At 52.0% G+C, this 122,960-nt stretch overlaps 7 protein-coding genes across 12 annotated transcripts in view; 4 read left to right on the top strand and 3 right to left on the bottom strand.

The window, feature by feature from the left end:
* Positions 1 to 1,879: 1,879 nt before the first annotated feature.
* LOC138725623 (actin, cytoplasmic type 5) lies at positions 1,880 to 4,063 on the bottom strand. Its single transcript, XM_069866720.1, has 2 exons — positions 4,040 to 4,063; positions 1,880 to 3,349 (listed from the first exon to the last, which is right to left on the bottom strand). The coding sequence occupies exon 2, from the start codon at positions 3,336 to 3,338 to the stop codon at positions 2,208 to 2,210; it is 1,131 nt and encodes a 376-aa protein (XP_069722821.1). The 5' UTR covers positions 3,339 to 3,349; positions 4,040 to 4,063; the 3' UTR covers positions 1,880 to 2,207.
* A 158-nt stretch (positions 4,064 to 4,221) lies between these two features.
* On the top strand, positions 4,222 to 44,542 carry ARID3B (AT-rich interaction domain 3B). Of its 4 annotated transcripts, none has more exons than XM_069866710.1 (9): positions 4,222 to 4,346; positions 8,531 to 9,201; positions 19,977 to 20,048; positions 21,948 to 22,020; positions 34,782 to 34,965; positions 36,094 to 36,353; positions 36,561 to 36,818; positions 39,482 to 39,583; positions 40,257 to 44,542. In XM_069866710.1, exons 2-9 carry the CDS (start codon positions 8,620 to 8,622, stop codon positions 40,409 to 40,411), a joined length of 1,686 nt encoding a protein of 561 aa, XP_069722811.1. In that variant the 5' UTR covers positions 4,222 to 4,346; positions 8,531 to 8,619; the 3' UTR covers positions 40,412 to 44,542. The 4 variants fall into 4 exon arrangements, with proteins under 4 accessions (XP_069722811.1, XP_069722812.1, XP_069722813.1 ...); XM_069866711.1 differs by having other exon boundaries at positions 4,285 to 4,372; XM_069866712.1 differs by lacking the exon at positions 4,222 to 4,346 and adding an exon at positions 6,837 to 7,358 and having other exon boundaries at positions 39,485 to 39,583.
* Positions 44,543 to 45,604: 1,062 nt separating this feature from the next.
* Positions 45,605 to 58,668, top strand: CLK3 (CDC like kinase 3). Its single transcript, XM_069866718.1, has 13 exons — positions 45,605 to 45,658; positions 45,752 to 45,879; positions 49,317 to 49,524; positions 51,609 to 51,702; positions 51,974 to 52,040; positions 54,331 to 54,447; positions 54,892 to 55,058; positions 55,184 to 55,278; positions 55,987 to 56,116; positions 57,227 to 57,309; positions 57,512 to 57,591; positions 57,716 to 57,806; positions 58,268 to 58,668. The coding sequence occupies exons 2-13, from the start codon at positions 45,752 to 45,754 to the stop codon at positions 58,451 to 58,453; spliced, it is 1,446 nt and encodes a 481-aa protein (XP_069722819.1). The 5' UTR covers positions 45,605 to 45,658; the 3' UTR covers positions 58,454 to 58,668.
* Positions 58,669 to 58,907: 239 nt separating this feature from the next.
* EDC3 (enhancer of mRNA decapping 3) lies at positions 58,908 to 83,697 on the bottom strand. 3 transcript variants are annotated; one of them, XM_069866715.1, is made up of 7 exons: positions 83,641 to 83,697; positions 80,972 to 81,171; positions 78,473 to 78,786; positions 73,760 to 74,095; positions 65,549 to 65,702; positions 63,813 to 64,030; positions 58,908 to 62,366 (listed from the first exon to the last, which is right to left on the bottom strand). In XM_069866715.1, the coding sequence occupies exons 2-7, from the start codon at positions 81,133 to 81,135 to the stop codon at positions 62,032 to 62,034; spliced, it is 1,521 nt and encodes a 506-aa protein (XP_069722816.1). In that variant the 5' UTR covers positions 81,136 to 81,171; positions 83,641 to 83,697; the 3' UTR covers positions 58,908 to 62,031. The 3 variants fall into 3 exon arrangements, with proteins under 3 accessions (XP_069722816.1, XP_069722818.1, XP_069722817.1); XM_069866717.1 differs by having other exon boundaries at positions 80,972 to 81,153; positions 83,626 to 83,665; XM_069866716.1 differs by lacking the exon at positions 83,641 to 83,697 and adding an exon at positions 81,958 to 82,090 and having other exon boundaries at positions 80,972 to 81,153.
* A 3,413-nt stretch (positions 83,698 to 87,110) lies between these two features.
* Positions 87,111 to 91,403, bottom strand: LOC138725470 (cytochrome P450 1A4-like). Its single transcript, XM_069866419.1, has 6 exons — positions 90,513 to 91,403; positions 90,156 to 90,282; positions 89,807 to 89,896; positions 89,596 to 89,719; positions 88,790 to 88,876; positions 87,111 to 87,603 (listed from the first exon to the last, which is right to left on the bottom strand). The coding sequence occupies exons 1-6, from the start codon at positions 91,368 to 91,370 to the stop codon at positions 87,297 to 87,299; spliced, it is 1,593 nt and encodes a 530-aa protein (XP_069722520.1). The 5' UTR covers positions 91,371 to 91,403; the 3' UTR covers positions 87,111 to 87,296.
* Positions 91,404 to 96,559: 5,156 nt separating this feature from the next.
* LOC138725619 (cytochrome P450 1A5-like) lies at positions 96,560 to 101,351 on the top strand. The gene is made up of 7 exons (XM_069866713.1): positions 96,560 to 96,674; positions 97,292 to 98,158; positions 98,628 to 98,754; positions 99,850 to 99,939; positions 100,028 to 100,151; positions 100,510 to 100,596; positions 100,933 to 101,351. Exons 2-7 carry the CDS (start codon positions 97,301 to 97,303, stop codon positions 101,237 to 101,239), a joined length of 1,593 nt encoding a protein of 530 aa, XP_069722814.1. The 5' UTR covers positions 96,560 to 96,674; positions 97,292 to 97,300; the 3' UTR covers positions 101,240 to 101,351.
* Positions 101,352 to 111,280: 9,929 nt separating this feature from the next.
* CSK (C-terminal Src kinase) overlaps positions 111,281 to 122,960 on the top strand; it is a 14,568-nt gene continuing 2,888 nt past the window's right edge. The window contains exons 1-6 of the mRNA XM_069866816.1: positions 111,281 to 111,395; positions 120,380 to 120,457; positions 120,851 to 120,964; positions 121,471 to 121,583; positions 121,838 to 122,057; positions 122,467 to 122,560. Of these exons, the coding sequence (XP_069722917.1) occupies positions 120,443 to 120,457; positions 120,851 to 120,964; positions 121,471 to 121,583; positions 121,838 to 122,057; positions 122,467 to 122,560 (556 nt within the window). The 5' untranslated portion in view covers positions 111,281 to 111,395; positions 120,380 to 120,442. The remainder of the gene's footprint in view (positions 111,396 to 120,379; positions 120,458 to 120,850; positions 120,965 to 121,470; positions 121,584 to 121,837; positions 122,058 to 122,466; positions 122,561 to 122,960) is intronic.

The raw sequence follows: 122,960 nt of genomic DNA, 5'->3' as shown, positions 1-122,960 counted from the left end.
TGGAGCCCCCAGATCCATGATGTTGAGGCTCCTACCCCAGCCTGGAGCCACAATGAAAGGGACAGGAGCTCTGGAGCACCCAGAGCTGTTGTACTGAGGCTCCTACCCCAGCCTGGAGCCCCCACATTCGAGGTATTAAGGCTCCTCTCTCAGCCTGGAGCCACCAGAGCTGCAGCGTTGAGGCTCCTACTTCAGCCTGGAGCCACAGTCAAAGGGATAGGATCCCTGGTGCCCCCAGATCCATGGCATTGAGGCTCCTGTTCCAGCCTGAAGCACCCAGAGCAGCCGTGCTGAAGCTCCTTACCCCAGCCTGGAGCCACAATGAAAGGGACAGGAGCTCTGGAGCACCCAGAGCTGTTGTACTGAGGCTCCTACCCCAGCCTGGAGCCCCCAGATCCAAGGCGTTGAGGCTCCTACCCCAGCCTGGAGCCCCCAGATCCAAGGCGTTGAGGCTCCTCTCCCAGCCTGGAGGCACAATCAAAGGGACAGGAGCTCTGGAGCCCCCAGATCCATGGCATTGAGGCTCCTATCCCAGCCTGGAGCCACAACGAAAGGGACAGAAGCCCTGGAGCACCGAGAGCTGCAGCGTTGAGGCTCCTACCTCAGCCTGGAGCCACAGTCAAAGGGCCAGGAGGCCTGGAGGACACAGAGCGGCCGTGCTGAGGCTCCCACCCCAGCCTGGAGCCGTAAGCGGAGGGACGAGAGCCCTGAACCTCCGCTCCTCTCAGCTCGGGGACCGGAAGCGGAAGTGCCGCGGCCACGCGGGGCCTGCTGGGAAACCGAGTCCAGCGGGGCCCCAGCGCCTCCCAATTAACCCCGGTTCATTAAGACTTCCCTCTGAGAGAGAAAAAAAAAAAAAAAAAGGCCGCTTGTAAGCAACCTCCTGGCACATCAGGGACCCCGAGCTGAGCCCGCTTCGGCTTCTCCCAAAAAAGGAGAAGCGCCGCCGCCGCTCGGACACCGACAGCGGTGCCAAGAGCCGCTGTTTTCCGACAAGAAGAGCTGTTTGTGTTCTAAAAAAAGCCAAGTGACCATGAAAGGCTGCGAGAGCCACATACCAGGCACACTCGTCTCCCTGACAGCTCTTAAAATGGTCGGAGCAGCGCAAGGCGGCTTTAAAAGGTGATTTGTAGGGCTTTTAACCCAAACGCTGTTTTCTAAGTGCCCACCGCCAGGCAGCTTTCATGGATTATTTGGTTGGAGAAGACCTTTGAGATCATCGAGCCCAATTGTACCTCTAAACCATCCCTAAGCACCTCATCTGCCCATCTTTTAAACCCCTCCAGGGATGGTGACTCCACCACTGCCCCAGGCAGTCTATGCCAGCACCCGCGAGCCCTTTCAGCGAGGAGATATTTCCTAATACCCAAAGGTAAACCTCCCCGGCACAACTTGAGGCCGTTTCCTCTAACTTGGGAGAAGAGAACAGCACCCACCTCGCTACAACCAGGAACTGCAGAAAACAACGAGGTCTCCCTTCAGCCTCCTCCAGGCTAAAGAGTCCCAGGTCCCTCAGCTACCTCTCATAAGACTTGTTCTCCAGCCCCTCCACCAGCTTCATTGCCCTCTTCTAGGGGCGCTGCAACACCTCAATGTTCTTCTTATAGTGAAGGGTCCAAAATTGAACCCAGGATTCAAGGTGTGGCCTCACCAGTGCTGAGTACAAGGGCATGATCACTTCCCTGGTCCTGCTGGCCACAGTTTCTATGCAGGCCAAGACGCTGTTGGCCTTCTGGGTCACTTGGCCACACTGCTGACTCACACTCAGCCGGCTGTCAACCAACATCCCTATGTCCTTCTCCGCCAGCATCCAAAGCCTCAATAATTCTGAGCAAGGAGATCCAGAACCCACCCTGAAAGAAAGCAACAGAATCTCATAGACTTTGTAAGGTGAAGGGATTTATTTGTTTTCCTACAGAGGAGTCAGCTGTGAGAAAGGGAAAGGCGCCCGGTTGAGCCTCAGTGCCATCCTACCAGCTCCACATGGGAAAAGGGAATGGCCACCGGCCGCCCCCAGGCCCTGGAGAACCAGGAGGAACAGCAGCCGTGCAGCCACGGGAGAACTACAGCCTAATGGGCCACTAACACACACGCATCGCTACCCAAATGAGTTCAGACAGTGAGTAACAGTCGAAGAGCGCTGGTCCAAGGCAGGAGGAGGAGGCTGCCCAGGCACAGAGCGCTCCGGGAGACTGCCAGCAGTCCCTCTAGAAGCACTTGCGATGGACAATGGAAGGGCCAGACTCATCGTACTCCTGCTTGCTAATCCACATCTGCTGGAAAGTGGAGAGGGAGGCCAGGATGGAGCCCCCGATCCAGACGGAGTACTTGCGCTCCGGCGGGGCGATGATCTTGATCTTCATGGTACTGGGTGCCAGGGCAGTGATTTCCTTCTGCATCCTGTCAGCGATGCCGGGGTACATGGTGGTACCTCCTGACAGCACCGTGTTGGCATACAGATCCTTTCGGATGTCCACGTCACACTTCATGATGGAGTTGAAGGTGGTCTCGTGGATGCCACAGGACTCCATGCCCAGGAAGGAGGGCTGGAAGATGGACTCCGGACATCGGAAACGCTCATTCCCGATAGTGATCACTTGCCCGTCAGGAAGCTCATAGCTCTTCTCCAGGGAGGAGGAGGAGGCAGCAGTGGCCATCTCCTGCTCAAAGTCCAGGGCGACATAGCAGAGCTTCTCCTTGATATCCCGCACAATCTCCCTCTCGGCCGTAGTAGTGAAGCTGTAGCCTCGCTCCGTCAGGATCTTCATGAGGTAGTCAGTCAGGTCACGGCCAGCCAAATCCAGACGCAGGATGGCATGTGGCAGTGCGTAGCCTTCATAGATGGGGACAGTGTGGGTGACGCCATCCCCGGAGTCCATGACAATGCCGGTGGTGCGGCCGGAAGCATAGAGGGAGAGCACGGCCTGGATGGCAACATACATAGCTGGCGTGTTGAAGGTCTCAAACATGATCTGGGTCATCTTCTCCCGGTTGGCCTTAGGGTTGAGGGGGGCCTCGGTGAGCAGGACAGGGTGCTCCTCTGGGGCCACACGCAGCTCATTGTAGAAGGTGTGGTGCCAGATCTTCTCCATGTCATCCCAGTTGGTGACAATACCATGTTCAATGGGGTATTTCAAGGTGAGGATGCCCCTCTTGCTCTGGGCCTCGTCCCCGACGTAGCTGTCCTTCTGCCCCATGCCCACCATCACACCCTGATGCCGGGGGCGTCCCACGATGGAGGGGAACACGGCACGGGGAGCATCATCCCCTGCAAAGCCTGCCTTGCACATACCGGAGCCATTGTCAACCACCAGCGCAGCAATCTCCTCATCTGCCATGCTGACCAGGCCTAAGATGAATGGCGACACAGAGACATCAGAGCCCCTCCTCAGAGGAAACACAACAGGAACACAAGCCTGATACTCTCCCCCATACAACACAGACCTGGGAGAAACTGAAACGCTGAGAAGCCCCAACAGCAGGGCTGAAAGTGGAATATGGAGGGGCCTGAGAGAGAACACCAGAGAAACATAACCACAGAAACCTTTGGCCCAGAAAGGACTTTAAAGCCCATCCAGTTCCAACCCTGCTGCCATGGGCAGGGACACCTCCCACTGCATTAAGTTGCTCTAAGCCCCATCCAACCTGGCCTTAAACAACTCCAGGGATAGAGCTGCCACTGGGCAACCTGTTCCAGTGCCTCTCCACCCTCATCATAAGCAATTTCTTCCTAACATTTAAGCTAAACCTCTCTCTCTTAACAATGCCTCTTTACTACCCCAAAACACGCATGCACGGATACAAAGACCCCGATAAAGCAAGCACAGACCCTTCCCAGGGGACTTAAAAGCCCAGCACAGCTCCTCCAAGGCAGACACCTCCCTCACGTACCATCCCCAACAGCACGAGAAACAAAGAAGGGCCCTAAAGACAACACAAAGCGCTTCCCGAGCTAAAGGAACAGCAAGAGCAACAGCATCAAGAACAGCCAGAGGAACAGCTAGACCAGAAGCTAGAGCCTCAACGCCCCCACCCTCACCTGCGCGCACTCCCGCAGCGAATGCCGCGCCGCGCCCCTCGCCCGCGTTTTTATACACCCGGAACCGGAAGCTGCCTCTCGCCGCGCCTCCTGATTGGCTGCCCGAGCCCCAGCCGCGCTTCCGGGTGCGGCGCGCTCGCCTGAGCTTTTTCCGCTGCCGGGGCCGTACCCGGAAGCGGGGCGGGCGGGCGCTTCCGGTGCTGGGCACCGCCTCCGCCGCGCCGCGTCCGGCCGGGCTGAGCCGAGGAGGGGCCGCGGGGCGGGCGGAGCCCAGGCGGCAGCGAGCTGTCCCTGGGGCCTGCGGCAGGTAGCGGGCACAGAGCGGCCGTAGGGGTAAGGGCTGTACCGGAGAGGGTGGGTGGTACCGGAGCGGAGACGGGGAGGGAGCTTAGGCTGTACTGGGGGGGCGGTACCGGAGCGGGAGGTGGGAGCTCTGTACTGGGGGGCCGGTACTAGAGCGGGAGGAGGCGGGTGGGAGCTCAGGGTTACACTGGGGAGACGGTACTGGAGTGGGGATGGGGGGGGCTGGGAGCTCAGGACTGCACCGAGGGGGCGATACCGGCGAGGGAGGAGCGGGTGGGAGCTTAGGGCTAGTACCGGGGCCGGTACCGGAGGGGGGAGGTGGGTGGGAGCTCAAGCTGCACCGGGGCGGGCGGCACTGGAGCGGGAGTGGGTGATGGGAGCTCTGCACCGGGGGCGGTACAAACTGGGGGGGGGGTTAGGGCTGTACTGGGGCCGGTGCCGATGGGGGAGGAGGTAGGTGGGAGTTCAGGCCTGTATCGGTGGGGCGGTAACGATGGGGTGGGGGGCGGGCTTAGGGCTGCACTGGGAGGGCCAGTACCGACCAGGGAGGGGGTGGGTGGGACCTCAAGGTTGTACCGGGGTCGGTAGTGGAGTGGGAGGAGGTGGGTGGGAGCTCAGGCTGCACCGGAGGGGGGTTGGTGCGAACGGGTGGGGGTGGTGGGAGCTCTGGGTTGCGCCGGGGGAGTCGGTACCGACAGGGTGGGGGGTGATGGGAGCTCAGGGCTGCACCGGGGGCTTGGGGGGGGCGGTACCGATAGGGAAGGGTATGAGCTAAAGGCTCTCCCGGAGTTGGTGTTGATGGCAGAGGGAGTGAGGGCTGTTCTGGGGCTGGTACTAGTATAGGAGGGGTGTTCTGGAGCTCAGGAGCAGGTGGGATCAGGGGTTGGGGTTGGCCACTGCATGCAGCCCCCCGTTCGTCCTCTTTGGGGGGGGGCAGGGTTGGGGTTTTAACGGTGGTTTTGGGGGACTGGGGGTCTCCAGTAAAACCGGGAGGAGTTGTGGAGTCGTTCACCACCCTAGGAGCCCTCTTCCCTCCCCCTGCTCATCCCACCCTTTGCAGATTTTCCACCCATCCAGGTGGTTTCTACTTGGAAAACCTTATTCCTAGGCATTCTCCTCACTACAGCTCGTTAAAAATGCAAATTAAGGGGCTTTTTAACTAAACTGCTCTCCTGATGATCAAAAGCCACACAAAGGCATGAGGACACAGAGTTTAAACAGAATCCTTTATCGGGAGGGACACAAAAAGTGAGGAAATATCCATGCTGAGGGAAAATGGGTGTTAAAACCTGGCATGATTTGGTGTTATTAGTCTGGCTTGAGTGACATAGAATGGTTTAATGTTGTTAACCTGGTTGCAGTGCTCTTAAACTCTGTCCTGATATCGTGACTTGGTTATTTGCTCTAAGCGTTGCGTCTCCTCGTTGGCTTAAAACTCGCCATAAGCTGACTGCCCCTCCCCAATAACGTGGATAACTGCGGAGGGCGTGTTTGCTATCTCCAAAATTCACCTTTCTGGAGGCTGGTGAGGTTTTTGTGCTGGGCTGGGATGAAAACCCTGGGCAGCCGCGCGTCAAATCCTGCCATAACCTGTACCAGAACGCCAGGAAAGGCGCCGCATACCAGGGTGTTGCTGCTCCCGAGGTGTGTTTGCTTGGCGTGTTAACTGAGTAGCGAGTCATTTATTATCGCCAACGTCCCCGAGGCGTGGATTACCTGCATGCCCTGCTGAATGTCCCCTGGGCGGGAGAGCCGACACCTTGCCGCGCCTCAGGTGCAACCATGTACATTGAGATGTGGGCTGTAGGTTCTCTAGCTCCCAGCCACACTCAGGTGCAACCATCTACAGCCAGGTGTGAGCTGTAGGTTCTCTAGCTCCCAGCCACACTCAGGTGCAACCATGTACATTGAGATGTGGGCTGTAGGTTCTCTAGCTCCCAGCCACACTCAGGTGCAACCATCTACAGCCAGGTGTGGGCTGTAGGTTCTCTAGCTCCCAGCCATGCTCAGGTGCAACTATCTACAGCCAGGTATGAGCTGTAGGTTCTCTAGCTCCCAGCCACACTCAGGTGCAACCATGTACATTGAGATGTGGGCTGTAGGTTCTCTAGCTCCCAGCCACACTCAGGTGCAACCATCTACAGCCAGGTGTGGGCTGTAGGTTCTCTAGCTCCCAGCCATGCTCAGGTGCAACTATCTACAGCCAGGTATGAGCTGTAGGTTCTCTAGCTCCCAGCCACACTCAGGTGCAACCATCTACAGCCAGGTGTGAGCTGTAGGTTCTCTAGCTCCCAGCCACACTCAGGTGCAACCATCTACAGCCAGGTGTGGGCTGTAGGTTCTCTGCCTCCCAGCCATGCTCAGGTGCAACCATCTACAGCCAGGTGTGAGCTGTAGGTTCTCTAGCTTCCAGCCATGCTCAGGTGCAACCATCTACAGCCAGGTATGAGCTGTAGGTTCTCTAGCTCCCAGCCACACTCAGGTGCAACCATCTACAGCCAGGTGTGAGCTGTAGTTTCTCTAGCTCCCAGCCACACTCAGGTGCAACCATCTATAGCCAGGTGTGGGCTGTAGGTTCTCTTAGTGCCCAGCCACACTCAGGGTTGCTCTTGCAACACCCTCACCGGTTCATTGTTGCTGAATGCGTGTGTGTGTTTGGAGATCGGCCAGATGGTGCTTTGTGCCTTCCTACCAAGCCTAAGGCTCTTTTCAGCTGCCAGGTAATGCATTATTGCTCCTGACATTCAAACCGCTAATCCACTTTATATTATTTCATTTGCAAGCTAAAGCTACACCGCTGCCTGCTAGATAAAAATGCAAATGCATCCACCAGGCTTTTCATTTCAGTGATGGGCTGTTATTTAGCTCAGGGAAGAGTTTGCAGAGGAAAAATGAGTTGGGTATGATAGCTTGCAGGTGTTTTGTAAGAGAGGCACTCTCTGACCACCTTAGAGGAAGACTTGGAGCTGTGCTAGTGATGTGGGAAGCTGTCTTTCACTTTTAAAGCTGCTGTCTGGTAGGTGCTTTGTTGTTTGAGAGCAGAGCTGTCCTTTGAAACTGTGTGTTAGCAAAATAGTCTCTGATTTTCAAGTATGTGGCTCGTATAGCGCGGTGCTGGTTGTAAACAGGGTGGTGGGAGGTGGCCAGGAGCCTCCGGAGGTTGTTTGTAGTTGGCCTTTCCTTTGTTTCTCTGAGCCGACTGTGTTTTGATATCACTGAACCTTGAAGGGGAGCAAGTTTAGATTTGCTTAAGCATCTTTTTACATTAAAAAGAAAAAAAAAAAAAAGCTGAGAAGGACAGAAGGACCATCTGTGTCAGCAGGTCCGGTTTGTGACACACAGTCCAAAATACACAGCGTGGTTTTGATGGTTGGGGATTAAAGGCGGCGGTGTCTTTCTAGGATTCACTGTAGATGGGAGCCGTGATCCCGGTCTGTTCTGTTGGTCTTTGCTCAAGAGGAGGCTAGTGCTGGCTCAGCATGGTCAGAAGGGAAAGCTGGGAAAGCTCCCGGCTCCTTCGGCTGGGAAAATCGAAGGGAGGGCTTGGCTAGGGCTTGATGTGCTGGCAGCTCTGGGAAACAGAGACTCGAGTGGCTTGGAGCTCAGCAACCCCTTTCAGGCTACAGCAGTCTCTGCTTTTTACCCTCATAAAGAGTAAAACAGTGGCTAAATATAGTTGTTTTTGTAAAGAAAGACACGTAAAGAATTTATTAATGTAACGAAAGCGTAAAACAACCAGGAGGGAACTGGTGTGTGATGAATTCCTGCCCATTTTTAATAGCAGTATGGCCCTGCTTATCATCCCAGCTGTCTCCTTTTAAGGTAGTGGCTTCACAAGCACTGAATCCTTGATGTGAAACCTAACATTTCGAAAGTAATTATTTAAGGAGGGTGGAAGGGTTCTGACCAAAAACCGAACTGCTGGGACTGGGGACAAACACATTTCAGCTGCTGTCTTTGGGATCTCTAAAACCGAGGTTGTAGCAAATGTGTTCTGCTTGAAAATACAATTAAACAGTCTGAAAATTGAATGCAAGTTTGAGCCTGAGGCTGTTAAACATGAAGCTGATTGTTTCACGGTCTCCTGCACAGGAAAGAGTATTGGCTTTGCACTCTATTTATCCTCTTCCTGGGGAAAAGATGAAAGCATTTTATATTCATACAGACAAATATTTGTCTATCTTTCAGATTCTGCCAATCTCCCAAGGTCGGGGCTTGAACCCTGCCAGATAAAGCCCAAAACGCCCCCCTCTTTTCCCAGCCATGCAAACTGCGGGATGAAGCTGGAAGCTGTGGTTGAGCAGCTGCAGAAGCAGCAGCAGAAACAGCAAACGCCTCTGCAGATGGATTCCAGGGAGAGACAGCAGAGGCAGATGAGAGAAGCCCAGCTGCTCTACACCCAGCAGCTGGCCGTGCAGCAGGCCGTCCTAGCAGCCACATCTGGCAGGGCTTCGGGTGGCTCTGCTGTTGGTCCCTTGGCCAGAGGCCCGTCTGCTGCCGGAGCTACGCGGGGTTTTGATCAGAGCAGCATGAATTCTGAGCCAGAAGAGGAAGAGGAGGATGAAGAAGAGGAGGAAGATGAGGAGGATGAGGAGGAAGAAGGGGGTTTGGAAGGCGGTGATCTTGAGGATGGCGCTGATGTGACTGGAAAAGAATCCTGCTCTGCTCTGAAATATTTTCATCCTCCCAAAGTTGCCCATCATAACCAAAGAGTGGCCTCGAGCTCTAATCCTCTTCCAGCTTCAGGGCATCATCGGGGACAGCAGGGCAAAGAAGAACAGGGTAAAGACACTAAGCAACCATATTCCGGTTCCCCGTCTGGACGCCAGAGTTGGCGGTTGGATGAGCAGCTCAAACAGGTCAGTGTTTACATTGCTTCCTTCTGAATAAGAACAGCCATATCCAGTCAGATCAAGGATTCCTTCATCCCAGTGTCCTGTTACAAGCACTGCTTGTTTGCAAGGGCTTTGGAAAGAGCGCAAGAACTGGGCAGGCGCAGAACGATGCTTCCCTGGTGCGCTCTTCCTTATAGAGTGGTTTCACAAGAACTTGATGTGCTTTACAGTTGCAGATTTCCAGCTGGTGATATAGAAACCTGGTCCATAAGGACCTTTGTGAGGAGGTAGAGGTTTGATCTTTGGCTAATTTACCTTCTCTCTCGCTGCTGCTGTGCTGTTCAGAATGGAGCAGGGTGGCATTATATTTATTTTTTGGTGCAGACACTTGCCTGCTAACATCTTTCTCGAATTATTTCGTGTATGATATCTATAACCTCTTTGTGTCGCAGCTCTGGGATGCAGCAGATGTGGATGGGTTTCTGGATGGTGGTGTGGGTGCAGGCAGGGAAGTGTGTGAGTCCTACCACTGATCCTGTGAGTAGGCAGAGCCACTTTATTTTTTGTGTGTGGGAAGGAAGGAACCAGCTTGCTACTGCTTGGCTTTGGTAGGAGGTTAATTCTGGGTTTGAATGAAGAATTACTTCTCCTTGTAGATAAATGTCAGAGGATCAAGATTCCTTTGTTGTAAGTAGGTGTTTGAGTTAATGTAGAACTTGTGTGCTGTGTTGTTACAGAGCTGACTTGGACAGATTTTGAGACACTTAGAACGTTTGTGTATTGAAGTTGTGTGGCCCAAGTTGCCCAGAGAAGCTGTGGCTGCCCCATCCCTGGAGGTGTTCAAGACCAGATTGGATGGGGCTTGGAGCAACCTGATCCAGTGGGAGATGTCCCTGCCCATGTCAGGGGTTGGAACTGGATGGGCTTTGAGGTCCCTTCCAACCCAAACCATTCTATGAAGTTAAGCCAGAGGACTGCATGGTTTAAATAAAGGGGAAAAAAATTTGGCTTAGTTGTTATTTCTTCAGGCATGTGAAGAGAGGGAGGTTTTTCTTCAGCTGATATCCTTCACGTGAAGAAACCTTGTATGGACAAAAGCAGAGCTGTGTTTTCCTTCCCTCCTGTAAGCCCCATGAAGTTAAAAGGCTGGAGCTGCTTTGTGGCTGCTGGTGAAGCAGAGGTGTTGGGAAGTTTGCTGTGGGTCCTCAGAGGAGGCTTTCCCCCCAGCTGCTGGTTGCATGGATGCGGTGATTCCTTTTATGCTGCCACAGGCAGCAATTCAAGGAGGAACTGCTAAAGCTCAGGAAGCTTTATTTCTTCTCCCATTCAGTTTAGTGTGGCTTACAGGCTCCTGCCCAGCAGTTTCTGCAAAACTGTACCAGTTTGGTGTTTCAGAGCGATGCAGGTGGCAAGAGCTCCTCAGTGTTGCCAGGTGAATGGCATTTGTAGTACTGGTGCTATAAAGCCTATGGGTGAAGCAGCACTAGAGCATGAGATGCATCAGGCAACTGGTTACTGCTCTTTTTTTCTCAGCACTTGCTTCTCAAGAGGGATTGGATTGAGAAACAGAGTTACTCAAGCTGTAGGAGGGGAGTGAGGTGGATCTGTTGGTCAAGGGACGTCGCTAGAGAAATTGCTTCATGATTTACTGGATTTGGAGGGACTGGTGCAAACTTCCTCATCCGGGCCTGTGGGTGGAGAACAGACAGGACTTGGTTTTAACAACAGTTTTCCAGTACTGAAAGGGGCTCCAGGAAAGCTGGGGACGGGCTCTTGATCAGGGAGTGCAGGGATGGGATGAGGGGGAAAGGTTTTCAGCTGAAAGAGGGGAGATTGAGTTGAGATCTTATGAAGAAATGTTTTCCTGTGAGGGTGGGGAGGCCCTGGCCCAGGCTGCACGGAGAAGTGGTGGCTGCCCCATCCCTGGAGGTGTTTAAGGCCAGGTTGGATGGAGCTTGGAGCAACTTGATGCAGTGGGAGGTGTCCCTGCCCATGGCAGGGTGTTGGGACTGGATGGGCTTTGACATCCATTCCTACCCAAACCATCCTGTGATTCTATGAACTTCACATTAGCCTTTGGCTGTCTTTATTTCTAGCTCGGCCAGCACTAACAAATGTGTTATTGTGCTTCATTGCAATGCTGGCTTATCTTGTGAGAGTCCTGGGGATTTTACCCGACTAATAGGCTTGATGCTTAGCTCATTTGCCCTCTTCTGATAAGGCAAATAGCTGTAAGCATGCCAGATCTGATCTTAGCTGATGTGGAACAGCAAAGAGAATAATGCTGTTTTACAATTACTGCACTGTGAGCTAGTACTGATCTGTTTACTTTGGGCTGTTTTAGCAGAAATCAAGTATTTTGGTAGTAGGTTGCATCTTAGTCTGGTTTCAAGCCAACTTATTCTAGAAGCCAAAGTGCACAAAGCTTCACCTGCAAGCAAAACTAAAAGAAAAAAAAAGCTCTTGGTGCTGTGTTCATGTAATTGTCTGGCTGCTGGGGAGGCAGGCAGTGCAGCAGCGAGGAATGGAATTGGAGAAACTCATGGACACCAAGTTAAGAAATGGATTATGAAGCAATGTCAGGGATGTGCTGTGCTAGGACAGTTGTGGATGGTGGAAGAGTATGGTAAAAGTGGGCAGGTTACTGTGTTGTCCCAAAATTCTGTCTCCTGGTGCTGTCACTGGAAATAGAGCACTGGTTGGACTTCAGCTGAGCGCCTCTCAAACACCTACAAAACTGGGGAGGTGGAGAAGGGAGTGATCTGGAACGGACGCATTTTTAATCACGTTGATGTACCTCAACCATGGATCTGTATTCATGCTGGTGAACGATGTTCTTGAGGTGCTGTGGCGTGGAATTGCCCAGTATTAGTGATGCTGGTGCAGTATATTCACCTTGAGTAGGGTAAATATTGCAGATCAGATTGTTTGCATTCACTGGTGGAGCCTGCATACCGGGGAGTAAAAATTTAACTGCAGTAGAGCGGTTTGGAGCTCTGAGCTGGGGGCTGCACGGAGGCAGGAACAAACCAGAGGGGCCGGCAAAGGCTGTTTCAGTGCATTTCTGATTTCATCAAGTTAAACCAGATTCAGTTGCCTTAAGACCACACTGGTTTACTGTGCTGTTCTCCAGTTCACATCACATGGACTCCTAGCTGTGAAAAACACAATTCCTTAAATGGACTCTTTGATGACTGAAGTCATAGAATCACTAAATGGTTTGGGTAGGAAGGGGCCTCAAAACCCAACCAGTTCCAAGTTCCATGGCAGGGACACCTCCCACTGGATCAGGTTACTCCAAGCCCCATCCAAGCTGCCCTTGAACACCTCCAGGGATGGGGCAGCCACCACTGCTCTGGGCAACCTGGGCCAGGGCCTCCCTACCCTCACAGCAAAACATTTCATCCTAAGATCTCATCTCAATCTCCCCTCTCTCAGCCTAAAACCATTCCCCCTTGTCCAATCCCTGCACTCCCTGATCAAGAGCCTTGATTGAAAGCTATCACTTCCAAGGCGTGCTTCAAAGATACTGAGAAAAATCTCTTGTCTTTGTTTAAAATGGTTGGTTTAGGCAGAAAAAACAGGATTAAATGCAGAAGTGCCTACGTTCTGCAATTTGTTTTCGAAATGATTCCTGAACTTGCCTTTTTTTAGCTTCTCTTGAGATGGAGGCTGATGCCAGTCAGCGTCACTGCTTCCAGCTCACGCTGCTCTGCGAGTATTTGTGGTATGCATTAATGGCGTGGCTTGCAGCAGAGGGGGAAAAGTCACTTCTATTTCTCCTTTCAAGTGTGGATTGTTCTCCTCAAAGTGACGCCCTTGGAGAAAAATGTCTCGTGAAAGCGGAAGGCTGAGGTTGCCTGGAAGGTATGTGCCATGAAGACGGCAGGAAAATGGAAACTAACAGCAAGATGAAGCCCCTGTTGGGTCCCGAACAGCCAAGTAAATAATTGTAGAACAAGCTGGCAGACAAAAGAGCTGGCTCAGCGTATGACACAGGGGCGGTGGGAATCCTGTCAGCACAAAACAACAAGGGAGTGGAGTTGCTTGTCAGGGAGTTGCAATCCCGAAAGAAGAGCTTGGGGGGGTGGAGGGGGGGAAGCTGCGCTTAGTTCTTTCACTCCTCAGACTTGCTCGAATCCCCTTCAAGTCCATCATGGTTCCTGCAGCCAACAAGGGTGTTGTGGGCTGCATGTCTTCAAAGAGAAATGAGCTTTTAATTTTGCACGTGAAAATGTTGCTTTTAGCAGCTGAGTGGGTATGGGTCCTTGTCCCGTGGGTGCTCTCTTTGCTTGGTGATATCTCTGGTTACCGTGAAGAGCCATGTAGGAAAGGCAGGACCACAGCCGCTGTTTGGCTGCTGCCACTTTTTCCTTTTCCACTTGGGTGTGACCAGTTTGGTCAGGCTGTGGCTACAGCACAAGCGTTAGTATGTGCATTTCTTTGTGGAATGGCAAAATAAAGCCAAAGTTTTCAGTATCAGCTGATATTTAGTGCCTTCTTAAATGCAGCAAGGTAAGTCCCAGCTGCAAGGTAAAGCAGCTGCCTGACCTTCAGAGAGCGGTTTGTGGTCTGGTTTGGGGGGATGTCTCAAGTTAGATGCTCAGGAATCACCAGTCACTCCTGAAAATCCTGACCTAAACTTTTACAAAGGTCATGGTGTTTATTAAGATAAGTCAGCTTAAAACAATTACTTTGCTTTTGCTCTAGGGTCTGGGAATGAGTGGCTGAGATTCCAGAACCTTAACTATGTGCCTCCAGTGTTGTGCGCGTTGAGGAGATACTCATTAATCCAAGGGGGTTGAAGGTCCCAGGAATAAAGAAGTTGCATTTCATGTGGTGCATTTTTTGCCTCAGAGTTATTTCAGATATCCAGGGTCCAATGCAAGGGTTGGGTTTCTAATTCCTTATGCGGATCACTGGGTATTTTTCTTTTTATGATGTCGTAGGCAGAGAATTCTGCATTAACAGCCAGCATTAGGTATTTGGTTTCTCTTTTATTGAAACCTGGTTTCCATAAGAACAGATCTAATTCTTAAATTAGTATTTGTTACTTCTCCTGAATTCCTGGGTTAGGTTTGTTGTGAAGAAGTCCAGCCCTGTGTCAGTCTGCTGCTGCTGCAGCACCTAACTTGGAGTTTGTGCCAATGTGTGACTTAAACTATGGCATTGGTGGCTGGAGCAGCACAGGATCTTGGTAACAAAGCCTCTGTTTCGTTTAATATAACAAATAATGTTTGGGAGAAGAGAATCCAGAAAGCACTTACAGTAATGACTGTAGGCAGCAGCTTACAGACAACTTGTATGTGAGGCATCACAGGATCGAGATCTTCATCCCAAGCAGCAATTCCATAGACGTCATCAAGGTTACGCTGTGTTGCCTCGCCTGTGCTATATCTGGAGACGGAGCGAGGAGCTCGTGTGCATCCTGGGGAAGAAAGGGCTTGGTTAAGGAGTTGTTCAGTCACTAAATATATCTTTAAGAATAGTTGCAGCTTGTCTCCTTCGGTGCCAATTATGGAAATCGTAGCTGACGCTGGAGCAGTAGGTGGAAAGAGCTCGAATGTGTTATATTCCTGCACTTGTGTTTTTCTCACTTTGGGGTAAATCTGAGACTCTCATGTGGCAGTGAGAATTTCTCTTCCCGCTGAACAAATCTCCTTGTCACTGACGTTTTAGTTAATTCCTCTGAGTATTTGTGAATAGGAGTCATTCACAAAGAGACCAACTTTTCCTTAAGGATAAGGAAGCAGGTTCCTGTTTTGCAAAGGACTGCATTGGTGCCGCAGTCACTGGGTCATGGGAGCAGAGTGGAGAAACCTAGTAACACAAGTAATCTGTTCACTTCAGGCCCTTCTTTTCCTTTCTTTCCTCATCTTCCCTGCCATTCCTGGAATCACCAACGTGTTTTCAGAACCCATCTCCGAAGCTCACAGATACTGAATTGAGCTCTGTTATTAGGGAGGCCGGGAAGGGTTTATTCCCGTTTCGACAGAGCAGCTTGTGCATGCGGTAATTATAACCTGGGTCTCTGTGCTTGAGAACTTGCAGCTCAGGGCAGTAGTCTTGATCTTATCAGCGGTTTGTAGTACAACAGTTTTCTTTATAATAGCATCTGTTTCACTTCCTAAGGCTTAACTCTTCCCACAAAAGGAATTTCAGTGGATTCTCCGATAATCCTGAAATTGCCGCCCCTGTACCTTTTCATTGACTCGGTGCTTTCAGTTAACCCATGGGGTAGGGGAGGGGCTTGTGTTTGCACTGCAACATTTAATGATTCTATGATTTAGCCTAGTTCCTAAGCAGATATTCCAGCAGGTTTCTAGCCTAAAACCTCTATCAGAGCTCCAGGGAGGTGCAGAACGATTGAGAGTTTCGTGACATAAGTGTTTTCCTCTTTTCTTTTAAATGTTAAAGCTTTAGTGGGTTCTCTCCAGTTCAGAGTTTTCCATTTAAAATCAGCTTTGTAGTCTGGTAAAACTTTGTTGGACTTCAGCTGAGCCCCTCTCAAACACCTACGAAACTGGGGAGGTGGAGAAGGGAATGATCTGGAAAGGAAGCATTTTTAATCACGTCGATGTCCCTGTTTGCACACTAACTGCGATCCACGCAGGCTCAGCTGGAGGAGACAATTTGTTTGCCTTGATACTTCACTTTTTTTTATGGAGCACTGAGTTTTGATTCTTTCCTTTTTTCTTGGTGTGAGGTGGTGATATTTGAGAGGTAGGTGTCCTGCAGAGAGGGGGTTAGGCTGCTTGTTTGTAAGGGTTTTGTCCTCAAAAGAATGAGCTGGGTGAAGCAGGAAAGCATTTGTCATCTCCTTTTCTGTCTGCTTGGCAACTCAGGGTTAACTCCGGCTTTTCAGTGTGGGATTGGAAACCAAAATTGCTCTGGACATCTGAGCTTCCCTCTAATAAGATATTCCAGGTGGTTAGGGAGTAATCCTAAAATAGCTCCAGATATAATTGCTTGTGAAGCCAGGCCTGCAGCCTCTTGGGGTGAAGGCAGTCTCGGGGGGGGCTCTGCTGGCCTCAGAGGTGCCTGCGTTGCAGGGGTGGCTCTCTGGTTCTGCCAGCAGCCCCAGAGATGGCCAGCCCTTCCCGACACCTCTTCAACCCCACTCCTGCTCTGTATCCGGGCAGAAAGCTCAGCCAGTGCTGTATCTCTGCAAGAAACAGAAATTCTCACCCGTGGTAACGTGAGGGCTGATTGTCAACCATCAGCACATTCCCCTGATACAAACGGGTGGAGGGAGAGGCAGGACTCTCCCCAGAGGATGACCCAACAGTGGTTTTTTCCTTCCTGCTGCTGTTTCCTGACTCATACAAAGGTCTTTTAATGACTTGTGAGGATATATTGATTTCTCATGTTCCTGCTGTTTATAGGGAGGAGGAATTCTCAGCATAGGGTAACTTTGTTTTCCTCGGAGGAATAGAAATGACAGTGGATACCAAGGCTCCTGCTGAGTGCTCTTGCTGTGCAAAATGCTGTTTACTCTATAAACATGGAGCACCTCTTGCTGCAGTAGGTCTTTACTGATTTACCTGTTACGGTTGTGCTCCGGTTGCTGCTCTGACCACTTCCAGTATTTTGTGTCTTTGGTCATAGCCTTGGCATGAACCCAAAGGTTTTGGTGAGGAGAATAGTCCCTCGGGATCAAAGCAGAGGCCTGGGAAAGTGCCTGGCGGTGCTTGCACTATGTTCTCTGAATAAATAAGGCTTTATTCCCCAGCTGCTGAGCTGACATTTCATGCTATCCCAAGCCTTTGCTAACTCCATCACCCAAAACAAACGTGGGCTCTCTCCTCCTGTGTCGTTTCAGTGTGCCCTTGCTGTTCTACACTGAGGCGGGTGAGAAGTATCCTTATCTCTTCTGCTAGCTTAACATGGGGAACGTTGCCTGGCTTTAAACCTCGCTGACTGTGGCAGGAGGAAACGCTAATACTGTCCACTGTCTCTCACCTCAGATTGCTTTGTGTCGTGCCAGGTGATATCCAGCTCAGCCAGTTTACTGGACATATGGCAAAACACTGATGGCTTCAGCTGGCTTTAAACTCCTTTTCACTAGCTTCCTGGGGTGGGGAGCACTACTGCTCTCAAGATGTAGGCGTGGGAAGCAGGGTGCATATAGAATCATGGAATGGTTTGGGTTAGAAGGGACCTCAAAGCACATCCAGTCCCACCCTATGCCATGGGCAGGGACACCTCCCACTGGATCAGGGGCTCCAAGTCCCATCCAGCCTGGCCTTGAACACCTCCAGGGATGGGGCAGCCACCGTTGCTCTGGGCAGCCTGGGCCAGGGCCTCTCTACCCTCACAGGAAAGCATTTCTTCCTAAGATCTCATCTTAATGTCCCCTCTTTCAGCTGAAAACTGCTCTCCCTTCATCCTGTCCCTGCACTCCCTGATCAAGAGCCCCTCCCCAGCTTTCCTGGAGCCACTTTCAGTACTGGAAGCTGCTCCAAGGTCTTTCAGAGCCTTTTCTTCTCCAGGCTGAACAACCCCAACTCTCTCAGCCTGTCCTTCTACTGGAGGTGCTCCAGCCCTTGGATCATCTTGGTGGCCCACTCTGGACTTGCTCTAACAAATCCCTGTCCTACCTGTGCTGAGGACTCCAATCCTTAGCCTCCTTATTCTCTGTTTCAAATCTTAATCTTGTCTTTCTTTTCTAAGTACCCTTTTTCTTCAACTAAACTTCTAAAGAGTCTTTAATCCCATGAAAAGCTTTGCTCCTGGAAATTTTACCAAGTTCAAACCCACTGGCAGTGCAGAATTGTCTCCTTTAAGCCCTCTTCTCTTTCCTCTCCGTCTCCTCAAATGTAGTGGAATAAGCTCTCAGCGTGATCCAAGTTCCCTCTGAAAGCAAGTGTTTTGCTGCTTGAAGCTCCCGGTTTAGTATCCCAAGCTGTTCTGCACTCTGGAGTTATAACCAAGTAGAAACTTGGGAGGAAAATAGCTCAGCCCTCTATGGATCATTTCACCTTGGAGTGTGTGAAGTTGAGAACAGGAGAGAGCTGCTGCCTTCTGAAGAGGCTGTGCATGTAGGTTTGCTGATTTAACATCAGTGGGGTTTAGAAACAGCAGAATGTTACCATAATTAGCAAAAACCCCCATGTTTTTCGTGTCTCGTAGCAAAGGACGCCCAGATGAATCCTCCTGTGATCAAAACCGTTCTTCGGATCTTTTCCTAGAGAGGGCTGGGAATTGATCAGCCGTAATAAACAGCTGACATAACAGAAGTGGCAATAATCCCCCCATTAAATATCTTTCAGTTGATGGGACTCACTGGATAATTGACTTTCCAGCAGGAATTACTGGCTCAAACTAAATCAGCAGGCATTAGGGCAGCTCACTGCAGGGTTTTTTAAAGGGAGAAATGTAGCTTTGCCTGGTCTTGACAATAGCTGTTCATCTTTCTAATTCAATGTATGTGTCACAGCCAGATAACTCCAAGATTTCAGATATTGGACCAGTTCTCCAGTTCACCTGGGCTTTGGTTTTGTGCTGAAACCTCTTTCTATATTCAGGACAGGATAGTCGGAGCTATCTTGCTAGGTGGATTTGGCTGTTCTCTTTCCTTGAGTGGCTCTGAAGCGTTTGCTGTACTAGAGCTTTATGAAGTTTATGGTTTAAAGATGCTTATAGGTATTGCATAGAATGGTTTGGGTTGAAAGGGACCTCAAAGTCCATCCAGTTCTAACCCTTCTGCCATGGGCAGGGACACCTCTCACTGTATCAGGGTGTTCCAAGCCCCATCCAACCTGGCCTTGAACACCTCCAGGGATGGGGCAGCCACTGCTGCTCTGGGCACCCTGGACCAGGGCCTCCCCGCCCTCACAAGAAAACATTTCTTCCCAAGATCTCATCTCAATCTCCCCTCTTTAAGCTTCAAAACGTTCCTCCTCATCGTATTCCTGCACTGCCTGATCAAGAGCCATCCGGGGGTGCTTCTGCTGATTTCCAGCCCCAGTGGTCATTTCAGGATGATGAAATAGGCCTAACTAGAGTAATCCTTTTAATGCCTAAGAAGAATGAACAAACCTTAATCCAGCAAAGCTGAGCTTTCCATTTCTGTGGGGAAAATCCACATCCAGTAGCTTCTGGGAGGACAGATCCTGGATTGGCAAGAAGTGTTCCAGTGGTATTATTTGCGTCCTTCTGTGGCATGTTTTGGATCTGTAGATGAGGGAGACCATATGGGCATTGCCATGTGTGAAGAGGAGTGGTTGGCTGTCACCTGTTGAGCAGAAAAGGAAAGATCCCTGGATAACACCTTTTTTCAGGGGCTCTGGGGTGTGTGCTTGGTAAAAATGGACACGGAGAGCAAAAGCAGCACCTCTGTTTAGTATTGGATCTTAGTTGGAACTGGCTGATCTTTAAGGTCCCTTCCAACCCAGATCATTCTGTGATTACAACAAAGCACTAGCTATAGTGGGTAGGATGCTTCTGTTTAGCAGATGAAAGGAGGTGGATGGTGAAGGTGTTCAGGGCTCTTTCCCTGGTGTCAAGGCAACTTTTTTTGAGATACATTTCTGCAGGAAAAATCTTAGAGCTGAAAAACCTCCCTTGACCTTCAGTGGTTGCCTGGAAGGAGAAATGGCACTTCCCATTTCAGACTGAGTGTCAGAGACTCTAGGACAGTGTGCTGTGACAAATGCACAAATGTCCCCATCTTCATAGTCTTCTGGCAGCTGATTTTATATGTTTGTGCCTAAATATTCACATTTGCCAACTATACAGAATGGTCCACAAAGCCTTTCCTTGGAGATGATTTCACCCTTTTGTTTCTATCTCCCTAGAACGGCAGCGTGACCTGGAGCGATGAAGGTGATGGATGCCGAGGAAGAGAAATTTCACGAGACTTTGCCAAGGTCAGTCTGATCATGGGGGCTTGGGGGAAGAGATAACTTTGTGGAATCCTTCCCTTGATCTGTGGCAGATTGAGACTACAGAGCATTCACTATTCCTTTATAGTGAATTTGTAGGAAAACTGCTTTGTCCTGCGGCCTTCTGCCTATAGATCCACTATTATGGGCTGTTTTGTTGCCTTTGGTCACTGGAATATAGCTTGAACTAAGACTTCACAAACATACTTTTGACGTTTAATATCTTTATCAATACTTTCTCCAGCTGGGAGAAGCGTTCTGCTTTTTGAAGCTGATCAGTGCTGTGGTGGTGGATTTGAATGTGACAGCTGTGTGTCACAGCAGCTGGAGGAATTAATTTTAAATGAAGCTGGCCCTTTCTGAAAGGGTGCAGCTAATTGCTCTGCAAATACACTGCTGCATTCTCTTCCCAGAGCTCAATGTGTGAGAAAGCACAGAGCTTCACAGGAAACGAGCCCAAAAGACCTCTCTTTTTTGGACTAGATGAATACCAAGTAACTACCAACACCTATGGGAAGCTGAAATCCTATTTCCCAGTGAATATTTACTTTTCCATTGAGCTGCTCCACATGAGTAGCTACAACCAGTGAAAAAACTCCCTGGACTGTGTCAGGATTCTTCCTCAATGTGAACAAGAGAAGGAATTAATTTCTTCATGTACAACTTTGTCTTTTATCTTCATAGAATGCCAGGTTGGAAGGGACCTCAGGGATCATCTGGTCCAACCTTTTAGGTAATATGTAGCTGAAATGAGGTGGCCTGGCACCTTGTCAAGCTGAGCCTTAAATGTGTCCAGTGTAGAGGAATCCACCGCTTCCCTGGGGATTTTATTCCAATGTTTAACTGTTCTCATGGGGAAGAATTTTCTTCTGGAATCTAATCTGAATCTTCACAGGAACACCTTATACACATTACCCCCTGTCTTTTCCATGTGACTTATAAAAAGGGAGTCTCCATCCTCTTGGTAGACACCTCTTATGTACTGGTACATTGTAATAAGGTCTCCCCTGAGCCTTCTATTCTCAAGGCTAAACGAACCCAGTTCTCTCACCATTACTTCATATGGAAGGTTTCCTTGGATCATCTTAGTGGCCCTTTTCTGGACTCCCTCCTCCTGTATCTCAGTGAGAGACTAACTCCAGGCCTTTCAGCCTGCTACTTTAAGGCCCCACAGGATTCCTGATAGATGAAAATTAGATTTTTCTGTTCAAGAGGGAGCTGTATGATGACACTTCGGCCTGTCCCTTCTGAAAAACCAGTGGATAGTGCCTCTCCTTTGGAATAAGCTGCCTTTGGAACGTCATTTTAAATGCTTGGTGTTTTGAAGACTTTTGATAAAATGATTTCTGCAGCAAATGGGTTCCAAGGTTGTTTCTGATATTTTTTAAAGCTTTTTGGCCTATTTTAGAGAAGCCTTTCCTCCCAGGATGTTAGTAGTTACAGGAAAACTCTATCCTTTCATCTGCTCGTTCAAGAGAATTGGAGTTTGTCACTCACATGCCAATCCCTGAAGGAGGGAACCTGCAGAGAAGTTTAGGAGAAGCTGCAGAGGAGTTTACCTCCCTGGTGCCTCAAAGGCGCAGAGTGCTGATCTGTCCTGAGCCACTGCTGCCTTCCTTTTCTTTGTGTTGTCTCATCTTTCTTTCCAGCTTGTCTTAACAGTTCTTTTCCCTTTTGCTTTCAGGTGGTTTCAAACCCTGCTCTGTAGCAGGGCTGTTAACTGAGTTGAATACCTTTCCCTTCAGGGTGCCTGGATGAGTAACTGAGGGGCTGAGCAAAGCAAGCAGTAACAAGGGTCCTCGAGCTGTTGGAAGATGCTAATATTACTGCTTTAACTTCTGCTTCTTTATGAATTGTGCCTTCATTTTTATTTCCCCTCCCCAGCTCTACGAACTGGATAGTGACCCTGAACGGAAAGAGTTCTTGGATGACCTCTTCATCTTCATGCAGAAGAGAGGTGAGCAAGCACGTGTTTGAACTCAGGAAGGTGAAATGGGGTAGACGGGTGCTGGTGCTGTTCTAGTTCTTCCCTCCCGAGTTGGAAAGAACAAATCCAGCCCTTGAACTGGTGGAAGAGCAGTGGTCAGACTTGAAATACTTGCCCTGGGAGAGAAGGAGCGCAGTAGGAAAGAACTCCTCTGCCCTGTAACTTAATTTCCCTGGCACTGTTTCTTTATGCTCCCGCGTAATGCTGATGTTGTCCCTGCACTGTAGAGCCCAAGGAGCCTGGTTCCCCGGGGAGTTTTGAAGCAAGGCTGAATACCCCTGGGGATTCTCTGCTCTTCCCTTCAGGTGGCATGATCGTGCATCTTCTCGTGTTTGATTTCAATAGCGTGTGAATGCCTTCACCATCTGCATAGAGTAGTAGCATGCAATCTGAGAACTGGGAAAACACACAGCAAGCCACGTTTTCATGTGTATTCACAATGTGTCAGTTTTCTGTTCAGTGAATTTCTGTAACTGAGTACAGAAGTGCACAGTTTCTCACATTCCTTCCTGTAGTGTCAGCTACTTGCATCTCTCCTTGCCACAGCAGTGGTGAGGCATGTGTGAAGTAGCTTGGCTGGGATGTCACAGAAGTCTCTCTCTGTCCCATGGTTATCAAAGTTCAGTTCCCTCACTGCGAACTGTTCATAATGAAAATGTGGTACTGTATAAAACATACATCTCTGAATATATTTGGTAAATCCTCTCTTCCCTTATCCCTCCAAACATGCCAGGCCAGACAGACTCTTCCATCCAAGATGCTTCTGACAAAAAGTGTTAAATTGTGCTATAGACCTTTTCATTCTTTCCCAAAAGTAGTCTGAAGGTAGGTGTGAAGAGCAGGCCTTAAAAGGGCCCTTTGGTCCCTCGTGTTATTAGTGTGCTGGACTGAACAAGCCAGGTCGGGCTTATTTGGAGGAGGGGAGGCTGCCTTAGTGTCACCAGCAATGTTGTGCCATGAGAGTCTGAGATGAAGTATAAAGATGCAACATCTCAGTCTTTTCTATTCTAACATTTGCTGGGTTGAAGTGAGAGTTGTCTTCCCAGTTGTCTTTTGAGCACTGCATCCTCAGATGCATCCCCTCTGACTAGATCCCAGGGAGAGAAAAGGCTATCCAGCTATTGCAGTTGCTCCTCGTTTCCGTGTCTGGTTTTCCTGGCATGGCTAGAGCTGACAGCTGACCTGTGTGAATTTTCACTCTCCAGTTTGAGGTTATGCTTCCAGGTCAGTTAAAAATGAGAGCTGGGTTTTGCTGATAATACCGGCTTTCATGTGCAGAGGCATAACCAGGCTTAATTAGTTCACTTGCAAATGTTAACCTGAGCTCACATGTTAATGTGAGGGCTGGGATGGCTGACAGAGAAGACAATAATCCAAAGAGTGTGATTGGCAGCAATAGAAACCTCCAGATACGCAGAGAGAAATCTGCTTAATACTTCAGTATCTCCTTCCTATTACTTTTTAATTATTTATAATTGTTACATTCCTGGTGCACGGGTTGAGCTGGTGACCAGCTGCTTGCTGGAGGAGTTTAGCTTTTAATCATCTGGGCATTTCCAAGTGTATTTGTTTTCTGGAGGCTCTCTTGTTTTCTTGCTTGCTAGAAGACTGAAAATAAACCAGCAGCTATGGAGGAGATGCTGTCAGCTGGCAACCCTCTGCCAGAGGGGCTGGAAATGTTTGGCCCTGTGTTGGGGAACTGGATTGCTGGGCACGAGGCAGTTGTGGGTTTACTTTGTATTTCAGCTTCCCCCCAGAAAACTGGCAGGAGTACTCTGGAGAGCTTAGTTTCTCCAGGCTAAAAGGAGAACATACTTTGAGCTATTGGAGGCAACTCCTCTCCTGGTGTTAATCAAAGCTGCTGTGCCTTTCTGCAGTGGAAATCATCTTTTGACTCAGTTTTTCAGAAGTCGTACTGTCCACTTTTCCCATGCCTGCTCTCCACTGCTCTTCAGCAGAGCTTTGGTTTTCTGGTGCGCAGATGGACTTGCCCACTGTCTCCTGTTCTGGGATCTTCAAGGATCTGGGAGATTCCATAGCAAAGTTATCATAGGCTATCATTCAGGCTTTCATTTCACCTCCTTTTGCTTGATGTGCCAAACAAGCATCCGAAACTAAACAGGGCTGAACAGCTGCCTTCTTCTGAAAGAGTGTGCCCCAAAGGTGGGTACAACCAAGGAGTCATTGCACCTGAGAGCAAAGGGCTGTGTTTCTTAGCTAGTATGTGTGAAGAGCTGCTTAATTTGCACCTCGTGTCTGAAGAGGATGGAAAGCAGCTCTGTTAATAAACATTACTTGTGTAAAGATGGGAATTTTGCTGTCATCCAGGAGGAGGTGAAGCACTGGCCCTTGTTTGGGTCTGGTGGATTTGTGGCACAGACTGATGAACTGAAAAAAAAGAATGATGTGAAAGATAAATGACAGATTTCACAGGAGCTCCTGAGTAGTTGGAAGGATGAAAAGATTTAGTTGTTGGTGCTGCTGTTTGGAATGTACCTAGAAATGTGAGGCCATGAAACAGGCTTAATGCAGATCAAATGTGCGGGTCTCATCTGCCTCTGAGCACAGCAGGTTGTCGCTGAATGACCACAGCTGCAAGTGATAAAATGGCCCTTCAGTGGCAATAATGATGGAAGAGGGAGATGAGAGGAAAGCTGTAACTCTTCCTTTGTTGGCTGTTTTATTCCTTGGATGTGTTGAGGTGAATGGGTCCCACCGTGGCTGTGATTGAAGGGGCAGATGGGGAGAGGAGGGGAGACAGCCGATGGGAGCAGTTAGTGTGTGGGACTAACGCTGAATCAGGGCTGTGACAGGGCTGACCTGATGCAGCTTGGCAGGGATGATCCTCGCTTGTCATATTAACACTTCCACGTTCCCTTTCTCAGCTCCTCTGCAGTCTCTAACCAAAGGCTTCCTTAGGCTGAGGAGGGATGAGCAGCTTCCACAGTGGCTTCCCTTAGTCTCCATCGCTGATCCAGTGTCTTGTGATAAGTCAAGCCTTGAGGTCTGGTTTCTCAGAAACAATGTTTTTAATCTCCTGGTGCACGAGGAGCAAGTTTGTGGTTGAGGGCAGGATTTTCAGTTATCCAAATGCCCAGGCTAGAGCTGAATCCACTCCAAAAGCTCAGAGTGATCCTGTATTCCTCCACCTTTTGTGCTTTACCGTAGTGACAGTGATGTTGTTATAATGATGTAACCAGATAGACAAGTGCTTTAACTCAGGTCAGACTCGGTGTTGGAGATGATGACATCTTCCACTTCTTTTCAGATCCCTCTCATCCTGTGAAGTTAAATTTTGGCTCCATCTCTCTTGTGTGTGATAGAAGGCATAGGTATGATGAACAGCAGACAAATGCAGTTGGTTCACCCTGCAGTACGGGCCAGACTGCTTTTTGTCCCCAAATCACAAAGGACTGTTAGTGGGGCTCCTATAGCTGCTAAAGCAGTCACCAGTAATTGAGCTCCTTGTGTTCCAGTAGCACTGGGCAGGAGAGACTTGGAGTAGTGGGACTGTTCATCCTCTGGAAGGATCAGCAGTGTTTGTGCAAGATGTTCCTCTTGAAAAAAGGGTTGATGGGGAAGAGACCTAACTGCGTGCTATGGTGTGTTAGGAAAGGCTCCCTTTCAAGGGAAGCTGTTTTGTTCATTTTAAGCACAGCCTTTGTGAGGACCTCATAAAACGTCTCCAATTGTACAGCTCTACTAATTTTGTTCAAGGTTTCTGTGTGACCTTGGTTTTCCCAGATGGCTGGACCATTCTGGGGTTTTATGTGTATATACATAGAAGGAGCTTTGTGAGCCTGAGCGTGTGGTTTTAATGTTTTCCTGCTGTTGTATGCTCTGTCCGCACATTTTAGATGTGGAAACACAACAAATCCACAGTATTGACAAAAGCATTTACTGACGGGTTCTTTTATCAGTAGGCCAAGCGATGTTTATGAAATGCCTGTCTGGGGAATATGCTTCATTCTTCTACTGATTCAATTTTGCAGGTTTCTTCCTTTGATCCTCTGTGGAGGCATTTTTGAATCTGAATTAAGTGATATAGTTCTCTAAATAAGATATCGGTAGACATAAATTCTCAGCATCCTTTGCTTGTGCTACCTACTTAATGCTGAGCCATGGCAAATGCTTCCCTAAATAGCAGGTGACGTTCTGCAGTGGAAAACTCACTTGAGGCACTGCATAAGTCTCTTCTGCATGGTCCAAGGCAAGTAGGCAAAGCCCTCTTTCCTGTTAGACCCTTGGATTTGTACACAGCTGAATCTCCACCTCTTATACCTCTATTTTGGTCAATTGTTCTGACTTAGAGTCAGGAAAATGATGACTTAGCGTCTTGTGCAACTGGTAAGCACCGAGGGATCAGCAAAATACTTCAGGCTTTTACTTTTATACTGTTAGAAAGAGTGGAAGGAATTACTTTTTGTGAAGTTGTAGGTTTATATTCTTCTGTAGTCTTTAAGTGGTTTGAGCCTTTTGGAGCAGGGAACAGAGGATGCGCTATTCCACGTTCCTAAACACTTTAAGAATCATAGAATCATTAAGGCTGGAAAAGACTTCTAAGCTCATCCAGTCCAACTGTCAGCCCAGCATCACTGTACTTACTAAACAGTGTCCCAAATTGCCACCTCTTATGTGTGTTTTGAAACCCTCCGGGAATGGAGACTCCACCGCTGCCCTGGGCAGCTTCTGCCAGTGCTTCACCACTCCTACCGCAAAGAAATTTTTCCTGATATCCAGACTAAACTTCCCCTGACACAACTTGGGGCCATTTCCCCTCATCCTATCACTTGGGTGTTGATCTTTCCTCCCAAGCAACACCTTGCTACAACCTCCTTTCAAGGAGAAACACCATGGGCAGGAACACCTCCCACTGTATCAGGTTGCTCCAAGCCCCATCCAGCCTGGCCTTGAGCACCTTCAGGGATGGGGCAGCCACCACTGCTCTGGGCAACCTGGGCCAGGGCCTCTCTACCCTCACAGGAGAACATTTCTTCTTAAGATCTCATCTCAATCCCTCTTTCCTGTCCCTGCACTCCCTGATCAAGAGCCCCTTCCCAGTTTTCCTGGGGCGCCTTTCAGTACTGGGAAGCTGCTCCAAGGTCTCCCCGGAGCCTTCTCTTCTTCAAGCTGAACAACCCCAGCTCTCAGCCTTTCCCCATAGGGAAGGTGCTCCAGCCCTTGGATCATCTGCATGGCCTCTTCTGGACTACCTCTAACAGCTCCATGTCCTTCCTATGCTGAGGACTCCAGAACTGAACACAGGGCTCCAGGTGAGGTCTCACCAGAGGGGCAGAATCCCCTCCCTCTCCCTGCTGATTCCACTGCTTTGGATGCAGCCCGGGGCACAGTTGGCTTTCTGGCTGCAAGCGCACTTTGCCGGGTCATTTTGAGCCTCTCTTCTCCCAGCACCCCAAGTCCTTCTCCTCAGGGCTGCTCCCAATCCATTCTCCACCCAGCCTCTCTTTGTGCTTGGGATTGCCTCAGGTACAGCTGTACCCAGTACAGTTCAAATAATTAATCCCCCTTGGTTTTAAGGAGCTGGAAAATGGTGTATTAGCATGAATATTACTTTAGCTCCAAACAAAAATTGTATTGGAGGCTGCAATTTTAATTAGTAGGAAAATGGTTGGACTCGATCTGATGGGTCTCTTCCAACCTGGTTATTCTGTGATTCTGTGATAGTATTAGGACTTTTCTTGGTTCTGGCTTAGAGGAGATTTGGTTTAAATTTAGCCAGCATGAAGAATATTTGAGCAGCTTAAATATTTTGTCATGAACTGAATTGACACTGGGCAGGGTACAAAAGAGATTCATTTGGAATGACTGGCTCTTGTCGCTTTGCCTGAAACTTTCTGTAGCTTAATTCACCTGCTACCAGTCTGCTCCATGATTGCCAGTGGGGATCTCTGATCCTAGGGCCTCTTCGTGGGGGTGCAGAGCAGAGTGGTGGAGTCAAAGTGGGAGGGATGTTCCTCACTTCCTTTGAAGACTGAGATGTTAAATTGTCCAGTGTTTCTCTGGCATATTAAAGACTGGATGTTGGTGTCTCAAATACTGGTCTCCACAAGCTCTTTCTTACATTTGGGTGTCCTTGGCCTTCCTCCCTATAAACTGAACAGCATGTTTTTCAAAGGATCAGGGAACTGCTGCACTCAGGCGGTGGAGGTGGCTCCACACCGAAGAGGTGAACTTGTAGGTATCCAGGTGGATGGAAAAAGATGGAACCATCTGGCATGAAGATGCTCCAGTTTTTGCCGTTGTGCAGCCTGACTGACCAACCTGTATTTTCCCCAAGTGCCCTTGTTTCTCTACGTCACCTTCTCTATTTGTACCTCTTTGCCTAGAGAAGCATTTGTCCATTCAGTTCAGGGATCAGATGTATGGAAACCCACTGCCAGTCCCATGGTGATTCAACATCTGGTGGAGGAATTTGTAATAGCAAATATATTGGACCCAGCTGTGTCGGGAGCAGCCAAACTGTAGTTGAGCTGGGTACAAGAGAGCAAATCCCCGTGGGATCTTCATTTCAGGGATGAGGAAAACAACCTGTGTGGGAAGGTTAATGTAGCTGGAGCCTTGGCTAATACAAATGGGGCACTGGATGCCAGTTGGGCTGCTTCCAGTCCAGCAGCCGAAATCTGATAAGGGGCTGCTGTCAGCCTTGCTTATTGAGGAGGGAAGCGGAAACTGATGGCGTTTTGAGGGGTGCAGATAAGGAGTGGGCCTCCTGTCAAATAGAGCATGATTAATTACCCTCTATCCCAGCTCCTGCTTTGATAGGAGTGTCTAATGGTCTGCAGGCTGGCGGATCAGGTGGTGACATTCCCGTTGGGAGGTGAGAATGCCCGCTGTGGAAGTGCTGTGTATAGGGAGAGATTAGATGAGCCGTGGCACAGGCGCAGAAGAGGAGGGGAGAGGTGGTTTCCCTTCCCTATACCTTTGCTTCTTATTTTAGCGTTGAGTGAGTGCTTGGGACAGAATCAAACCAAACCAACAAATAAAACTTATGCGCAGAGCTGAGGCGGCTAAACAGGCAGCTCCAGGGTTTGTCTTGGGAAAGGAGTTTGAGCGATCTGGGAACTGAGACAGTGCAGCATTCAAGTTGATTTGATATCAAGTTGATATCCTACACTGCTGATCTGCTGTTGGAGTGATTTTTACCTCTGTTTAGCCTGGTAGAGTTAGAGTGGGGAGATCATTCCTACCAAGTAATTAATCTGTCTTCCTTCAAATACAGCTGTTCAAGATTTGATCCAAAATCATTTTAAATCACTGTGGACTTCCCCAGCCTCCTTGGGAAAACCTGCTCCTTTTGGATGTCTGATATTGTTTCTCTTCTGAACATAGACTGGGAGGAGGAAAGAGCAGCTCTTTCCTTACCTGTACAGGTTGTGGCTTAGAAATGTCCCCTCTATGCTTTTTTTTTTTTTTTTTCCTTCATTCCAGAGCATGTGTCATTGCAATTTGAATGTCACTCTGCAGAATAAATGTTAGGGACTCTCACCTCCTTTATTCCTTACTGAAAAATGGATGCTTCTGAAAGTAAATTGGATAGGAAAAAAATGGGAGGTGATTGAAAAGATAGTGCTCCAGGCTGGGTATAATTAACTGCTCTTTGTCTCATGCGTGCAGGACAAGTCATGGCTTAGGCTGTGGAACTCCCTGCAGCGGGCATGTCTCAGCACCGGGAGAGGAGAGTGGCCCTTGACAGGGAATCTCCATCGTGGAGGACTTGCAAAGCTAAGGAAATCCCAGCAGAATGAGAGGGGACTTATTTGCTGTGATCTGGTTAAGAACAGTCTTGGGGGTGGTTTTCCTTGTTCAATATCAGTCTGCTTCTTCAGAAAGAAGAATCTGGTACTTGGCAAAGCTAGGGTGAAGAACAGGAAAAAAAACCACCCTGAGCAGCATGATTGTCTGGGGGAGGAAGGCGTTGGTCCACAGTTCTCTTTCAAGGACTTGGCTACAAAGTTAGTGAAGGATTTGGAGAAGCTGTATGAGGAGCAGTTAAAGTCACTTGGTCTGTTCAGCCTGGAGAAAATACTGAGGGGGAGACCTCATTGTGGGTTATGGTTCCCTCGTAAGGGCAAGAGGAGGAGCAGGCAATGAGCTCTTCGCTCTGGTGACCAATGAGAGCACCTGAGGGAATGGCAGGAAGATGTCAGAGTGGGCTAGGTTGGACATTAGGAAAAGGTTCTTCACCCAGAGGGTGGTGGAGCACTGGAACAGCGCCCCAGGGGGAAGCAGTCGCGGCCTGACAACATTCCAGAAGCATTTGGCCAGTGTCCTCAGACACACGGTGTGAATGTTGGGGTTGTCCTGTGTAAGGACGGGACTTGGACTCGATGGGAAGGAAAAAAGTGCTTGAGTAAGTGGCTGTTGTCGCGAGGGAGCAGAGCCTGTGTGTGCTGGTGGCTCAGCCAATGCCCCAGATGCTGGTTCATTGCCAGTAGATGTAAAACAGTTGTGCAAAGATTATCTGGGGTTTACAGCTTCCTCAGTCACTTCTTAAATAGCTCTTGAAGGATGAAAAGCACACAGTTGCTCCTTCTGCCTCTCCAGGGCAGGGGACATAGGGGACATTCAAGCCTATCCATGAACATCCTTCAGGCTTCTGTTACATTTGCCTGAAACAGAAGATGCTTTTGAATGGGGTGAAACAGCCTGGCAGAGGAGGCTGCTTGTTTCCCTTGAAGGACAGGGTACTTATACCTGTGGTAAGGCGTCCTCTGGAGAAACTCTTTATTCCAGAGATCTGTATTGTAGTTAGAGCTGTCTTTCCCTTTGGAAAATCAAGAGCTTGTGGCTGTGGGATGATTCCTCCTTCTCTTTCCAGTGTCATTCTTGGGCTTTTTGTCCTCTTCGTAGTCCCTCTACTTAGCGAAGGAGGTCAGTTGTCCAGAGTCTTATAGCCTCTTACCCTTAGGCTCTGTGCTTCTACTCTTAGGTCTTCAGTAGTGGGAGTTTGTCTTCATAAGGTCTCCCATGCTCATCAACTACATATTATCCCTTCTCCAGTGGAAACAGACTCTGTGTGTGTGTCCCACTTCTGTAGAATCATAGAATGATTTGGGTTGGAAGGGACCTTAAAATTCACCCAGTTCCAGACCCTCTGCCATGGGCAGGGACACCTACTACTAAATTAGGTTGAATTGGCCAATTCCTTGAAGGAATGGCCCATGTTTCTGTAGTGAGGGTTATACTGAAAGGAAAAGAAGTAAATTACCAAGAGAAGCAAGTTGTCTTCCTTGCCCTTGTCTGGAGTCAGGCAAGGCTTCCAGCTCTTCTCAAGCACAGTATGTACAGCGATTCTGAGCGCCGCTGGAATAGAGAGGCTTGAAAGTACAGTAAAATGAGTTTGCCATCAAAAGGCAACAAGTCTTATGCTGTGCCCCCAGCTGCCGACCTTTCCCTCTGGAATTCTCCCCTCTGACCTCCAGATCATTAATCCTGATGCTGCCAGATGACAGTAATCCATCATGGCCCCTGACAAGCCTTGCAGCCGCCTATGAAAGGATCCGCTCGGCTTCAGCATCCAATCGTCCCATGATACTCGTTTTTCAGCCTTTCCTGTTTGAGCGCTGGGGGTTTCCAATAAAGACTTTATCGCCTTGCCTTTCCTTAGAGCGGGGCTGGGGGAGGAGAGGGCTGTGAGAGCAACCTCTCTGTGCTTCTCGGCTGCTGTTAAACACACAGAGCCCTGGCTTGCTCTGAAAAGTACAGTTAATTTATCAGCTCCAAACCCAAAACTGCTCACTGACAGCTCTGGGGGATTTCAAGATGAGGTCAGATGGGGCTTTAAGCAACCTCACCCAGTGGAAGGTGTCCCAGTTCATGGTGGGGGGTTGAAACTGGATGGGCTTTAATGTCCCTTCCCACCCAAACCATTCCATGACTCTGTATTGCTTGGAGCAATGAGAAAGCAGGGGAAAAAAATGATTGTATCTCTAAGGGGGAGAAGGGTAGGAGTAGTTTTTTCCCTGCTGTAAAGTTTCTCAGCCTTCGTAAAGATATTTTATGGAGAGACAAAAAAAAAAAAACCTATAGGTTTTAGCTTAGTTTATAAAGCTACTAATTAAATTTCAGGGCACTTTGGTCTGTGAGCCTTGTTTAAAGGCAAACTCCAGGAAGGGAAGGTGTCAAAGGGGTGGTAACATGAGGCGGGGGAGGTCAGGGATGATTGCTGTTTTTACCCCAGCTATGAGCTCTCTGGAAATTGGTTGAAGCCTTCAGTTCCTACTGATGTAGAGAGTGTTTGTGCCTTTCACAAGTTCATTTGGATAAATATACTTGTGTACCTTTTCAAATGCTGCGATGGGAGGATCTAGAGAATAGGTAGCCTGTGTTTAGGATAAATGGAATGTGTTAAAAATAGGTGTTTCCTTATACTTTCTGTATTAGTGGCTTGTTTGCCTGAGGAGCCTTATCCAAGACCCTTCCCTTTCACTCTCCATCTGGTCACTGTCCAAGGAGAACTGGGTGAAAGTCTCCTGGGGACAAGTTAATGCTATTCCCTAAATTGGATTGGGGAGAGGTGGGTGGCTTTGGGTGGTGTGGGGTTGCCGAAGGGGTCTTGATCCTGCCCTGATGGAGCAATGCCTTTGCTGGCAACACGGTGCCACTTGGCTACCCCAGCTTTCAGAAACGCTGAAGGAGCATTTTGGGTTGGAACAAACCCACCCCTGGCTCTTTCTAGAGATCTGAGATCAATATATTTCTGCTTTTCATTTGGAGTGGGCTGGGTGTGACTCTGGTTGCCGTGGCTCAGCTGATGAATGATAAGTTCAGGCTGGTAACAAGATTGCTCCCAGTCCTCCCTGTGCCTGAAATAACACCGTGAGTGTGCTCTTACTCTTTGCAATAACACCCCAAAACAAAATGGTGGCGGAGTTAAAACCGAAGCAAATTGATGATTGCATTTACACAGGCTGGCCTTTGGGAGGGACCAGCTCCCGGCCAGGCTGAACGGAGCCGCGGTGCGTTTGAACAGTTTGGAAACATCTCTATCTCTGCTCCCTGAGGGAACAGCCGGCTCTGAAATGCAGGAAGAGGATCTGATGCAGTCTGTGAAATTACTGCTTTGTGGTCTTCTCTGATGTGGACAGGGAAGGGGTTGTTTAGACAAGGCAAGGAAAAGAGGATGTGATGGATATAAAATGACGGAGCGTGCAGACCAAGCCTGATCAGGTTGCTTTTTATGTTTTCTTACAGTTTCAGAGTTTGTAACTTGGTGAGATTGAAGGCAGCCCTTTGAATGCTGAAAAAGTTTACTTGTTCTACCCCACATCTCATTAACCTGTGGGAATTGGTACCATGAGCTAATGCATAACAGGCTTCAAAAGGAAAAGACAGAGGGAAAAAAAATTACACTTACATGTATAATGAGGACATCTGCAGAGCTGAGCTGAACTCCTTTTCACTAAACAGAATAAAACCCATTTATAAGGGCCATAAACTGCTCTGCTTCGGGGCATTAACCGGATCGCTGGCTGATGAGCAGTGGCAGAAGTCTCCCCTGTGGGCTGGGTATTCCATAATTGTCCATTACAGCACTTCGCAGGCTTTCCTGTAAGGGCTGGGGCTGACCATTGTGGTAGGCAGGATACTGACCTCAGATGGACGGCTCTTTGATCCAGGACAGTATTTCCTATGCAAAATAAAAGGGTTGCTACATCAGCATTTTCTCCCCTCTTCCTCGCCTTGCCTAAATCTCATTAGTTTGACCTTTGCAAACCCTGTGTGCTTTCTCACATTAAGGTGCTGCTAAAAGGGTGCTATCAGGTTAAAAAAAAATCAGATTTCCCTACCTCTGTTAACCCACAAGATGGCAAAATTGGAGAAGGATGGAGCTGCAGCTGCCCTGTGCTCACAAAGATAGAGCAGCACCTTGTTTTGAGCTCCAAGAAGTGTCTGGGTGCCTGGTGCCTCTCCTGGCAGCCGTGAGGACGTCTGGCTTTGTGGTGGCTGCAATCAGGCTCCATTACACACCTTGTTTGTTCACCTCCACCGCCACCACCACTTCTCTGCACTCGCAACAAGTTACTGCTCTGGCAGCCGGGTTGCAGTTGATCCCAAGGTACGCGTGTGGCCACATTGGCGCGTCCTTCGGGAGCGTGTTCAGGGAAGCAGAATGGGAGAAGGAAAATGCTTTGTGAGAGCAGAAACTGTAGTGAAACCTTATGCACATGCTCGGGAGGGAGGATAGAGGTGTATGTGCAGGGGAGGGAGATGCTCTCGAGTCTCACGTACCATTTTCTATCACTGTTTCCAAGCAAATCCTGCAGAGTGAGGGAGCTGAATCCCAGCGTATGAGTAGCTCGAGTTGCCCGACTGCTCAGCCCCTTCCTGAGCACAAGCAATACAGATTTTTATCTGAGATTGCCCTGGGAGCTCATAAAAAATGATTCCTCTGTGCTGCTCCCTCGCCTCTAGGATTGAATAGTCCCTACTTCCCCTCTTTCTATTTTCCAAGTCGCTCTTAGGTGCAGGTTATTATTTGTCTGATAATTGCTTTTGCCCACAGGAAAGGATTTTTCATGAAAAGGACGTGCCACGTAGCTGCACTTCTCTGGCTCGTTTACTCACCCGTAGAGAGGCCTTAAGTCAGGCTACAAATAGAGTTGCCTGGATTTCCTATTAGAAAGAAGATCGATAGCCCCAACCTACCGGTTTCCTTGGCCTCATTTTCTCTCTGACTCCACGTTTCCTTCCCTGCTGTTTCCCTGCAGGAACTCCCATCAATCGGATCCCCATCATGGCAAAGCAGATCCTGGACCTCTACATGCTGTACAAGCTAGTGACTGAGAAGGGAGGGCTAGTGGAAATCATCAACAAGAAGATCTGGCGGGAGATCACCAAAGGCCTTAATCTGCCCACCTCCATCACCAGTGCCGCATTCACGCTTCGCACTCAGTAAGTCCAGAAGGTGCAAGGATGAGAGCACTTGAGTGGTGACTGGGGTGGAAATCTTGAAAGACTGAATTCTACTCTGTGGCCAGGGAGGAGCTGATAAATTGCTTTCTTTATCCCTCTCACCAACGGCTCGCAGTTCTTCCTATACCTGTTCCTTCTCTTGTAGTGATTCTTCCTGAACTCGTTCCCTTTTCACCCCTTCAATCCCAATACGCCATCAAGTTGTTTGCTGTGCTCTGCACCTCCTTCTATCCTGTGCCTTTCTTACCTCTTCCAAGCTTAAACTCCTCAAGGCAAGGAGAGGGTCTTGCGCTGGCTCTGAAGAGCACTTGGCACAGTGAGGAGGGAGGGAGGCCCCTGAGTTGTAGGCATTGAGTATGAACTTCATCATTTCATGTCTGTTATCACTACCAAATTGTGGAGACCTGCATTTAGCACCTACTTTGAGCAAGGATTGCTTTTGTGACCTGCAGTGCCTTGCATTGATTAGGTAAGCAAAAAAAAGAGGGAGAAAAAGTAGGATAAGCAGCAGACAAAGAATAGTGAAAACAGACCTACTGTAAAATTGAAGCAGCAAGGCAAAGCCGTGCTTTAGCGACTAGAGCATGGAAGGCTGAGCTCTGGGAATCCTCACCCAGCTCTTATGCAGGCTCAGTTTTCCTGAAAGTTATTAAATGCCCTGAGTCTGAGCGACAGAAGCTCCTTGCCATTTCTGCAGCCTTTGGATGTCTCCTGCAAAGGTGTGTGCCAGAATTCAGTGAGAGTGATCAGGTTTGGGGCTGCCCAGTGCAAGTGGTTTTGGCAAGGTAATACCTTACTCTTCCTTCCTTGCATATGTTATGGTACAAGATCTTAATTCTTACAATTTTAGATGGTATCCTGGTTGTAAAGGAATTCTGGATGACTTTTTTCTTCCCTTGTGGATGTGTAACTGTGTGCCTCCCATCCAGCTGCTCAGTGCTTATCAAACCAAGAACAGCAGTAGTTGTGATGTGCAGATAAAGAGTCCAGATGTGCAGAAGATCCATCTGAAAGTCTTCCTGAACGCAACGCTTGGTGCTGCAGCCTATAATTTCACCTTTTGTTGAGAAACCTACTTGAGTTTCTCTGTGCTCACTTCTCTCCCAGGTATATGAAGTACCTGTATGCCTACGAATGTGAGAAGAAATCCCTCAGTTCTCCTGCTGAGCTTCAGGCCGCAATCGATGGCAACCGGCGGGAAGGCAGGCGACCCAGCTACAGCTCCTCTTTGTTCAGCTACTCGCCCACCACCGCAGGGCCTCCTTCTCTCCTGTCTTCCCCAAAGATCCGCTTCCCCATCATCGGTGTTGCGCCAGGCAGTGGGACCAGCAATCCTCGTGTGTCTCCAGCAGCAGCAGTCAGAAAAGGTCAGCTTCTTTTACTCTGGGTTAAGAGGAACACACATAGAAACACAGTTGTTGTCCATTTTGTCCACCCCAGACTACTTTGGAATTGAGAGTAGTAGGGCTTGGGTGGCTCAGGGTTTGTGGAGTATTCTGCCTGTGGTTTAAACCTTTGCATTCTCGCTTTAGGAAGGGCTGTGGGAGGGATTAAGTGACTCTTCCCTTTTCTAGGTGACGGTGTGCCCTTGACTGTGTCCATGCCAAATCGTATCGCTGTGCCAGTGACCTTGGCTAGCCAGCAGGCAACTGTGGCAGCAAGAACAGCCACCCTAGAGCAGCTGAGAGAGAGGCTGGAGTCGGGAGAGCCTCCAGAGAAGAAGGTCTCACGAATGAGCGAGGAGGAGCAGCGGCTTGTCCAGCAGGCTCTTCAGCGCAACCTCTTCAGCATGGCACGGCAGATCCCCATGAAGATCAAAATCAATGGCAAGGGTGAGCAGCACCTCTGGATGCACGAAAAGCCTTTGCAGTCCGCAGCAGGGAGGGCACTGCTCTCAGTGCAGGGTGTCAAAAACAACTTTACACACGGGCTTGATGATCTCGCTGGGTACCAGGCAGCCTAGCCAAAGGCAGCCCTATGGCTCCGCAGTCAGTAAGATGCTTTCAGAGAGGAAGCCCATCCTGTGCCAGGTGCCCCTGCCCTGCTCTCATCTGAGCCTCATGCCACCATCATGCTGCAGGGAATGATTTTCCATCCTTTCCTGCTGAGGAACAATTTTAATGGAGGTGGAGCTAACAGCTTTTTCTCTATGGCTAGCAGACTGCAGGAGAGAGCTGCCCGGCTTTTAGGATTCAGGTGTGATGAGGAGGCCACAAAAACCTGCGTATGTGCGGGGGCCTCTGCACATCCCAGGTCTTCTGGCAAGGCAGGTGATTTCTCCCACCATCTGCTGCAAGCCCACACACAGCCTCCAGGCAAAGAACTCCTGGATGACTGGGTTAGAAGGTCACGTATAAGCAGCACTCATGGCCTGGGAAATGCGCTGCTGAAATGCTTTGTGAAAGGGGAGTCACCCTGTAAAGGTCATATTGTCAGAATCAATACTGTTATATAGTGGCTTCAAAAGCTGATTAAGTGCCGTGGCTCCCTTACCTGTCCTGGGGGCTGCACTTCATGGGACAGCAAAGCCTCAGAAAATATCAGTCCCAACAGCTGCTTCTTCCAAACCTTTTGATCCATTAAAATTAAAGGTCTCAGACCCCCAATTAATTGTACCTTTGGATGTGGGTGTGAGGCCAGGCAAGTTTGGCAGCTCATACAAGAAAGGGAAGAGTTTTTCTTGAAGCCTTTGCTAGCAAAGCTGGTAAATGCTTTATGGAGAAATATATATGGCAAAGGGTCAAGGCAGGTTCCTCTCTGAAGCAACAGCAGCTTGGAATTGGGACTTTACTTCACCATTCCTGATAGCTGTGTGTCCTGAATCTCACATTTACATAAAACCTAAACAAAAATAGTAAAGGGGGAGACAAATTTTATCAAGTGATGTTCATTCCCTCTCATCTCACCTTCTCTCCACCCTAAACTTCCTGAATCAAAATGCTAGGAACATTAATCTCTACAAATGGTACCAGGGTAAGGGCTGAGCCCTGAGAACTCAGTACTGTTCCCACCTTTCTTAGGTGGCTGTGAACAAGTCTGTCCTGTCTTCCGAGCCCTAATTTTCACAATTGCACCTAAAAAATTATATTGTGCTTTGTGGAGGGTTTCAGAAAGCACCGCGTGAGCTTATCACAGTTTGATAGCAACTTCTAGGTTAAATGTTAACTGCGCCCTTAACATTCTTTATGGGGACAGTAGACTTGCTGTCCTGGTGGACTTGAAAGGAGCTAGACTCATACGTTTTACATGCAATGTTAGGGCCTGAGCAGACTGTTGGTGTAATCTCTTTTCTGTTTTAATAGCCTGTTGCCCCAAAGCCAACATCGGGTGGGCTGGTAGGCATGATACGGCTGTGCAAACTGTTAGCACATATTAGTGCGTGCAGACAAGCAATCCTGCAGCCCAGGCTCGCGTGGAAACATGGAATGGTTTGGATTGGAAGGGATGTCAAAGCCCATCCAGTTCCAACCCCCTGCCTTGGGCAGGGACACCTCCCACTGGATCAGGTTGCTCAAAGCAAGCATCAGGTGGCTCAAAGCCCATCCAGCCTGGCCTTGAACACCTCGAGGGATAGGGCAGCCACCACTGCTCTGCACAACCTGGGCCAGGACCTCTTTACCCTCACAGCAAAACATTTCTTCTTAAGATCTCATCTTAATGTCCCCTCTTTCAGTTGAAAACTGCTCTCCCTCATCGTATCCCTGCACTCCTTGATCAAGAGCCCCTCCCCAGCTTTCCTGGAGCCCCTTTCGGTACTGGGAAGCTGCTTTAAAGTCTCCCCCCAGCCTCTTCCAGGCTGCACAACCCCAGCTCTCTCAGCCTTTCCCCATAGGGGAGGTGCTCCAACCATCAGATTTGTGGCCCTGTGGCCCTCACAGTTATGGGCTACTCAGGTTGGAGATCCAGGAGACCCTGATATTCATCTCCCTGTAAAGATCAGTGCAAACATAACCCCTTCTCCACGCTGACATTTCACCCACCATAGCTGCGAAAGGACCCTCCAGGATGAGGACACAGCACAAGCCAGATTTCATGGGTGCTGTAGGGTTGGCCAAGCAAGTCTTTGCCTCTATGTCCCCTCCCTCCAGTGGCTGCTGGAGCTGCTGCAGCCTGTGCCCTGGACAGGGGTTCCTGCCAGCAACCTGAGAATCCACACCCTTCAGCGGAGGGGGAGAGGACTCTACTGCAAACACAGCTACAACCCAATCAATCTAAGTCTCTTGTTTCACATCCTGGCAGCGTTTCTGTGGAGAAGGTGTTAATTTGGGCCTCTGTTGTGTGTGTCGGAGAGAGATTTGCTGGAGGCTCCCAGCTGATGCTCAGTTCACACTGAAGCACTTCAACACCTTTGTAGACTTCAAATAGAACTAGAAATGGGGATTTCCTCACCAAAGAGGAGACAATAGGAGGGCTGTGTATACCTTTGGTCACCTCTGGATAGAGCAGTGAAGGGGTTAGTTGCTCTCTAACTCTGCATCTCTTCTTTTTTTGAAAGAAGATAAACCAGACTCGGCTACAGCAGCAGCACTGAATCTGTCACCTAATGGCATTGGGAGTATTAACATGTCGGTGGAGATTAACGGCACAATTTATGCTGGTGAGGAGGAACCACTCCTGGGGATGGGTAGAGGGCCCAGCTGGTGGAACGGAGTGGGATAGAAAGGGTGGGGGTGCTTCTGGCACTGGTCTTTGCCAAAGCCCAGCATGCACAGCCTGTCTGGTGTAGAGGGCTCACGAGGAGATGGTTTCTATTCTCTTTTTGTGTCCCTAGGTAGTCAAGATGAATGCCTGCCTTTGTGGTGGTGGTGGTTGTTAGTATTTTTAAATCTAAGGGAAGGGACATCTATGGAAATGTTAATAGGAAGGAGTAATATCACTCCTCTCCTTTTTTTCCCCCCTCTCTGGGAAGTGTGAATTGTAGCCCCCCCTGTCCTCTGCTCAGGCTGTTCTAGTTCTGCAGGTGGCACACAAAGCCCAAGCAGGAGGCCTGGCACTGCAGTGACAGAATGTTGCTTCTGTCCTCTAAAAGTGTTGAAGCTGTTTGGCTTTTGGTCCTCTGTAAGTGAAACATCCATGTGACAGAGACTGCCTGAAAAAGTCCAAGTGGGGGTCCTCTCTTATATCTCATCTCCAAGCCTTCTTGTTTTGCACAGAGCTTCTTTTGTTAAGATGAGGTTTCCAGGGTTGGGTACTTTGCTCTGTGCCTGTCTTTCTCAGCCGTGCCACCCTCCAATCCCAGTAACCCTCCTCTACCTCTCTGTGCCTTGCAGGAGTGCTCTTTGCCCAGAAGCCAGTTGTCCATCTCATTGCAGGCTCCAGCACCCAAAGTTCCTGCAGCAGCAGCAGCAGCTCCCACTGCTCTCCCAGCCCTACCTCATCCCGGGGAACACCCAGCGCAGAGCCCTCCACCAGCTGGTCTCTCTGATGGTCGGCCGAGCCTGCTGTCTCTCACACTGGCCCCCGGCAGCTCTTCCTCTCTGCTCTCCGCAGGGAGTGAGCCGGGAAGGAGTCGCACAGATTACCTCATCTCAAGGAACCTGCATTTGTGGTTGGCCAATGGCAAGATGATGATGCTGAAACCTTTCCATGCCAGCGAGTTTTTCTTCATCATCTGTTTGTTGAGCCTTTTTTCTTTGTTCTCCCCTTTCTTCCTCCCTTTTGCTTTTTGTTTTCTTCTTCCTCCTCCCAGGGTTTGCTGTGTTCCTGTTGGGGGGTGGGAAATGAAGGGGAGGGGGACACGCCTGGCGTTTTCCAATCAGGGATCGTCTCTAGGAGCTGCGGGTTGAGAGATGGCTGAGACGTCACCAAGGCAGGTGGAAAGAGCTGGAGCTGGGGCAGGGAAAAGGGGGTTCTCCTTGAGCCACAGGGACTTGTCCCGCAAAACAACTCCATGTGTTGACAATCCTAAAGCCAGCGGGGTGCCTTGCCCCTGTCCTCCCGCGGCTTGTGCTGCAGAAGGCCGGTGGCTGCAGAGCAGGTGAGCTTCCTCGCCTTTCTCTGGGCCCTGTTGTGTGTCCTCCCCTAGAACATGTGCTCTTGGCTTAGGAGCCTCCTTCCCCCTCTCTGAGGTCTTGGCAAGAAGGGAAGGACTTTCTCACCACTACTTTGGCCCACAGATACATCAAAAACCTCTTGATCAGCTGCTTGTTCTCCTGGCTGGTGCTGGCCTCTTGCCTTCTGTTGCCTTCTTCAGGCTTTCAGCCCTGTTTTAGATGCCCTTGACCTTCTTTTCCCCCATTATGGAACTCATCCCTCTGACATTCACCCCGACAGCCTGAACTCACTGGTTTGATCCTCAACCTTGATCCTTGACACAAAAGAGCTGGTGTTGAGGTTGATGTAGGCTTCCTGGAGGGGCTTCCTTCTCACTAAGTGTCTTTCAGTAGCACCTGGAAGCTGAGGAAAGAGAAGGTGAAGCTTGAAGTCTGTATCAATGGGCTGTGTAGCTGTTGCAGTTAACATGACCTATGTGTGTCTATTGGTCTCTGAACAAGCCTACAGATGCCCAGTGCTCTTCAAATTGTACGTGAGCAAAAAGAAAGCGGTTCTCGGTTGAGTAAGAGCTTTTGCTGTCCTAGGTGGAAGCAGAGAAAAGGAAATCAAGCCCTTCCTTGCCCTTTCCCCTTAAACTTCCAGCTGAAAGCAAGCAAAGGCTGGCTGTCCTGTCTCTGGAGCCAACCCAGCTGAGAGAGTGACTCCAGGAGCTCAGCTCCTGCTCAGGTGGCAGCCTCCTGTCCCCTTTCTTCTCCTGGCCTTTCCGCTGCTTGGAGATGGGGTCCAAGCACCATCCATCCTGCCCTGGTGACGTCCTTCCCATCCTCCAGGCCCAAGTCAGGTTTTTTTGAGCAGATGAAATACCTCAGATATGTACTTGTTGTTGGGTTTTGTGTTTGTTTGGGGTTGGTTTGTTTTTAACCTCTTCAGGAAGTATTGGCATATCTTATCGCTTGTTTTTATATGTGGTTTTGCTGACATTGTGTTTTATTTTTTTTTTTTTAATTGTTGATTGTATCACCAAAGACAGAAAAAGAAGGCTGAGCGAAGGAGCAGTGGCTTCCCCATCCTTTGAGCTAGCAGGAAAGGAGCCTGACGGCATTATCCCAGGACATCTGCATGCTAGGAGGACAGGTAGAGGGAGGAACTGAGGACAGGAGTGGCTGCTGACTGAGATCTGTCCTTCATGTTGGACGCAAAGGTGTCTCCAAAGTCCCTATGAGTTTTCCAAGCTCCAGGAGCTGTGCTTCCCTCTAGCGAAGCTGCTCAGTGCAGCTCGGAGCTGGCAGCTCTGCTCTTGCCACAGATGGGCTCCGTCTCATGAGTGGAGGTAGTGAAGTTTTTCTAGTTCTTTTTTTCACCTATTTTGTAACAGCTACCCTAGCTAGCAGGTATTGTAGAGAAAACCAGACTGTAACTACAGAGGTCAGCCTGCTAAAAACCAGTTCCCTGGAGCGTGAGGGGTGAGTTGCCACGTGTCAGACAGTTTTGGGAAGAGGGCGTCCCCTTGTATCTCCTCCAGCGGGGTAACAGAGCTCTAGAGAGCATTTAGGATGAGAGGCTGTGCCTGCCTGCACCGCTGAACCTGAGCGCAGCCCTGTAGTGCCCAGCCCAGCCCTGCTTGGTGGTTTTGGCGAGGCACTTAAGCCTGTCCTAGTGCTCTCTGAGACTCTGCAGGTCCAGGGAGGCTGCCCTCCTGCTGCAGCATCGTCCTTCTGCTTGCCCAGCTCCCAGAAGCTGTTTATTTTATACTACTGAAAAGAGTGTGGTTTAAAAACTACTGGTCCAGATTCCCACAGGAGAAGCCCCGTGAGCAGCCTGAGAATTTGGTTTAAAAATGTACATGAAAACAAAACGAAAAAAGCTTTCCTTTTACCTCTCAGATATCAGGGTCTCCTTTTTACCCTTCAGCATTGCTAACTGCACCGCTGCTCTTGTCCTGCAAGCTGAGTGCTTGCGCTGAGGTGTCTGCAGGCAGGAGCTCTGTGCTCCAGGTCAGTTTGAACACCACAGCTCAGATTGCCCTATTACCCAGCAGCATGAGGTCTCAGTGGGATGGAGAGGGATGAGAATGCACATGTCCTGGGATAGGTGCTGATCCAAGATGCCCCATCTCCGGCTGCGTTTAGCTAAAGCAGTGTCCGCACATCGGGCATGGGGAAGCCAAGCGGCTCTTCGGCTGCAGGGTGTTTGTTCAGCAGATCCCATGGGCCTCCACAGCATTTCATCCTCCCAGGCTCGGAGAGGCTTTTCTAGACTCTGGGGCTCACTCAGATGGGGGTTTATTTCCCTTTTTTTTTGTTGTTTTCTTTTGGTTGGTGTTTTTTTTTGGGGGGGGTTGGGGTTGGGGGCTGTTTCCTATGTGTGGGACTGGGGCACTTTTTGCTTTTCCTTATGCTTTTTTCTCTGGTCCTGGGGAGCAGAGGTTGGGAATTGGGTGGGTTTGCTTCTGTATCACCTGCTAACATTGTGTTCTCTTGCACAGAAAGGCACTCGAATCACTGAACTGCTAAACAGCTTTGACACTACTAGAGTATTAATGTTTATAAGCTTTTTCACAATTAGACTGGAACTAGACAGGGACTAACAGATTGTTTTGTATCCAATTCAGGGAAAGAATCAAGTCGGGATGCGTAACAGATACCTCAGTAAAAATAAGCTGCAACAATAACCTGGTCCTGTTTCAGTAGGCGATGACAAGGACCGGCCGTTCAGACTGTGAAGATTAACCCTGTCCCTAAGCCTGGCTTTGATGCTGGTGCTCAGCTTTACTGCACGTTTCGCCAAGCTCCAGCTCTCCTGCTGAGCTGCCAGGCTTCGGGACCAGGGTTATGGAAACCAGCAGCAGAGGTGGGGCGGAGGAGCCAGGGGAAGGTGGTGGATCCCCCTCTTCTCCGCGGCTCCCCTTCATTTCACTTGACCGTGTGCGATTGTATAGTACTCAGGGGTTTTGATACTGCGGGTAGGACTGTTCCTCGTGGGAAGCGCTCTGCTTTGCAGTGTGGCTCATTCTCTTTCAGCTCCAGCCCAGCGAAGGTTTTGCAGCGAGCAGCCAACAAATAAAAGCCTCCAGCTTGCCTCCGTGCAGCCTCGGTGCTCCTGTTGCAGGGAGAGATTTGCCACCTGGGTGATCCCATGCCCAGAAAAAACAAACCAAACCTGCTCCTCCTCTTCCAGCAGATCCCAGTTTATGCTGGGAAGGCACAAAGTTTGTGAGCTGGGAAGGGTAGGAAGAGGCGAGGGGGAGGCTGCGCCTGCTCAGCTCCCAATGTGAATGTGTCACACCAAGTTCTTTTGGCTGCTGCGCATGTGTGTGTGTGTGCTCCAAACGGATTCGGATCAGATGTTTTCACCAAACAGCTGCAGCAGCCTTGCTACTAGTTTTCTTACCTATTTAAAAACAGATAAAATAACTAAATAAAAAAAGAAATGTGATAGCCTAGGCGGTGGATAAATACCTCAAGGTCTCCTTCCAACAAGTGTCTGTATATGTTGTTGTTGGGTTTTTTCTATCTTACACGTTATCTGAATGTTTATATTCCAATAAACTTCTACCTCTTCACACGGTGACCCTACAAGCCTCGTTTGTTCAGTTGAAGTGGGAGTTCAAGGTTTCCCAGCCCTTTTTTTTCATCCTGAGAAAGTATTCCCAGAGGCTGGCTCAGCCTCGATAAGGTCTGTATCTGCGCAGGATGTTGTGCTCCCAGTTTGGGCCTTCGTGGGGAGAACTGGGCTGTAAAGCCAGATGGGTGTGAAGGGGTTGTTAACAGCTGAGTTGCACTGGAGCTGCTTTCCCAAGGGCTCAGAGCTGTCTCTGCCCCCCATCCCTCTGTGAGGGCCAAGCAGGTGGAGGAGCCACTCTCCCCCTCCCTCCTGTGTCACCACCTCCTCTGCTTCTCAGTAGTTTTGCCGTTTACACCTGATGTTGTGTTTCGAGTCATCAAACCAGTTCAGCAGTTGGAGAAGAACTGGTTTCCAGCCCTTTTTGTACCGTGCCCCCTAGGCATGAGGGTGGCCCTGGTGAGGAGGGCAAAGGTGAGGATGAGGATGGCCCTGGGGAGGAAGGAAGCAGAGAAGAGGAGGATGAGGATGGCCCTGGTGAGGAAGGCAGCGGTGAGGATGAGGATGGCCTTGGGGAGGAAGGAAGCAGAGAGGAGGAGGTTGAGGGTGGCCATGGTGAGGAAGGCAGCGGTGAGGATGAGGGTGGCCATGGGGAGGAAGGAGCAGTGAGGATGCGGATGGCCCAGGTGATGATGACAAAGGTGAGGATGAGGATGGCCCTAGGGAGGAAGGCAGCGGTGAGGAGGAGGGTGGCCCTGGGGAGGAAGGAGCAGTGAGGATGAGGGTGGCCCTGGGGAGGAAGGAGCGGTGAGGATGAGGGTGGCCCTGGGGAGGAAGGAGCGGTGAGGAGGAGGGCGGCCCAGGTGATGATGACACAGGTGAGGATGAGGGTGGCCCTGGTGAGGAAGGCAGCGGGGAGGAGGAGGAGGAGGGCGGCCCTGGCGAGGAGGCCCCGCCCCCCCGGCGCGGCAGGGGTTAAGCGCTGGGCGGGGTCAGGGCCACTCTGAGCGCGCGGCGGGCGGGGCCGGAAGCGGAAGCGCCGTGCGGGGGAAGCGGAAGTGGGGCCGGAAGCGGAAGCGCGGGCGCTGGGCGGCCGGAGGGGCAGGGCCGAGCGGCGGTGAGCGGGGGGGTGTTCGGGGGGCGCCGGGGCCGCCGCCGCCGCCCGCGCTGGGCCGGGCCGGGTGTGAGCGGCGGCCGCGCTTCCCCGCAGATGCAGCCCTGCAGGCGGTACCGGTCCCCGGAGCGCGAGAGCAGCCCGGGCCCGCGCGGCGGCAGGAGGAGGGGCTGCCGGGGCCGCCCGCGCCGGCGGGACCCCGCGCCGAGGTCGCGGTCCAGGAGGTGAGAAGCGGCGGGGCTGCGGGTGGGCCCGGGGGAGGCTGCGTCAGAAGCAGCGGGAGCAGCAGAGCGAAAAGGGATTCCGCCCCTCTGCTCCGCTCTGTGAGAATCCACCGGGAGCCCCCGCGTCCGGTTCTGGAGTCCTCAGCACGGGGAGGACGTGGAGCTGCTGGAGAGAGTCCAGGGGAGGCCACGGAGGTGATCCGAGGGCTGGAGCACCTCCCATACGAGGACAGGGTGAGAGAGTTGGGGTTGTTCTGCCTGGAGAAGAGAAGGCTCTGGGGAGACCTTGGAGCAGCTTCCAGCACTGAGAGGGGCTCCAGGAAAGCTGAGGAGGGGCTTATAGACTAAGGACATAGACTGAGAGCACAGGAGAGAATGGCTTTGAATTGGAGAGAGGAACATCTATATTAGAGATAAGGATGAAATTCTTCATAGTTAGGGTGGGGAGGCCCTGGCCCTGGTTGCCCAGAGCAGTGGTGGCTGCCTCATCCCTGGAGGGGTTCAAGGCCACGTTGGATGGGTCTTGGAGCCCCTGATACAGAGGGAGATGTCCCTGCCCAGGGCAGGAAGTCGGACCTGGATGGGCTTTGAGATCCCTTCCAGCCCAAACCATTCTATGATTCCATGATTCTACGACCCTTGTAGTGGCTCTCGAGGCTCCTGGGGTACAGTGCAGGCCTCTCTGAGCTGGCTTGCAGAGTCCCAGGCTGGCATATGGTCCCTGAGTTGGCTCGCAGGCCGTATGGTCAGTGCACAGGCCCCTGTGCCGGCTTACAGACCCTGGCCCTCGATTCTGATCGAGTTTCCGAGCGAGCGTTGAACAGCTCTAGCTCTCCTTTTCTGACAGCGGATTGGATGTAAACCTGTGAGCCCCAGCAACAGAAGCCAAGGACTTCCCGACGAATGCCATCCCTTACATGTTCCTGACTCTGAACTAAGCCAAAACAACTTCCCAAAGCGGTGTCTTTAACGTTCGTGTGGGAGAACAGCCTGCTCTGGAATCACGTTTCCAGTTCCGATGCTGTGGAGCCATTAAGGTTACTCTCCTGACAGCCTTTCCCTCTGTACAAACCGGATTGAGCGTAGTGGCGCTTTCCCTCATCTACACGTGTCAGAATGGACCTGAGCATCGCTCATCTTTCTGTCAGCTCTGGATTTTCCCTTTGATCCTTCCTTTGTTCAGTATTTACACAGGGACAATTAGGCACTGGAAGCAGGGCAGATACAGCTTCTGATAACAGGAGCTGCAGTGAGGGTTCTGGAATTGAGGTGGGAGCGGTGGTGGGGAGCCGTGTGCTGGCACGTTGTGGTGCGTGACTGCAATCGGCTGCTGATGCCAGAGCAGAACAGAGCAGGGGCAGCTAGACGGGAGCCGTGTTCTTCTCTAGAGAAGGGATCATCTGCCGCATCTCAGTGCCGGTGAGGCCACACCTCAGACCTGGGGTTCAGTTTTGGGCCTCTCCATATGGAAGACATTGAGGGGCTAGAGCACATCTGGAGAAGGGAACGGAGCTGGGAAGGGGCTGGAGCTGAGGGGTTCTGGGATTGGCTGAGGGACCTGAGTCTCTTTAGCCTGGAGAAGAGGAGGCTGAGGGGAGACCTCATCACTGTTTGCAGCTCCTGGAAAGGAGGTTGTAGTGAAGTGGATGCTGGTCACTTCTCCCAAGGAACAGTGATAGGATGAGAAGAAATGGCCTCAAGCGGCACCAGGAAAGATTTCTTGACTGAAAGGATTCTCAGGCAGTGGCAGGGGTTGCCCAGGGCAGTGGTGGAGTCTCCGTTCCTGGAGGTGTTCAAAGAAGGTGTAGATGGGGCACTATGGGACACGGTTTAGTAGGTACGGTGAGGTTGGACTGGATGAGCTTAGAGGTCTTTTCCAACCTTAATGATTCTGTGATCTTTAAATACCTACAGTGTTCCACGTGTTAATTTCTCTTTCGAGCCTGGCTTTTGTTTACTTGAAGGAAGTGGATTGTGAAATGTGGCTGACGCACACAATGAACTTTCCCATTCTTTCATCTGATGGGTTCTGAGGGACAGATCTGGATGGAAACAGGCTTTTGCTAGTGAAAACCTTCCTATTCATTTAGTCACAGGCTCAGTGATCTCCTCTATCCAAGTCCTTCAGGCTGCGCCTTCTGGATTCTCTGTGTCCAGAAAGCACACACTGAGGTTTCACAGAGGTGTGTTTGGAGTTGGTGTCAGATCGTTACCAAGGAAGGATTTTTTGTGCTGGGTATCCTGGCGATGATGGAGAGCCGCTGCTGCCGTGGCAGGCACTTTGAAATGTCATTCTCACTCTGTGATGGATGAACCACCACAGTCTCACCTGCGTCTGTGAAGCCGTCAGCGTTCATTGTTGGCAAAGCAGAGGCACAAACGGGGAGAGTTCTTGTTTCTGCAGTGGGGTCTGGGTTGGAGAAGTTGCTATTCTCATGCAGTAAGGTGTGAAGGCTCCCCTTTAGAGGGAGCTGCTTTATTAGTGTGGCTGCGGGGAAGGCAGTCGTGCTTTTGGGGTACAAACAGGCCACTGCAAAGGGGCAGTGCTTTAAAAAGTGGTGCCATAATGCTGCTGCCATGGAGCTGCGGAGTGAAAGGCAGGAGCTGCACGAAGTTTCCCTCCTGTACTCCCAGCCCTTTGTCATCACGAGTGGCACAGGGGCTTTGCTGTAGCACAGAGACCAGATTTTCCGCTGGCTCTTGCTAACGATCCGCTGAGCTGGTGTACATGTAACACCAAAGGCTTGGTGTGCAGGGGACGCCGGTTCCCCTGAGGCGGTGATGAGGACGCTGCTGCCTTCAGATCTCATTTACTCAAGAACTAATGAGCGCCCTTCCTAGGGGAGAGGAGAAACATTCTTGGAAAAACACTTGTGTGAGGTGGTGAGATGAGAGAGTCAGCTCAGATTGAGCTCTGGGTGGGGGGGTTCCCCCTTCTCAGTTCCTTGAAACACAGCAGTGCCGTGCGATTTTGGTCTCTTCTGTGTAACAAGCAATAGGGTGAGAGGAAATGGCCTCAAGGTGCAGCAGGAGAGGTTTAGGTTGGATATTAGGAAACATTTCTTTACTGTGAGAGTGGTGAAGCACTGGCAAAGGCTGCCCAGGGCAATGGTGGAGTTCCCATCCCTGGAGGGATTCAAAACATTTGTAGAAGTGGCTCTTGGGAACATGGTTCAGTAGGCACAGTGGTGTTGGGGTGCCGGTTGGACTGGATGATCTTAGAGGTCTTTTCCAGCCTTAATTATTTTCTCTTGCTAACTTTCTCCTTTTTCATATCTGGGAAACAGTGTTTGAGCTACAGTAGGGGTTGGTTTGAAGCCAGGATGTTTTCTGCTGTTCCCCTGCCACCAGGGAGAAGGAGCAGGAGCGCTTTGTTTTGGTGAGACTGGCTTTCGTGCTTCTCCAAGCTCACAAACGTGTTCCTGTTTGTGCCGCAGCCCGGACAGGATGCCTTACTACAGGAGATACAGGCGGGACAGCGACGCCTACAGATTTGAAGACCGGAGCCCATCTTTTGGAGAGGATTATTACTCGACCCGCTCACGAAACTGGCGGCGATCCAGAGGCAGGGAGCAGCACCGTCCAAAGAAGCATCAGCATCACTACTGGAGACGCAGGACCAGGTCTTGTAGCAGTGCCTCCTCGGTGAGTAGCATCCAGGACGAGGTCAGGATTGTTCAGGGCTTTAACTATTCTTGCCTCCTTTCAGCTCAGAACTCTGGGTGAGTACTTCTAATCCCATTTTTGTGTTTGTTTTCATTAATGTAGAGTCCAAAACCTGTGTCTTGTTAAGTGGGAAGCGTTTGTAGCTATTGGTTTTCTCAAGTCCAACCCCTGTAGCCTTAATACGTGAGGAAACCGAGCCGTGTTCTTTACGGCCAGGGAGGGGATCAGGGAAAGCCGCAAATGGTGCACACGTGGTAGGCTGGCAAGGACAAGCCTTGGCTGCCGGCCAGCCAGGCTGCTGGGGATTGGACATTGCTCAGGTACAGACACAGCCAGGGCTTCGCTTCTGCGTTCTGCTGCTTCTCGGGGGGGTTGGGTGTGCAACGGTGCACGGAGCGCTCCTCCAGGGCAGCTCCTTTGGCTGTGTGCTGGGATCCCGTCTCAGATGGGATCCGTCAGCCTGCTTCTTCCGAGGTGCTAGCCCTGTGGTTATTAACCCTGTCCCACTGTACTATGAGAAAGGCTCCCACCTTCTGAGGGTGTGCACGTGTCCTCCTTGCCTGTCTGCACATGCTTATCCTCGATTTCTCTGAAAACTTCCTCCTTTTCCACCCTGAAATGCCCGAGATGTTTCAAGAGTTAACAGGGAGCACTTGGCTGGTCCCAGGACTGGGAGTACCCTGGAAGTGTTGTGAGGTATCAGACCAAGCGTCTTGCTTCACCGCTTCTCACTTGTAAAGAGCCCTTCTGTCTCCCACAAGTTTGATGCTTTCAAACGTTACCACAACCAAACAGCCGAGCCCTGATCCCTGCAGGTACGGCAGAGAGCTGCATGGCTGGGAACTCTTGATGGTCTGTCACTTCCCTGTTATTCCGTCTTTCCAGCTAACTTTAGTTTTAGAAAGAGCCAGGGCTGCGATGAAAAGGTTTGTGTGCATGCGTGCTGTGAGGAGGGTGTGCAGGTTTGGGCTGAATCCTTTACAGCCTCTCAGCTGTCTCTGCTGTCCTCTCTCCACTCTACTCTCTTTCAGCTGACCTTTGGGGTGGGATTGTAGCTCCTTATTTTTGATCATCTGGGAGGTGAGGGGTGCAGCAGAGAAGCCTGACAGAAGCTCAGGCATGGAGATGTAGAGCTTTCTATTAATTTATTTGGCTGTAGAGTTTGTAACTCTTCTTAAGGCTAAACAGAAAAAGATTGGGAGTTAGGGCAGCTTTCTTTGTCGACCCTGGGTCCTTTTGGGAATGTTCGGCTGGTTTTCCAGTAGAAGCCAGCAGTAGCAGCGGGAAACCTCATACCGTTAGTGGATGCCTAACATGGAATGAAATGCTCCCTGGGGATTCATTTAACTGTCCTGTTCCTAAAGTTCTCCCAGGTTTAAAAGTGCACCCTAAGGCAGCAAAAGGTGTGTTTGCAACCAGTTGAGTGTAGGGATTTAGGATCGATGTGGTAGCTGGTCTGGCCAAGGAGGGAAGGGCTGGTTTGCAGGGAGGCAGGACAGGTCTCTGGGTGGCTGCCAATCTATTAACGAGTACAAAATAGGGAGAACTGCTACTCTGGCTTTTACTGGAGAGCCTGGCCAAACTGACAGCTCATATTCCCTTCATCACCTTTGCCAGCAGAGCAAATGACGTCCTTCTGGCAAAGCCCTCCTCCTCCTTCTGGCAAAGCCCATCCTCCGGTGCTGTGGAGGACGCTGCTTCTCTGTGGGGAACGGTGGTGCCAAGCCAAGCCACCTTAAAACAGAGCTTCCCAGCCGGTGCTTCCCTTCAGAGAAGAGGGGGCGTTTTCCTGCCTTAGCAGAACTAATGAGAGCGTTTTCTTTACATACCTGTAGCTGTTGATGACTTTTCTGTTTTGAAGTTAGTTTGTGTCTTGACGTGTCCCTTGCAATATCCCTATCGTTATATATGCTGTGTGCCTTATGAAATGCTGGGATCTGGAAAATCCAACCACCGACGCACCGTCGTCTCCACCTTTGAATGACAACAACACAATCCTGCCACTCGGAACTGCCCGCTGTGCGCGCTTGGTCGTGTGCCGTTCCGGCGGGCGGTGCGTACAGAGAAGCCAACAGAGCAGTAAGCGCAGCAGAAGCGTGGAAGATGACAAGGAAGGCCACCTGGTGTGCAGGATCGGCGATTGGCTTCAAGAGCGATGTACAGCCACCTTTCGTAAAACTTTACCTCTCTACTTTCTATCCCCGTGTTAGATGAGATCTCTCGTATTGTACTGGAGGGGTCTCTAGTGTTGTATTGCTTATAACGGGACCGAGCAGTAAATTGCCTGGGCAGACAGTAGACACTTGAGTTTTAAAGAGCGTAGCAGTGAGAGACACTTTTTTGCTTTGACTCTATTGCTGTGAAATTGCAGGACCTCAGCTCTCACCAAGCCTCTGGAGTTCATATCTGCTCCTGTTTTCTCTCCTAGATGAAATCGTTGGCAGCCTTGGCGAAGGCACTTTTGGCAAAGTGGTGGAGTGTGTGGATCATGCCAGGTGGGCATCTCTCACAGAATTCCAGAATGATGGGGGGTTGACAGGGCCCTCGGGAGCTCACGCAGTCCAACGCCCCTGCTAAAATAGGCTCACATGGAGCAGGTTGCATAGGAACACGTTCAGGAGGGGTTTGGATATGTCTGGAGAAGATGACTCCACACCCTCCCTGGGCAGCTGATTCCAGTGCTCCAAACACCCTTGCAGTGAGGAAGTGAAATTGTGCAGAAGTGTTGATCTGCTGGGGGGCACGAGGGCTCTGTAGAGGGACCTAGACAGGCTGGATTCATGGTCCAAGATTGACTGTATGAGGTTCCACAAGGCCAAGTGCCAGGTCCCACATCTGGGCCACAACAACCCCATGCAGCGCTCCAGGCTGGGGGAAGAGCAGCTGTAAAGATGCCCAGCAGAAAAAGACCTGGGGGTGCTGGTCGATAGTGGCTGAACATGAGCCAGCAGTGGCCCAGGTGGCCAAGAAGGCCAACAGCATCCTGGCTTGGATGAGCTATGGTGTCGCCACCAGGAGCAGGGCAGGGATTGTCCCCCTGTACTCAGCACTGGTGAGGCTGCACCTCAAATCCTGGCCACCAGTGAACAGAGTCCAGCCCCATCCTCCTGCCCCCTGCCCTTTAGGTCTTGATCGGCATTGATGGGATCCCCTCTCAGCCTTCTCCTCTGCAGGCTGAACCAGGTCTCTCTAGGGAGGCTCTGCAAAGGGATCTGAACAGGCTGGACCGCTGGGCTGAGTCCAATGGCAGGAGGTTTAACAAGGCCAAATGCCGGGTGCTGCACTTGGGGCACAACAACCCTGAGCAGCTACAGACTAGAAGTCTGTCTAGAAAGCTGCCTGGAGGAGAGGGACCTGGGGGTGTTGGTTGACAGCGACTGACCATGAGCCAGCAGTGGCCCAGGTGGCCAAGAAGGCCAACGGCATCTTGGCTTGGATCAGAAACGGCGTGACCAGCGGGGCCAGGGAGGTTCTTCTACCTCTGTACTCGGCACTGGTGAGACCGCTCCTTGAATCCTGTGTTCAGTTCTGGGCCCCTCACCACAAGAAGGATGTTGAGGCTCTGGAATGAGTCCAGAGAAGAGCAACAAAGCTGGTGAGGGGGCTGGAGAGCAGGTCTTATGAGGAACGTCTGAGAGAGCTGGGGGTGTTTAGCCTGGAGAAGAGGAGGCTGAGGGGAGACCTCATTGCTCTCTACAACTACCTGAGAGGAGGTTGTGGAGAGGAGGGAGCTGGGCTCTTCTCCCAAGTGACAGGGGACAGGATGAGAGGGAATGGCCTCAAGCTCCACCAGGGGAGGTTCAGGCTGAACATTAGGAAAAAAATTTTCCCAGAAAGGGTCATTGGGCACTGGCAGAGGCTGCCCAGGGAGGTGGTTGAGTCACCTTCCCTGGAGGTGTTTAAGGGACGGGTGGGCAAGGCGCTGAGGGACATGGTTTAGTGTTTGATAGGAATGGTTGGACTCGATGATCCGGTGGGTCTTTTCCAACCTAGTGATTCTATGATTCTCAGCCTCTCTTAAGAGAGATACTCCAGTCCCCTCCTCTCTGTGCCCTCCTCTGGACTCTTTCCAGTTGTTCCTTTCCCTGCCAACCTGTCTGTCCCTTGTGCATCCAGTCCAGATGCTCACAAGTAGGGTGGGATTAACTCTGCCAGTTTTGCCTGGGACTTGACTGGACCAACCCGTTGTCACCTTCCCCTTGTTGCTGTGATAGAACTAGAGCAAGGAAAGAGGCCTGGTTTGCACCTCAGCCCCCTAAGTTCACAGGGGATTTCTGTTCAGTGGCCGAGGGCTTTGGCTGTTCTCCTGCAGCAAACTCCAGCCAGGGGATGGGGGAGAGCAACCTCCTCATCTGCCAGGGTTCTTCTGCCTCTTCTTTAGCCTCCCCTGTGATTATTAGACTTTTCCCTTCCTGCCCTTTCATCTGGCTCTCTGCCCCAGGCTCAGCTTAGCACAGAGCCTGCCATCCCCTGCCCCCTCAGCGATCTCTGGCGCAGCTGGAGAGGGGAGGAGGCTGCTGGAGGTGCAGCAAATGCAGCATCAGGAAATGGGGTTGGAGCTTTCTGCAGCTCTTTGGAGTGTTCCAAGCAGGAGCCTTTTGCTTCTAGTTTCTGTGTTTAACTGCTGCTCAGACAACAAGCATTTGTTGGAATCCAGTAATGACTCAGCCTCTGGACACAGGAAAACGTGACTGGAGTAACTGGGATGTGCTCTCTTTGTGCACTGAGGTGGAGCGTATGTAGGCTTTTTCTCTGACTCCATCCTTTTGTCTCCCCCCTTTACAGAGGCAAATCCCAGGTGGCGCTGAAAATCATCAAAAACGTTGGAAAATACCGAGAAGCAGCCAGGCTGGAAATCAACGTCCTGAAAAAAATCAAAGAGAAGGACAAGGAGAACAAATTGTAAGTTCTTACAAGACTCCTGGGTTCTTGGTACCTTACAGACAAGCAGTCTGCTTTGGTGGCATCCAGAGAAACTCAGGGCTCAGAGCTGGAATACCTGCTGCTTCCTCTTTGGTAGGGAAACCTTCTCATTCTTCTGTGTTTTGGAACAATTTGTCTCTAGTTCTACTGAACACTTGTTAACTCTTAAACATGCCAAGTTCTAACAAGGAAAAGCGAACCAAAACTGCTTCTCTAACAGCCTTGTCTCACTTGAGCTGGCAGTCTCTCTCTAGAGGGGGCAGGATTTGTCTCCTTGGTGTACGTACAAGCGTTACAGTGCTTCTGAGTCGGCTTGCTCAGAGCTTTTGCTCACCAGCTACTTCTGAAGTAGCCACGAACTGGGCCAGTGGCTGTTTTGTCACCTTAATGATGGTTAATCCTCAAGTCTTTCTCTCCACACAGCTTGTGTGTTCTTATGTCGGACTGGTTCAACTTCCATGGCCACATGTGCATTGCCTTTGAGCTTCTGGGCAAGAACACCTTCGAATTCTTGAAGGAGAACAACTTCCAGCCATACCCTCTCCCTCAGATCCGGCACATGGCCTACCAGCTCTGCCATGCCTTGAGATGTACGTCACCGGGCCAGAGGGGTGGGAGGGGGCTGGAGGGGAGTTGGTGCTTTGGGAGGCAGAGGTGTGGGTGCTTCAGTTCATCGTTCTTAGGGAGGACTTTTCTCTCTCCTCTCTCTGTGCAGTTTTACATGACAACCAGCTGACTCACACAGACCTCAAACCTGAAAACATCTTGTTTGTCAACTCGGATTTTGACACACTGTACAATGAGAAAAAGGTGGGTTGTGTGCAGAAGAGAGCAGAAATAGCCTTGTCCTGCCTGCAGAAATAGGATCTTCCCTGTTCCATACATGCCCCAAAGGGCCTTAAGTCTGTTTAGTGAGAACAAACTGGAATCCTAGAGTGTTTTGGGCTGGAAAGGGCCTCAAAGCCCATCCAGTCCCCGCCCTGCCACGGGCAGAGACACCTCCCACTGCATCAGGAGCTCCAAGCCACATCCAGCCTGGCCTTGAACCCCTCCAGGGATGGAGCAGCCACCACTGCTCTGGGCAACCTGGGCCAGGGCCTCCCCACCCTCACAGGAAAGTATTTCTTCCTAAGATCTTATCTCAATGTCCCCTCTTTCAGCTTCAAACTGTTCCCCCTCATCCTATCCCTGCACTCCCTGATCAAGGGGCCCTCCCCAGCTTTCCTGGAGCCCCTTTCAGTACTGGAAGACTTCTCTAAGGCCTCCCCGAAACTGGAAACCAGACCTCTTTCTCCTGTGTCTTCTGAAAGTCTTAAGGCTGCCTCCATGGCTCCAGGCTGTGGAGTATTCGGCGATCTTTAGCACTGATCCAAGATACAAAGAGCTCAGAGCTTCACAGTTGTAATCCCTCTGATTAGAGCAGACATGGCAGTTCTGGGGTCAGAGTGCTCCTCTTACATCCTCGCTTAATCCTGAAGCAGCTGCTGGAAGCGCTGAGAACTTCTTATTTGCTTGCAGAGCTGTGAGGAGAAATCCATCCGGAACACAAGCATCCGTGTGGCAGACTTTGGAAGTGCCACCTTCGATCACGAGCACCACACCACGATTGTGGCTACCCGGCACTACCGTCCCCCTGAGGTGATCCTGGGTGAGTACTGCCGGCCTTTCCGCAGTCTCGGATGGGTGGAGGAGTCTGGTTGTCCCAGGGATGCTGTGGGATCACAGAATCACGGAATGGTTTTGGCTGGAAAAGACCTTTAAGATCATCAAGTCCAACCATTGATCCAGCCCTGCTAAGCCCACCACCAGACCATGTCCCTAAGTATGACATCTACTCATCTTCTAAACCCCTCCATGGATGGTGACTCAACCCCCTCCCTGGCAGCCTCCTCCAATACTTGACAACCCTTTCAGTAAAGAAATTCCTCCCAATATCCAGCCTAAATCTCCCCTGGCGCATCTTGAGGCCATTTCCCCTTGTCCTTTTACTGGCTGTCAGGGAGAAGAGACCAATTCCCACCTCACCACGACCTCCTTTCAGGCAGCTGTAGAGAGCGATAAGGTCTCCCCTCAGTCTCTTTTTCTCCACACTAACCAGCCCCAGCTCCTTCAGCTGCTGCTCATAAGGCTCGTGCTCTAAACCCTTCACCAGCTTACTTGTTTATTTAAAGCAAGGTGATATTCTTAGTGTTTCCTCAGAGCCATTTGCACCTTTTAACATGGCACATGTCCTCTTCTGCTTGGCTGAGCAGGGGTTGTACTGGGAAGGTGAGAAGCCCTTCTGGGCTGATGTCCTCTAGCTCCTAGCGATGTGTTCCTCACACATCACTAACCAAAGCTCCTTCGCCTACCTGTTATAGTCCCTGTGCTCCAGCAATGCCAGGGATGAGGCTGTTCGGAGGAAAACCAGCTTGTGAGCACTCCAGTTCCTGGGGACAAGCTGTTGTGTGCAGCAGCACCACCTCAGTGATTGCCCAGGTCTGGATTGTATGGAAGGTGTTCCTAGAGCGCCAGGCCCTCGGCATGGGGTGCAGGGAGATGAGGAAAGACTTGGGAAGGGTTCAGCCTGCCTCCTGGGGAGTGTGGAGTCAGCGTAAGCTGAAACAGAATCACCTGGGAGAGACATGAGGGTCCTCTTGTCTGTGTGCAGCACGGGAGAGCGTGCGGATACACAAAGACAGAAGTTAATCCCTCCGGTTTCAGTGAGGAACTAGGAGAGGTTGGTTGGAACATGAAGTTAACTTGGTTCTCTTTGCAGAGCTGGGCTGGGCACAGCCGTGTGACGTCTGGAGCACCGGCTGCATCCTGTTTGAGTATTACCGCGGCTTCACGCTCTTTCAGGTACGATTCCTGCAAAGGGCACCATCCCCTGAGTCCTCGAGGTCTAAAAGGGCTCAGGCTTATGTGAAAGGAAGGGAAACACAGAGGTGGGCAGGAGCAGCGCGGTGTTCCTGATGGAGACTTTCCTCCTTCTCCTGTATTTGTACAGGTGCCTGAACTTCTGAGTTGTGGATTAACACGCCATTGCTCTTTTCCTTTGCAGACCCACGAGAACCGTGAGCATCTCGTCATGATGGAAAAAATCCTCGGGCCAATTCCATCTCACATGATTCACAGAACTCGGTAAGAACCTCTTCCCAGACAGCCCGGTCAGCTCCGGGTGGAGAATTCCTCAGGATAGCACTTCTCCATCCACCTGCGTGGCAGGGAGACCTGCTGGGGACTGAATTCTACCTTTCCTCTCCAGGAAGCAAAAATACTTCCACAATGGGAACCTGGTATGGGATGAGAACACGTCTGACGGGAGATACGTCCAGGAGAACTGCAAGCCCCTGCGGGTAGGTGCTGCTCCACGGCTTGGGGAGGGCTGGTGGCGGTGCAGATTCCATTCCCCACCTCGGTGGTGGGAATTTCCCTTGGTAAGTGGCTTTTACAGAACCCCAAGCATTAACAGAAGTTTGGGGGGCTAATGGAATCAGGCCAGGCACTGGGGAAGAATCACAGAATGTCCTGAGTTGGAAGGGACCTACAGGGATCATTGAGTCCAACTCCTGTCCCTGTATCTCTTCCTCTCCTTGCGAGGAAGCTGTGAATTGCTGTGTGGTCTCCCCTCAGCCTTCTCCAGGCTGAGCAGACCCAGTGAATTCAGCCACTCGTCACATGGCTTCTCCTCTAAACCCCTCACCAACTTTGTGGCCTCCTCGAGGGTAGGAGACAGCCCGTACCTTGCTGTACCCCCCAGAACCAGGGCCTGGCCTGCTGGACTGCTACACCCCCTCTCCCTGCCCTTCTCTTGCAGACCTACATGCTGCACGACTCGCTGGAGCACGCACAGCTCTTCGACCTGATGAGGAGGATGTTAGAATTCGACCCTTCCCGCAGGATCACGTTCTCGGAAGCCCTCCTGCATCCCTTCTTTGCTGGCCTCTCCGCAGAGGAGAGGATGCTGTGCGGCCGAGGCACCAGCCGGGACCTGAGCAGATGACAGCTGGGACGGGTGCGATGCCAGACGGAGCTGTACGTACGGAGCCATCCGGCCTCCGCAGCCCAGCCCCGCTCGCTCTCTTCTCTCAGAGGGGCTGGGACTCTGCGCTAAGGACCCTGGGCCAGGGAGGGGAAGAAAAGCTACATAAGAAAGCACAGATTTGTTCTATTTATATGGTGTAAAGTTAAAATAAACTTGTTTCTTATTGTTTGATACTTCCCTGGTAGGCAGGTGTAGGGTTTGCTTGCTCCCAGCTTTGCCTTTTCTGCAAAGGAAGATGGAGCCGTTGGAAAATTAACTGGAAACAAAACAGCAGGAATCTTTGCTCCAGTGGAGGGTGAGAAGTGAGGGGGAGTGGACTGAACTCTCCCTGCTCCTCCGAGCAGTGCCGAGCTGCAGGAAGGCTCGTGCCTCCTGCGATGTCGCGCTCCAGGCTGATGACAGAGCAATAAAGTAGCTGCAGACACAGAGCACACATGAATAGCTGCACTTTATTTCAGGATTTCCCCCGGTAGCGGCAGGAATGAGTCGTTACAAACATGAGGTCACACATGGACTAGCGAGCCGCGACAGTGCTGTGATCTTCATGTGTTCAGGACCAGAGTGGCGCTCCCGGGCAGTTCCGGTGGGGGGTTATGGTGCTGGGGAGGAACACCAAGTGCTCCATTCCTGGAGTGAACTCTGGCAACGGCAGAGAGGAAGGGACCCAGAGCCCTTTCTGGGGCGCTTGGTGCTCCAGACGAGCTCACAGCTGCACAGGGGACGTGCTTCATGCGTCAGAGGGATGTTTCATGAAGCCCAGGTGTGAGAGAACATCACCCTAAACCCTGGAATCCCTTTTCTTACAGGAGAGTTTGTACCTTAACACTGCTCACAGGATCTCGATCATGGCGATCCCTGTCACGGCACAGAGTCTGGGTGCTTCCCAGAGCTCCACAGGGGCAAGGACAGACCTGATCCCAGCTGCCATCCCTGAAAAAAACATTTCCTAGCTCTGGGAGCACAGCACAGCGGCAGACAAGGACCCCAGCTATTCCCCCACAGCCACTGCTCAAGAGCCAAATCCAGCAAGGACAGCGAAAGTAGGGACAGCAAGTTCTCCCAGCGCACCTCGCGCGAGGGAAGTGAAAACAAGGGGCGTGAAGCCAATGTTGAGCTGTAACAGCAATGACCAAGGGACAGGCATCCAACTTTTGAACCCGGCCCCTGCTCCTCTGCCCAGCTAAAGATTGGGTGAAGCAGAACCAGCTGAAGGAACAGGGAAGGCAGAGGGATCCGTGCGTTTATACTGTAAATAAATAACCAAACAGCCACAGTGCTGTCCCAGCCCGGTGCAGCCAAGACCAGAGCCTGGCAAATGCCAACAATGACTCCAGCTGAAACGCAGGTCTCTGAGGATCAGCCTCAGCTCTGCGCTTCCTAGGGGAGCTTAGAACCGCACAAGGGCAGAGCTCTGCGCACCACGGCACCACCACCTCAAGGCTGTTTGGTGTAAGCCAGCAGCTGTGGCTCCTTGGCCCAGCCCTCAGCAGGGAGAGTTCTCAGGGGAACCAGAGGTCCAGACAGCACAAGGGGCAGAGCCTCCTTCCTGCTCAGGTGGAGGCTGAGTCTTCCTCCATCACTCCACCCTTCCAGGTAGTTTTAATTACTCAGCTGCTGCTTTTCAGACAGGGACTCCTCCCTCCTCTCCTGACACACTTGGCCTGTATTCTAAGCAGATGGAAGAAGTGCTTGATGTGTAAATCCTCACCCCTCGGAGCAGCATTGCTAAGTGGGCTCCCCCAGCAACAGCAGCTGGAACAGTAAGGGACCACTTCACACAGCCCTGTGCTTGACAGGAGGGCTCCAGCTCTCCCAGCACTGTCTGAAAACCTGTTGCTCTCCCAGCTGTCAGAAGACAGTCTGTGTGAGGTCCAGGTCCTTGCAGGAGCTCTGGGGATGGGTAAGAGGAGCAGCAGAGCTTCAAGTGCTGCCCACGCTCGGGAGCGAGCAGGGAACCGAGCCCCTCCGGGCCAGGACAGGGCCCTTGCCTTGCATCTGCCCGGTTCCTCTGAAGGAACAGCTCAGCCCCACAGCCCCGGCTGCAGCAGCTCCAGGTCCAGCATTTCCCTGGGTTGGCTACTGGGCACAAAGGCTCAGGAAAGGCTTAGAAGTACCCGCAGAGCCAGCACTAGGGATCCCAAAGCCACCCAGCCCATGGTTTCTGCTCCATCCAGCCAACAAAGAGAACACAGGTGGAGATAACCCAACCCTTCCTGGCAGCACGAGAGGTGTTAGCAGAGCAACCAGGACAGATTCCCTCTGGTAATCCAGACAGGAACCTCCTGCTGCACCCCCTCCAGGAGGGCAGCAGCTCCCACCACACCATCTCCAGCAGGACTTGGGGAGCTGAGGACCCAACTCCTTCCTCGAGGTGGTTCCCAGCACACGGGTGCACACACAAGCCCAGCCTAAACGCAAGCTTTGAGCCCAAAGGGAATGAACGGATCCACAACTGCTTCCTAAACACCACGGAGCGTGGCAGGGACAATGGGAGCACTGGGGGAACTTACACATGCAACTACCTCAGTGACCCTGCCCTGCTTCTCTGCCCTTCTCCCAGTTCTGCCGCTCACTCTGCCAGAAAGAAAAAATTAAACCAAACCACAACAATCCTGGAAAAGTTCTTTTACAAAACACACCCTGCTCCTGCGGACCTGGGCTGCACCTACTAAGGGAACAAACAGAAAGCCAACAGAGTAAATTAGCAAGTAAGGCTGAGCTGAGGACAGTGGTGTCTCAAAGGTCTGTGCAAAGTCCAGGAACCCGCAGGAGCTCTGGGGAGGCGGAGGAAGAGCAGAGCTTCAAGCGCTGCCCACGCTCACAGCATCGCAGCGAGCAGGGAGCTGAGGCTCTCTCTGCCAGGACAGGGCCCCTGCCTTCCATCCACCTGGTTCCTCCAAAGGAACAGCAGAGAGCGTGCGCAACCTGAGAGCTTCTGGCTCTTGACAAGAGCTTTCCGTAGAGGGGACGCTCGACTTGAGGGGTCGGAGGGTCCAGGAGGGAGAGCAAACTACAGCTGCCTTCAGGAACAGAGAATGGGGTGGGGAGGGGAGTCAAAAAGAGCATCGGAACAAACCCAAATCCTCTCCCCAGTGAAACCGCAACAGAAGATACTCCTAGAGAGCCAAGGGTGCTGTTCCCACTGGGGCACCCTTACTGGGGCCAGGAGGACAGAAACACATCATGCATCTCCAACCCATCTCATGTATCACCTCCATGTGCACCCCTTTGATCAGCAGCCTCCTATCTGGGGCTGGAAAAGCCAGCATCTTCCTGCACATTTCTTCATACAATGGCACAGAAGAACAAAAACGGCTTTGCAGGAACATTCGCTTCCTTCTTCTTTTTGTTTCATTTTACGTTTTTTTTTTTTTCCTTTTTTTTTTAAAGACACAATATTTCTTCTGGAAGGAAAATCTCTCCAGAACTTCACATCCTTAAGGCGTCACGAGTTTACCAGTCAGGATCCACTGGACAGCTTGACAGCCTCCTCCTCCTCTCTTCTCTCCCTTCAGAGCCGGGTGGCTGGATGGGCTCTAAGTGGAGTGCAGGGGGATGACGAATTTGCAGCCGAAGGGCGAGTGGTAGTTTATTCCCACTTCCTGAAAGACCCTCTGGGGAATGCCAATGTCACAGAGATACACGCGCCCAGCCCGCTCGCCCAGGGGCAAGGGCAGGCCCAGGGCCAGCGACCACTTGGCGTCGATGCCCAGCTCCATCTCGCTTATCGGAGGGTCTATGCTGAGGACGGGGGCCCGGTTCTGGTTGGCCCAGTCCACGACCGCTTTGTACCAAGGCTGATCTCTCAAAAAGGCATTTTCATGACAATCCAGGCAGTTGATCACTAGGTCGACAGGAGTGTCTGGGAGATCTGAAAGAAACACAAACATCGTTAAGCGCTGAGGACCAACTTGAAACCACAAACTCAGGCTCAGCGCCTTCCCTCCTTGCATCACCAGCAGATTTTTGCCTCCAGCACCCACAGTCTCGCCTGGCCTTACCTGTTGTTATTGCCATCCTTCTGCAAAAGGCACCAACAAGGATATTTAAAAGCTCTTTAGTGCTCTAGAGAACATTCACAGACCGAGGTACGAGGAGATCTCAGCACAGCAGCCCCGGATGTGCTGCTGAGCTGCTCACCAGTCCCAGCAACCCAGGGAAGCAGTGTCGCTCGCTCTCCAGAATAAAAGGATCATTTTATACTCCACAAGCTGAAAAAAGGTCCATTTTTTCTGGAACATGCCATTCACTGCTGCTATGAGAAGGCAGCTCGTGCGCTGCACTGCTGCAGCCTCGCGGTCTCACTGCATTCACCAGCTCTGCACCACATCTGCTGCTCTCACCTCACCTCACAGACCACGAACTCCTTGGTGCAGTCTTTTATAACAGGCAGGGAGCTCAGCCAGCGCTGCGCAGCCCCCCACACCCTGCCCCAACGCAAACCACTGCACAGCCCTCTAATTCCCACGCTTGTTTCTCCCCATATGTTTAAATAAAGCAGGTTTGAAAACAGCACTGGTAAAATAAATGACAAATAGAATCATTAAGGTTGGAAAAGACCCCTATGCTCATCCTGTCCAACCATCAGACCAACTAAACCATGTCACAAAGTGCCACATCTACACACCTTCAGAACTCCTCCAAGGATGGAGACCCCACCACTGCCCGGGGCGGCCACTGCCAGGGCTTCACCACTCTGCCAGTAAAGACATTTTTTCTAATATCCAACCTAAACCTCCCCTGATACAACTCGAGGCCATTTCCTCTCATCTGATTGCTTGTTACCAGGGAGAAGAGATCAGCATCCACCTCACCACAACCTCCTCTCAAGGAGCTGCAGAGAGCGATGAGGTCTCCCCCTCAGCCTCTTCTTCTCCAGGCTAAACAACCCCAGTTCCCTCAGCTGCTCTCTCACAGAAGACAGAGCATCAATTTATTCTAACGCACTAAGATGCACTAAGAGATGCACTAAGAGATCGGAACATCAACAGCTGCTGGGATGAGCTCAGCAAAGCTGTCTGCTTGGTTTGAAGCAGAAGCTGGATGCTCATTCACTAGCAGTTTTGATACACTGAACAAGGCAGGCCCTTATCCTGAGAACGGCTGCTCTGACTCAGATCCATACAGCAGCTCTTCCGTATTTGTTCATACAGGAAACATCTGCACCAGCACAACTGCTCGGCTGTTGTGCCTCTCAAGTCTCCACTCTCCCACCAGCCTCCAACCAGCACTAGATGGTGCCACCGAACCAGGAAGCGCTGGGAAGCTAAGTGGCACAGGTCCCTGCAGAGCCCAGAGCTGCTCCTCGCTCCCTCACCTTTGACACTGGACACCTGCTGGCCTTGTGTCTTGCTGAAAAGGTTCAGCTCGTTGGTGATGGATTCCAGCATCTTGACAAAGTTGGGGAGGAAAAGGATGACGTGGACGTCATGGTTGGAGAGGTGCCGTCCGCAGCTGATCCCCTGGGCCCCCTTCACGTGGGGGCCGCACAGCAGGGCTACCGTGGGCCGCTGATGCACGTTCTTCGGGTTCAGCCTGAATCACAGACAAAAGGAGACTTAATAAACCCAAGAATCTCTTACCTTCTTCCCGTAAGAGGAAATAAAAAAGAACAAAACTTGGTAAAATGCAAGTTTACAGGTGTTTTGCAAACTTTCCGTTGCCTCAAGAAGGAACCCACATCCTTTTGTAGCGCTGACACTAGAAAGCTGCTCTGCTTGCAGGTTCCCTTCGAGACTTCCGTGCATCCGCAGCAGAGAGCACAAGGCTCTGGCCTATCCTGGCTGATCCTTCCAAAGCAGGAGGCATTTTCACTGCTCACACAGCAAGCCTGAATCCAGTGCAACTGCACTTTGAGGAGGCTTTTTTCTCTGCCCTTCTGGTTTTGAAGGAATGCTAACTACACAGCCCTAAAAACATGGGGTGATTTGCTCCATCAGCAGAGCCACAGTTAAAAAAAAAAGATCTTTCTAGTCCCCAAGCCTCATCGACTGCAAAATAAAGTTGATTCATTTACACGGCCTGCAAGCCATCAGGTGTGGCTCAGAAGAGGATTTGCAGCAGAGGAGGTCGGTGCTGCCTGGTGTCATCACTAACTGCTCTCAATCCAGCCACCAGGTCCTAGTGAAGTACTACCAGATAAACAGATGGAGACTTCAGGTTTGCTTTCCATTTCAAGAACAAATCGTTCAGAGCATCCACCAACAACACAAAAATACATCTGCAGTTGTCCGCCTGGAAGTGCAGGTGCAGAGCAGGTCTCTTCAAGAGTAAGCACAAATATTCATGCGAAGAGAAGCAAGCTCCTAAACCTGCCAGCAAACAGTGCACTTCAAAAGAGCGGGACAGTCTCCATTTGGAAGCCTGAAAGCTCAGGCTTTAGCCCAGTGAAAAGCTAAGCAGCACTTTGTTCTCATGAATCCACCTTTGCTCTTATCAATGCCATTAAACTAACACGTAAAAACAACAAGGCCAGGTTTACTTATTTGCAAAAAGAAGCAGCTGGTCAGAAATTCTGAAACCACCTAATCTGCCTTAGGTGACACCTACGCAAAGCTCCGTTCCCTGAAAATATTCCCAGTAAGAGAAGAGAAACAGCTCAGCAATTCCTGTTTTGTCTTTGACCCAAGAGACTTCTGCTCTGGGCCCCAGGAGCCACAAAGATGCCCAAAACCTTCATCCAAGACGGTTTTCAGCCAGCCCTGTTTTAGAAAGGGGGAAAAAGAGCAGTATAAATGTGGAAACTTGCTGTAAATCTTCCTCCCGCTTTGGGAGCGTGAGCCTCATGCTTGTTTTCATGATTCTCTGGGAAAAGGCTGACACAAAGCTACAGCACAGGCCTGCACAGTGTTGGGAAGTGTCTTCTTCTAGAGGCAAGGAAAGCAGAGCACTGACAGCTGCCTCCAGCTGCAGGACCAGAAGGATGATGCATCCACATTATAATTACCTCAAAAGCAGCCTCTTGGCCTCTTTTACCTCAACTCTTTAGCAGAAGAGAAGCCAAGCCCTGCTGAGAGGGGGCAAATCCATTGCAGAGCGAAAGGGAACAGTTACCTGTTGGGTCCCCCAAGGAGGCTGAGGGCCATCTGACTCGCACACACTCCCGTCATCTCCAGCCTCCGCTCCAGCGTCAGCCCGTGCTTCTCCGCAACTGAGAGCAGCTTTTTGTGAAGTTCGTATGACACACACGGAACCACCAGCCCGGAGTCTAGGGGTCAGAGAGGAGAGAGAAGATGAAAGAAACAGGTATCATCAGATACTTACCCAAAATGCTGCAGACTGGTACAGTTTTATACAACAGCACTTAGAAATGGCGACAGTGAAAAGGCTTATTAGCTGTTTCCAAGGGTCTGCTTAACCCAGTAATCCTGGCTCCTTCAAGACTACAGGATGAATCCAAACCAGTGCATCAGAGTCTGATTACTTCAAGTAGAGCAGTGACAGCTAAAACAATAGCTGAGGTTGAAATAATATACATTTCCACAAAAATCCAGAAGGCAGCTGGCAATTTTAGCCACATATGGTCCAAGGAGGCCTTTTTGATTCACAGATTGATTAAGTTCATTCCTCGAGACCTCCAGGCCACCAGTGATTTAACCCACACCCATGTCCAGACACGAGTATGTGTTCCTAATCCCTGTGAGAGTCAGAAGAGAGGGTGCAAACCAGATATACCCACCCAAAAAAGCCTGGATGTGGTTGCTTCCTTACATTAAAGGTAACCAGTCCCAAACTCCCAGTCCCTAACCCACATATTGAAGCAAAACAAGGCATCCCACATATATTATGCTATGAGGGTGTCCCACTGTGCCAGAACAGCTGTCTTCACACACAAAACCTGCTTCACAATGCACCGAGGCAGCCAGGGAACGATGTGGCTGAAAGAATAAAGCCTGTAGAAAAACACTTCTCAGTCATTTCTGACAGCCTGGTCTGTGAGCCAGGAAATGCTCCAGCATGCAGATCGAGGGAAAACAAACAAGAGAGGGTTTGTTACGCACCGAGAACAGCGCCTGCGGTGAGAAGCAACACTATCCTTCCCACTCATGTCTTACAGCAAACTTAGAATCACAGAACGGTTTGGGTTGGAAGGGACCTCAAAGCCCATCCAGTCCCAACCCCTGCCATGGGCAGGGACACCCCCCACTGGATCAGGTTGCTCAAAGCTCCATCCAACCTCGTGTTGAACACCTCTAGGGACGGGGCAGCCACCACTGCTCTGAGCAGCCTGGGCAAGGACCTCCCCACCTTCATTGTGAAGAATTTCTTCCTAATGTCTAATCTAAATCTTCCCCCTTCCAATTTAAAGCCATTCATCCTTGTCCTATCACTCCATGCCCTCGTAAAAAGTCACTCCCCAGCTTTCCTGTAGGACTTCTTCAGGTACTGGAAGCTGCTCTAACACCTCCCCATGGCCTTCTCTTCTCCAGGCTGAACAACCCCAACTCTCTCAGCCTGTCCTTGGATGGGAGGTGCTCCAGCCCTCAGATCATCTTCATGGCCTTCTCTGGACTCTCTAGAATCAGCAGGTGAGGCATACAAACCTGAATAACTGTTCTGGCCAGTTCTTTATGCTTCCCTTCTACAAAGCAAACTGGAACTGACTTCACAGGAATGAACCCTGCACTAAAAAACTGTAACATCTGGTAACCAACACAGAGGATTCCTTGCCAACAAAAGGCAGCTGGCTCTGAGGGGAGCCCTAAGAAGTTTCTGGTGGTGTGTTGGGTACTGGAGGGCAAGGTAACTGGAAATAATTCCTTATGGTATACAGAGAGAGAAATGCAAAATGTAACAGGTGTGAAAACAGCTGCAGCAGCCAGCCAGGTATCCCTGAATACCTTCAGTCACAGAAGTCAGACCCTTCATCCTAACTTTTCTCTCAAATAATTGTTATATCCAAGCCCCTCCACTCTGTGTTTAAGGATTTGCATCTACGGAGAATCAGAAACACACTACTCTTCCCTTCAAACATTCCCCTGCAAGGCCTGGATGTCCTTAACCATCTCCCAGCTAAGGAACAACACAGTTTAATTCCCATAGATGCAAGTCTATGCAGACAAAAAGCAAAGTGAGAAGCAGGTGTAATAAGCAAGTGCCACATTCAAATGAGAACAGCAGCACACGTTTTAATTGCAAGGAATTATCTGTAATGCCATATTTCCCCAGAGCGCCCCAGTCACAAACCACTAAATCGAGCTCCGGCGGAAACAGCAGGTTTTGTACATCTTGAGGTTTTCAGAGTCACCTCAGAGTTATTCCTCCAAGGGGACAGTAAATAGTGTGGAGCTGATCCTGCCGAACCCTTCTGGCCTCCATTTCTGAGCTCACCAGCTCACACGCTGCAGGCACAGAGGGCGCAAGAGCACTCAAACACCTGACTAATCAGCTAACTGTTGATTAAGCTACCTCCACTAACAGCCTCTCATTGCATGCAGTGCACATGCAAGCGTGCACGTTATCAGAGTCATTTCAAACTCCCGATAGCAGCCAATAAACATTCGGAGTCATAAGCCACTAATAATCCTAAGCCTGTCACGCACCTGCTTGGCGTTCACACACCCTCTTAGGCACCAGAGTCACGCAAAGGCTCAGCTCTTTCCCATTCTGATTTTTGCTACTTCATCAGGTCTTGTTTTTCAAGCTCGAGGGAGGACTTGGAATGAGTGACCTGAGGTCAGGATGTCTTCAAATGTTTTGACAGGACGCATCCGCTGCTAACCTGAAACAGGGGCTCCCAAACTGTATTTTTGCTCCTTCTGCACTGCGGGGTCACAGATTCTCTGCCTAAATTTTGCACAGACTCCCCAGACTGTAAGGGTGAGGCAGCCTATCTCTATTCCATACCTATCAACTTAGCACAACTGCTGCCAGCATCTCTGTAACTATTTCTTCCCCTCAATCATGAGCTTTAGCAAACCCACATTTACCACCAGCTCAGTGCCCAGTGGGTTAAAGCAAAGGGGAGGCAGCAGAGGCAGATGAACTTGCATTTAGCGTGCCAGCGCTACACTTTGTCCTAATTGCTCCCTCTCAAGAGCTGGCTTAAATGCCAAGAAAACTTCCCTTCTTCGCACTCACGCAAGGTCCAACCAGTCAGACTGGCTTATCAAAACCAGGCCGAGGGAGTTAAATAAACTCTGGCAACCAAGGAGGCGACGTGTAAACCCACAAACAATAACACCCTGCAACAAACCTGAACCCTGTCCAACTGTAATTATGTTTGGGTTGGACAGGGCATCTTTATTGTTCGGTAATGAAGGCAATAAAATAAATTAGCTCAGGCCTTTTAATATTAAATAAATGTATTTTACAGCTGCCTGGGAAAAGAAAAGGCAGATATAGACTGAACAGTTTTGTGACACGCAGAGCATTGCTGAGGCCTGATTAAACATGAAGTGCCCTTGGTTTATGAGGCACACTTTGTCCTGGGCACTACAAGTCATCTCCTTGACTTCACTGTGCAGTATTTCACACTTAGTGCCTGGATTAAAACACTCTGTGCCAGCAGAGGGCTGAGCTACAGCTCCAGAAGTCAGCGAAATAAGAGTTTTCCCCCAAATAAGCCCAGAGCAACGATAATGGGAGAAGCTCTAACACCTCCCATTCTTTCAGTGACAGGAGAAAGAAAGAGCTGCTGTTTGAGCAGCTCAGTTTGTGAGCCCCATCTTTTCTCTTGACTATTTTACTGTTAGAAAGCTGCTAAAATACACACAGACAAGTGGCAGGAGTGGGTGAGGTGGAACTAGACTTAGGGTCTCCTGAAAGCAGTACATAAAGCCATTAACTCTCTCCTTTGGAAACATAAGTGGTCCCAGAGCCACACAGCTCATGATCAGAGACATGAAGTGAATGTAACTGTGTGGGCAGGTGGGACATCACTTGCAGTCAGTGCTGGTTGCAAACCTGCAGTCTCAGTGAAACACCGTTAGTTCCCCACAAACATGAATGACTTTCCCTACAACTTTAAGGGCTGAATATTTCGTTTTAATCATCATGACTGTTACTTAAGACAAATTCTGGAGTGCCTCACCACCCTCACAGGAAAACATTTCTTCCTAAAATTTCATCTCAATCTCTCCTCTCTCAGCTGAAAACTGTTCCCCCTCATCCTATCCCTGCACTCCCCGATCAAAAGTCCCTCCCCAGCTTTCTTGGAGCTCCTTTCAGAACTGGAAACTGCTCTAAGGTCTTCTTGGAGCCTTGTCTTTCCCAGGTTCAACAACCCCAACTCTCTCAGCCTGTCCTTGTAAAAAAGCCTTATTAGTAGTACATCAGGGAAAGAAATACACACCTCACCTACATGGCATTCAGCTCTCCTCTCATCCCAGTGTGCTCTTTCCGGACAGAAACAAAGTTAAGAGGAAAGGGGAGAGAAGAACTGCAAAAAAAGAACAGTTTGGAGAGGTTGGTATGCTTGAGATTGTATCATACAGTCACAGATGATGAACTGAGCCGCTCCATCCCACTGCATACTTCTCTGAGCTCCAGAATCCCTGCAGAACATCGGCTTTGTTAAGACATGATGCCAAACCCCCATGGTCTTCAAGCACAGATCGTTTCAAAGCTGATACTCCCCAGGAGGAACAGACACAGACCTATCCCAACACACGTTCCGGTTCTGTGGCTGCACAGCTCTGGAGGGAGGGAAACCTCACGAGAAGGATCAGCCTCTCCAGGTAGGCAGGTTTCTGTTTAGCAGTCATACTTCCTCTTTCAGGTGCCACACAACAGTAAACTGAGACAGATCAACAGCAGCCAGCCCAAAAGAGTGAAAACTAATGATGTAGTTGGGAGACATTCATGCGTGGAACCTCAAGGGTGGACTCAGTTCAGTCATGACCAAAGACCTGGAAGGTTCTGTTACTTTCAGGGTTTCACTTTTGTTCAGATCATCCTCATCTTCATTCCCTGCTTACTTCTAAAACACATGCGAGCATACCAACATAACAGCCTGGGCTTCATAAAACTAGCTCTCAGGAAAGCATCTTGGTGGACTGAAGTGGCTTTGCTTACATTCTACGCAGTCAGTAACAAAAACACAGACTGGAAGCCTTGCACATCAGAATGGGTATCAGCAGTTTGCTGTTTCACCACTGCATGGTCCTGGTTATTTCCCAGCTCCATGGAAACATGGCATAAAAGAGGACACAGGGATTCACAGACTTCTCCCTTGTCGCTCCCACAGTGACAAGACCTGGATATTAGCTCACTGTCAATCACCACCATCCTATGTTTGGGCTATTATAGCAGTAAGAATAATCACTCCATCAGCCAGAGCTCTTTTAAAACAATCATCTTCATGATTGGCCTAGGGAAAGAAATTATGAAGTATTTCTCCAACAACTAGGAAGTGCGTTTTGCAAGTCAAGCTGCCCTTAGGAGTCTACAGACAACTCCGTAAGGAGAATTCAGAAGTAGAAAGAATTCTTGCCACAGACATATCCAAAATCACGGCTTTCAGGGCTACAGGCACACTCACTGAATTCCAGCAGCTGCTTGCTGCCTGCAGCTCAGCATCCCCCGTCCAGCTGCTAAACAAAAGGAATGAGGATTTTTTTCAAGCGACAGCCCATCATTGCTCCAAGCACACTGAACATCTCTGTCCCTCGAAGGGCTGACTCACTACAAAAAGTGCTTCTCTGAACGCCAGCAGCAGCAGGCCAGTTACAACTATTTACAAGAGCTTTGATTTGAGAGCTGTTCGCATTTCCTAGGCTAAGATAAACTTCCTCAGCAAACACAAAAGAAGTCACTCTCTGTGGGAAAAACATGTAAAGGCTCAGCACTAAGACATTTTATTGATTCACAGGACTGTGAATATGCCTGCTCTGCAGAGGCAGCAGAGAACTGCAGTTGTCAATCCCCTGCCTGTTGTGTGACAACAGCCTTTCCAGAATTTGTTACGAGAGACTAATCACCTCCCAGTAGCTAATGAGGCTAGCGAGACCCTGCACGGACAGAGGGGAGCCACTTACCACCCTCCCAGTGCAGGCTGGACAAGAACAAACCCAGAGAACAGCAGTGCTTTCACTGGGCTGCTCCCTTTGGCACATCGCAAACACGTAGCCAAACGTTGCCTTGGCAAAGGACAATGGAGTTTAGCAAAACCCAATTTAATTTTCACTCTCTGGATGTCCCATCCCTGGAGGTGTTCAAGGGCAGGTTGGATGGGGCTTTGAGTAACCTAATCCAGTGGGAGGTGTCCCTGGCCATGGCAGGGGTTGGAACTGGATGGGGTTTGAGGTCCTTTCCAGCCCAAACCATACTTAGTATTCTATGAATGTACTTACTGAGTTCTCCTGCCAGGAAACGCCCTATCAGCCACAATACTCCCACGAGCAGCTAACAGTAAGTTAGCTTATATCTCTGATTAGACACCCACAGAGGCCTTGATCCTCTCAAACCAGCTGGAAGATGAAGTGAGAAGTAGCAAGTTTTACAACAACATAGTAAATCAATACAAAAGTGAAGCAGTGCTTACTTACACAGCGCACAGGCTGTGAAGCTTCTTGACACAGGATGCTGTAGATATACTGAAAGCTTGTGTAGATTTATAAAGCAGTAGGTTAAATTAAGGAGAAGGGAAAAACACCTTGTGAAAAGCTGTTAATACTGAGCTATCACTTCTGCATCAGGAACTCTTAAACTGTGAAAGAGAAAACACTCGGGGGCAGCCTCACTGCCTGTTCACTCTGGTATTTCGCTTCTCCTTAATATCCTTGGGAACATTATACTGAGCTGGACAAGTTCTGATGGGACCCAGAATGTTCTCGTCTCATTCAAGAGCAGAACTGATCACTAGGATGGATGACACAAATGGAAAATTATGATATCCTTGTGTAGCAGAATCAATACAAAACCTGACTTGTTTAAAAACTGAAAAGCAGCAAATCATTCAGCGTCCTTCCGTGTTTCACCCCAGGTGGGTTTTCTGGGCAAAGAGGACCTGACTGCACTTCTGCTCAGCAGTCAGGCCACCAGGATATCAGCTACTTAATTTCTCTCCAGTTTGATTTTAATCTTACGTGGAAAGTAAAGGTTCCTAGAAGGCCGAAGTTCCTCTGCTCTTACATTTTGCAGGTGCTGCTGCAGACAGGATGCCACAACTAGACTAAAGTCACAAAGACTTGCACGTAACTACAGGATGAAGCCTATATGCTATACTGCACAGCACACATCTGTATAAGAAATAGAAGACTCCTTAAAGTAAAATCCATTTGCATACATAAGCAAATGGTGAAAACACCATCACCTCGTGCTCTGCCAAAGCCATGAAGTGAAAACAATTCTGCCCTTCTCTGGAGCCATAGGCTGGAGCATCTCCCATAAAAGGACAGGCTGAGAGAGTTGGGGTTGTTCAGCCTGGAGAAGAGAAGGCTCCAGGGAGACCTCAGAGCAGTTTCCAGTACTGAAAGGGGCTCTGGGAAATCTAGGAGGGAGGCCTCAGAGCAGTTTCCAGTACTGAAAGGGGCTCTGGGAAATCTAGGAGGGGCGCTTGATCAGGGAGTGCAGGGACAGGACAAGGGGAATGGTTTTCAGCTGAAGGAGGGGAGATGGAGATGAGATCTTGGGAAGAAATGGTTTTGCTGTGAGGGCAGGGAGGCCCTGGCCCAGGCTGCCCAGAGAAGTGGTGGCTGCCCCATCCCTGGAGGTGTTCAAGGCCAGGCTGGATGGGGCTTGGAGGAACCTGATCCAGTGGGAGGTGTCCCTGCCCATGGCAGGGGGTAGAACTGAATGGGCTTTGAGGTCCCTTCCGACCCAAACCATTCTAGCATTCTGCGATTCAAAGTTCTGCAAAACCATGCAGAAATACATAGCTATTACCTAAAGAGCATCAGAAACACATGAAATCTCCTACCTTTTTCCAAGAAAGCACAAATTACACTATGTACTGGAATCCTGAGAGCATCCCTCCCTCTCAAAAGCCAACAATCAAGTCAACGCATGTTCCTCACACTACTGAAAACAAAGCAAGAATTCAAATGACTCATATTCAGTCTCCATTCTTGTCATCGAGCCATCAGGTTTGTTCTCTCCTGCAAAAACACTTACCTTCTTGCCCTATTTGAGTAATTTTTACCTTGGAAATATCACAAAGAAAGATTGTAAGGAGATAAAAGGCACAGATCCAATCTTACAGAAATGAATGCCCTTGTGTGTACCACACTAAGCAGACAGACACCCTGGGGGAAAACAATCCACCACATGTGCCCCAGAAATGCAGCGGAGTTTGTTTCCTTCTCATTAAGGGATGTAGCATACCCGTGCAGAACTCTTTGTTAGCGTTCTGCGGTACGACAATCCTTCTGTAGACGATGGGCTCCGACTCCAAGATGTTCTCATCATGTCGATAGCGAGCTGGTTTCTCATTTGGGGTGCCCCGGGAACGAGTGCCGCTCCTCCTCTCATACGTTTCAATCTCTTCAAACACAGCTGCCTTGTCAAAAAGGGCCAGGTTCCCTTCAAAATCAAAATCCGTGTCTGGGATTTCATCAATGTCATCCCCAAAGCACTCATCATCTTTACTCTTCATTTGCCCATTTTTCAGGCCACTTTTCTTGGGAGTCACTTGGTTCGGGTGACGGCTGCTGGATGACCCTAAACAAAAATAAAAGCAAGTTGAAAGCGTGTCATAAATGGAAAAAGCCAAGTTTGCTCATACACTTTTGTATGAAAGGGGAATTCATGCTTGCAGTGCACCAACTCCAGGAATACTTGCTGCCCAAAGCTGCAGACCTCATCTTTGGCATGCCCGTGCCAACGGATGCTAGCAGGAAACAGAACAAGAGCATTGGGAGAGAGACTTCCAGGGACTTTCCACTGGCAAGGTTAGAAAAACAAGCTTGACCCAGCTGCAAAATGAGTGTTTCCCACATTTCATTTAATTCAAGTTAGCATCGTGCCGGTGATAAGATAACCAGCAAGCTGTGATGTAGGGTGGTTTTCCCTCTCTACTGAGCTCATGTTCCTGTAGGCATGCAACCCACGACCTTCTTCGGAATCTCCCTAAATTTCAGAGTCTGACTTAGGTATTTTCTTCAGGGCACCTGTTAATGGTGTTTAGGAGAGAACTTAAACCCCTGAACATAAAGATTTGTTTTCCCTCGCGCTTGCTATCAACAGCACACATTTCTGTACCGATATGAAGCCCTTTTCCTTATTCCTGTCACATTACCCTACTTATTCATCATCCTGCATGTTTAAATACTCTCCTTTCCAAACATGAATAACTGTAAAACACTGGTTTCCCTGGAGTGAGAGTGATGAAGTCTCCTTGTTCCCAGCTTATGGCTGAAAATCAAGGACTAATCATAGAATGGTTCGTCTTGGAAGGAACCTCAAAGCCTATGGGTAGGGACAAGTCACACAGGATCAGGTTGCTCAAGGCTCCCTCCAACCTGGCCTTGAACACCTTCAGCCACCACTTCTCTCAGCAACCTGGGTCAGTGCATCCCCACCCTTATCATGAATTTCTTCCTAATGTCTAATCTAAATCTTCCCCCTTTCAATTTAAAGCCATTCCCCCATCCTATCACTCCATGCCCTTGTACAAAATCCCTCTCCAGCTTTCCTGGAGCCACTTTCAGTACTGGGAGGTCACTCTATGACTCTCACAACACCACAGTCACTCTGTTTACAAGATTTACACCAACCTCACTGCATCATGAAAATCCACTGGTCACAACACAAAGCCACTTACATCTTCAAAACAGCCATATCAGTACAACAGCCGGCTTGAAATGTTTATTCTGCACGTACTGGAGGAACCCAAACCAGCCACAGAGCGTGGTGTGGTCAGCGTCACCACACTTGGACAACACTCACTATTTATAGAGCCTCTATTCATAATAATTCAAAGTTCCTGCTAATGACAGCAGGTAGTTCATCTTCAGACACTGTGATTTTCAAGCTGCTGGAGACTCCCAGCAGTTTTTAAAAGCCACTTGGTAATAACAAATTACTAAAATCACCCTTTTCCAGGGCACTAGAGGGACACATCGGCCAAAGCCACTGCCTGAAAGCTGCCTTTCACAGCTGTCCTTGCTTCCATGGCCTGACCCAGCCCTCTGCCACTCAGCTAGGCACCCAGTCCTTGCATGCAGCTCCTTTCAGAGCACAACCCCAGTGCCTCTGCCCCATGTCTGGATGCGTGAAGCCTATTAAGGAGAACAGCACATGGCTCCACATCAAGTTGGCAGCTTGACACCACACAGAGAAGCGCCTCCCTCAAAAGATAAACAATACTTCCCAGGCTTTTTGTGTTTACTTGGAATAAAAACCTTTCATGTACAGCGCACAAGCAAATGTGAAATCTCTAGCGAGCTGGCCACCTTCCTGTGAGATCCCTGTGGGAGCTTTTGCTGCCGGCCCTGGCATGAACGAGCCTGGTGCCAGCACAGCACAGAGCCATTGTTGGGAAACCTGCACTGATATTTGTTGTTTATTGATTCCTGTCACACAAGTATTCTGAGGAGGGAACTTTGTCCCCGACTTAGCACGCTAAAGGGCATCAGGAGGTCAACTTTTAGCTGTACTAAACCCTACAGGACTTAAGTTCTAGACGACACCCTCTTCTCCAGATGCCTGAACCTATCATCTCCATAGAGCCAAGACCTCTTCCATTCACCTCCTGAGATTACTACAGAAACATTAAGGTTGGCAAAGACCTCCAAGCTCATCCAGTCCCGCCATCAGCCCAACACAACCGTGCTTACTAAAACATGTCACAAAGTGCATCCACACATTTTTTAACCCCTCCAGAGACGGAAACTCCACCACTGCCCTGGGCAGCCTCTGCCAGAACCCTTGGACTCCAGACCCTTCCCCAGCTCTGTCCCCTTCTATGAACACACCCCAGCCCCTCAATGTCTTTCCTGTGGTGAGGGGTCCAAAACTGAACACAGGATCTGAGGTGCGGCCTCACCAGCACCAAGCCCAGGGGGATGATCCCTGCCCTGGTCCTGCTGGCCACATCATTGACACATTATTTGTCCTACCCTCTAAAATGTGTTTGGAGAGTAATAGTTCCCTTTTCTACTTCAGTTATGCTAAAACAAATCCCAACAATAATCAACATCTAGCACCTTGCTCAACTTGTTTGAGGCAAGGTCCGGAAAACAAACTCTAAGCTGCTGCTGTACTTGTGTCAAATCGGTGTAAGCTATTGGTGGATTGAGAGGGTCTGAAACACTCGCTGCCCACCCAAGATCTGCCAGATGCTGGGAAAACAGCACCAGGTGAGGGAATCCTCCTACATGCTCCAGCCAGCCAGGATAAAGCAAAGCAGAAGCTCCTTTAGACATTTAGGTAGCTGACATTGAAGTCTTGAGGGTTTTCCTGAAGTCAAACAAAGTAATGTCCTCAAACAACTCATGGGAATTAAGGAAGAGCCAGAGAATTAAAACAATAAGAGATCATAGAATCATTGAATGGTTTGAGTTGGATGGGACCTTAAAGCCCATCCAATTCCGACCCCTCTGCCACGGGCAGAGACACCTCCCACTGGATCAGGTTCCTCCAAGCCCCATCCAACCTGGCCTTGAACACCTCCAGGGATGGGGCAGCCACAGCTTCCCTGGGCAACCTGGGCCAGGGCCTCCCCACCCTCACAGGAAAACATTTCTTCCTAAGATCTCATCTCCATCTCCCCTCTTTCAGCTTAAAACCATTCCCCTCATCCTATCCCTGCACTCCCTGATCAAGAGCCCGTCCCCAGCTTTCCTGGAGCCCCTTTCAGTACTGAGAGGTTGCTCTCAGGTCTCCTTGGAGCCTTCTCTTTTCCATGCTGAACAAGCCCTAATGAACTTTAAGGAAGCACAGCTCTCCCTACAGCCAATACAACAGTGTTTAGGCCTGGGCAGACATGACGCACTCAAAACCTGGCAGGCCTGACAATGGTACAGTGACTGAGGAGTGTGTGCCTTCCCTCTGCATCATTCCTGCCCTCCTCCTCTTATCAACCACATTTGGCAATCAGAAAGAAGTGAATCTGAAAGAGCAAGAACCCTTTCACAAGATTATACAGCTCCTGGTGGGGAGGAAGGCTCTGAGGAACCCCTCCACACAAACACAGCCTCTCTAACTGGCCTTGCCTAGCTTGGTTTTGTTTCTTTTCAAGACATAAAAACAAGAGGAAAAATGAAGTCATGGAAATATGCTGGGTATACACTGATGCATGAGGAAGATATGGAATGAAGCACAGCCCAGGGGCCCTCAGGATAAAAGAACATACACAGTTTTGGCACAGAGTGAAGGCTGGCCAAGGATTCTATGAACAGAAACAAAAATAACAGCTGCCTGACTTGGGAGATGCGCTGATCGGATCTTCGCATCACCCTCCTTAGAGCCCAACAATTAGTATTTTTGGCACAGTAAATAATGTTTGTAATTGCTTATAGGGCAATGTTGTAACAGCTTATGCAGGCTTTAAAGCTTTAGGATATTGTAATTGGTTTCCAGTTCCTTTTAGAGGAAAACTGGAGGCTGGCCACGGGGCAAGTTTCAAGCTGGCAGGAATCAGGAATAGGCATTATTCAGCTCTGTACTTCCTAACATTTGAAGGTGGTGAAGTAGGAGAATATAGAGGATGGTACAGGGAATACCTCCACTCATTATATCTGAATATTCACCCTAACAGAACACTTGTTAAAGAGCTACTTGCTTTGTACATAAAGTCAAACAGTTAAGAACAATGTCAGTATGTCGCTCTTTGCAAACTCAAGATCAAGGATGAGATTAACTCTTTCATGATTAGATGATGCTGCAAAGATAAATTTGGGAGATCTATACTTGGAATATGCTGAGGCACAACTTGTGAAGTCTTTCTCCTCACTAAATTTCCTCTTCTCCAGACCTTCAGGTGTAAAAGCAAATATGAGTTTCCAGCACCATTTGCAACGCTCTGGCAGAAGGACAGAAGATGTTGCAGCAGTAGCTCAGGTAGGCAAAAAGGAAAGGGATAACACATATACGCACAGGAATTGTGTCTACGACGGAAGCCTTTGGACTGAGTCAGTGATTCCATATGTCGATCCATGTAGCTCTTGGAGCACTGCTGCTGTGGAGAGATGATGATATCTTGATTCTTCATGTCTGTTCTCCTTGGGATGTTCTGCGGGGCACTGCTGGACATGGGCTTCTTCAACACTTTCCCAGTGCCATTCTGACTGGGACCCACTTGACATCCAACACCAGGGATGCCCATTTCCGTCTGCTGCAGATCCCCACATTGTCTGCCATCCCCTGGCCCCGGGATCTCCAGAATTTTCAGCTCAGTAATGTCACCTGCCCTAAAATCAGGAGAAGGAAAACATTCAGGAATTCAGTGTTTGAGGTGCCTTTCCAGAACACCATCCCTAAAGAAAAAGAAGCAACATTGTAGAGTGGGGTTTTCTAAAGCCATTATCAGTAGAAACAAGAAATAATATATATATATATTATATTTTAACACACAAAGGCACAGGATATCACGGAATCATAGAAGTGTTTGCGTGGGAAGCGACCTCAAAGCTTATCCAGTTCCAACGCCCCAGCCATGGGCAGGGACACCTCCCCCTGCATCAGGCTGCTCCAAGCCCCATCCAACCTGGCCTTGAACACCTCCAGAGATGGGGCAGCCACCACATCTCTGGGCAACCTAGGCCAGGGCCTCCCCACCCTCATTGTGAAGAATTTCTTCTTAGTATCTCCTCTAAATCTTCCCTCTTTCAGTTTAAAGCCATTCCTTCTTGTCCTATCATCCCTCCCCAGCTTTCCTGCAGCCACCTTTAGGCACTGGAAGACTACTCTAAGGCCTTTCAAGAGCTTTCTCCTCTCTAGGCCGAATAACCCCAACTCTCTCAGCTTGTCCTCATAGCAGAGCTGCTCCACCCCTCACATTATCTTCCACTGGACCCATTCCAAGTTCCATATCCTTCTTACGTTGAGGATTCCAGAACTAGACATGGAACTCCAGGTGGGTTTTCCATCAATCAGCACCCCAAGCCCTTCTCCACAGGCTGCTCTCAATCACATCGTCCCCTAGGCTGTACTGAAACCACAGACTGCGCTGACCCAGGTGTAGGACCTTGCAGTTGGCCTTGTTGAACCTCATGAGGTTCACACAGACTAGCCTGTTCAGTTCTTTCTGGATGACATCCTATTCTTCCGGCATGACATGTTCGCAGACATCAAAATACTCAGCTGAAATGGTATGACTCTTCAAAATTGCAACTCAAGTATTTCTGCACCACATCTGGACTTTGTTTAAAAGGTCCTGTCAAGCAGGAACAGAGGTTAAGCAGGAAATGGAAGCACCTAGCACAGACCTTTGCAGAAAGCTGCATTAATTTAACAGTTTCTAGATGACAGCCTTGAGGCAACTATCACTTTTAATCAAGTTTCTAAAGAAATCGAGTTTCTACAGAAAGCAACGCTTAGATCAGTGCAAGTCACACTCAGATAAGGACAGTGCTCCCCATTTCCTCAGAGAAAGGATAAAGAAAATCAACACAGCACCAGACCCAAGCCAAAACAAAAAGAAAAAATAGTTACAAAGGCCTCCACTTGCACCAAATGCAAGAAATAAATCAGAAGTTAAGGTCTCCTAAACTTAGTAAGTGTTGTCCACTTGGGGTATAAAAGTAACAAGAGGGTGCACACACCTCCTGGAAGGATACAGTCATCATCTTTCCCCACCCTCTCTTCAAAATCCAAGAAAGAACATTTAAGAGTATTGACTTCAGGGTGTCAATCTTATTTACAAATCAGTGGCTCGGGGCCTTAAATATCATAACATGCCAGGTAACAGGAAAATGTCCAGTCACAAGTGACTCTTATTTGTTCTGTTTAAGCAGAGCATTAACAGGAGGTGCTGGGAAAGAATTCCCAAGAGCTCCAACACTGTTGTGTCAATTCTGCTTTTCGGTTCCAAACCCTCTCCTACCCACACAGAGGAAGCAACAGAGCAAGGGACAGAGGGGATAGAGTGCGATTTAAGTCATACTTAATTTAATGACGTTGGGGCAGGAGTTTCAATTGATCTGCCACTCTGCTTCCTCCTCTGTCATTTGCATTACGTGTAGTACACAGGCCGAGGGCAAAGCTTTAAGCTCAGCTGCCCAAAAATCAAACAAGAGAAGGCATGCACAGAACATAAGCAAATACACACACAGAGCATCTCACTCACACACACACAGCCTCTGAGTGTGAGCTCCGCCACTCTAACATTGGGATAGAAGCATGGAACATCTCAAGTTGGATGGGACCCACAAGGATCACCGAGAACGAGGACTCAAGAGGATGGCAGAACCATGGAAGAATCACCTGCACACAAGCTCACAGAGACAGGAGAGGCACTTCTCATCCAAAACTGATCTGTAGCAGTAGGGATATTTAAGGCAAAAAGCTCATTTCTGGGGAAAACCAAACCAAAGCACCCAAACCCCCACCGCCCTTGCGTGGAAAAAGTCAGGAGTTAAAAAGACAAGCACTAACCTGAAGGTGACTTCTGGCACGAGGCATTTGACCCCATTATGGAAGGGCCGCGTCAGGGAAATGGTCTGGCTGACCTGATCCACAGCAGACACTCGGCCTTGGTAGACTCCCAAGCTTTCTCCACAATTAATTGACACAATGCTCCCGAGCCAGTCCGTAGCCATATTTCCGACACACAATCGCTGTAAAGAGACACAGGCCTGGCTGTAACAAGATGCACAGACTGACAACCCAAATCAGCATCAGCTGCATCCCCCAACCCTGAACCCTGGCTCCCACCCAGGCTCTGGCTCTGTCAGCTTCTCGCTTCTTTGTGGGGTGGATAAACACACCCATAGAGACACCCAGGATCACAGCTAGCTTGTAAATCCCTGGACAGGGCTTTGCCTATAGGATTGTTTGTAATACAGATCGTTTGCATTATTAGGGAAATAATAATAACAGAATTCAAGCTGAACTGCTCCCAGCAATGATTAGATCTGTCTGCGGACATTCTCTCTGTAATTCCAAACAGGGAATTTTGCCTTCACTTCCCTTATTCAAGTTTTGGCATAGAAATACTGGGGCAGAGCAGCTTTTGTGGATACTCAGCAGTGAACAGACCGAACTCTGCAAAGACACATTAAAACAAACACCTTTAAGGGAGCAAATGGATACAGGGTGGGGGGAAAAACATGCCGGAGTCCTGGCCTAGAGTCTCCCTGCTCTCCGGAGCCAGGAGTATTCGCGTTACTGCCACAATTAAAGAAATGAAAAAAAGAAAGTCATGCTCCTCTCCAACATTGAGTTGTACTAGAATACAGCGGGAAAGCACAAGTTGGATTAGTGAAGATGTTAATTCCCTCAGTTCTGACACTTGACTGAACTTGTATCACCTCAGCACATCTTTGGACCCAAGATTTCTTCCTCCTAGCAAAGAGCACAGGAAGAGGATGGGCTCACATCCATCACAGTAGTGCAAAGGAGTTCACGAGCTATGTATTCACTTTTCATGCTGCAATTAGTCAGAGGGAGATGGTTCCGTATCTACTGTGAGGAGAACAAAGGCAGCAAGCACAGGAGGTAACCCAGAAGACGAACATCTACACATAAACCACATTTCTGTGGGAGTCAATTTAACTCTCTTCAAGCCTTCCCTGTCCTGAGCTTCTTGGAAAAAGATGCAAGAGAAAAAAAACCTGGAAGTAAGTAGGGCACGTATGTGCTTCCATAACTAATCCACTTCCCCTAGCTTTCAGGGGATGCTTCAAAGGGAGGCAAACACTAAGGTTGGTTGCTAAGCCATAAATCCTTCAGAAACAGCCTCCTCGCTTTCCTGTTTCTGTGTATTTATATTAACCCGCGATAACAATGTCTGGATTCCAAGATGAGAGCTGATAACGAGCAGTTTCAAAGCAAAGATAACACAACCCTGAGCATCTGCAGTAATAAATTTTTGTTCCTTTTCCTGCTTTTTGCATCTCCTTGAAAACAAGGAAAAGAGCTCAGTACACAGCACCAACTTAGGAGGATCCTTTTCAAAAATAACAGCATCCTTTTACCAAAAAATCTGTTTGTGTGCAACATAAACCAAAACAAGGGAAACTCCTCATCTCAAAGGATCTCAAGTCTATTACTTTACGTGCAAATCCTTTATAAGAGGAAATGAACCACACACTCAGTGACTGATTTACTTCAGCATGAAGCAAACATGAGCATGTTTGTTTGGTTACACACACCTGGAACACCAAACCTCCTGTCTGATTTTGCGTCTTATAGAATCATAGAACGGTTTGGTTGGAAAAGTCCTTTGAGATCATTGAGTCCAACCGTACCTGTCCACTACTAAACCATAGCCACGAGCACCTCATCTACTCAGCTTCTAAACCCTTCCAGGGATGATGACTCCACCACCTCCCTAGGCAGACAGGTCCAGTGCTCTGAGAGCCCTTTCTGTGAAGGAATTTTTCCTGATTTGCTACACAACTAGCAGCTGTCTCGCATTCCCCTACACCTTCAAGGGGACCCTCCTAGAAGTTTTAAAAGGAACTCAAGCCACTGAGCTCACTCAGACAGGCAGGCAGCATGTCGTAAGCAGAGTTTGTAAGTGCTAACCCAACATGCAAGGAGTTGAGAGCTCTGTACTCTGGGCACTGCTGCCTGGGAAGAAAGAAGTCCATGTTCTGCCTAGCCCAAAGCTGAGGGGGTTTTACTCATTTAAGAGGAATCAGTCGTCGCGGTTCTGCAGGCAGGCAGGGGACCACAGAATCATGGAATGTCCTAAGCTGGAAGGAACCAAAAGGATCATCGAGTCCAGCTCCTGCCCCTGCACAGGACAGCCCCAACATCCACACCGTGTTGTCCAAACGCTTCGGGAACACCGTCAGCCTTGGCGCCGGGACCACCTCCCGGCTCGGCCCCCACGGGAGGCCAGGGGGTCAAACGCAGGCGCCGCGGTTCTCAGGAGCCGCCAAGCGGCGGCGCGGAGCCCCGGGCGGGGCGGTGTCGGCCCTGCCCCCGCGGCCCCGGCCTCCCCGCCTCGGCCCGGCCACGGCCTGACGCGGGGCAAGGCCAGGCGCAGCAGCGCGCCTCACGGCAGCCCCGAGCGAGGCCCAGCCCCGCACCGAGGGCCGCGGCTCCTCCCGGGGCGAGGGGCCGGGTCCCCGCCGCCTCACCTGCACCGCCGCCACTCCCGCCTCGGCGCGGCCCCTCCGCTCCGCGACGCGCGATGCGGGCGTCACTTCCGGTCCCGCCCGGGGGCGGCGCTCCGGCCGGTTCCGCTCGACCATAGAGACGCGCGGAGGACTCGGCACCGCGCATGCGCAGAGCGGCGCCTCCGTCTGCCGGCGCGGTCACGTGTTCCCTAGACGCCATCATCCCCTTACTTCTGCTTCTGCTGTCCCTCGTCCCCTCGATGCCATCACTCCCTCCCCTCTGCCACCGCTCTCCCTTGTCCCCATGATGCCATCATCCCACCTCCCCTCTGCCCCCGCTGTCCCTCGTCCCCACGATGCCATTATCCCCTCTCCTCTGCCACCGCTGTCCCTCGTCCCCTCGATGCCATCACTCCCTCCCCTCTGCCACCGCTGTCCCTCGTCCCCACGATGCCATCACTCCCTCCCCTCTGCCACCGCTGTCCCTCGTCCCCACGATGCCATCATCCCCTCCCCTCTGCCACCGCTGTCCCTCGTCCCCACGATGCCATCATCCCACCTCCCCTCTGCCACCGCTGTCCCTCGTCCCCACGATGCCATCACTCCCTCCCCTCTGCCACCGCTGTCCCTCGTCCCCACGATGCCATCATCCCCTTCCCTCTGCCACCGTTGTCCCTCTTCCCCACGATGCCATCATCCCCTCCCCTCTGCCACCGCTGTCCCTCGTCCCCACGATGCCATCATCCCACCTCCCCTCTGCCACCGCTGTCCCTCGTCCCCACGATGCCATCATCCCACCTCCCCTCTGCCCCCGCTGTCCCTCGTCCCCTCGATGCCATCACTCCCTCCCCTCTGCCACCGCTGTCCCTCGTCCCCACGATGCCATCATCCCACCTCCCCTCTGCCCCGCTGTCCCTCGTCCCCTTGATGCCATCATCCCCTCCCCTCTGCCACCACTGTCCCTCGTCCCCACGATGCCATCGTCCCCTCCCCTCTGCCACCACTGTCCTCAGCTCCCTTCTGTCACCACTGTTATACATCCCCACGATGCCATCATCCCCTTCTCCCCTCTGTCACTGCTGGTATATGTCTTCCCTTGTGAACGTGTCACCTTCATCCCACCCTCCTCCCCTCCATCACCCCCAATACTCCTCCATCATGCCCCCATTACCCCCACATCCCCCCTCCATAACGTCCATCACCTCCATCGCTCCTTCATCACTCCCCCATTTTCCCTCTCTCACCTTCATTCTGTTCTCACCACCTCCATCCCCCTCTCATCACCTCTCCTTCACCTCATTGACTCCCTCTCACCCACCAGCAGAGGCGTGGACACGTTCACCTCTCACTTTCTCCTTGACTCCATTAAAAACTGTTTCTCTCACCTCTGAAGCTGGGGGCTATTTTGCTTCTTACTCAGAGGAAGGAGTGGGTTGGGAGTTGAATCCCTGCGCTGGGTGACCTTCCCAAGCCAAAGGGCAGGCTGAAGACAAAGCCATTATGATAGCAATTTGTAACAACAATGCGAAGGTGAGAGAGGTCACAGCAGGATGAGTGTCTTCTTCCAGGGAGCAATGTGTCCATGGCACAGCCACGAGGTCAAAAATTACTCGGTGGCACACAACGTGTAGCCTTTGGGTGTCAGTTCATTAAAAAGGCCATGGGAAAGCTGCTTATCAGAAAAGGACCTGGGGGTTGCTGGTTGACAAAGCTGAACACAAGCCAGCAGTGGCCCAGGTGGGCAAGGAGGTCAACAGCGTCCTGGTTTGGATCAGCCATGGGGTGGGCAGCAGGAGCAGGGCAGGGATCGTCCCCCTGTGCTCAGCGCTGGTGAGGCTGCACCTCGAGTCATGAGTTCTGTTTGGGCCCCTCACTCAAAGAGAGGGGGCTAGAGTGCATCCAGAGAAGGAGAACAGAGCTGGGGGAAGGTCTGGAGCCCAGGAGTTTGAGATAAGCTGAGGGACCTGTGCCTGTTTTGCACTGGCAGAGGCTGCCCAGGGCAGTGGTAGAGTCACCATCCCTGGAAGCATTTAAAAGACAGACGAGGTGCTCAGGCACATGGTTTAGTAGAGACAGGTATGGTTGGACTCAATTGCATAACCCTTGTTCTCTACACAGGGAGAGAACCAGATCCAACACCCACAAGAACTTAAAAATCCCACTAATGCCACTGGTGTCCCAGCCCTGACAGAAAAGGAACAGCAAGCTCATGTCTCCATAGGACAAAAAGAACCGATCCAGCTTATCCAAGTCAGATTTTTAAGGATAAAGAAGAGGTGTGGGGTTCTGGAAGGTCGCCCTAAGGTCTCCTCAGAGCCTTCTCTTCTCCAGGCTGAACAACCTCAACTCTCTCAGCCTGTCCTCACACGGGAGGTGCTCCAGCCCTTGTATCATCCTCATAGCCTCTTCTGGACCCGTTCCAACATCTCTGTCTCCTTCAGGGAGACCTTATTGCTCTCTACAACTACCTGAAAGGAGGTTGCAGAGTGGAGGGAGCTGGGCTCTTTTCCCAAGTGACAGGGGGACAGGACGAGAGGGAATGGCCTCAAGCTCCGCCAGGGGAGGTTCAGGATAAACATTAGGAAAAAATTTTCATGGAAAGGGTCATTGGGCACTGGAACAGGCTGCTCAGGGAGGTGGTTGAGTCGCCTTCCCTGGGGGTGTTTAAGGGACAGGTGGATGAGGTGCTGAGGAGCATGGTTTAATGATTGATGGGAATGGTTGGACTCGATGATCCGGTGGGTCTTTTCCAACCTAGTGATTCTATGATTCTTCCCAAAAAAACCCTCTTCTCAGTGGAATAAGACCAGGAAGAACTGCAGAACATGCTTCAACATTCATTTAAGTATTTATTGTGCAGCTTATTTCCTATTCTCAGCATGCAGATGTGTTCCATGTGGGTACAAATGAGCAGGAGGCGCTGCTTCGTTTGCTGTGAGAACTCATCTTGATGCTGGCTGAAGCGAACTGCAATGTAAGGCAGCGCATGGCCCACAGCCCCCCAAACCTTGCTCCTTTTATGAGGCTCTTGCAAACAGCTCTGCCAGACAGGCTTGAAAGGCTCTCAAGCCCACGGGAAAAAGCTGGCCAGGCTTCTGCAGGAGGAACCTTCAGGTTTACTCCCATTTGGTGGATGAAGCCAGATGCCCACAGCAGCTCTGGCTCTGCCCACCGCACCAGGGGACAGGGTGAGGACACCCCCTACTGATGTTCCACGCAGCTTCTCCCAGCCCAAAGCAGAGAATCATACAATGGTTTGGACTAGAAGGGACCTCAAAGCCCATCCAGTTCCAACCCCCCCACCCCCATCACAGGCAGGGACACCTCCTGCTGGATCAGGTTGCTTCAAGCCTCATCCAACCTGACCTCGAAAACCTCCAGGGATGGGACAGCCATGCCTTCTCTGCATCCCCTGCCCCACCACAGTCTCCTGGACCTCCCGAGGAGGATGAGCGGGCTGGACCTCTGGGGAGCTTTTCTGCAGGCAGGAGCTTGCTTATGGGGCTGTGAGGAGCTGGACAAAGCTGGCTTTATCCCTCCCTGCTGTCATTTGCACAAGAGATGAACAAGCCTCCTGTGAAGCAACACAGCAAGGTGCTGTGCTGGCTTCTAGAGAGCATTAGCAACAGCAGGCTGAGTGTCCGACTGCAAGGGCTGGCTTCCTTGTGCAAAGTGATGCTTCCTCTTGCAGCTTAGGGAGAGCTCTTCATGGGGAAACGCTTCTTAATCTGGAAGCACTCACATTTCTTGTATTTCATCGTCAGTCCATACTGAGGAGTGATGTCCACCTCCTCCCCAGGGCAGAGGCTGAACTCCAGCTGTTGCAGCATGGTGGTCAAGAAGAGAAAGACCTCCCACCTCCCAATGGACTCCCCGATGCATCGCCTCTTCCCTAAGCCGAAAATCATCACTTTGTCACTCTCTGTCCTGCTTATTTCAGTCCCTGCAGCGTTGAGGAATCGCTTGGGGTTGAAGCTTGAGGGGTCCTTCCAAAGTTTCCTGGAACAGAAAGGAGACATGTGAGGAAGCTGATTTCACCCACAGTGATGGGGACAGCAGTCAAAACACTACTCGCGAAGAGAAACATCACAGTACTGTCCAATTTCACCGTCCAAAAACTTTGGCAACCTCTACCCCTGATGTAAAATGCCAGCCATGTGTCAGACTCCATCAGCTCAATCTATTGAAATTTCTATTTCAAACTTGGATTGTGTTTGCCTGTGCAGATACCGGGGACAGATTTAATTCAGCGTGTAACAGCAAAAGGTCCTGCAGTGTCAGCTGAAAGGAGATCAGTGCACAGAAATCGGTCAGCGCCTCTTAAAAAGGAAAGATGGAGACCTATGGGTTTTCCAACCCTGAATCCTCCCAGCTGGCTGCTGGGAGGCACCACATGGAATTTTCTGCTTGGATATTGGGAATGCTCTCTGGCCCTAAACACAGTGTTGCTGTTGCAATCAGAGGCAATGCTCACCATTGTGTGCAGGGGCAAAAGGAGTATTGTAATACTTCTGCATTGCTGGGCTATTGGGATACAAAGGTTTTGAGCTACTCTGCGTTGCTGGGCTACTGGGATACAAAGGTCTTGAGCTTCTGATCCAAAATACCTGATCTGAGAACCACCTTCTGTGGTCAACTTGCTCCCTGCAGGAGAGCGTCGCTGGAAAGCAGTTGAGGGGTAAGATGGGGCTTTGGTTTCCAAATCCCCTCTCATTCACCAAAGCTGATTATTAGCAATAATGACACGAGCCTCTTGAGTTTAATGAGAGTCACATCAGGACATTTTTCTCCCTGAAAGAGGGAACTAGGCAGTTCCTGTTGAGCTCATCCAGAGCCATGAACCTGGATCACAAGGGCTGCTTGGCAGCAGGAGCTACTGATTCCCGATTATTCAGCAGCCCAAGCTGCCAACGCTCATATCTAAGTGGGAAGTCTGGTGCATTGAGGACATCACCACATACATTGAGTAAGCTCTGATGTTGGGGAGCTGCTGAACCAGTGCCCAAGTCAACCCAGAGCTGCTCCAAGTCTGGGCTCAGCACCAAACCCACATGGTCCAATCTGCCTTTTCCTGCCATCACAACCCACTTGGCTTTTAGTGTGTTGCTCTAAAGGATCAGAGTGATCTTAATGGAAAGCGAAGCCATCACAGCCTGGATAAGCACAAGGGATTTGGTGTACTCACTCGTCATGGTTCACTTGCCACTGGTTGACAAACACACAAGTATCCTTGGGGATGTAATAGCCATTCAACGTCGTTGCTTTTGTCGTACTGGAAGAAATATGGGTGGAGGAGGTGAGAAGTTAAGAGGAGAACCCACAGCTTCACCACAGACTAAAAGCTTGGCAAGTCATAGAATGGTTTGGGTTGGAAGGAACTTTGAAGCCCATACGGTTCCAACCCCCCTGCTGTGGGCAGGGACATCTCCCACTGGATCAGGTTGCTCAGAGCCCCATCCAGCCTGGCCTTGAACCCCTCCAGGGATGGGGCAGCCACACCTTCTCTGGGCAATCTGGGCCAATGCCTCCTCACCTTCATTGTGAAGAATTTCTACCCAATATCTAAGTCCCAGAGGAGTTTCATTGTCAATGCCCTGTGTGTACTCAGGACTGGCTAGGAAATACCTCAATTTGTATTTGGGAGACTGACTAGTCTTGGTTAACACTTTTTCTCAAGCAGAAAAATTCCAGTTTCAGGAAGCTGGATGAGGTGAGATGTGGTTTCTTCCAAAGCAGCGGTGTTTACGATCCCTCCACCTGGAGTAAAACCACCCTCAAATAGAAGGATTGAGCCCCAGGAGAGCAGCAAGCTAGGCAGCTGCCAGCCCCAAGGGCAGGAGGGGAGGTTTAACACAAGTAATTCAGGCTGTGCACTGGATTATCTCCTGATAGCAGGAATCGATTCACTGGCAATTATCAGCCTAAAAGGCATCTCCCAGAAAATCACTCCAAAAAAGACCCAAATCACGCGTGAGCTGCTCCTGCCTGTACCTGTGTGGGATGGTGAAGGGCAGGAAGGAGGAGTGTCTGAACATCTCCAAGATAAAGGCTTCTGTGTAAGGCAGCATGGTCCGGTCCGATAGCCTCGGTCTCCTCTCCCAGCCAATGGTCTGGTCTGTGGGAGGTGAAGAACAGGAGCAGGTTGAAATCAGACCTCATTGAAGAGGTTTTGGCCCTGGAAGCAGCAAGCTCATGGACTCACCTAGTTCTTCTTGGATCTTCTTCTGAATGTCAGGGTACAAGGCAGCATACATGATGCTCCAGGATATGGCAGTTGCCACAGTGTCAAAGCCTGAATGGATATGAAAAAGGCATTTAGTTACCAAAAGATGACAGGCAAGCAGGTATTTACAGAGCCCATCGCTCTATGTTCATCACTGAGCATTTCCCCATCAGCTATCACTGAAAAGCCACCTGCTCTGGTCACTGCTCAAGTGAGCACACATGAGGCCAGAAGCAGCTCCAAACACCCAAGCATAGACAAAGTGTCATCCCAATGGCCCTGGTTCCCCCAGCCAGCAGAGAGGTTGTACCCTCAGAAATGTTCTCACCTGCCCCGAAGAGGTCATTGAGGATGCTGATGATCTTCTCATCGGAGATGGGGATGCGGGCTTCCTCCGCTACGCTATTCTCCTGGCAGTGCTCTATTAGTGAGTCCGTGATGTCCCGGATGTGCTCCTGGAGAAGAGCTGGTGGGTCAGGGACACCATAGACACCCAGAGGTGGGCAAACATCTCCTCCCCCAGCCATTTCTGGCTCCTGGGGATACTAACTGCAGGCTTGAAAGCTCCAAGGAGCTTTCCTGGGCAGAGGTGGGGGAACAAGGGTGTATCATCTTCCCCCCATGGGCAGGCAGGCAGCCAACTGCAGGCATCTCTGCCTACATCCAAGAGCATCCAAGCTCTTACCTTATCAAAGCTGGTGTAATGGTCTTGGACGATTTTTTGCACAAAGACGCTTAAACGCCTGTTGACATCCTTAAAGACCTGCATGGTGCGGCTGGGAAGATACTGGAGTATAGGGATGAAGTCAGCCGGGTTCCCAGAAGCAGCCACCTCCCCAAATTCGTTTCCGAGGCTCACTATATTGAGCAGCTCTTGGTCGTTGTGGTCATAGCGCTTCCCAAAGCACATGGCACAGATGACGTTGGCCACAGAGACCACCAGGTAGCGAGTAAGGTCAATGCTCTTCTCCTTCTCCATAAGCTGCAGGAACTTGGTGACCAGGTAGTTGGCCTCCTTGGAGACGTGCTCCTCCAGGAGGCAGGTGGAAGAGGAATTGGGGCTGGGGGCAATGGAGAAGGTTTTGAGGGCGTTTTGGGCCAGCTTTCTGCGGGCTTTCCACACTTCCCCTGAGTCAGGACTGAAGGCCAGGCTCTGGCCGTTGGAAATGTATTGGAAGCTGTGGAGGTCGGGGCGCCCCATGAAGTCTTCTCCTTGCTTCACCAATGCTTGCTTGATGGTCTCCAGCCCACTCAGCACCAGGACGGGACGGGTGCCGATCTTGACTTCCATCACATCCCCATACTTCTGGCTCAGCCTGGTCAGGACCAGGTGTGGGTCCTTCCTCAGCTCCAGCACGTTGCCGAGGATGGGGTAGCCTCTGGGACCTGGGGGGCTCTTCATCCCCTTGGGCACGTGCTGCTTCAGGGACTGGATGAGCAGGAAGACCAGGCAGAAGATGACAGCCACGAGGAGAACCTCCGTGGTTGAGACAATGCCTTGGCTCCCCACCAGTGACATCGCAGCCTTCATTCCAGCTGGCATGTAGGAACTCTAGTAATAAACCAAAGAGACATCATGAAGGAGGGAAGGTCCATGTGATGCTTTTAGGGATTAGGGACAAGAAAGCTGGGCTTAACTTCTGATGCAGAGCTACATTTGTTTTCTGCACTTCAGGAAACTGCTTTTAAGTGAAAGCAATTTCTTTTTACTAGCCAAGAGGGAACAGAACAAGTCCCATCGCTTTTTCTCTGTAGACCAGGGTAGGATAGGTGTTCTCAAGTACAGGACCTCTCCTTCACACTCTAAAGTCTCTTCTAGAGCGCTTGACTATAGGAGAGCTGAATCCTCCTGCTTTGAGTTGTCTGGTGGCTCATGCTGAGCCACTTCTCACCCACAAACTAAATACAGCCTGGCCACGGATATTCCTGAAGATCAACGGCCAGGAAAGCCATGGGGCTGGCAGGCTGGGAGCACCCAACACGGTCAAAAGCCTTCAGAGAGCCCCAAGCCAAGGGTAGGAAGAGGCTGGGTCTGAAATCTCACCTCTGCTGTGGGTTTGGAGAGGTACTACATCCCATCATGGGACACTCTGAGTCTGAGGAGCCTGGGGGGCTGCTGGGACCCCCTGCACCCCAGTGGGTGCAGCTCAGCTGACATCCCCTCTGGGGATTGTGGCCACCCCACCCTTGTCCATGGGGCAAGGATTACCTGTGGCTCCCCTAGAAACCACCTTCCTACAGCTCTGGAAAGGACATTGTGGGAGTTTTGGGGAGCCAGAGATGGGGGACACCCCACAACAGAGCTCTAGGAAGAACGGGAAGGATGTTCCAGGAGTTCTGGGAAGCCAGAGAAGGAGGACACCCCACAACAGAGCTCTGGAAAGAACTGGAAAGAATGCTGTTGGAGTTTTGAGGAGCCAGAGAGGGGGTCACCCCAGAACAGAGCTCTGGAAGAACTGGGAAGGATGCTTCAGGAGTTCTGGGGAGCCAGAGAGGGAGGAGACCCCACAGTGGGGCTCTGCAAAGGGTGCTTTGAGAGTCTTGGGGAGGCAGAGAGGAGGAACATCCCAGAATGGGACTCTCAGAAGAACTGGGAAGGATGCTCCAGGAGTTTTGTAGAGCCAGAGAGGGAGAACACCCCACAATGGGGCTCTGGAAATGATACTCCGGGGGTTTTGGGGAGGCTGAGAAGTGGGAACACCCTACAACGGGGCTGTCAGAAGAACTTAGGAAGGATGCTCTGAGAGTTTTGAGGAGCCAGAGAAGGGGGACAACCCCACAACGAGGCAACTCCTGGCTTCCCATCCCTCGGTGGGGGGGGGGGTGGCCCCGATCCCTCTGGATCCCCAGCATTCCCAAGGCCACTCACCTGCGGAGAGGGATGCCCGGGGGCCCGATCCTGCCGGCGGGTCCCCCCCCTCCTCGCTCCGCTCCTGCTTTTTATGCATCGCCGCTCTCTCTGATTGGCCCGGCAACCTCCCATCACGTGTCCCAAGCCTAATCAAAGCTGACGAGCTTCCAAACTCCGAAATCACCAACCGGGACAACCCCCCCCCCACCCCCCAACACACCTCCCCTTCGCATCCCCCCCCTTCTTCCCGACGTGGGGCTGATGGTCCCACGCGTGTCGAGCTGCGAGACGGGGCGGGGGGAATGGGATGAGGGGGTCCCCGTGGGTCGGGTCGGGGGGTCCCGGTGACTCCCGTGGGTTCCAGCCCGGAGAGGGCATCGCGTGCGAAGCGGGAGGGATGTTTGGGCTACCCGCACCGCCCCGGTCACTCCAGTCACGCTACCGGTAGGATCTTAAAGGCGCCGTTCTTAACCCCCCCAGCCCCTAGCAACACACACCCACACCTTAAACCCCCCCTCCGGGCACCCTCCGGCCCCGTAGCCCTCGAGGGGGGCGAGCGGTGCCGGTGCCCGCAAGCCCCGGGCTGTTCCCGGTGCGCGGGGCGAGTCGCGGGATGCGGGAAGCGGGATGGGGGGGACGGGGATTCACCCCCCTCCGGGGCTGGGCGAAGGCGCTTAGCCCCCCCCCCCCTCCCCACCGCGGGGCTTTCTCCTTTCCTTCCATCGGGGTTAAATTAGATGGAGAGAAGCGGGAGCGGGGGGAGCCGCATCCCTGTCCCGCCCCCCCCCCCCCCCAATCCATCCTCCCCGTTCCCGTCCCGGGTCCCCGTGGGGAAGGGGCCGCGGCCCGGGGGTCACAGCCCTCGCTGCCCCAGCCCGGTTAAAGATTGTCCAGGTTCGCGTGAGAAGCCACCGTGCCCTCTGTCACCTCCTGTCCCCTGGGGACGCCGGGGCGGGGGGGGGGGTGGGGAGCGGCGTAGGGATGGGGATGGGGATGGAGGGGGGGCGGCCGGGGATGGAGAGGGGGTGCTGGGGGACCGAGAGGGGTGTCAGGCAGGGTTTGCTGCTCCAACCCCCCCCATTTCTGTCCCCGTGGACACCAGGGAGGGCAAAGGAGACCAGCCCGCCCCCCAAACCTCGCCCCCCCCCACACCCCGCTCCTCGGTTTGGCCGCAGCGGGATGGGAGAGGGGACGGGGGAGGGGGGGTCCCGGAGGTGGCACTAGGGACATCGCGTGCGAAGGGGCTCCGGGCAGACCTGGGAGGGTCACTCGCAGTCACGCTATGGGTGGGTGGCGGGGGAAATGCCTTTTTAAAGGACCAGGGCGGTGGCCTCATGGCCAGGAGCCTGGCCCGGGGTCAAAGCGGCGCCGGAGCAGCTCAGGATCAGCTCCCCCCGGCTGGAGGGGGGCGGGGGGGGGGTGTTCCCCAGCACTAGCTGCACCGTCCCTCCTGCCCCAGGGGGCTGCCACCACCTGCAAGGGGACAGAAGCCCCCCTGCCATAGGGGTTCCCTACCGCAGCATCTCTCCCACCACGGGGAGGAGGGTGGTTTCCCGTGATGCCACCACCAGTGTCCCCTTTGGGTCCAGGGGACGCTCTTCAGCACCATTCGGTGCTTCTGCCTCCTCCAAGTGCCCCGGGCAGGGCTGTCTGTCCCCAGCGCAAACAGCCCCCGTGCTGCCTTTCCCTTGCGGCTGGGGAGAGGGGCTTCTCGGGACACATGGACCACGCGGGACGTGTCCATAAATCCCACACTGGGGTCTCCACCCGTGCTGGCATTCGCCCCGTCTGGGTGCACACCTGTACGGACGCATCGCTGCCCGTACAGACCACGCACACACCTGGCTGACGCGTCCCTGCGCTCTCCTGCAGTGCCCACAGGGCACATTCAAACACACGATGCCCACAGCCACGCTGTGTTTTCTTCTATACGCATCGACAGCTTGCTCGCCTGCAAGTGCACGGCACGTTTCTGCGCTTGCATGGACAGATTCGCCTGTGTCCGCAGGCACACGTGCTCTGCCCCATGGGCACACGCGCTCTGCCCCATGGGCACACTCCTGCAGGCACCGTTGTCCTCTCGCTCACATATATCCTCAAAACACACACGCTGGCACAACCCCACACGCCAACAACCCCCCACGCAGGCAGCGGTGACCCATGGAGGGAAGCAAACGGCATCCACGTGCGCTCGGAAGCTCTGCAGGGGCTGCCAAAGGCTGGGAACCAGCAGTGGTTCTCCAGCTGCCCCCCAGCCCAGCTCTGGGGAGCAGAGGGCTCAGCGAGGGGCGGTGGCCGGGGCTGGAACCCAGTGCTGGGTGAGGATGTGTTTGGGGCGTGAGGATGTGTTTGGGGCGTGAGGCTGCCTGGCACGCAAGGTTCTTAACGCTGTTCTCATCAGGAGGCACCCTGCCTTCGTAGGGCTTGGCAGCGAGCACGGAGCAGTGGAGGGAAGGGGATGGGGTGGAGGGGAGAAGAGGAGCAGGACCTTAGTGAAGCCTCATCACCCTTCCCAGCTTCTCCGGGATGCTCCTGAGCTCCACCAGTGCTTTGGGACGCAACGGAGGGGCTGATGTAGGTTCCCCGTCAGTGCGCGTCGCCATCCAGGTCCAAAATGCTGCATGGTGGGGGCCAACCTGTCCCTCCTCGCCCCCTACGCGGTGGAGCTGGGTGGATCTGCAGGGATGGGAGGCAGTGGCTGGATCCAGCCTGCATCTCCTCGCTCCTGTGAAAGCCCAGCCTGCCTCCCCAGTGGTCTCCCTTGCTGAGAGGCATCGCCCAGAGAAACCGAGGCTGATAGATCTTCCTGGCAATTATCAGAGTGAATATTAGCAGCCAGGGTTTTGTAACTGTTGTTGCCAAGCACTAATGAACAGCGTCATTGCTATTAATGAGCCTGATTAGACCAGATGTTGAAAGCCTTTATTAAACATTAGCTCAGCTTTTGCCTGGGCTGAATTCCCACTGCGCTTTTCAAACACTGAATGAAACTTGGGGCCAAACCCCAAAGCTCTGGCTCGTTCCTGCTTTCTCCAGCTCATCCTGGCAGCGCTTCCCAAAGCCCTGAGTTTTGCCCCAGCCTGAGCGGCAGCCCTGCTCGGTCCTGCCTTTCCTGCGGTGTTTTCAGAGGGATCAACTGCCCCAGCCTTGCCCTGTGCTGCTCTTTTCACCTCTCCTATCTCTCCGGATCACCTCCTCCCCTCTGCCCCGCCACTCCTCGCCCTCGCTGCCTGTTTGCCACCAAGGAGCCAGGGGAAGCGAGCCAGCCGCCTTCTCACGCAAACCTGGGCAATCGTTAACCTGTGCCTGGCTCTGCCGCTGGGCCAGAAGGTCCTGCCACCACCCAGAGCATTCCCTTGATGGAGAGGGCTGTGACCACAGATACCTTGCTGCAAGCACATTCCCTCGCTGCTGGAAGCAGCAGGAGCCTGCAGCTCGCAGCACCTCCAGGGTGGTCATGGAGGTGACAGCCCTCTGTGTGCTGATAACAGTCCAGTCAGCCAAGGAAAGGTCTCTGAGGGAAATGCTGGCACCCACATCCCACGGGCAGCAATGCTAAAATGCGTCCTTCACCCTCCCCAGGGCACGGCTAAAGGATTCCCTTCTGCCTCCTTCTCCTAGGAACCCCCTTCAGCCTCCTCATCCTGAGCTCTGGAGCAGACACGTGCCCTGGGCAGGAGAAGTCAATGTTCTTTTCTTGGCACCTGTTGGAGTTGAGGAAACATCTACCCTGGTTCCTTGGGCTGACTCCAGCCTGGCTCAGCCCCATCTGTTAATGGGTAGCTATCTCTCCGCTGTGCAGTGAGGGGAGCACATATAAAGCCATGGCTTTCCAGGTTGCAGGAGAAGGTCCAGGAGGCAAGAGAAGAAGGTCCAGACAGCAGAAGAAGATCTCTTCTGCTCCTCAAGGCAAGTCAGCTGCCAGACATCTTCTGCCTTACTTTGCTGGGATCCACAGGAAGTAAAACCAGCCTTGTCTATCGCAGGGGTCTGCAGGTAGGAGACAACGGGGGTCGGGGGTGGGTGGGGTGGTTGAACATGGATACAGGACTGGGAAGGTCGCATTTGAGTCTGGAGGAGAAATTCAGGCACCAGCCTCCCCCCTCCTTCCCCTGCCCACGCCGCGAGCCATGTGTACCTGCGGCATTCCTGTTCCCTGTGTCCCCACGTGTCATCAGCCACCCAGCAGATCCAGCCTCCTGGCTATAAATCCTCACCAATTTGGAGAAGATAGGGCTAGCTTCGTTGAGGTGTTGCTGTTCCTCTCCTCCTGCCCCTCCGTGATTTTTCAAGCTGCAATTTTCTATGCCTTGTGGTAAAGGGAGCGTCCCCTGGGCAGGATCCATGGCTGTGCCAGAGGGTTCTAGGGTCTTTTACAAGGGAAGGGGTGTCCCCAGAGGCTTCAGGGAGGCTGAGGTCCACCTTAAGAGATGTATGTGTTTGTAGTCTTTATAGGTCCCCAGTTTTTGTCCCTTGAAAGCCCCAAAGTGCTGCTCCATTGCCCTCATCTGTTTAAGGGCTCTTGGTGCTCTTTCTCAATGCCAGGAACAACTGTGGGACTCAACCTCTTGCTAATCCTGGCTCCTTGTTATGCTTCTGGTTAACTCCTTTAGGGTTCCTACATGCCAGCAGGGATGAAGGCTGCAATGTCACTGGTGGGGAGCCAAGGCATTGTCTCAACCACGGAGGTCCTCCTAGTGGCTGTCGTCTTCTGCCTGGTCTTCCTGCTCATCCAGTCCCTGAAGCAGCACGTGCCCAAGGGGATGAAGAGCCCCCCAGGTCCCAGAGGCTACCCCATCCTCGGCAACGCGCTGGAGCTGAGGAAGGACCCACACCTGGTCCTGACCAGGCTGAGCCAGAAGTATGGGGACGTGATGGAAGTCAAGATCGGCACCCGTCCCGTCCTGGTGCTGAGTGGGCTGGAGACCATCAAGCAAGCATTGGTGAAGCAAGGAGAAGACTTCATGGGGCGCCCCGACCTCCACAGTTCCCGTCATGTTGCAGACGGCCAGAGCCTGGCCTTCAGTCCTGACTCAGGGGAAGTGTGGAAAGCCCGCAGAAAGCTGGCCCAGAATGCCCTCAAGACCTTCTCCATCACTCCCAGCCCCAATTCCTCTTCCACCTGCCTCCTGGAGGAGCACGTCTCCAAGGAGGCCAACTACCTGGTCACCAAGTTCCTGCAGCTTATGGAGAAGGAGAAGCGCTTTGACCCTTACCGCTACGTGGTGGTCTCTGTGGCCAATGTCATCTGTGCCATGTGCTTTGGGAAGCGCTATGACCACAATGACCAAGAGCTGCTCAATATAGTGAATGTAAGTGAGGAGTTCGGCAATGTGGCTGCTTCTGGGAACCCGGCTGACTTCATCCCAATACTCCAGTATCTTCCCAGCCGCACCATGACTTTATTTAAGCATTTCAACCAGCGGTTCGTCCAGTTCCTTCAGAAGATTGTCAAAGAGCACTACGAGACCTATGACAAGGTAAGAGTTGTAGGACCCTCAGCTGTGTCAGAGATGTGTCCCTGCTCTCTGCTTCTCCCTATCAGTGAGTTGTTTTTCTTCTTGCAGCTGAGCATCAATATTCTGTGACAAGAACATCTATGTTCTTGCCAGGTAATGCTTCATTTAGCGAGTCCAGCCGTAGTCTAACCCACCTACAACCTCTTGTGCAGCCCAGAACCTCAGTTCTCCTTGTCCCCCATGGCCCTGTGTGATAAGGGCAGTTTGTTGGTTGAACATCTGCTCTGTCAACAGAGCCACGTGCTACAGGTTCCATGAAGAACCATCTCCGTGTTTTCATAGGTTGCAAAAGCAGTAGGGACTATGACAGAGTGAAAGCCGAAGTTCTCCAGAGTTCCTGTGACCTGGGCTCCCCCATCAGTAGGATGTTGCTCAGTGGTACCCATTCCTCTTGGTTCTGCTGCCATGACTTGTCTTCTTTTCCTCTCAGAACAACATCCAAGACATCACTGACTCTCTCATCGAGCAGTGCATGGATAAAAAAGTGGAAGCAACTACTGCCACACAGATCCCAAAGGAGAAGATTGTCAACCTTGTGAATGACCTCTTTGGAGCAGGTATCTTTTCCCATCAGTCCCTCAGCTATTGGCAGCAGCACAGGCTACCCGGAGAAGTTGAGGCTGCCCCATCCCTGCAGGTGTTCAAAGCCAGGTTGGATGGGTCTTTGAGCAACCTGAATCAGTGGGAAGTGGATGGGTTTTGAGATCCCTTCCAACCCAAACCATTCTATGATTCTACTGAAAATTTTCTCAGGCTTCTCAGGTTAGTGCTCTGTCTGACCCATCTTTGTCCAGCATGAACAACCAGTTTGGGTCTAAGCACTCATTCACCTTCTCACTGATCTTTCTGATCCTTCCAGGGACCATCCTAGAGACTAGCATGGGAAATTAGCTCTCAAAAGAAGCTTCAGGGAAAAGCAAAGAGCACAGCTTATAGCTCAGTCAAGCTTGATGAGCCAGGGTGGCTTTTACTGGTTGAGGGAGATGTCTACTGACTGATTCATCTTTGAGTTATCCTGTGGAAACTCCCCCGATTCTGGAGAAGTTATACAAACCTGACACAACCCAAAGGTGAATCAGGATGAACAGCAGCAGAATACTTTAGCAAAGTTTTCTCCTATGGGATAGAAACGGAGCTCTCACTGTGCATCCAGGATGTCCTCTGCCTTTTACCCATCCAAGACTGTCCCATGTGATGGTTAGGCAGCAAACCACGGCATGAGAGCTGGGGATGTTTAGCCTGGAGAAGAGGAGGCTGAGGGGAGACCTCATTGCTCTCTACAACTACCTGAAAGGAGGTTGTGGAGAGGAGGGAGCTGGCCTCTTCTCCCAAGTGACAGGGGACAGGACAAGAGGGAATGGCCTCAAGCTCCACCAGGGGAGGTTCAGGCTGGACATTAGGAAAAAATTTTTCACAGAAAGGGTCATTGGGCACTGGCAGAGGCTGCCCAGGGAGGTGGTTGAATCACCTTTCCTGGAGGTGTTTAAGGGACGGGTGGACGAGGTGCATGGGGAGGAGGGGCATGGTTTAGTGTGTGATAGGAATGGTTGGACTCGATGATCCAGTGGGTCTCTTCCAACCTGGTGATTCTATGATTCTATGAGGCCTCTGTGTTGTATGGACTTGGACCACACGCTTTCCTCTCTGACCAGGTTTTGACACTGTGACGACTGGCCTGTCCTGGAGTCTCCTCTATCTTGTGACGTACCCCGACATCCAGAAGAAGATACAGGAAGAACTAGGTGAGTCCACAAACCTGCTTCCTCCACGGCCAAAACCTCTCCGATGAGGGCTGACCCCAACCTGCTGCCTCCTCTCGATTTCCTGCAGACCAAACTATTGGCCAGGAGAGGAAACCGAGACTGTCGGACCGGGGCATGCTGCCTTACACAGAAGCCTTTATCCTGGAGATGTTCAGGCACGCCTCCTTTGTGCCCTTCACCCTCCCGCACAGGCAAGTGCTGAGGTTGCAAGGGACGAGGTGGACTTGGGGCACCTGGTTACAGCCCCGCCAGCAGTGGTGTGGCAAGAGATAGGGAGATTATCAACGACTTGTAGGATGGTGGCTTCATCGCGGGCAGGAGTTGCTCTCAGCTCTCGTACAGGAGCTCCCAAAGAGCACTCCTTGTCTTCTGCTGATTTCACCGAAGGTGCTCCAGCCAGCTCGGGCACAGACCACTGACCATGCAACTAAAGCCATCTCTGCAGGCTGCATCCCTACTTCAGCAACATCAGGAGTGAATCAATAGTCCCCTGAGGGTGCAGAAGAGCCTGTTTGCCTCCCAAACTCTCATAGTTGTTTCTCTCTCCAGCACAACCAGGGACACAGTGCTGAATGGCTACTACATCCCAAAGGACCGCTGCGTGTTTGTCAATCAGTGGCAAGTGAATCATGACGAGTAAGTACCTTCAGAGGCAGAAAGCGTCCTGCAGCAACACATAGGCCCCTTCCTGCACAGTTTTCTTCCTGGGCACATGTGGGGTCATAGAATCATAGAATCGTTTGGTTGGAAAAGGCCTTTGAGATCGAGTCCAGCTGTACCTGTCCCCTAGTTAACCACATCCCTGAGCACCTCATCTGCCCCTGAAATACCTCCAGAGTCAATCTGCTTTAAGAGAAAGAGGAGCAGGGGAAGTGTCTACTAAATTCTTACTGACAGCTCCCACCTTCCAGTGTTCCCCCTACACCTGTGGCCAGGAGAAATCATCTCAATATCTGATGCTTTCCCTTCCAGGAAGCTTTGGAAGGATCCAATGACCTTCAACCCAGAGCGTTTCCTCAATGCTGAAAGGACTGAAGTCAACAAAGTGGATGGGGAGAAGGTGATCATTTTTGGCCTGGGGAAAAGGAGGTGCATTGGGGAAAACATTGCCAGGTGGCAGGTCTTCCTTTTCCTGTCCACCTTGCTCCAGCAACTGGAGTTCAGTGTCTGTGATGGTGAGAAGGTGGACATGACACCGCTCTATGGACTGACAATGAAGCACAAAAGGTGTGAGCACTTCCAGGTCAAGCAGCGCTTCCCCATGAAGAGCATCAACTGACCAGTGGGCTTATCTGTTGTCTGGGCATCACCAGGGACAAAGACCTGGGTGTCCCTGTAGCAAAGCTGGATCTGGCACAACTTGATGGGATGATACAATAAACTGAAAACCCTGAAACTCCTCTCTTCCCTTGTTCACATTGTAGCATTTCCCACCCTTTTCATTTTGTGGCATTTCTAGCATTGGTTAGTCCAATGTTGTATATTCCACCACATCCAGTCTTAGGACCACAAAGCACATTTATGGGGTAGGTGAACTGTCTTTTACTATGAGGAAAGGGAATGCATCCAAATGAGACCCTCTGAATACTGTTGGGCTATATTCTTTTGGAATGGCTCTTTGATAGCTGCAGGACAGCCAAGCCATGATACAGTCCCATGGCCTCCATCAATGTTTAAGATCTCAGCTGAAGTGATACTCAAATCTTGGGTGGAGATCATAGAATGGTTTGGGTTGGAAGGGACCTTAGAATGGGTTATAGAATGGAAGAGACCTTAAAGCCTATCCAGTTCCACCCCCTGCCATGGGCAGGAACACCTCCCACTGCATCAGGTTCTCCAAGCCCCAACCAACCTGGCCTTGAACACTTCCAGGGATGGGGAAGCAATCTCTTCTCTGGGCAACCAGGGCCTCCCCACCCTCACAGGAAAACATTTCTTCCTAAGATCTCATCTCAATCTCCCCTCTTTCAGCTGAAAACCGTTCCCTTCGTCCTATCCCTGCACTCCCTGATAAAGAAATGAGGATGATGTTATTGAGGTCCCGCCAGTATTGTGATTTCTGGACCAGTCAGGGGAGAAATAGTCACTGATTGAAATTTGCCTTCACTGTAGATGTGTCTGCAGGGGGAAATAAGCTAATACTTCCCCAAGTCCTCTTCCCTTGTTTCTACACTAGGTTTTTAATTGCCTAGCTGACTTGTCATGTCGGTCTACGTCTTTGTCCGTAGAGGAGCTCAATGCACTTTAATGCCTTGTTGAAAATCTACGAGGTAACTTTGCACCAGGGCTTCTCCTGCTGTTCAGCTTACTTTCCTCCAGAAAAGTGATTGGGATTCTTCAAATGAACTGAGCTTGAGGAAAGCCTCCCTCGAGTGACCAGTGTGTCGGAGGACTTCCACCACCTTTAGCCTCATTCACCATAGTCCCTGCTGGCCCCAAATGATGCAAGGAAGGGCACCTTTACCCCTCCCATCACTGTAATCACCTGGTGTTTCTATGCAGGGCCAGTGATGCCTGTCCAGGGTTTGTGTCTTACCACAATTGTAACTACTGTCAGTCCCACTGTACGCAGAGAATGAGTTTTGCATTCCACTTGGGGTTAGAAGGTCTGCCAAGACCAACAGACAGTCTCTTGCTACTGAGAAAGTCAAGCTACTGGAATTCTGGTCTGGAACAAGAGTGTTTCCATATTGAGCAGAGAAGGAGAGCAGGAGTTCTTGAATTCAAACCCAAGAGCTTTCATTGGCTGCCAGTCAACCCATGCCAGCAGGGCCAGATGCCTCCTTTTCTTCAGTTTGCATGCAAAGACATTTCAGCCAACCCAGTAACCTGGCAAGCAATGATACAGGAAGAAGTAGCGCAACACACAATGCTCTTGAATCTGTTCCCATCGGCAGCATCTGCTCAACCATAGGCCCTGACCCTGACCAACGAGAGCTCCTTTCAGGGCCAAGTACCAACCACTCACCATGCATTGCACAACAACTTCCAAGAAGAGATAGAATTGAAAGAGTGTGTTTTTGGAAGAAAATGGGGAAACTGATTGCCCAAGACCTCAGGGAGATTCCAGCAAGAGCAGGAGGTGTTCAGACCTGCTAAACAAGCCGGAAAAGGAGTAGCTCTTTGTCTGTGCGTGTCCAGGTCTTGCTTGGTCACCAATTTGAGATGAAACATTGAGACAATACAGTCTCAGACCCACTTGAATGCATTGAGCCAGCCTGAGCAGCCCCATGTCATGTGACGCTGGCTTCATCTTCACCACTCAATGTCGTAATCTCAATATTGCAGGAAAAGCAAGGGTGAGGACAAGGAGGTCCAAAGCATAGTTTGAGCTACCCGCTATCAGAGACCTTGGAGGAAAAGTGGAAGGATGGTTTAGAGCAACCCATGAGGTCCATCAGACGATTAACATCTCCCCTACCTATGACAAGGGCCGTGGTTCAAAGCAGTAGAATCGTAAAACACCCTTCCACAAGCTTACATTCGTCTGCTGCAGGGGAGGGTGGGATCATCCTGGTCATGGATCTGGGTTCTCAGTGCCTAACTTGGTGCTGGAGCTACCAGCGACTTTGCAGAAGCATGTCACGCCATCCCTGTGGGGTGGAGAAGCTCTTGTGGGCTTGGCCTGGTGATTCCAGCTGCAGTGGGAACAAGCAATGCTGATGCTGGTGTAGGACCAGAAGCCCCATTTGCTGGAGCTGTTGCATGACTCTTGCCCTGCTTGCTGATAAGGCCACAATAAGCAAGAGCAGATATAAAGAAAGAACAGCAGGAAGGGGTTTTTTTCCCCTTTGGAGATGAATGTTTTATAGCCGTAGGGCAGATAAGCAGATTAATATTAACATCACTGAGGTGAAACAGCCCCTTGCTGGTGGAAGGTCTCCCCAAGATGTATTTATCAAGGGCTGATTGTTTCTCCTGGGGATGCAGCTGCCTCAGGAACAGCCTGGGCATCGGAAACCAAAGGCCTGGGACAAAGCCACCCCAGTGTCAGCTCCAAACAAGATACCCCAGCTCTTCACTGCTCTTTGCTCTGAAGTGGAGCTGCATTTCCAACACCCCCACAGACCCTCTGTGAAGAAAGGATGAGGGCACTCTGCTCCTCTTGGGGGTGCAGGTTCTCAGTTCTTCACTGCCTTCTCTCCCCCATTGCCTCCTGATAAGCAAATCCAGCAATCATTGCCATGAAAGACCCAATTAGTCACGGTAGGTAAGGCTCTCCAATCTCTGCCTTGCCCCTGATGATCTTCCTCAATTAAGCCCTCCAATTACACCTCAGATAGTTTGCGAGCACCAAGGTTTCGTTACTGGAGCCCAGGGTGCTGATAAGCCAGGGAGCGTTTATCACCCCAATATCATTGGTTTTAAAATGAGTCAGCAGAGTGGCCATAGCACCTGGGCTCCAGCTCTGCTTCCAAAGGACAGGACACTCCCAGATCCCTCATTCCCACAGGGAAAGGTCCAGGCAGCCACACACCTGCTCTCTCAAGCTGAGACACCTGCCCGGTGCCAACATTCAGGATGGTGGCATCATCTCCTCACCAGGAGAGACCATAGCCAATCATGACTCATAGAATCATAGAATCACCAGGTTGGAAGAGACCCACAGGATCATCAAGTCCAACCATGGAATGGTTTGGTTTGGAAGGGACATAAAACCTTCCTCTGTGGTAGGCTGGAGAAGATGCTGATCCACTGCTCCACCCAGGCTGGACCTGTGGGTGAAGGAGAGCTCAAGATGACAGAGCTGGACATGTTAAACCTGATGAGTGGCTCTGCTTCTATTTTGTGAGGACTCCCAATCAGTGTGAACCCTTCCTCCTCCTCTCAACCTTCACCTTTCTCCACTCAGGAAAGGACAAATGTTGGGGCTGATTGATTGCCCCGTGTCCTTCAAGGTACAAGGTTCCCATTAATCAGAGGACATGAAGACAGGTAAGGATGGAGTTTGTCCCCAGGTTACGAAGGGAACAACAGAGATGCAGAGATAATCGCTTGCTGCAGGCAAAGGACTGCTGAAGAAAAGATCCAGGTTCCAAGAAATGGTCTCAAACCTGGCTGTCCCCCACTCTGGCATAGTCATAGAATCATGGAATGGTTTGAGTTGGAAGGGACTTTAAAGCCCACCCAGTTCCACCCCCTGCCATGGGCAGGGACACCTCCCACTGGATCAGGGGCTCCAAGCCCCATCCAACCTGGCCTTGAACACCTCCAGGGATGGGGCAGCCACCACTGCTCTGGGCAACCTGGACCTCCCCACCCTCACCGTGATGAATTTCTTCCTAATGTCCAGTCTGATGAGGGGAAGGAAAAAAAAAGGAAAGATGGGGAATAGTCCTGGAGACACATCCCCATGGGGCTGCAGGCTACCAGGTCCCCCACGCACCGGCAGTGTGAGACTGTGGGATTTTGGATGCTCCTGGTGCTAAACCCCTCAGCGCCAGGGGGACACAGACACAGGCAAAGCAAGGGGTCCAGCCTGGGTCACCTCCATCCCATGCTGGAGGTGAAAATCCACCAGCCGAGACTCAGCACCCCCAAACTTCTCCCCTTTTGCTTTGATTAAAACCACCCTGGAAAGGAGGGCTCCCCAGGAGAGGCTTCGAAAGGAGGTTGCCCTCTGCACCAAAGGGGTCTTTGGGGATGGTGTGGGGGGAAAAGCCCCTCGAGAGCCACTGCTGGGAGGGCAGAGGACTCTGATTCACTTTGGCGCTTCCAAAGCATTTTTGTCACCTCTCGCTGGGCTTTGGGACAGGAACGCCCTCGCGTGGCATCTTTCACACCAGTTCCACGAGTGCCTTTCACTGCTCAGCACAGAGAACGAGGGGGTTTTCCTCCTGCTTGGAGTTTTTGGGCAGAGGCACGTGTGGGGACAAGGATCTCTAGGGGACCAACCCCTCTGCAAGAGCATCCCCCGTCCCCCATCTCCTCTGCATCTCCAGGAGCTGCAGAACCAGCCCAGCTCGGTTCCCTTTGGGGTTTCTTCCCCTCGAAGGTGAATCCTCCAGGAGCTTTAACACCAGCTTTCCTTCCATGTTCCCAACCCCTGCCTGTGGATTCTCCACTGTCTAGTACCTCCAAGGCAGCAACCCTCCCCTTTCCCTGTCCACCACTGCTCATCCAGCCTGTGCTGCTGGAATCTCTTGGAGGCACCAAACCTACTGTCCTCAGCCAGCCAGGGGATGCAGAGAAGAGGCAGATGGACAGGGCAGGCGATCGCCTTGCTTTGCATCCTTGAGCAAAGCAATATCACCTGGTTGGGATTTTATTCTCAGCTCCTCCTTGGCCACTACATGCTCTTGCATTTTTTTTCCTTTCTATTCCCTCTTCTGGCTGATTCCCAGCAGCTGAAGGGCCCCCTCTCCTGGTGTAAGGCAAAGAGATGGCCATCCACACCTCCTGGCACGGCCGAATCCATCCTTCTCTTCTTGCTAGAGGATCACCTACCCTCAAATCAAGACCCTCAATGGAAAAAAACCTGTCCAGGGCATTGCAGCAAGCTGAAGGTTCCCATCTGGATCACCTGGATGGCCCAGCCTCAGCCACCATCACCTGCATGGCCCTTCCAGCAATCCCAGGGGATGCTGATGGTCTTGAAGCTTCAGGGATGGACCTTCAGAGGGGAGGAAAAAAACCCACTAACAGCAGCTCTAAGCATTCGTAGCTGTGCATTTGTTGGGATATTTGCCTCTCCCTAGATCTGATGGGCTGGGAAAACCTGGGACCGGGCACAATTCTCCATCAAGCTGGGTTCATGCTTGGTCTTTTCATCTGAGGGCTGAGACCCACTAGCCTTAAGCTGCTCCCCAGCACTGGAGAGGGAGGATTCCTGTGTCTTGTGGTGTAAGGAAGAGTCATTCTGGACTTCCAGTTACTGTCAAATCCATCCAAAATTCCCATCTGCTGATGGAAACACCCAGAAAGAAGAACGTGAGCCTCACCCTCCTTCTCCTCAGCCTCCGGTCTCCATGGCTGTATCACCCCGGGTGGGTGTCTGCACACAGTTTAGCCTGGAGAAGAGGAGGCTGAGAGGAGACCTCATTGCTGTCTACAACAACCTGAAAGGAAATTGTGGAGAGGAGGGAGCTGGGCTCTTCTCCCAAGTGACAGGGGACAGGACGAGAGGGAATGGCCTCAAGCTCCACCAGGGGAGGTTCAGGCTGAACATTAGGAAAAAAATTTTCACGGAAAGGGTCCTTGGGCACTGGCAGAGGCTGCCCAGGGAGGGGGTTGAGTCACCTTCCCTGGAGGGGTTTAAGGGACGGGTGGACAAGGCACTGAGGGACATGGTTTAGAGATTGATAGAAATGGTTGGAATCGATGATCTGGTGGGTCTCTTCCAACCTGGTGATTCTATGATTCTATATTGCAGCCCCAGCAGGTGAGATTTGGGGGTGCAACCAGGCATCAATGTGTGCATGCAGATGCACTCGCACGCCCAGCTGTGCCTGTGAGTGTGCACGGGTGTGTCGATGCATGTGCAAGCCCAGGGTGAGTGCAGCGGCGCGTGCGGCGATGGGTTCATGCTCGCATCTTTGGGTGCATTTCTGGTGCAAACAGATGCATGAGCTGGTTTCATTTCCTCCCAGGACCGCTCTGCTCAGGCACCGTGCAGGGATGAGCCAGTTCCCTGATGCTGAATGAACCCCCTGAACCCCAAGGGAGGTTCTGAGCTGTGAAGGTGCCCAATTCCAGAAGCAGGTCCCAGGCTCTTTCTCACGTGCTATAGGAGCAAGGATGTGCTCCCTAAAAACAAGCCAGGCTTTACAACCAACTCCCTTGGCCACTGGGATCTCCTCCTCTCTGCCCCACAACTCTCCCTGTCCCCAGTGGTCCCCTCACCCTCTTTGCAGACATCTCCATCCCCTCTTTCTGGTCCCCTCATCCCAAGGAAAGCATCCTCCCCTCCCAGTCACGAAGGCTGGGACAGGGCTTGTTTTTGGAGCCCTCCAAGTCCTTTATCCCCCAGGAGGAAGGTGGAGGTGGGTGGGAAGTGTGAGAATTAATTGATAAGTTTTGCTGCAGCTGGTTTGTATGTTTAATTATCTTGTCATATAAATCTGTCTTGTATCAAGAGATAATATGCAGACAATCTCCAGATATGGATAAATAACCTGACAGAATAAACACTGTCTTAGAGTTGCAAAAATTTATTGATATGCTTGGTTGTCTAGCAAGATGTAGTTGTCTTAGGTCAAGAGAGAACCTGAAGGAAGTCTCCAGGCATGATTGGATAATCAAAAAAATAATGAGTATTCTTTGAAGATTTATATAGTTCTTTGTCTAAAACTAGTATATATACCCACTACTTTTTTAAGACGGCATGCTTTTTTTAGAAGGGCATCCAATTCAGCGCCGAATTGTAAAATAAAAATATTATTATCTTTGCTTGAAAGACTTTGTCCTTTTCAATATTTTACTAGCGAATGAGTGTTTCTCACAGAAGTGTTCCTGCTCCCTCCCAAAACGTCCCTTGGGGTGTCCCACTCAGTGCAGGGAAGTCGGCCACAATCTCTTCCCACGCGTTCTTCAGAGCCTCCCTGGGCCAGCGGAGCTGCTGGCATCGTCCCCCCAGCTGGTTTTTGGTCACCTACACCTCAACCGGGCAACGTTGAAGGATGGGGTAGTGAAAAACCAGAGGGAGGTCGATGCCTGGGCTTCCTGATTTGTTGTACGTGGCTGCGGCAGCACCAGGGCAGGAAGTGACAACCAGCGCGGTGTCAGCAGCGTTGGTGTGACATGCGGCCAGCGTGGCCTCTTGACAGCAGTCTCTGGTCCCTGCCCTGCCCTGGGGACTGATTTGCTGGGGACTGAGCTGCTACTTGGCCATCCCAAGGGACCAGCGTGGTGGGGGAGAAGGAAATGTGCCAGCATCCCGTTTCCTCTCTCCCATCCCTCTTCCCAGGCCCTTCATTTGCTGGAGCAGACCCCGACACCGAAGATCCGTGCGCAGGGATCTACTGGCTCTCCTGAAGATGCTGGGATCCCGCAGCCAGGAGGTGCCCAAACCAGGGCTAGCCCTGCTCTCTGTCCACCCCACCGCAGCTGGATCCCACCACCCTCACCCCTGTTATCATCACCACCATCATCATCATCACCATCATCACCATCATTATTATTATTGCTGCTATTGACGTTATGGAATCATAGAGCAGTTCACATTGGAAGGGACCTTAAAGAGATATTAAATAGTATTATATTATGCTATGTTATGACATATTATGTTGTTATGTCATATATATTTACAATATGATGTGGTATATGATATGGGATGGGAGTTATGATTTTGGTATTATTTTTCTATTTCAGCATTTTATTACTGGTTAAGTGTGACTTATTATTTAGTATCGTTTATTGCTGTTTATTATTGGTTTAGTATTATTTATTTAGCCAGGTATCAGCTCAGTCCCCTGGCAATGTGTGTTCACAGCCCAGAAAGGCAACTGTGTCCTGGGCTGCATCCAAAGCCGTGGGAGCAGCAGGGAGATGGAAGGGATTCTGCCCCTCTGCTCTGCTCTGGTGAGACCTCACCTGGAGCCCTTTGTCCAGTTCTGGAGTCCTCAGCACAGGAAGGACAGGGATCTTGGCTTGGATAAGAAACGGCGTGACTAGCAGGTCCAGGGAGGTTCTTCTCCCTCTGTACTCAGCACTGGTGAGACCACTCCTCGAATCCTGTGTTCAGTTCTGGGCCCCTCACCACAAGAAGGATGTTGAGGCTCTGGAGCGAGTCCAGAGAAGAGCAACGAAGCTGGGGAAGGGGCTGGAGAACAGGCCTTATGAGGAACGGCTGAGAGAGCTGGGGGTGTTTAGCCTGGAGAAGAGGAGGCTGAGGGGAGACCTCATTGCTCTCTACAACTACCTGAAAGGAGGTTGTGGAGAGGAGGGAGCTGGGCTCTTCTCCCAAGTGACAGGGGACAGGACAAGAGGGAATGGCCTCAAGCTCCACCAGGGGAGATTTAGTCTGGACATTAGGAAAAAATTCTTCACAGAAAGGGTCATTGGGCACTGGAACAGGCCGCCCAGGGAGGTGGTTGAGTCCCCTTCCCTGGAGGGGTTTAAGGCACGGGTGGACAAGGTGCTGAGGGACATGGGTTAGTGATTGATGGGAATAGTTGGACTCGATGATCTGGTGGGTCTCTTCCAACCTGGTTATTCTATGATTCTATGATCTATAAGAGTGAGTCTAGAGGAGGCCACGGAGATGGTCCAAAGGCTGAAGCACCTTCCACACGAGGACAGGCTGAGATAGTTGGGGTTGTTCAGCCTGGAGAAGGCTCTGGGGAGACCTTAGAGCAGCCTCCAGTACTGAAAGGGGCTCCAGGAAAGCTGGGGAGGGGCTCTTGATCAGTGAGGGCAGAGATAGGACGACCAAGAATGGTTTTGAGCTGAAAGAGGGGAGATGGAGATGAGATCTTAGGAAGAAATATTTTGCTGTGAGGGTAGGGAGGCCCTGGCCCAGGTTGCCCAGAGCAGGGGTGGCTGCCCCATCCCTGGAGGGGTTCCAGGCCAGGTTGGATGGGGCTTGGAGCCCCTGATCCAGTGGGAGGTGTCCCTGCCCATGGCAGGGGGGGGACTGGGTGGGCTTTGAGGTTTCACACCGTGTCGCACCCCGCGAGCCGGCAGCGGGCAGGGCCCCCCGAGCTACAGCGGCCGCTGCCCCCGGCGCTCTCGGTGCGTCCTGGTCCCGTGGCCCGTGCGGGTCCGGTCTCAGCGCTGATCCCGGGGGGGGTCCCGTCCCGGGGCGGGTGTCCCATGCAGGCGGCAGCCCCAGTCCCGTTCCCGGGGCGGCTCCAGGTCCCGGCGCGGGTCCCCCCGGGCTCGCTCCCGGTGTGGGTCCCGATGCGGGTTCCCCGGCTCGGTCCCCGGGCTCGGTCCTGGTGCGGGTCTCGGCTCGGTCCCCGGGCTCGGTCCCGGTGCGGGTTCCCTGGCTCGGTACCCCTGGCTCGGTCCCCGGGCTCGGTCCCGGTACAGGTCCCGGCTCGGTCCCCCCAGCTCGGTCCCGGTGCGGGTCCCGGCTCGGTCCCCGGGCTCGCTCCCGGTGCGGGTCCCGGCTCGGTCCCCCCAGCTCGGTCCCGGTGCGGGTTCCCCCGGCTCGGTCCCCGGGCTCGCTCCCGGTGCGGGTCCCGGCTCGGTCCCCCCAGCTCGGTCCCGGCGCTCGGTGCGGGCTCGGTCCCCGCTCCCCCGGCAGGTGGCAGCCCCGCTCGGCTCGGGGCGGCGCAGGCGCGGTGGTGGCCGCGCTGCTGGCCCCGCTCCGGTTCCGGGCGCCGCTCGCCGCCGCAGGCCCCGCCGCCCCCCCCGCCCCGTGGGCGCCGGCCGCCCCGCCGCTCCCGCTCCCCGCCGGCCCCGCCCCTTCCGCCCCCCCGGCCCAGCCGAGCCCGGAGGCCCCGGCGGCGCCGCATGGAGCAGCGGGCGGCGGGCCGAGCCCCCGCGACCAGGTGAGAGCGGCACCGGGGGGCCGGGAGGGGACAATGGGGGCCGGCGGAGCTGCTGCTCTCCGGGACACCGGCCCCGGGGAGAAGGGGGACGGGGGGGGCCGTCCCGGGCCGCTCCGCCTCCATCCCGAGGGACGCGGGACCGGGGGTGCGTCCTTCATCCCCATCCTTAGGGACCCCGGCGCGGGGGGGTATCCCTGAGCCCCAGGGATGCAGGATGGGGGGTTGCATCCTTCCCTTCCTTAGGAATCCCAGTGCGGAGGGGGCATCGCTGAGCCCCAGGGATGCAGGACTGGGCAGGGGGTGATGCATCCTTCACCCCCCATCCTTAAGGACCCCAGTACGGGGAGGCATCCCTGAGCCCAAGGGTGCAGGATGGTGGGGGGTTGCATCCTTCATCCTCCATCCGCAAGGACCCCAGTGTGGGGGGACATCCCTGAGCCCCAGAGATGCAGGATGGGGGGTTGCATCCTTCCCTTCCTTAGGAATCCCAGTGTGGGGGGCATCCCTGAGTCCCAGGGGTGTGGGACGGGGGTTGCATCCTTCCCTTCCTTAGGAATCCCAGTGCGGGGAGGGGGCATCCTTGAGCCTCAGAGATGCAGGACTGGGCAGGGGGTGATGCATCCTTCACCCTCCATCCTTAAGGACCCCAGTACCGGGAGGCATCTTTGAGCCCAAGGGTGCAGGATGGTGGGGGGTTGCATCCTTCATCCTCCATCCGCAAGGACCCCAGTGTGGGGGGACATCCCTGAGCCCCAGAGATGCAGGATGGGGGGTTGCATCCTTCCCTTCCTTAGAAATCCCAGTGCTGTGGGGGGCATCCCTGAGCCCTAGGGGTGTGGGACGGGGGTTGCATCCTTCCTTTCCTTAGGAATCCCAGTGTGGGGGGCATCCCTGAGTCCCAGGGGTGTGGGACGGGGGTTGCATCCTTCCCTTCCTTAGGAATCCCAGTGTGGGGGGCATCCCTGAGCCCCAGGGGTGTGGGACGGGGGTTGCATCCTTCTCTTCCTTAGGAATCCCAGTGCGGGGAGGGGGCATCCCTGAGCCCCAGGGATGCAGGACTGGGCAGGGGGTGATGCATCCTTCACCCCCCATCCTTAAGGACCCCAGTATGGGGAGGCATCTTTGAGCCCAAGGGTGCAGGATGGTGGGGGGTTGCATCCTTCATCCCCCATTCGCAGGGACCCCAGTGCGGGGGGTGTGGGTGGGACGGACACATCCTTGAGCCCCAGGGATGCAGGACTGGGGATTGCATTCTTCACCTCCCATCCTTAGGGATCCCTGAGCTCCAGAGATGCAGGACTGGGGGTTGGGTCCTTCATCCCCCATCCGTAGGGACCCGGGCGGGGGGGGCATCCTTGAGCCCCAGCGACGTGGGACGGGGGGTTGCATCCTTCCCTTCCTTAGGAATCCCAGTGCTGGGGGGGCATCCTTGAGCCCCAGGGATGAAGGACGGGGGTGATGCATCCTACATCCCCCATCCTTAAGGACCCCAGCGTGGGAGGGGACCCACATCCTTGAGCCCTAGGGATGTGGGATGAGAGGTTGCATCCTTCCCTTCCTTAGGGACCCCAGTGTGAGGGCGGCATCCTTGAGCCCTAGGGGTGCAGGACAGGGGGTTGCATCCTTCATCCCCCATCTGTAAGGACCACAGTGCGGGGAGGCATCCTTGAGCTCCAGGAGTTTAGGAAGGGAGGGTCGCATCCTTCATCCCCCCATCCGTCGGGACCCCAGCGCGGGGGAACACACATCCTTGAGCCCCAGGGGTGCAGGACAGGGGGGTGCATGATTCATCTCCCAGCTCCAGGAACCCCAGCGTGGGATGGGGAGGCTGCTTCCTTCACCCCCCACTCCCCTGGGACCCCAGTTCTGAGGGTTGCGGAGCACATCCTTCAGCCCCCCTGTCCTCAGGGACCATAGTGGTGGGGGTTAAGGGCGTGTTTCCTTCAGCCCCCATCCCCAGGGACCTATCCCAGGGCGAGGAGGCCACATCCTTCTAGCTCTGCCAGAACTCAGCATCATCCCCTTCCCTGGGGGTGGAGGGGACTGACTTTTCATCCCCAGGCCCCCACCCTGCATCCCCATCCTCCCGCTCCATCCCCACCCCATCCAAAGGCTGGTTTGGTACCAGGAGGCCGAGCCCCAAGCTGCTGGCGGGGTTTTTGAGCACGGTTGAGGTGGAAGGAGGGAGCTGGGTTTGGGCCTCAGAAGAGGCTGGCAGTGATGTTTTCTATTTTTTTTTTTTAATTTTTTTTTTTTTTTGGTCAATAAGGCGGTGACAGGTTATTTATAGCAGCGGCTGTTGCTCCGTCGGTTGATCGAGAGCGAAAGAGGCCGTGCCATGGTGCGGAAAACAAAGTAAAAAAGCCAATTAAAATCACAGGTGCAAAGGCCAGGGAGCGGGAGGAGGGGGTGGCAGGGGGGATCTCACCCCCCTTCGCCCTCGTGATGGGGTTTGTTCCCACTGGATGCCTGCAGGAAGCCTGGTGGAAGGATGCAGGAGCATCCCTGGGAGAAGGGGGTTCCTGTCCTCTTGTCCCTCCTTGAGCATCAGCAGGATGGTGGTGATGAAGTGAACCTCATGATGGGGAGCAGCACCGGGATGCTCCCCCCAGGATGTAGTTGATGTGGCATTCAGGGTGTAAATCACCCCATCACCGCTGCCTTCCCCCCCATCCCTTTTGTTCTGGGGTACGTGCTCGCTAAAGAATCTTTCATCCGCATCCCAGCATGACTCAAGGCCATGCCGGGGCAACTTTGCCAGCAGCTGCCCCTCTCCGCGCCACATCCCCATCCCTGGGGACACCCGGGACCTGGGAAGGGGATGCCAGGCCCATTTGTTGGGTAACAGGGGGAAAAATCACCCTGATGGGGTGTTTGCAGGGAAGAGGAGAACCAGGAAAAACCCCCTCTGCACCAAGGAGGCCAGGAGCAGCGTCTCTCCGGGCCTCCACCTGCCACCAACTACTCCCCAAGGCTCCTTCTGCGCTTTGAAAAGCAACATTTTTGTTTTCTTTTAAAAACAAAAAGAGAAGCAAAACCCCAGAAATAAATAGGAAGCCCCCGCCTTTGCCCCAGCAGCCGAGGCTGGGTCAGAGCAGCAGCGGCAAAATCCTCGCTGCGAGCGCAGCCAGCTCGCTGATGAGATCAAGGAGGAACGGTTCGCTTTCGATTAGAGCAATCGTAGGTGTTACCTGTAATAACGGGCGATAAGATCTGTTGGAGAGAGCGAGGATGTTGTCTGTTCTGGGGTTGTTTTTGATGTGAAGTTTAAAGAATCTCAGGGTTTTGAGTGCTGGGAGATGTTCTGGTGAGGGTGAGATGGATGAGCGGAGCGGGGTCGGCACAGATGTATCCACACGTCTATTTCCAATGGGAATGAAGCTTTCAGACCATCTACAGCTAAACTTTACTTAAAATTTATAATAGTCATGCTTTGCTGGTGCTGGGCAGGGTCTGCTCCCCGTTTCTCCCCGGCTAATTGGGTTTGAAATGGAACTGCGGCATCTTTCCCCCTAACCCATGCCACGGTGCTGATGCTCTTTGGGCTGTGGGTCCCAAATTCCCCGCACCGGAGACCATCCCAGCCTTCCTGTAGGTTTGGCACAGCATAATTTTGTCAGGAGAAGGAAATGCTGGTGATTAATGAGAGGAAAGGTTTCCCTCGTCTTGTTTCCCTGGTGCCCTTTGGATTATCGGGGTGGTAAAGGTATCTGCAGCACCTACCCTGCCCAGCACTCGGCCGCCAATCCAGGCTTCCCAGAGGGAAATCTAGGAGCAGGGCTGGGAAGGAGGTGGTGGGGACCAGGCACATCCTTCCTGAGGTGCAGCGTCAGGCTGAGGTTCCTCATCGGGGTGCCTGGGCAGAGCAGCTCTAGAGATGCTCGGATGGGATCTCAGAGCGATGGCTCAGATGGGATCTCAGAGAGATGCTGGGATGGGATCTCAGAATGATGGCTCGGATGGGTCAGAGCGATGCTTGGAAGGGGTCTCGGAGCAATAGTCGGATGGTATCTCAGAGCGATGCTCAAGTGGGATCTCAGAGCGATGCTCAAGTGGGATCTCAGAGCGATGACTCGGATGGGATCTCAGAGCGATGCTCAGGTGGGATCTCAGAGCGATGGCTCGGATGGGTCAGAGCAATGGCTCGGATGGGTCAGAGCGATGGCTCGGATGGGATCTCAGAGCGATGGCTCAGATGGGTCAGAGCGATGCTCGGAAGGGATCTCGGAGCAATAGTCAGGTGTGATCTCAGAGCGATGCTCAGGTGTGATCTCAGAGGGATGCTCAGATGGGATCTCAGAGCGATGCTCGGATGGGATCTCAGGGCGATGCTCGGATGGGATCTCAGAGGGATGCTCAAAGGATGCAGAGGATGGGGAAAACACAGATGTGGTTTTCAGCAGAGAAAATGCTGGTGGGTTTCCCTGCGTGCCCCAGCTGCTTTCCCAAGCCCCACTTTGGGGATGGGGAGTTTCCTGGAGGAGCACAACCCTCCTGGAAGAGTAGCCAAGCCTGGTGCTTGGCTCTGCTGAATGGGCTGGGCTGCATCCTGGCTGCTTTTTTAATTGTTATTCATCTTTTTCAAGCTGACTACTGCTGCTGCACATCCTCCTTGGGAAAGGACTTTTCCTTTAGGAGTAAAGGGACAGTGCCAGGGCTTTCCCAGCAGGGATGACAGGGGATGCTGCCTTTAGGCTCTGGATCCACGCTGGCATCACCGCGTCCTTCTCCCACCCCAGCCTCCTGTAGGGATGAGCCCAGCCATCGGAAGCAAACGTGGGCACGCGGTTGGGGCCAGGCTGGGTGACAGCGGGTGACGCGCTCGGCAGGAACCGCTGGCTGTCACATGAGGCCACCACAGGCAGCAGTGCCTTACGGGGAGCCGGTTGGCAGCGGCCCCGCAGCTCGGTGCTCTCAGGGGTGTGCGGTTTCCTCCTCTTCAGAAAGCCTCGTCTCGGAGGCAGAAATTAGCTAATGATTATTCCAAGCACAAAGACAGGCTGGGTGGAGAATGGATTGGGAGCAGCCCTGAAGAGAACGACTTGGGGTACTCGGGGGTGAGAAGCTCAGCCTGAGCCAGCGATGTAGACTAGCAGCCCCAAAACTCAAAAAACCCAAAAATCAGGCTGCTGCTTAGAAGTCACAGTTGAGGGGAAGAGGGGCTGATCTGAAATAGGGACGGGGGCTCAGCAAAAGGCAGTGCATGTGCTGTTATCCACGTTCCCCTCTATACCTAATAAGTAAATTTCTTGCACTATATTTATAACAATGCCACCATCCAAGGCCACCAAATTCCACAGTCTGGGAAGGTAAAAATGCTGGGAGCACGTTCCTCTTGGAGGGATTTGCTGGGCCAGTTTCCTCTTTAAAAGAGGGGAAACAATGTTCCTTATTAAGACTCAAAAGCCCGAAGGCAGGCTATAAATTTTGTATCCTCTCTGCATCTATAAAATATAAATTCTAGTGGTGTTCGTGAGTTGAAAGCCCAAACAACTGGCCTAAGGGATTAGAAAGATCCCGCTCTCACCCAGGGTGAGAAATGGCTTTTCCAGCCTCCAGATGGGCTGCGCTCCAGGGATGGACCCTTGGGCATCCCTTCCTGACGATGCTCCTCAGCAACCCCATCCAGCTCCGGCTGAGATTTTCCAGGCGAAGTCGCATCTTGGGTGAAACCTTCCTCCGGCTGCTCTTTCTTCTTGGGTTGTTTTAAAACTGCAGGGTCGGAGCGGTCGGAGGGTGGGAAGTGCTGACTCAGCGCTTTGGTGATGAGCGGCTCCTTGAGCAACACCCGGGGCTTCTGCTCAGCGTCACCACAGGGCGCAGGATGGGGAACGGAGCTGAAAATGGGAAATTCCTGGCAAAGGGGCATCTCTTCTTAAACCTGCTCCTTCCAGCCTTTAGCTGAACCTCGTCGCAGCCTCCCAGTACTGAAAGGGGCTCCAGGAAAGCTGGGGAGGGGCTCTTGATCAGGGAGTGCAAAGATGGAATGAGGGGGAATGGTTTTCAGTTGAAAGAGGGGAGATGGAGATGAGATCTTGGGAAGAAATGTTTTCCTGTGAGGTTGGGGAGGCCCTCGCCCAGGTTTCCCAGGGAAGCTGTGGCTGCCCCGTCCCTGGTGGGGTTCAAGGCCAGGTTGAATGAGGCTTGGAGCCCCTGATGCAGTGGGAGGTGTCCCTGCCCATGGCAGGGGGTTGGGACTGGATGGGCTTTAAGGTCCCCTCCAACCCAAACCATTCTAGGATTCTGTGAATCCCTCTTGGATGGAGGGGTGTGGTTTATTCCCCATTTTCCTTGGACTGTGTTTTAGACCAGCCACATCTGGACCCTTTGCTGAAATTTTTGCTCCACTCTGGGTGTAAATTCAGAATTTAACCAAAAGTCAGCTGGAAGATGAAGAGAGTTTGAGCTGGGGTCATCTCAGGTGGGGGACTGTGTTCCCAGCTGGTGCTTTCCCATCCAGCATCATCCAGTGCTGCCCTCCCTTGTCTCCCAGCTGCCTCCATAGCAGCGTCTTCAGGCTCATAGGTGCCATCAAGTTGGGTTTGGGTGCCTTCTGGAGAGGTTTTTCTTCATCAACAGCCCCAAAAAGCACCCTGACACAGGAGGCCCAGACACTGCAGTGATGGAGGCTGAGGGGAGACCTCATTGCTCTCCACAACTACCTAAAAGAAGTTGTGGAGAGGAGGGAGCTAGGCTCTTCTCCCAAGTGACGGGGGACAGGACGAGAGGGAATGGCCTCAAGCTCCACCAAGGGAGGTTTAGGCTGAACATTAGGAAAAAGTTTTCACAGAAAGGGTCATTGGGCACTGGCAGAGGCTGCCCAGGGAGGGGGTTGAGTCCCCTCCCCTGGAGGGGTTTAAGAGACGGATGGACGAGGTGCTGAGGGACATGGTTTAGTGTTTGATAGGAATGGTTGGACTCAATGATGCGGTGGGTCTCTTCCAACCTGGTGATTCTATGATTTTATGATTCAGCATCAGGTCCCCACGCTGTGTCCGTAGGGTGAGCCTCTGAGCTTCACTTGCTCTTCTCTGATGCCAAAAATAAAGGGACTCGTGGCGTGTCCCCACTCCGGAGGAAGGTGAGGGAGGTGGTGGCAGCGTGACGCCTTTTCCGGAGGGGTCTGGGCACGACTGTGGTGGAAACAGGGCCGCGTTTGCACCCGCTCTCTTCCTCCGCGTGGTTCTACCCCTTTATCTTCTTCCTCCTCCCGTCTCTTGACAGCCTTGCCCCTCGTTTCGGTTCCTCCTTCCCAAAATACTCAGAGCTGCTGACAGCGGGGCCGGGAGTGGTAGCCATCGATGGTCCCGAAGCCGTACAATGTATTAATCGCTGTATTTTGGGGTGGTTTGAGGGTGCGCGAGCAGGGATGCTCTGCCTGCATCCCACACATCCCGCCCCGTGTCCCTGGACAGGGGTGACCCCAGCGCCTCAGCCCAAGAAAAGGCGGGTTTGATGCCGAGGCCGCTGACTTCATCTCTTCCCGGGGGTCGGAGCGGCGAGAATAAAGCCGGGTTTGTTCCCTTCCCACGCACCAGGGCAGGATGTGACCCAGCCTGGGGCCTCGGCGAAGTGCCGGGGGGAGCCCAGCACCCCCGCTTAGCGCATCCCAGTGGGATTTAGGAGCCGGCGGAAGCTCCTGTGTCCCAGAATGCCCATGGATGCTGCAGGAAATGGATTTATCCTGCAGGATATCGATTTATTCTCTGTTTCTTTTGGATCTCGGGCCTGGGAAGCTCTCTCCCAGGCATCGTGGGAGAGCAGGGCTCTGGCTGCTCAGCCCCGAGGAAGGGACCGCGCTACATGGTGGGTGTCGGGGGAGCTGCACCTCGCTGGCCGGATCCCCTCGCCCCCCCCGTGCCTCAGTTTCCCCCTTGGTGTGCAGGGACCGCGGGCTGCCTCGCTGGCACCACCAGAGATGGGGAGGAGGAGGCTTGGCAGGATGAGGCTGAGGGGATTTTTCAAGACACAGGCAGTCGTACACATGCTGGGCAAAGGGTTCAGGGCTTCTTATTGCCGAGAAGGCCATCAGCGTCCTGGCTCAGATCAGCCACACCTCGAATCCCGGGTTCAGTTTTGGGCCCCTCAGTGCAAGAAAGACCTTGAGGGGCTGGAGCGCGTCCAGAGAAGGGAACGGAGCTGGGGAAGGGGCTGGAGCCCAGGGGTTCTGGAGGTGGCTGAGGGATGTGGGGCTGACTGTGCTGGAGAAGATGGGGCTGAGAGGAGACCTTGTCGCTCTCTGCAGCTCCCAGAAAGGAGGTTGGAGCAAGGTGGGTGCTGGGGTCTTCTCCCAAGGAATAAGGGATAGGAGGAGAGGAAATGGCCTCAAGTTGTGTCAGGGGAGGTTTAGGTTGGACATAAGAAAAAATTTCTTTGTTGAAAGAATGGTGAAGCCCTGGCAGAGGCTGCCCAGGATGATGGTGGAGTCTCCATCCCTGAAGGGGTTTGAAACCTGTATAAATGTGGCTCTTCAGGACAAGGTTTAGTGGGCAGGGTGGTGTTGGTCTGATGGCTGGACTGGATGATCTTAGAGCTCTTTTCCAGCATTAATAACTGTGATTCTACTATGGTGCAGGAACCACCCTGTGCTGCAGAACGGGCATCAGCTGCCCCTGGAGATACTCCCATCCCCAGGCATCTCCATCCCTCTCTGTTTTTCCTTGGATTGTTGATGCAGATACTGCAGTGGCCACGCAGCGTGTAAAACCTCTGCTCTTAAGAAGCTGTATCCATGCAAAGACCTTATAATCCCAGTGAGCAGCTCTGCGCCGGTCTGGTCCCTGGCTGAGGGGATCCGGAGCTCTCACTTTCCCATTGGTTTGAGAACATGTGAAAGCAGCACCTTGGAGGAGATCTGGTCCCTTCTTGGTGCTAGAAAAGACATTTGCATGGCTCGGGGAGCATCTTTTGCAGGGGAGCATCTTTTGCAGGGGAGCTTTGCATCCCCACCATGCCCAGTTCGCTGTGGTCCTTTCCCTCCCCAGGTCTCATGGTACCAAGTGAGGTGTCCCCACTGTGAGATTCGTGCCCCTCAGACTCCGGAGAAGATGTCAGGGATGCAGGTAAGCGCTGGGCAGAGAGGAGAGGCAGGGATGGAACCAGCTCTTCAGCCTTTCCATCAGCTTCAGAGGTGGCCCGGGGCTGAGGAGGGACATGGGGATGCTTGGTCCCTGTCCCGTTGTGCTGCTGCAGAAGCCCAGCGACATGAGGACCTGCAGTTTTTTGTGTCTCCTTCCTTCTCCCTGGCCCCATTGCAGCTGACAAACATCGTCTGAGTTCCCGGGGCCGCGACAAATCCCCCAAAACTGCTCCTGCTCTAAGTGGGTCTTATTTGGGTTTGCATCAGAGGAAGAGGAGCCCCATGTGCCCGTGGGGGGCGGTCCCTGTGGGTCGGGTGGACCAGGGGTGGGAGATGTGCCCAGCCAGGCTCTGATGCCGTCCCTCTCCCTGGCCAGGCCGTTTGGCCATCCGGTACAGAATGTATCGCCAAGTACAACTTCCACGGTACCGCCGAGCAGGACCTGCCCTTCAGCAAAGGAGACGTTCTCACCATTGTCTCCGTCACCAAGGTAAGGCCAGTGCCTCCCCACGGACGCTCCCCCGGGCCAGAATTTTCGTGGGATGCATCTAAGGGCACGGCGTTTGCCGTGTGCTGTGGGATTCCCTTGTCCCACTGGAAGTCCCACAGAGCTGGCAGGGCAGGAATCAGGCCAGGTGTTTGGTTAATTAATCCATGGCCTCGTTAGTTAAGGTTTCTCTGAGATGGAAGCCTCTTGCGGGCTTCGCGGGAGGCGGAGGAGGGAGGGGAGGGGCTCGTGACTGGGGAGCGATGCTGTGCACAGCACCTGGGGAGAAGAATGGAGAGGCTGTGGATTCCAGGGCTCTGAGATGCCTCCAAGGTCGCAGTGACCATGAGGGCTCAGCTCCTCTTGGCCACCAGCATCGGGGTTTGCTGGCCCCTGACCTTTGCAGCTGAGCCCTGGGGCAGCACTGACCCTCCCGAAGGCCCCTGGGGTGGGATGCTGCCATCTCCAGGAGCCGTGGGCTCGTTGTGCCATCTCTGCTGTCCCCACAGGATCCCAACTGGTACAAGGCAAAGAACAAGGTGGGCCGGGAGGGCATCATTCCCGCTAACTACGTGCAGAAGCGGGAAGGAGTGAAAGCTGGAATCAAGCTCAGCCTGATGCCGTGAGTATCCACAGACACGTGTGGATGGATCGTTTTGGTGTCCCCGCCGCATCCCAGAGCCACTGGTGACCCCCAGTCTGGAGGAGCTGGGGCTGAGTCCCGGGTTGGGGACCAAGAGGAGGGGATCAGGATGCTGTGGAAGGAGCTGTGTCCTAGGAGGGATGCAGGCTGCCCTGTGGCCCCTAGCCACAACCCCACACGGCTCCAGCCAGCACGTTCCTGGTCCTTGACCTGCTCTACATGTCCCATTGCAGGTGGTTTCATGGAAAGATCACGCGGGAGCAGGCAGAACGGCTGCTGTACCCCCCTGAGACGGGGCTTTTCTTGGTGCGGGAGAGCACCAACTACCCTGGGGACTACACCCTGTGCGTCAGCTGCGAGGGGAAGGTGGAGCACTACCGCATCATCTACTCCTCCAGCAAGCTGAGCATCGACGAGGAGGTCTACTTTGAAAACCTCATGCAGCTGGTGGAGGTGAGATCTCGCCTGCTAACGAGAGCTGCCACCTCTTCTGTCCCCAGCCCAGGGACCTTAGGTGTGGAGCTGGGGGGAGGACATCAGGGGTCACAGCTCGTGTGGTGAAGGTCTGGAGCCCGGGAGATGGTGGGACCTTCTCTGCTGACCCCATGAGTTGAGGCTGCTGGGGACAGACCCTTGGGGTAAGGGGAGGACGGGGCTAGGATGGAGGGGATGGTTGGATGTGCAGGGGACAGAGGGACCGGGAGGAGGGACAGGGACCCCTCCAGCCCCCCGGGTCCCATCCGTGGCCTGGTGCTGCCACCTGGTGGGATCCCAGAGCCTGGCATTGTCTTGGCGGGGACCCCCCACCCCAGTGTGCCACCGCCTGTCCCTGGTGGCTGCCTCTCACCTGCTTCTCCCCCAGCATTACACCACGGACGCCGATGGGCTCTGCACCCGCCTCATCAAACCCAAAGTGATGGAGGGGACGGTAGCGGCGCAGGACGAGTTCTCCCGCAGTGAGTGGCCCTGGCCCTTCCCCGGCTCCTGGGGACCCAGCAGCACCTCCTCACTCTCATTGAATCATAGAATCACTAGGTTGGAAAAGACCCACCGGATCATTGAGTCCAACCATTCCCACCGATCACTAAACCATGTCCCTCAGCGCCTCATCCACCTGTCTCTTAAACCCCTCCAGGGAAGGGGACTCAACCACCTCCCTGAGCAGCCTGTTCCAATGCCCAATGACCCTTTCCGTGAAAAAATTTTTTCATAATGTTCAGCCTAAACCTCCCCCAGCAGAACTTGAGGCCATTCCCTCTCGTCCTGTCCCCTGTCACTTGGGAGAAGAGCCCAGCTCCCTCCTCTCCACAACCTCCTTTCAGGTAGTTGTAGAGAGCAATGAGGTCTCCCCTCAGC

This window comes from Phaenicophaeus curvirostris, chromosome 12 (assembly GCF_032191515.1).
Source record: "Phaenicophaeus curvirostris isolate KB17595 chromosome 12, BPBGC_Pcur_1.0, whole genome shotgun sequence".
NCBI lineage: Eukaryota > Metazoa > Chordata > Aves > Cuculiformes > Cuculidae > Phaenicophaeus > Phaenicophaeus curvirostris.
This window is presented reverse-complemented; position numbering and strand designations above follow the sequence as displayed.

Excerpts from the sequence above, each read along its gene's own strand:
- LOC138725619 (XM_069866713.1), top strand. The coding sequence starts at position 97,301 with ATGCCAGCAGGGATGAAGGCTGCAATGTCACTGGTGGGGAGCCAAGGC. Across the intron at positions 98,159-98,627 it reads ACTACGAGACCTATGACAAG|AACAACATCCAAGACATCAC; the intron begins GTAAGAGTTGTA and ends TTTTCCTCTCAG. Across the intron at positions 100,597-100,932 it reads TGGCAAGTGAATCATGACGA|GAAGCTTTGGAAGGATCCAA; the intron begins GTAAGTACCTTC and ends TTTCCCTTCCAG.
- CLK3 (XM_069866718.1), top strand. The coding sequence starts at position 45,752 with ATGCAGCCCTGCAGGCGGTACCGGTCCCCGGAGCGCGAGAGCAGCCCG. Across the intron at positions 55,279-55,986 it reads CACTGTACAATGAGAAAAAG|AGCTGTGAGGAGAAATCCAT; the intron begins GTGGGTTGTGTG and ends ATTTGCTTGCAG. Across the intron at positions 57,592-57,715 it reads CACATGATTCACAGAACTCG|GAAGCAAAAATACTTCCACA; the intron begins GTAAGAACCTCT and ends TTTCCTCTCCAG.
- EDC3 (XM_069866715.1), bottom strand. The coding sequence starts at position 81,135 with ATGGCTACGGACTGGCTCGGGAGCATTGTGTCAATTAATTGTGGAGAA. Across the intron at positions 78,787-80,971 it reads GTGCCAGAAGTCACCTTCAG|GGCAGGTGACATTACTGAGC; the intron begins GTTAGTGCTTGT and ends TCCTGATTTTAG. Across the intron at positions 64,031-65,548 it reads CTCCTTGGGGGACCCAACAG|GCTGAACCCGAAGAACGTGC; the intron begins GTAACTGTTCCC and ends TCTGTGATTCAG.
- LOC138725470 (XM_069866419.1), bottom strand. The coding sequence starts at position 91,370 with ATGCCAGCTGGAATGAAGGCTGCGATGTCACTGGTGGGGAGCCAAGGC. Across the intron at positions 89,897-90,155 it reads CAATGACCTCTTCGGGGCAG|GCTTTGACACTGTGGCAACT; the intron begins GTGAGAACATTT and ends ATATCCATTCAG. Across the intron at positions 89,720-89,806 it reads GAAGATCCAAGAAGAACTAG|ACCAGACCATTGGCTGGGAG; the intron begins GTGAGTCCATGA and ends CACCTCCCACAG.
- LOC138725623 (XM_069866720.1), bottom strand. The coding sequence starts at position 3,338 with ATGGCAGATGAGGAGATTGCTGCGCTGGTGGTTGACAATGGCTCCGGT.
- ARID3B (XM_069866710.1), top strand. The coding sequence starts at position 8,620 with ATGAAGCTGGAAGCTGTGGTTGAGCAGCTGCAGAAGCAGCAGCAGAAA. Across the intron at positions 9,202-19,976 it reads TGGATGAGCAGCTCAAACAG|AACGGCAGCGTGACCTGGAG; the intron begins GTCAGTGTTTAC and ends CTATCTCCCTAG. Across the intron at positions 39,584-40,256 it reads TAACGGCACAATTTATGCTG|GAGTGCTCTTTGCCCAGAAG; the intron begins GTGAGGAGGAAC and ends TGTGCCTTGCAG.